The sequence below is a fragment of the Syngnathus leptorhynchus genome, chromosome 4, assembly GCF_054491065.1.
Source record: "Syngnathus leptorhynchus isolate UIUO chromosome 4, UIUO_Slep, whole genome shotgun sequence".
In the NCBI taxonomy this organism is placed as follows: Eukaryota; Metazoa; Chordata; class Actinopteri; order Syngnathiformes; family Syngnathidae; genus Syngnathus; species Syngnathus leptorhynchus.
The window spans coordinates 11,678,066-11,796,704 of NC_141198.1; the positions used below are offsets into that span (position 1 = coordinate 11,678,066).

Consider the following 118,639-nt stretch of genomic DNA (forward strand, 5'->3'; position numbering starts at 1 on the left):
ATTGTGCATTTTTAAGTGTATATTTGATGGACCAATTGGTGTTTTCCAAACCACCTCGACGACAGAAGGGGTCCAGTTTTGGAGCCGGTGCAAATTGAGCACACAGTCTAATGTGAGCGTGACTGTAAATTTTACCAAGCATGACAAGTTATTTTTGTAAATTGCAAACTCCCCACTTTAATTTAAAAATGAAAATAACAATTACAGGTCAAATAATGAGCTGTCTACGTATCTGCTAACAACACTGAAAAACCCCCCACATTCAAACAAACTTGTGAAAAACAAAAAGATAAAAAACTACTAGGATTGTCATCCACATATCTAATGATATTATTTAATTATAAAATAATAGAAAGCAACAAAAAAATGTTCCCAGCAAATCTACGGTACGAGCCTCATTTTCTTTGTTTTAGTTAAAATTCAAATAAAAATACATATTTAAAAGGTCTTGTTTAAGTCATTCAGTTTCAATGTGACATACTTATTAAAAAGTAATAAAATGACCAGAGGTGATTGCCGACATTTGCTTTATTTTGCTGAAAAAAAACCTGAAGCTTCTGCATATTATTCACGGCTGACTCGTGACTGTCAATTTGTTGAGCTTCACCTCGCATGGCCCAACTCATTTGGTGCCACAGGAAGAAGGCCTGGCGTACAAACAGTAACACAACAGAACCAAGAGATCTAGTCTGCTCCTGTTCCTGCTAGCAGTCTGTTGCAGGGGCAAGGACGTTGTCATTCAAGCAGTGCCTTTATTTAGTGTCAATATTCGCCTTTGGGACAGTTAGGATGAATTCCGAATACAACCCAACCAGCAAGTGACTAGGAACAGGAACTTGAGACATTCTGTGGATCTATGGTACCGAGTCTGCTCATTGCATTGAATTTGACTTCCGTTGTTAAGTTTTCTAATAAATGCAAGGCTGTCTGACTGATGTTTCATGTGCTAGCTCGATACAATTAAATTTCTGTCAAATAAAATTGGGTTGTCTGTCTTGTCTGACTTCCTGTTCCTGTCAGCTTTATGTCTACTAGCACAGCACATATTTTTCCCTTTGCAATTTCTTTGTTGGCCTGTGGGTCAGTTATAATTGCGCCCTTTGAACTTTGAACCAATTTCTTACTTCCTGTTCCAAGCATTCGTGATCAGGAATAGGAACTGGCAAGCATTTCTTTGTATAAAAACATCACGGCTAACACTAGAGAAACACAAATGCTGCTACCCGCTTCACTTTAGCCAACTATCTCTTTGTCTACACGAGCACAAGAAGACAAAAGAGGGGCATGAAAAGTGAGGGAATTAAGGTTCCTAAGGGCCCAACCAAATCCCCTACACCCACTTGACTAGGTGCTCTAGATCAGGTCGCTGAAAAACAAACAAACACATAATGCTCGATCCCGCGGATCAGTCACTCCTTCCAGCAATCAAATAAGAATTTGCAGTAGAAAAAGTAGACGCGTGGCTGCAACCATCCCAGATCAAAAGTTCTTGCAAAGACCCAAATTAGCCATGTGGCATTTTGCTTATTTTCCCACGGCTAACCACCATTGTTCCAGTTTTTGGAGACAGAAAAAGTTCTGAAAAGGTGGCTGCAGCGGTCCTAAGTAGAGCACGTGTTGATGTTCTTGCCGTCGGTGGCGTCTTCCACCAACGCCACGTGGTAATCGGTGGACAGCGTGAAGTGCGACACACAGCCTAGCAAGCCGCCCACGTACTGCCGGTTGGTGTGTAGGGCGATCTCCTTCATGCCTCCTGAATTACACAAACGACGTTATTCTGATCATTCACCTAAGGATGGCAATCTGAGCAGCAACTGACCGACGAATAAGGGTCCGTTTATGTTGAGTTGTCTCATCTTGCCTGGCGACCGACCTGTTTTGGCACCATAATCGTCCACTGTCAGTTTACCGGACTGACCGTCCCTGCACAAACAAAAAAGCTGATCAATTAAGTCAGCATTTTCTGAGAATTCAATAGTAAAAATGAATTTAAAAAGTCTCAATTAGTATCAGTATGAGTCAATCTTATAAAAATCAAGTAAAATTGAAAACTCTGACTTGACATTATTCTTCACTTGTCTTTCTTGGTGTTGCTATTTCACCTGACAGCTTTGAGTCTGTGCCATTTCCCATCAGTGAAGGTTCCGTTGACCACGATGCTTGCCGCACCACTGCCCAGGTTGTAACTACACCACAAAATAATAACATGTTGGCAGGTACGCCGAGTAGGAAAGGAGTAAGACGAAATGACTGGTGGGGGTTCCATTACCTGAAGATGAGCGCACCATCCCGCAGGCCGACAGACAGGAAGTCGCTGTTGGCTCTCATGGGGGTGTCTCCTCTCCACAGCAGCAGGCCGTCCCCGGCGCTGCTCTTGAAGCGCATGAACACGTTGTTCCTCAAACCTGACACCCTTCGACACAAGCAAAAACACTTATTCACTAGGACACAACGTTGGGCACACCTATGATTTTGGTATTTTACAAAACAAATGAATGAAATCATGAAAACAATTTGGAAAATTGTAATTAAGATCTTATGAAATAAAAACAAAAATGTAATTGAAAGTTGAAAATGAAATGGAAAAGATAAAAACAAATGAAATAAAAAATAAAACATATAATATAAAATGAAAAGTAATTCTAAATTTAAAAAACAAAGATCTGATGACTTATAAAGAAGTGAAAAAATAAATTGGAAAAATGACTTTTGAAAGAAAAAATTCAATGACCATCAATTAGATAAAACATTTAACTGATATCAAGTGAAGTCTTTCAGAAAAAGGGAAAATAAAATGAAAACGTGGCAAGAATTAAATGAATGAAATGAAAAGCAAACACTCAAATTAATTAATAAATACGTTTACTTCATTCTGACCTTTTGACAATGTCCCTGTTGTCATAGGTGAGGTAACTGCGACCCATGAACTGGGGGATCTCAATGGCTTCCGTCACAGCTGGGATGGTCAAGGAAAGAAAACAAATGCTTACTTACCATGACCTTGAGCACACTAACATGTTACGTGTTGAAGGAAATTAGACATGCTTATTCAAAGAAGAGGAGCATGACAGATGTAGCGTGACTTACTGTTCAAGCAGTAGTTTCCACACTCTGCATTAAAAAAGATAGAAGGCATAGAAAGGTTTAAAGGATTAATATATATGCACTGCATGATGTCATATTGACTTTATAATAGTGGGGGGGGGGGGAAATATAATTTAATCCGGAACAGGAGGAGGATGTTCAAGGAAAGTGAGACCAGTGATGCATTCATGAGCTTGCAAAGATAGGTAGGGAGGGAAGGGGTGCGGTCAGAGGACTGAATCCCCCCCACCCAAGGAAGAACTGGGGAAATGATCACTGTGACTATGATGAACATTTGGTTCAAACATTCCATTTGGAAAAAGAGCAAAACAAAGCCAATTCGATTCCTCCTTGTCATTTAATGACAGAGACAAAAGAAAGCAGGAGGCAAACGAACCTTTCTGGCAATGTCTGCCGTCGTACCCGAGGGGGCAATCACACTCGTAGGCGTCCCACTTGGGCCTGCAGGTGCCGCCGTTGGCGCAAGGGCTTTGAACACACGGGTGCTCCGAGTTGGCCACGTTGACGCCACCCGCCGAGCCGCTCACGATGTCGATGGTCCGATCGTTCAGAACCAGCTAGGTGGACACAAAACAGTTGCCTTTAAAGTTCAAGTTGACTTATGTTATTTTGAATTACTTGATTAATTTGTTTGAACAGCAATACGGCCTATTTAAGATGGAGCATTTCATTATTTTCCAGTCACTTTCCATTACTTTAACAATACTTTCCATGGCTAACTGTTTTTCACACGATTATGACATTTTTAAAATTAAAAATAACATTGAATGCAAACTGGTTTTGCCTGTTACGATATGATGGCACGTTTATTGTCCTGACATTAACATTTAGTATTTTATTATAGCTTATTTTTCATTATTAAAAGTCTTAAAAAGGAGCAACAACAAGACTGCCTTAAAAGTTGCAACAGACTGTTTTATTAACTTATTTGCATTGGTTAACTTCTGATGATGCATTCATGGCATTGTTAGAAATGTTAAAAATGTCATGTTTTATTAGTTTTGTAGGGCAAGGAGTATCTGCAATATATGTGGGTGGGCTTTCTACACTGGGAATTCAGTATGATACCTTTTGAATAATTCCGGTGAAGGCCTTCCTGACGCCGGCCGTTTTCTTGGTTTTCTCATACTGTGCTACCCCACCGATGTAAAGTCCAGAGCTGCAGTTGATTTGCGTGAAAGCTCCCTGCATACACACACAATCAAGGGTTCAGCGTTGCTGGAATCACACAGTAGAGCTTGTCTGCTCCCTTGTGGTCAAAATTGCAAGCACCTCAGCAAAGCCTTCCACTGCCTTCTGACTATCCACTTGCAGGATTCCACTTTTCGCCGTGCGGGACACCCTCAGCTCATGCCACGCGTCCATATCAATCTGCTCCTCACTCCTGAAGCATCATCACGAAAGCAGTGTATTGAAAAATAGCATCAGTCACTACAATGTACACTTGTGTGTGTAGTTGGCACGATGAATGACAGGATTGACCACTAGGTGGCAGTATATGAAATGACACACTGTAGTGACTGATAACCAGCTTTGACACCAAGACTCATTCATATAGATCATGGAATTAAAACATCAGTTCAATAGCTGTCCACTGAATTGTAGTGACTGATTTTTAAAAGTGACATTAAGACCAGTATATATATGAAGAAAACAACTTTTGAGTAGCTCTCCACTGTATTGACCAGTGCAAATGAAAGATTGACCACTAGGTGGCAGTGTATGGAATGACAAACATCTTACACTGATGCTTTTTGGATGTCAAGACTTTGGATATAGAGGACAACAGCGAGAACAGGATCTATGAGTACCTTAAAACAGCCCCTCCCGAACCACAGTCGAATCTGAACTCCACGTATCTGTCCAGCAGGTTGATTGCCAAGAAGTCGCCGCTGATGTCGTCGTCGCTGTATAGTAGGGTGCCATCGGATGCTGACGGTCGGAATGTCATCTCGAACTCCATGAAGGACAAATAGCTCTGGGAGGGCTGAGGCCACGGCACCACGACGTAGGACAACATTGTCTCGTTGAAGAGTGGGGAAGACAGAGAGAAGCCTGGGGAATAAAGTTTTGGTGGGAGGGTTGTTTTGAAATGTTTTTTTTTTTTTAACCCATATGACAAAAAAACAAAGACTAAACTAAGTCAATCAAACAAAATAAAATGTTGGTTAAATGTTGAAATGAAATCTTATACAGTTGAGTTATTTTGTTACATTACAAGAGCAAAATACAGTACTTTGCACCCTCCAACTCTCCACCACGACTATAAAAAGTATAATGTGTCTAATATTGTTATCACTAAAAATGAGAAAAAGAAATTAAAAAGAAATAGAGCTAAGCTAAAGTGTCTCTTAAGGGTTTGTTCACTCCACTTCATATCATGTGACAATATTTAAGTGACTGTGTTTGACAAAAAAAGGGGTCTCACTTTCTTGGCACAGCTCTCCCCTGAAGCCAAGCGGACAGAGGCAGATGAAGCCGTCGGCACGGTTGGCAAGGCACTTGCCGTCGTTTCCGCAGCTCACCGCATCGCACACACTCTCGCTGCACTCGCCTGCAAGCACACACACAACGGCGGCATTGTCGGAAGACCTCCAACACTGAGTCGCTTGCGTCTTCCTTGCATATCCACTACGCGCTTCGCCCACCTACGTCGGCGCCGCTCAGCGCTCTGCCCAGCGGCCACGGTCTGACGTCGGTAGCCATGCCGTTGAGGCTCAAGCTTTGGATGCAGCCCACAAAGCCTCCAGTGGCGCCCGTCGCCCTCGCCAGCCCGTAAGCGCTCGGAGCTCCGCCGACATAGAGCGGAGAGCGGAACGTGATCTTGCTGTACTGGCCCTGAATTGCAAAACATGCTTTGTAATCACTTCTTCTCCACAAGGCATAATGCCCAAAGTTCCATTTGTTTAGGTGCTGCTGTTTTGAGTAGCAACATAGTTCAAATGGACTGGGCAGTTAACTATTGTCATTTACTTCCACTCTTTTAATCTTATGGGGAAAGTGGAGAAAGCTATTCTATTTGAGGGAATTTATTCATCTGAAATGGATGACGCAACATTAGGGCCTGGAGAGCCACTTTTTTTAGCATAAAATTGCCAAGCGGCCATCGGCTACTTCATTAGGTACACTAGCAGTCTTTGAACATGATCAAACTTGGTATCGTTACCGGTGATCGACCAGATATGGGCGTGTCATTGTCCAGCCGCAACCAGCCACTTGTGCCATCCCTGAAGATGGTGACCGTATGCCACTGACCGATGACCACGCGACTCTCACTGACGATCTGAGCGGCGCCTGTTCCGCAGTTAAACCTGCAATTACAAAATTGTTGCTTTTGTGAAATCATCAAATGAATTCTGTATCGGAGTGATGTGCTGGTTTGTTTTTGTTCGAATTCTGGCAGCGGTGTTTTGAACAAATTTCTTTTGAATGCACACAGCCACGTTCAAAGTAGCCATGTTGCTAGAACACTAAAATCGTCCTGGCTGGTCGTCGTACCTGTAATGTAGCTTGCCTTGCAGCAGGGCCAAAGAGGCAAAGTCGCCGCGACCGTGTTCGTTCTCACCACAGTACAACAGTAAGCCATCCTCGGCGTCCGCCTGCACCGCACACACACACATAATTTGTATGAACGCAGTTAGGATCATACTAGTCATGGGGATAAGAAGAAAAGCTTTTGATGCTGAATGGTTTCAGTTTCACCTTGAACTCCACCGAGATTTGAAAGGTCTGGTAAGAGTTTTTCAGGGGTTCAAAGGTCATGTGAGAGTAGCCGTAGAACCTGGGAAACTTGACAGACACCTCTGAAGGGGAACAACACAATAAAATACGATTTAAGTTCCCTCGACTGAAGACGAAAAAAACGAAAAAAAATATATATATATTCATTTTGCAGTAATATTTCAATTCTTTAATCATTTGGAATGTTTTTAAAAAAAATGTTGACCTTATTTTTTAATCATGACTTTTTTTGTACCTTGAGCACAAGTGTCGCCGGCACGTCCGAGGTTGCAGTGGCATCTGGAGCCTCCTCTTTCCAGGTCTGCAAGGCAAAAGCTGTCAGGGGGGCACACGGTGTCGTCGCAAGTCAGTTGGTACACTCGAGGGACATCGCCCTTCCACTGGGACATGGTGACAGCGGCGGTGGGCGCAGGCGCAGCCGTCGCCGTGCTGGAGAGGATCAGTGAAGGACACGTTTAAATCCTTGAAGAAGTTAAACTCAACTTTTTATGCAGGTACCTTGTCGTGGTGGTGGTGGTAATGGTTATGACCTCGCGCTCTGTGCTGGTGGGAAAAATCAGATCTGAAAAGTCCGGGAAGATGGCTGACGTAGCGGTGGAAGTGGTGGTGGAGGGAGAAGCTGAAGGTAACGTTGTAGAATTGGGGGGCACCACGGTGTTCATGCGGTACACAATGTTCTGACCCGACGGACCAGAACGAGAGCGAAGCTGCGACTTGCCGCTGTCTTGGCCGATACCGGGGTATGGCTTCAGCTGAGAACCATGTGCAAGTTTAAAAAAAAATCAATAAAATCTACACAAAAAAGTATTTCTTATAAAAAAAAAATAAGGGTGACTTACTTCATCAATAAATATATCATAGTCTGAGTCGTCCATGTCAAAACCGTCATCGTCCTTGATCTGCGTATCTGTGAAATAACGTCGGTAATCACCGCTGCCCACGTCTGAGGCTCCTGTCAGGAGAGTCAAGAGGTTGATGTACTTACTGGGGAAGCACCAGTGACATACCCAACGTGATGCATTGATGTACCAAACTACTAATGCATCATTAGTGACTCTATTCCATCAGCAGTGTCCCAATGACATTCCAATATTTTCCTCAGTGATACACTCACAACATAGCAAAGGTGTGCCACGATTGGCAGATCCTGGACCAAAGATTTAGCGACACATCACGTACTGTAAGAATATCTTACAGTTGATTTTAATGTTGGTCGTTGTATTTTTTCCCCCAGATACATGAAAAGATACTTGATCATTGCAAGTGCCAATTAGTTCTGCAAACAAACAATGCAATCAAAGACATTGTGAGTATGCTGATGGGGATATTGTTGAGAAAATGAGCATCTGAAGTGCTGGCTGAGAACAAAATGCATCCACCTGGTGGAAACGCTCCATGTATGCTGCATTGACGCAACATGAGAAAGCTTCATCATACCTCATTTAACCACCCCCTGTTCATGTCTCGTTGTGCTCTACTATCGTAATCAAACAGTTAATAATTATATTCAACAGTGTTCAATTGTGATCGTGCAAGCGAAAATGCTTCGAATCAGAAGTAAACATGCTACAAGTTGTTGGAATCAGCACAGACTGCTTCTTCAAAAATGCTAATTAGCACAGCCAAGTAACATTAAATCCTGCATACTGAGCACTGGAACACGGGGAGGGGTCCCCAGAAAACTAATCTGCTGTTGTGTCATTCCAACACACACACACACACACACACACACACACACACACACACACACACACACACACACACACACACACACACACACCACAGTCGCGGGGTTGTGTGAAGGGGAGCCCAAAGAAAAGTATGTCAGTGCGTCAGGCCCACCCTTGTTGTCCATTCAAGATGCAACGCATTGTGCGTGTGACAGGCAGAGAAGAGGGTCTGGCATGCCGTCCTTAATCCCATTTGATGAGACTTGAACGTAACCCGCTTTGGTCCCCTGCTGAGAGACCACGCTTGTCCACCGCGCAGCTTTTGGCTGTTTGTCTGGCCGTCCTTCCCTAACTGGCATTTTTGGGGTTTCTTTTCAGGAACTTTTCTGTTATTGGCGATATTCTATTACAAGTGGTAAGGTGGCGTAATTAAAAAATAAAAAAAACTATGATTCATTTGCATTATGTTTGTTGAAAAAAAATATTTCAATACATTTGCACCTTTTATTCATTATAAAATAACAGATACCGACATACTCTTCGTGCTGCCGATATATGACGACAGAAGCTTTAGTCACGATCATTTTCATCAAATTGGAAGTGTCTACCTCATCTAGGTAATTAAGTACGGTCGAGAGGTGGGGTGAAGAGGTATCTTACCCAGGGTGCGCACCGGGTTGTTGACGTGGCTTGGCGGGCTCGCCCCGTGCACGTTGACGGCTCGGATGACAAACTGGTATTCGGTCTCGGGTATGAGGCCCTTCAGAACCATGGAATTGCTCTCGATGGGCTCGCGGATGTATGTCCACTCCGTGTCCATTTCTGGCCTGCATAAAACAAAATGACAAAGTCAAACAAATGATGTTCCATAAAGTTAAGTCCTCTCAATCTATATTTTGAATGGGATTTCTAAGGAAATGCGGCGAACCCAGATCTCTCTCATATCGGAGGCACAACGGGATAGATGCCTTCCTCTCATTTACTCAAAGTGATCTTATATGATAAACCCCCATTTCCTGGGAGCAGTAAAACTATATATAAGTCATGTCTAAATCATAGATATTGCAGGTGAGTTTGGAGCTCTGATAAATAAGGGCTCACAGAATGATGGATATTTTTGGTGTGCTAGGCACATGTTTTGAATTCTGCTATGTTATTCCTGTCAGCCTGTCAGGTCCAAACCTCTGCAATGATGTGGATGTCTTCGGCTTGCAGTCAGTCACATTTGTACTTGTGTTTGTGTCTCGCTTGTAAAGAAACAACAGCGATTCACATCAGTCGTCTGTCTGTGTCTGTCTTTGTCAAGTAAAGAGCAACAGCTGCCTTTATGCTTTTTATATCCAACGCCACATCTTGGCGCGATGGAATCACAGCGGGGTGGTAAGAGAGGTGTGCTTCAAACACAAGCTGCCTTTTTGCCATGGTTGTCTGCAAGCTAACCATCAAGGGATTTGGGTGGGAAATGACGTCTGAATGTAACTTGTCTGGACATAAGAGCTTTCTTTGTTTCATGCTCTAAAAAGCTTCTCTGTCACACAATGAATGAGCTTTGTCTCACTGTCACAGCTATCCACATAACTCCAAATATGGAGTACTGTGCAAAAAAATCTGTCAGTACTTAAAACGCTACCGTAAGAAACATCAATTTGTAGTTTGAGGAGGAGAAATTGCACAGAGCAGATGGACGGAATGGAGTAGACAATGGTAACACAGATGCCACTGTCACCACTTTTAAAAGCAGTCAACAACATCTATCCAGATGTGCGAGAGCGTTTTATGATGCTGTGTTTAAAATAGCGTTGATCGTAAAAGATCAGGGATGGCTCACCTGATGTAAGCAACCAGGAAATGGCGGATGGGCGCGCTGCCCTCGCTCTCCCCTTGCTGCCACGACAACGCCAACTCCGTGTCGGATATCGCCACGACGATGGGCTCGGTCGGGGGAGAAGGCGGCATGCACGTATCTGATGGTAGATGATAGATTCAAGAAATCATTAGAATGTCAGAGGAAAACAACGCTGTCATCTTGTTTCTATTTTGTTGGTTTCTTTTCACCATGCGAGGCCGTGCTGACGTCGCGGGGCATACTGGCTCGACCTTCGCCGGCCCAACCGTAGGCACCGACGCTCACCCGGTACTTGGTGTTCACTTTTAGGTTACCTATATCCACATCCTGCGTGGTGTACAAAGGAAGAGTCAAACAAGATGCGCGATTGACAATCAGAGTGCGTGAACTCCATTTTGGGCACTTTTAACCAAGATTTCATTGCAGCTATAAAACTTTAAATGACTCTCCTGTGAAATTACACAGTTACACGTCGTATGCACTGAAAAATGTGCCACTTACACTAAAGGAATGAATACTTACAAAATTTGCCTGTCCATCAAATTGCCCCTGTAGGTAAGAAAAAAAACAACAACATACATATGATATTGCTTTGGTCAACAGAACAGTTCAAAGTAGTCACTTTTGGGGGTTTGCCTGGATTGCTAACCCTGGACCGTCTACTGCTGGGCATCATGTGCTTCTTTTTGTCAGCAGACTATAGGAAATGTTCATTAGCTGCTACCATGCAACATTCTATACTACTACATATAGGATGTTTGTTTATGTGCAGCTATTAGATCAGTGGTGGGTGGATTGGTCCAAATGTTGACAATAATAACATCATTTTGATGTTATGCAAAGGGTGTGTGGGTGGTGTGTTGTAGTGGAGATGTTATCCATTTACACATTATTGTGTTTTCACAAATTTGTTTCGATTTTTTTTTTCTGGAGTGATCGTTGTATGCACTTGTTTATTGAAGAAAATAAATTAACGACAATGCTATGGAACTTTTTTTTGATTAGCATTAATACCTTTTGACTATTTCATATTCACCTCTATATTTTGACCACATTCTGTTCTGATTTTTAACTACAATAATCAGTTGAATTGGTAATTCTAAGAAAAAAGGCAAAAATACAAATAATTTAAAAAAAATTATGATAAAATTTACAATAGTAATCGTCCATTTCTGAAACTGCTCTCAGAATTAAAATTGTGAATTAAAATACATTTTACATTAAAAAGGTAAAAATATAAGTTCATTGTCATTGACGATAGTGGCCTTATATTTTCCTGGTATCCGCTTGATCCCAATTTTATGCCGTATTGCACAGCGCCATTGTAAAAGCTAACACCGCTAACACTGACATCAAGCTCCAAGCATCCAACAACACAGCAGCTCTGCTTGCAAATAATAGTAATAAGGACTCACCGTAGTCAGCATATCCACACTAAGAGGGACATCCATTACAGACGCTGTACCCAGGGGACGGCCATTTTTCAACTCAGTGTAGAATATCTGAAATGCACAAAGGGACACTGTCTAAAAAAAATAAAGCAGAAACCTCTGCCTACACTCAAATCAATGCAGGAACAGTCTAAGAACTAAAATGTTTTATTTGAGTAGCCAGCAATAAGATTGTACATAAGCATGAAAAGAGACAATGATCTGAATTTAAAGAGATAGAATCTTCTAATCACGTTAAATTGGATTTCCTAGATTGCTGCTAAATGAGCAATTAGGATCAGATCCATGTTAAACTCTGCAGTTAGTGTTTTCCCCATATATTCTGAAATAGATTTGAATCATTACTTTGAATGATATGACAATTAATATGCGGATGCTTACAAACCCCAATAAATACATGCATATTTTGAATAATCTACATTTACACACTTTAAGTAAAGAAACTATACAAATTCACACCAATGAAATCATAACTTTCTTGGCAAAGGTAACACAGACACACTAAGTTCATTTGTGAGTTTGGAATCTCGCTGACTAATCCTCTTAGTGCGGACATATGGTCAGAGCACACACTGATTCACACTTTGTTGATGGGCGACGGCAATTAGGAAGGACGTAAGGAAGGTCAAAAGGGTGACTACAATTAGTGTACACAAACAAATACTCTGTAACACAGTCAATACGCAAAAATTGACCGCTGAGTGTCGTGTTGAGTGTGTGGAACTGATTGTGGATTACAGTAATCGCATTTTAAGTATTTATTCTGCTCAATACAGAAAGAGGAGTTCAGAACACTCAGTATGAGGAGTTCATTTCAATTCAATACATTTTAACCATGGAGATGAAGCGGGTCAAATGGCCATCCCTGTTTTAACATCGAATTGTCAGAGGGATTTGGGTAAAAATCGGACACAAAGAAGTAAACATGCACTAAAGGCATTGACAGTATTTAGCTTAATGCACACCATGTGTTTCCATTATTACAGAGCAAATTCCCAGATTCACCAAAAGATGCAAAGGTTTCCCTAACCCAAAACAAATGTATACATTTGCAGAGTAGCAAGTATATATCGGCGATGCAAGAAATAAAGATGTGTATTTTTGCATCCAAATAGCATCAGTGAAAAACAAGAACCCACATCCCTCAAGGCCAACATGGCGACCAGATAGAGCTTGCCAGAGGCACACGTTAATGGCTTGTGGAGGAAAAATGGACATCTATGCAGCAAAGTGTCAATTTGATTTGTTGCTTTTTCCATTACTTTCGCCGGTGACAACTTTCTTCGGGTAGAAAACAGAAAGGCTAGCTGATGGATGTGATGGAGTGACATTAACCGCACACTACACTACCTTGGCATCAAAAATATGACAACGTGAGAAGCTAATGGAACCATCTATGTCTCAGCCTAAATGCATGGACTCTAATTCCGGTCAGAGAAATGAAAAGCTAAACAGTAAGGCAGCTCGCTAGCACCAGAAGCGAGCATCGTAGTCTCTGAATACTTGACTATTTGTCAAACAACCCAAACGGATGCAGCGTTTAATCCTTTGATGCTGGCTGAATTGAGGTCTAGTGAGGCAACACTTGACGTCTCCTGGCACAGAGAGCCCAGCCATCACAGGTCAATTTTATAAAAGCATGGCACTTCCATTCAATTTGTAAAAGCAATTGGATGCCTCAAGGCCATGTTGTCGCTGTGGCGTCTGTTTGACAGGCACTTTAGAAGCCACCCTCGCCAAAGGCTTGCAATAGATGCAACACACGGGAGAAAAGAGTGTTTTGCAATTACGTGAATGGCATTGCTGAAATGATTGCAAAAAAATTCATCTGGCTGTTTTTTTTTTTTCTCTTGACTTTTAAAGAGAATCTTCTGCCAAATTAAAGAACTATGAGAAATGAGAAAGAACTATGAAATATGAGACAGGACTTAAAAATGATATCAAACTGATTCAAGTTTTAATCGTCAATCATTTGATTCCTTTTTTTTAATGGAATTTCAGGTACCGGTATCTAAAAATATACATTATGATTACAATAACATTGCATTTAAATAAAGACAAAAGCTATTCAATAGGTAAAAAGGTGATCAAATAAGTTACTATTAAATACTGTAGGTTCAGTATAATTAATAAATATTACGTCTTGTATTTTATTATTTATTTATTACAGTAATAATGGACATTTTTATCTATTATTGAACAAAAAGATTCAATTGGTCAACGATTTCATCTTAGTAAACAATTGAAGGCTGAACTGCAGAAGTGTTATTTTTATGCAACGCCAACAAGGGCACTAAGTGATGTTGACCAGAAACGGAACTCGGCAATCTCCCTGTAATAGAAATTGTCGAGACGAGCGACAACCTTGTATCCGGTGATGGTGCTGACGTGTCTTCGTGGCATCTTCCATCGCACGCTGAAGGCACTGCAGTTGACGCTCTCCAACTGGATGTCCAACGGAGGACTCAGACGATCTGAAGTGAGGCAAAGACATCAGAATGGGAACATGATCAGGAAGTAGAAAATAAACCACTCAAAAGTTGATTCACAAACAAACTTATGACGATAGGAAGAGGCACTCAGTCTCTGTCAGCCCTCCGGTTTCTAGTTCCTCTGCAATGTGAGGCAAGTTGCTATGGAAGGAGCTTTGTGAGTGTGGCATTTTTTACTTGACAAATAATGACAGTATGTCGTGGCATTGATTTCTACATAGCAACAAGACTACGCAAAGAGTGTTGGTTTGGGGTGATATTTTTTCACCAATAACACATCATACGTTCATCAATGCAGCACTCAACATTTCATTCGTTTATTTGGCATCCTCACTCATCTTTCCTCCAACCATTGTATTCATCAATCATCATTAACCATCCATATTGCACCCTTCCATCAATTCATCCTTCCATCAATTCATCCATTGCACATTAAGCTATGATCCATTAGTCATTCAATCAATTTAGTCAATAATACATCAATAGACTATCATCCATCCCTACACCCCCCCTACAACTCATCCTCCCTCCCTGCCTCCCTCCATCCATCCGTGCATCCATCCATCCATCCATCCATCCATCCATCCATCCATCCATCCATCCATCCATCCATCCATCCATCCATCCATCCATCCATCCATCCATCCATCCATCCATTCTGCAGCACGAAGTGACTGATACTGGTGGCTCCACTGTTACTGAGAACATCAATGGTAGGCTGGTAGGGCCTTAAAAGCACCAGGATGCCATTTTAATGAGCGTTTAGTGTTGTGGCACAGCCTTGATATCTCAAAGAGGGAAATGTCAGCATCAGGACAAAGACTTCAGTTGCAAATCAATAAAAAGGTCGAAAATGGTTTCAGCCCAAACACTGCAAAAATGATGCCATCCAATTTTTGGTACACTTTTGTCACAACAAAAGTGGTTGACCAGCACATCACAATGGATTGTGTACGACCCCAGAAATTCCAATCTAGTGTCCAAAGGTAAGAGCACATGCTAATGCTAACATTGACGTAATTGATGTGGACTGACACACCAACCCCCTCTCGTCAAAGACCACACAAGTCCAAATGTCAGCAAGCGTGGACTGTGTGGCGAGAAACAGGAGTGACAGTGCGTGTGTGTGTGTGTTTGAGTGTGTGGCTTGCATGCAGCCCGAGGGATCGAACGAGTGAGATGTGATGAGAGGGGAAGGAGACAAAGTGGGCGGGCCTACAACATGAGGAAGATGTTCTGATGATGAGAAAACAAAGAAAGCAGCTAGTGTGTGCCTTGGGGATACATTGTCGATGTGATTTACTATGCAAGATTTAGCCACATGTAGGACAAAACATTAGGTACATTTGCTGTAACAAAGTTTTGGTTTACACAAATGCAGAGGGTGAAGCCATCTACTGGGAGTGGAAACCTTTTGTGTGTTTTTAACAATGGTAGAGGGAAATAGCAATAAACTATTTCCTGTCTCAATTGAAAGTGAAGTTTAAAAGTGAACTATGACCATTACTATTTCTGTGGACCAATGTAAAATGTAAGATCATCTCAAATCAGGAGTGTCCAGATCTGGTCCTCGAGGAGCACTGTCCTACATGTTTGAGATGTCTCCTTGAAATGATTAATATACACCTGATTCAATTGATTAGCTCATTTGCAAGCTCTGAAACCTCATAACAATTTTGATCATTTCATTACCGCATCATTGGAGGAGGGAAACATCGAAAACATGCAGCACAGCGGCTCTCGAGAACTGAAGATAGACATCCCTGTCTTAAACTTGCATACGTGTGCTAAGACTGACTCCATGAGAGCCCCAATAGGTGCTGCTGTTTTGGTTTGGTTAGAGTTTAAATGGACTCGGCAGACAGACGAGCAGACAGATGGACAGACAGACAGGTAGGTAGATAGACAGAGAGACAGATAAAGCGACAGATACAACTTGTAATCAATAATGCTCATTTGCAAACACACATACACACACACACACACACACACACACACACACCTTCAATACAATAGCCAGATTTAGAGACAAAATGTCTTAATGAAGGAAAAAAAAAAAAGTCTTTCATGCCACACCCATGAACATACGTTTCAACATATTTTTGCAATTTTTTTTCAGTCAGATGCAAGTTAAGTTTTCTAGAGTTTTTTGCACTGTATACTTATTAGCTATTGTTTTTGTTCAGGACATTAGGTTTTAATAATAATAATAATTATTTTATATATATATATATATATATATATATATATATATATATATATATATATATATATATATATATATATATATATATATATATATATATATATATATATATATATACACAGCAATACATTTAGTATTTCTGAATTAAGGTTTGGTCCAGAAAAAGGTGGAAGAAATTAGACCGCAAAGTAAAATATATAGCGCAAACATTTAAGGGTTGAATTTATTTAAAAAAAAAAAAAGAATATAGGCAGGCTACTCTATTGCAGAAAACGGATATGACCATCTTAGATTAAAATTTGCAGATGACCAGAACACAAGACAAATGAATTACGTGATAATATCAATAGAAATTGACACAAGACCATTTTTAGACCTGTAACCCCTAGTTTGGGAACCCAGGTTAAAGTCGTCATTGGGCGTCCAGTTAAATGATGGAAGAGATTTTAGGTCAGGAACCGTTTGACTGACCAGCTCTCCTGGCACTGGACCTCCTGGCGGCGGTGCTGCGGGTGGCCAAGCAGCAAATCGCAAAGAGGACAAAGTGCAGTAAGAAAGAGGTCCGCGTCCGTGTGCAGTTGCGGCTCGCCATCGCTCCAGTACTCTCAAATGCTCATCGTACAACGCAGTCCAAAGTGCCACCGCTTCACACGGGACAAATACTAAGAATACCACAAAAGTTACGGAGGCGCCGGTGGGTGGGGGTGATGCAGCGTCCCAATGGAGAGCTGATGAGATTAGGGTCCGAAAGATCAGGTCGTGCTGGGAACGTCACTGCGCGCGCGCAAAGAGACAGACATGTGTGTGTGGGGGGACACCTTCGTGCGTAATGCGCGCGATCCACGCGAGATGGGTGGGCACGCCAGACGCGCGCGTGCGTTGTCTTTTTTTTTTTTTAAGTGTTGATGGTTTCAGCGTGTGCGTCCACGACAACACTTGGCAACCCAAGAGTGCATGCAGTAACGCGGAGCCATTTAGGGGTTAAGAGGATAACGAGCGTCTAATCCGCGCACCGCAGGCCACGCACGCAGATGGAAGCCACACGCGTCAACCACAATAACCAAAGAAGAATTCAATTTGTAAGGATTCGTAATGCACCCTTTGAATTGACACTGGAAGACAGTCAGCCCCCCAACTCACCCATCCCCAAGTAAACCAAAACATTAACAAAAAACAAAATAAACACAATTACATAACCAGTTTCAAGGTTCTAGGAGTAATACGTCATTGTATACAAGAATAAAAACAAAACATACTTACATGTTCTCAAAGAAATGTTTTAACAATGAATAAATATCAAAGGATTGATTAAAAAAAGTATTGGATTACATTCATAACACTTTATGGCTATAATTACAACTAATAACAATTCAATACAAATGTGAAATAGAAAAAGAGCTCGTGCAATTCTTTACTTTCAAATATGAGAATTTGTAAATTGGGCTAGGCATAAAAAAACAGTAAACAGCGTCCACTAGTGGCATTATTTGCTCCTGCAATGAGTTTAATTCAGATGTTTGTTAAAATTAAAATCCTATGAATTGTCTAACATTGATCCCTATTTTTCTAGTTAAAAAACAATACAGCAAGTAACACCATAAAACAGCACATGAATGCATTTAAATGCATACTTTTATATTATTATTGGGCTACGTGAGGAAACTTTCTGCCTGATTTGTTTTCATTCAAGTGCCAAGTGCAGAACTCTAGTCTCTTGTTAATTAAGAATGTGACGTGACATCGTCGATGTAAATGAGGCGCGTAATTATTCCTCGAGGCCAACCCGGCAACTTTGGGCTGCGGGCTGATGAGACGCGCTACATTTAGCATCACTTGACTTCTATATAGGCTTTTTATGGTGTAGTAATTGTTTTTTCCCCAATGTATTTCAGTCAGCATCAATTATAGGCAAATATTTGCTATTTGTAGGCTAGGCAGGTCCCAAAACCTCGCGATCAGCGGGGGCAAACTGGACAGTAAATAAACAAGCTTAAACAGATCCAAAAGTTCAACCTTAGTTACATCGCACTATAACACATTTCCTCACATGGGTTTGGGAGATTGTTTTTGCAAAATGTAGCTGGGCTTGGATGTTTTCCTCAGTAAGAAACGGCTTCCTTCTTGCTACCCTTCCCACAGCCCAAATGGGAAGACGAGAGATTGCTGTCACCTGTACTAAACACTTACCTGAAATTCCTGCAGCTCCTTCAATGTTGCTATCAGGCTGCTTGGACACTCTCTCTGTTTTTCTTCTTGTTATTTCATCCATTTTGAAGGTACATCCACTTCTTGGTAGCATCACTGTTGTTCTCTAGTTTACATAGAGTACACAAAAATGCACACGTACACACAGAAGTTAAGAAGTTGGCTCATGCCAAGTGAGCATTTTAAGGATGATGTTGCATTTGTCTTTTTTTTTTTTTGCAGTACCACTACAGAAGACAATATATAACAAAAAGTCCTATCTATGCTAAGGCGTATAATTACTCCTTCTCTGAAAAGTATTTTTTTTTTGTTAGATGACCCTGTCATAATATGTTGTATTACATATCAGATTTATGTGAAGCTGTATATTTCTGATGAGGATGTATCAAATGTCATGAAAAAACAGCGTGGAGTAGCAGCACATGTTATGTTCCACTGATTAGAACCACATTTTTGTCTGACCTGTGGAGACTCCACCCACTGGAAATGGATGGCCAGGCGTCACCAACACACCCCATCCCTCCTCCTGTTCTTCTTCAGTGTGGACTTAAGCTCTGCGGGAATGCACGTCTGACGGACTTCTGCAAAACAGGGTTTTTTTTTTTCTTCCCCCTTTTATTGGAGGAATTTTCTTTTGGGAAGCGCCTCTCTCTGCCGGATGAGAGCAGCTGGTTCCGAGGCAAGCCATGTCCCTCTGCCGGACCCAAGCGGACCATGACGCTATGGCATAGCCTGACCACTTGTTTGATTGTGCTGGGAGCCGTGCAGGCCGGAGCGTGGCCCCCGGGGGAGCTGCTCGTAGCAGAGGAGAGGCCCCTGGAGAGCCCTCCTCTCCAAATTCGCCTGCCAGTCACCTCGCAGGGCGTCAGCGAAAGTCAGAAGGACGTGGACGACCAGGGAGACGCTTGTAAGGATGGGCTTGGGAGTCAAACATTTACTGGGAGAATGTTGAGAGAGAGTCTAGTAGTCACACTGATGTAAGAAAAAAAATGGATCAGAGTAAAGGGATTGTCACATGATAGAAAAAAAAAAAGTGGGAATGCTGGGAGAGACATTGGCACAGTTGCAGGAGCAAAGTATTTCAGTCAGAATGCTGAGAGACCAGCATTCCCCATATACTCCTGCATGTCTAAAATGTTGGGAACGAGAATGCTGAGAGTCAAAAATTCCAATTACCATGATAAAAATATGGTTGGTAATGTTGAGATAGAAAGGGGAGATGCTGAAAAAAAAGTACTCACATGTTCTTGTTCTCTTCAAGATATGATTCAATCTGTTTTTTTCTTTAGACATCATGGAGGAGCCTGTCCCGGCCGACTTTGATAAGGTAGTGGATTTGATCAAGGTGACCGTGAGCAGAATACGAAGCTCACCTACAGGGTCATCCCAGATTGCGAGGAGCATCAGGTCTCGGCCCAAACGGGAGAGAATGACCGGGTCGAGTCGGAAAAGAAACCCCGGTTTGAAGGGACGGAAAACTCAGGGCTGCGCGCTACGGCAGGTCCACCTCAACGTGACCGACCTGGGTCTAGGCTACCGCTCGGGCGAGGAGATGATCTTCAGGTACTGCGCGGGACCCTGCAGGAAGTCAGAAACTAATTATGACAAGATTCTCCGCCACCTGGCCCGCCGCGGGAGGTTGCCCACCAAGGACGCGCCCCCGCAGGCCTGCTGCCGCCCGGTGGCGTTTGACGACAACCTGTCCTTTCTGGACGATAACCTAGTCTACCACACGCTCAAGAAGCACTCGGCCAGAAAGTGCGCTTGTGTCTGAACAACTCTAATTTCCTGAACCATGTGTTGGATAACAGTCAACACACTCACTTGTGTGTCTACAATACAAATTTTTTGTTACTGTCCAGTGAAAAAGTATCTCCAAATTTCATGTACAGTTTTGAAATACAACATTTCCTCCGTGAATGAAAAGCATGTATGCATCTCGATTTTATAAGATTTTTTTTCTTGACACATGAAAATCATGCGTCTCCAGATGTCATGTGTAGTCCAGAAAATCCCAAAAAACAAAGACAATATAATTGCACGGAAGTCATTTATATTCAAGTTTGAATGATTTTTATTGCTCCAAGAACCACACTTTTTATTTATCGCTTTAAGCCCTTTTATACCTATTTTCATTGTCAATTTTGTTTTTGTCAGAAAGATGAAATTTAGACATACACTTTTTACTGGACAGCAAGCATACAGTATGTATTTATAAAACAATTGATGTATTAACTTATTCATATTTATTTATGTTTTTATAAAACATGTTAATTGGGATTGTTGCATCTTTCTTTGTGCCTAAGGCCTGTTTCCTGACAAAACATATTTTTGTCCTTTCCAATTAAAGACAAGCAAACTAATCCAAAAATCAACAAACTAACACAAAACATCTCAGATTTGTTGTATTACATGGATTGTGAGCCCCCCCCCTCCCCGTATTTCATTAATGCTCCAGAACTGAGCTACGAAGAAAACCAAATTCCCTCCTCAACCGGCCTTTGTTAGTGTTCATAGCTGGAACGAACGCATCTTGTTTTCCGTAAACAAGAACTTGACAATAAACACTCCCACCTGTGGGAACCCTTTTTAGAAAACCAAGCTGTGGCTTCATCTGCCCAGAACATGAGTATAATATAAAGCCGTTGCTTGGTTAAAAAAAATAACAATAATAATAATAACCCCTTTTGGAAAGGCAGGCATCTATCATTTGTTTATGATATAGTATGCTGAAAATTAAACAGAAACAGCACATTTTTAACGGCATATTCTTCTTCTGGTTGCATTCACTGTACATATAGACCAGCCAAACCATGACGTTTGACAGTAAGTCATATTTGTTAGGACAAAAAAAAAATCGCTCATCCCAGAAATTTGATTTTTCAAAGGGAAAATAGTAGCAATATTTAAAATAACAGCATATTCTTCTTCTTGTTGCATTCACTGTACATATAGACCAGCCAAACCATGACGTTTGACAGTTCAGTGTAGGATATTAAATTGCTGAACAAATGTTAATCATGCTTACATACATCTTATGACCAAAGAAAAAAAATGTTCATGAGAAAGCAGAAAAACTCATTTTGTAAAATAATGACCTGACATTGCAAATTTCTATAAATGAAAGAGGGAAAAAAATACAAATCAGGTTCTTGTGAAAAAAAAATCCAAAGTTGATTTTAAGGACATATTGCCCAACCCAAATTTTCATCTAGTGTGAAGACTGCAGGATAGGAACAAATTGTATTACGCTTCAGTGTGTAAAATGAGAATGCAATTAGAAAGAGGATGGTGTCATTAGCAGAATGACTCGCTTGTTCTTTGGTTCAGGGTGTCAAAGGAGCTTGTAATGAAGGATCATATTTCCGTTAGTGGATCACTTGGCCGACAGGTGCTAAAACACGTCTTTTTTTGCCTGGACAGTAAAAAAAAAATATTGGAACAACAAGGACAATGTCTTTGTTGTATACTGAAGACATTTGGGTTTCAGATCAAAAGATGAAGCAATGTCATTCCCTCCAGCATGCTTCACAGATGAGCTTGTGTGTTTTGGATCATAAGCAGATCTTTTCTTTCTTTCTCCATACTTTGGCCTTTCCATCCCTTTGGTGGAGGTTTATCTTGGTCTCATCAGTCCATTAAGCTTTGTTCCAGAATTATTTCTGTACTTCTTTGCAAAACCCGATTTGGCTTTCTGATTCTGAGTGGTTTGCATCTTATGATATGCTTGTTCATTTCTTCTTTCTTCTTCAGCCAGAAACAAACAAGAACAGAAAGAATCTGCAGTAAAAGCAAGAGAAAGCATTTCAAATTAAGGCTGCATCAGTCTAGTGGAGACAATGGGGCACAGGCTTCCAGTAATTACAAGGAAAGGTTACTGCATGCCATCAAATATTGCTACTTCCGTTCCAATACTTTTGCTCACTTGACAAGCCGGTAGCTTCGAAAGAAACTTTGTGTTCACCCATGTAGTGAGTCACAGTTACGGTAAAAAAAATGCAACTAGATCGTCTATGAGGCGTTAGACCGCAATATTAAATATTTAGACGAAACCTAAGAATGGGTTGGACCGGGTGTCGTCCTCACGCCCGTGATGTATCATTTGTTTTTTGTTTTTTTACATATACTAGTACTTAACTGTTGTTCAAGTGTAAAGGGAAATGAACTAAAATAATTACATTAATTAAATACAACTAAAATCAAATAAATCTAAGAGTAATGTTAAAATATTTGGGGGAAAAAATAGGAAACTAAAATCTGTTTTCTTCAAGAAATAAGGTGTATAATATGAAAAGAATACTACTGTTATTTTTAGTTTAGGAGATAAATTCTACATTATGACAATAAAGTCATGTTTTTTATTATTGTATTTAATCATACTGTTTGGCTGGTGAGCTGCTGAACCCTTCCTTTCCTCTTAGCTTTTGTTTCTGGTTCTATGGTACTTTTCCTCTGTGCCATCACTTGTAAAACTCACTTCTCTAGTTTTTCCAGAACATTCTGTGTTGAACACCTTATACCCAATGCTGTCAAGCGGCCGTGTGGGGAAAACACAAATGATCATGCAAGAAGATTCGGAACGGAGTCCGAATAAAGGTGAGAAATGTGATGCATGTGGCATGTGCTGTCAGTGCAATGCCGCTGCTGTTGTGCATTCTTCTCATGGTTTCCACATTTGGAAGGTGCGCTACATCGTGGAACTGCTCTAATCTTCTCTGTAAACACTACGTACACTGCACTGCTGTGTGTGTGTGTGTGTGTGTGTGTATGTGTGCCCCTAGAGGCAAAGCAGACCTCGACTTCCCATTCATCCCCCCCTCTCTGAAGGGAAAAATGGATCTAATCTTCAGAGTCACTCATCTTCCCCAATCCAAATGTTATTAAGCCAAGGTTGTTTTCGATGAGTAGAGTCTTTCACATCTCTTATATCTACACCTGTGGCAAAAAGTTCACATGTTCTGCCTTCCCTAAACACACACTCATACACATCCATACAGATGACATTCATATAGAGGACACTATATGATGCAACACATAGCAAAGTGATGGTCCATGAGCCAAATGGCAGTAGGAGTGAGAGAACATGCCAAAAGAGCACATACCGCTGATCCACGGGCTCATAAATCTAGTGATGGTCTGCAAACGCTGGAGGCAACGAGTCCTCGGACGACGTCGCCCAAATGTTTTCTCGTTTTCATCTGTGGGGAAAACGCATGGTGAGAAATGAAAAAGAGAAGGATGGTCTAAAGTGGGCGGCCAACAAAGATTGTTTTAATGTATTGGGAAGAGAACCTACCCATCATAAATTCTCTGGAATCATATTGAGTAAATCAAACGATACATATAGAGACATACGTTTTTGTTAAATTATTTAACTGATTAATCGGATTGAAAAAAAAAAAACACTTTTGAATTTCTGTCTTTGTTCTAAAACATGACATTATTTCAAATTGACTGTGTAGAAAATGCACACGCTGCTCTGTATGTAACAAGTCAGAAAATGCTGATCATTGTTTTCCCAAGTAAAAGCAGATGTTTGCAAATATGTTATTTTGAAAAAGTACGAAGAACTGCTTTCGCGGAGGGCAGTGGAAATCTGAGAATATTTACTGTTGAGAGGCTGAAATTCGGAGAATGAAATAACCATGTAGAGTAGAACTTTATTTTATACTTGTTGAGAATGAGTCACAAATGTTAAAAAGACGATTTGCTGTTAAGTTCAAACATAACACACTCATAATCTTGCCGTGACCTTTCTTCGTCGACAACCACCTTCTGATGACCGCTCGCATGACCTTCGTGACCCCCAGCCAGGCAGAGACGGCACGAACAGAAACATGATATATGCCAGGACGGTTGGTGTTGAGCGCACGCACATACACGCAGACACACACCAAAAGAACTTGTTTCATATTTTTGGGCTTAAGCTTCTGTGCTTGTAGTCCTAATTGTTCTACAATAGAAGTTTAATTGTTGTACAATATCAGTTAAAGGCAAAGTCGTTTTTTGTTTTTGTAGTGGTAGTCGCGGTAGTTCTGGTTATATTAGAATATCCATTATGGTTTTAATATTAGTCTACGTATTAGTGATTGTTTGTGTAAATGTAAAATTCTCAGTAGATGATGTTTTAGTCATGGTTGTAAGTAATCGTTGTTCTTGTAGTGTGTTGTAAGGAAAAAAAACAAAACACTGTGTGATCATTTTCTCTCCACCCCTCCAAAGTATCAGTGAAAGTCTCCTTTACCCCAGGAAAATGAAAAAAAAAAGATAATAATCCAAGAATAGATCTGGATGCTTGATGTGCGTTGGGATGCGGCAGGCATGCGCTCCACAATAGCAAGACATGCTTGCTTTGGCCTTGCATTCATTCACATAAGTGATGCCATATGCTGGGAAGTGAATAGTTTCTCACACAGATTAGCACATCATTGACCTTCATGCCACACCTCAACCTTTTCCAACAAAGTTCATTTATAAATACAAATCTAGAATTCATCAGTTCCAGAGTTACACTGAGGCTCTCATGAAGCATACCTAAACTGTGCAGCTGACATCTTTTCTCGGAAATTGTTGTGGGCATTGTAAGGATAAGGCCTGTCAATATGAGACCCCAATGAACTGCTTCAGCAGCCAAACTATTTGTTTTATTGTCTTGTTTTCTGACAGCTCGTACATCGATTGTGTTGCACTATAGTTTTATTGTGTTCTATGTGTGCGCTGTACAGCTGTGCATTGTAACATTTTACTCGAGGGAGATAGTAAAGTTGGATCATATAAAAAAAAAAAGAAAAAAAAAAGCTGCCACATGCTGAGGCTACATCTAATCTGGAACATATTGACAGACACACACACAATAGTTTTTTTTTTTTAACATCTGGATGGATCTCCCACACTGAGAAGACAAACTAGAATAAATAAATAATAATAAATAAATATATAATAATACATAACCATTTGCATATGCTGTCCCGATAAGCAAAGCACCACAAGACAGGAAGCTGCTGTGATATCATCATTAAGGCAACACTCGTTCCCAAAGAAATAAAATGCAAAGTGCAGTCCCAAATAATCCAAGCATTCTATTTGATATTTTAAATAGATTTCTTTCTGTAATATTTTCTCAGCCAACCCCCAATGTATCAGTCAAGCCTTAAATCCCATGAGACTTTTTTTTTTTGCTTAGTGTTTAACTTTTTGTATGGACTGTATTAAATTACTAATTACCCAAACATGACAGAACTCTTATTTTCATTTGTGGTAACATTCATCATATTTTAATATTTAAAAGTATATTTCTTTTTATTTTCAGGATCACAATTATTTCAACTGTTATAGTTGACCTGGTTTTACTTTAAGGGTGGATTATTATTATTTTTTTCATTTGATCACAATTGTGAGAATGTATTCTATTCATTAATTGATGATGAACACTCAAAGTAATTTGAAAAGTTTTGTGAGCCCTCCCCGGACCTTCTGAATCACTAACGGATGTTGTTTCACAAAACAACAACTTAGTCTGCTACTGCGGTTTGTGGCCACAAATACTTACTGAATGTGAACTAAAGTTTGAAGAAGTTGGTAATGGACATTCTTTCTTTCTTGTGCTTTTAATGAGTGCGCCACTGTGTTTTGCATGCAGTGAAAAATCTCATCTCTGCCTCTGATTAGCAGTTGCATCATAACGTTGACGTGGACACTCTCAGTGGCTGGAACGCAAATGCCATCGCAAAGTGACTGCTAAACCATTTTTGGTTTTGCCGCATCTGCAGAAGGTATTACATGCTAGCAGTAAAATGAAGCAGCACTTGCATTAACAACCAGGCAAACCCAAAAACATACTTTATTGGGTTGAGATCAGATGACATTTTATGTTTTATATATATATATATATATATATATATATATATATATATATATATATATATATATATATATATATATATATATATATATATATATATATATATATATATATACATACACACACACACACACACACACACACACACACACACACACACACACACACACACACACACACACACACACACACACACACACACACCTTAGCTTTCACTTCAGTTGCTGCTTGTTTGTTGGGACTCAGTTTAGTCTCTTGATGGGCTTGCCAACAGATGATATTGCAGTTCCCTTTTTTTTTTCCAGCTGTTCAAAGGTTTAGGAACAATGTGGCATAAATGGAAATATAACTTACTAATATATAACGTTATTTGCCAGTCTCGCTGGTTAGGTCTTCTTTTACCAAATAAGGTGCTTGGTCAGGTTGAGCATGAATGGATGACTTTTTTTTTTTTGCAGAGTATCTACATTTCCAGAAAATTATTAAAAGTATTAGCACACAACAGCAAAATGAAACCTTAGCCTTCACTTCATGATCCAGTTGTTCAGTCTCTTCCATCAGTATCTTGTGCTTCTGCTCCATGGAAACCAGCAGCTCTTCATCATAACCCCACAGCTTCTCTGTGAAAGCACGCAACAATACACACATCAACAAATGCAGATACAGTACATTTATGTAGAAGAATGCAAACAAAAATGAAAATGAGCATCATTTTAAAGTCAACAACATTTTGAGTAGAAATTTGAATGCTTTGGAACAAAACTCCCAATGATAATATTTAAATTTAAAAAAAAAACGGACTAGTATATTGTTCTGGCTATGCTTAAAGATGGCGTTGTTCTGGAAGACTATGTGTAGTGTTATGAAGGGGACTTTGGGCTGCAATGCAATTTTTTCACGTGAAATATTGTATCTAGGCTATTTACCTAGTGACTGTGTAAAGGGACGAATTGGATCATTCTTAAGACCATGCTAGCATTTCATTGGTGTCTGTGTATCTGCTATAATACAGTAGTTTGAAAAAATGAAAAGATCATGGTGACACTTTGAGACAAATGACAAAGAGAAGTAGAAAATTTATTGCAGTATTTGTTCCACCCCAAAAAGGTTATGAATCCCCTTTTCCTTTTATTACTAAGGTGACCTAAAACAACAAAAATCTATATTTACAAAATATCCTTCTGCAATAGGCCACATATATACTGCATGCGTAGTTTGAAATAGAATAAATTATATTCAGAGGACTCTGCCATTGTACAGCATGGACAAACAAGTGAACAAAAATAAAAAATATTTATTTTCTCTCTTTGTTTTTTTTTTGTTTTGTTTTTCTTTCAAATATCTAAAAGCTGGAAGGGAGAAAAAAACAGGTGCTAGTAGTATAATAAATTCCAAAAAACACTTTAATAAGAACATCAAAAAGACTAATTTCCAACATTCACTTAAGGTTTTATTCTTTTTTTTTTGTTTTGTAATTTTTCTTACAGTTTTGTCTTCAGAGATATAAACATTGTTTAGCTTTTCTGTTTGTGTTAAACTATGATACATTGGGAGTAGAAACGAGCGACTAGAATTGGCTGCACAACAGCGAAGGAGCTCCCATGACAATGTTGACCAAACATTCCCCCCCCACCCCTTCCTTCCAGGTCTCTCTCTCTCATGGTAAAGGAGTATGAACTGGAGCCTATTATTTCCTCTCAATATGCCTTCTGGATTCTATCTCCTCTCTGTACGTGTACACATACACACAAACATGAGCAGTCTCTCTCATATAATAATAATAATAATAATAATAATAACAATAAGTCCTTTTCAAAGAATAACTCATGTAAAAGTATGTAGTGTCTTGTGGTTTTCTTACAAAAAATGAGGAAGAGAAAAGGTGAGAATCCAGTGAAGTTTGGCCGTGTTGGTGGAGGCGGCAGGGGAGTGGATAGGAGAGGGAATTCGATTTAAAAAACACAAAAACAAAAAAAACACAGGAGCCATTAGCTCGTCCCCCCTTCCCGTGCTGCGTACAGCGATCGTAAAGTCTGCACTACTTTGTTGCTAAGTTTGTGGTTGCTGGTCAAGGAAATCTTTTTGTAAATGACGTCCGACTCCTTGATAGTGTCCACCCAAGGCACCAGTTTGCGGCCGTCGCGCTTTTTGGCCTCAGCCCATGGCCCCGAGTAGGAGCCAGCCATCCAATGGATGGCGTAGCCATTGGGAGTCTTGTGGACCACGCGGGCAATCTGCGGCCGATCCTTGTACTTGGGGCAGCACAGAGCGATCACGTCCATCACGTCCACCGTCTCGCTCATTCGGCCCGGATCCGACGGGTCGCCCGATCGTCTCGACTTCCGGGAAGACTATAGGGGAGGGGTTAAGAGGACAGCGATTACACAGTTAAGGAACGTTATGATTGTGGCAGAGAGAATAGAAAATGGAAAAAAAAATTAGCCTAAACTGCAGACTTTCGGCAGACAACCACCAGCAGCCACAGGGAAACAAGGCAGTTTTGACAAATGAAACACCAATCAATCAACCAACCAACCAACCAACCAACCAACCAACCAATCAATAAATAATTAACCCCGCAGCTAGTGAATTGGCCGTCCACACAATAGTCATAACTAGATGACTAAATTTGGCAGTCCTACCGAATGTGAGGAATCCAACTTCCAACTGGAATGCAGCATTAGACTTTTAACATTAAGTTTGGGAAAACGACTTGCCCACGTTTGCATTTGTTAAGTATTACAACCATTTAGCAAGATAAGGTTATCATACTAAGATGAACGATGCGGTGATGAATTACTCGAGAAATGCTTCTTTTTTTTTTTTTTTTAATATACATTTCTTGAATTGTAGTGGTTTTGGACAAAGGAGGAATCAGCCAGACAGTGATCAAGTATTTCTCCATCAGTCTCACCCCTGGAATCCGCTCGTCACTGTCGCTGTAGTCGTCATCTGTCTCCGGCCCTGCCTGATTGCGCGGACTGGGTCCCAACAAGGGTCCCGAGCCTCCCAGCAGGGCATTTATGGCTTTGTTTCGGATGTTGGCGCTTGCCGACGCTTCTCCTTCTTCGTCTTCCTCGTCTGGGTCCAGATGTTCCATCAGAACCTTAAACTACAACCAGAACAAATGTCAAAAGCCCTTTCAAGACAATGTGGAAGCAATTATTTTATTTGAGTTAATATTTGGACGTAATCTTTTTAATACAAGGGTCACTTCTTCTCTAGGAAAGCTTTATTAAAAAAGCTTTATATATTTTTTTAAAAAAAAAACCTTTGTCCAGTTCAAAGAAAAATGTTTTACCTACCATTCTCGTATTGATTTTTAGTGACTTCTCACATAGCAAACTTGTGCAACCAATTTTAGACTTTGTCGAGCAGACTTTACCCCAAATGAGGGGTTTTCCCCTATTGATTATCGTATGATAGACTTTTTATCCAATTTATTACATTCTAACACAGTTTTACTCTATATAGTACATCTAGCTGCATCTACAGAATATTTTTATAATGGAGAATTATTTTACTTAATATTGTGATGAATCAATTGATGGGATATCAACGAAGAGGTGCATTGTGCAGGTATTACTTTTGTCAACTTGGGATCACTATCTTCATGTTCTAGTGCAATATCTTTAAATTGGAGTGCCTATGGCTTTGAAGGGAAAAGCTGGTACAACCTGTTGTGTAAGATGCCACAGAGTCACACTTTTAAGTGAAAGTCAATTACTTCCATCATCACTTACGTCGAGGTACTGCTTGACAATACGCCGTTTGACATCTTCTGTTAGCGTGGCGCGCGCCATGTTGTTGGCGATGAAGTCAAGGGTTTGTCGTGGGTGGAAGTAAATGTTGACTTTTCGGTTCACTGCCTTGTCGTACACCTTAGCTGACTCCGTTGGGGAGTACTTTTGGATTTTACTGTGGGAAGAGCAAGCAGACAGGAAGCGTTACAAACAACAGCACATGTTTAATATCAGAACTGGCAGAAGAAGTCTTGTAGTGCATACCCGTCTGAGAATCCATACTGATTCTTCAGATGCTGTTTGAGCACCAGCAGCAATAGGATGCCTTGAACAGAGTTGGCAAAGTCCAAGAGGCTAGCGGGATTGTCGGGGAGACGCCTCATGACTCGTTCTGTATCGTCCACGTTCAAATCGTCGAGGTCTGATTCGGACTCAGTGTTGTCTGAGTCAGCGACTGGTTTTCTGGGCTTTTTTGGCATCTGCACCACGTCGTCGTCTTCGCTGTTGTGCCCCTTGTTGCTCCCAGGGGAGATGCAGTTCATTCTTTCCTCATCATCCTCCCCGTCTGATGTGCTCTTCCACTCCTTCACCTTCACCTTTTCTTTCCGCCTTGGCTCTTTTAACAGAAGCTGAACAGAGGAAAAAAAAAAACCCACATGAGCACAATGTGATCATCATTACCAGTTGTGCTCATTCGGTGGAACCTTCAAAGTTCAACACAATTCTTCACAATATTTTCGGGCCCTAGTTTCAATTTTGCCATCACTGGTACTGAAGCAAATGCAAAGACTCAACAAGTTTTGTTGGACAGTTGTGGCAGATAATTTTGGATGGACTCAAATTGTATCACTTTTGGACGTTCCACTGTATGTTTTTGTCCACCATATTTGGCCTAGCTTGATTACCTCTGTAAAGGTCTGAAGAAGATTGCTACCAGAAACTGACAGGCAGATGTCTATGTGGTGCATGATAAAGAGAGGTTCCTCCTGGCTCTGGTACGGGAAGTAGGCTAGGTTGTCCGCTATGAACAGCAACATGTTGACCTCAGTCTTCTGCACAATGAAAAGGAGATAAGCTGACTTTAAAAAAAAAAAAATCACAATGCTTGGCTTTAAGCTCCCAGGTTGCCAATACTCACGGCGCTGTCATCAAAAAGATTCAGCAGCGAGATGAGGAAGGCCCTCCGGTGTTGCCGGTTGGTGCGGATCATGGTGAAAAGATGGGAGCAGAGCGCCGAGTGGGTCTCGTCCTGCCTGAAACCTCGAATGATGGTCTTCCGAGACATCTCGATGGACTGCTGCAGGTTGAATGACATCTTCATCCCAGCCACAGCCTTCATCTGTACAGGAGAGAGTCAGGAGAAATGAAAAGAATCAATTAAAAAGTATGTCAATGTTGAATGGGAACTTGTGAATTGAAATGAATGACCGTCAGGCCAACTCACATGGATAAAACCTGTGTACTTCTTGTCGATTTCTACCAGTTGCTGATCGGCTTTGTTCCTCATGGTGGGCTCCGGGTCGGTTCCCATTGCAATCAAGTACGGCACACACTGACGCACAAATAGGATGAAATGTGTTCTTCACTTCTGTCTTTCAATATTAGTTTGACAATGGGGACCAAATCATTATAAGTGGCTTACCTGCACCGGATGGATGAGTCCCTGGTTCAGTGTGAGTGCGATGACGTTGAGCGCAAAGTGTCGTACACTGGACTGCGAGTGGAAGAAGGCCTCCAAAACCTGCTTCAGGTACAGTTGCATAATGGAGCTGCTCATCCCTGAGGAGATATCTCCCATCTCCTTCAGATCCTCCTGTTTAGAAAGCTTTTTCCCTGCAAAGACACATTTCTCCCATGAGACAATCGAGCTCTGAGATAGCGCATGAAGCTTTTCATTGGGTTGTGGAACGTACATTCTCGATCAGCTTCCTGCATCCTTGTGTCTTCCTCCTGGAGGTATGTTTGGAGGTTTTTGAGGATGTTGATTTTGAGGTTGATGGATGAGGTACTGTCAGCTAGGATGCCGTTGTACAAGGCCTTCACTTCAGGCACAAACATTTGGCTGGGATGCATGATCATGAGGAAGCCTGAAAGATGCGAGCAACAACATTTTGAGATGACAGGTTCAACGCTCCTTGAACTTGAATACCACAGCAAAGCTCTTTTATTGCAATTGGTTCAGTAAAAATGTCAATATCTTCAAACACTTCCATAAAGTACAAGTGGAACTGACTGACAAAAAAGATTTGGAATTTTCTTCCATGTAACATTTTAGATTTCTGAGATGGTGAATTTGGGGGATTTGTTTCCTGCAAGTTATTTAAAAAAATGATGCACCTGCAGTGGAGTTCAGTCTGGAACAAACACAACAGTCCGGAATGTGGCGCAGTCTACCACTAACCTAAACTAATGCAGTCGGGAAATCAGAATTCCAGAAAAGATTTACATGAAAAAGATATCTAAGGCATGAATGTAAAACAAACTGCAGTAAATGAGAGTGCCTGCTTGCTGTTTATAACCTCAAAAGATGGCTTTAGCACTTACCTAAGCCATTGATAGCTTTGGTCTTAACTTTCTCGTCTTCATGCTTAGTGAAGTATAGAAGAAGCTCCAGAACCTTATCCTTGATAATGATCTGTAGCACACAAAAAGGTAAATTTTTATGTCACCACGTTGTGTAAACCAATTAGGTGAAACAATGGTGGGGCAAATTCGGATTGATACTATATGGACAAATGTATTTAGAGATGTGAGCATTCCACTGTCTGGAGGTAGAAATAGAGGACAATATAAACATTTGGGCTACTTGATGACAAGTTACAGACCGAATCAATACCTAAATTACAATCATAATATGTTTGTGTATTTTCTGTGCTGTCAATCTGAAATGATGTCCTGTTTCTGAACAATGGTAATTAAAAAATGTTTATTAAAAAAGAAATTGGATTTCTCGAGGAACTGGGGAAAAAAAGGAGATGAATACATGATTAAAACAATGCTTAATTACAGCACTGAAATGAACCCTTGACATATTTGGGGCTATGGGGAAAAAGCCAGAAAAAAAAAAAAGAGCAAGCATGGGCAGAACACAAAAAAAGGCTGATTTCATCAACACAATATATAGAGTGTGTTGTTGCTATTTTGATCATCCATGGAGTGACAGTGTGTGGGTTGGTGGAAGCGTCACTCGGGTCCATGGTGAAAATAGCTCCACTAGGGTGTGTGATCAGGCTCTTTCTAAAGTTCTTCGTCTTTGGGGTATTTCGACAAAACTACATGACAGAGGAATCAAGCTAGCTGGGAACAGTTTAAAAGCAGTATAAATACCTTAGATGGGCCCTTGAACTCCTCCAGGTCAAAATCAAAGTGTCGACTCAGAGCACCCACAGTGAACAACGCTCGCAGTATTACAGGCTTGTTTGCTGCCAACGTTGTGCTGTTCGGATCCTCTTGATGCTGGCTTTTCAGCCTATTAAGTGTACCTGCAGGTAAAAGGAAGAAGGCAGCAATGGTGAGCCAAGAAGTGCAATAAAAGAGACATTTTACACATGGAGAAATGTCTATCTCACTATAGAATTTGTTGAAGCAGGCCCAGGCAAACTTGTAGTTGTGTGTCACTTTGTTGACAACAGCGCCTAAACAGCTGACACAGTTCTGCACCACCTACAGCAAAGTGGAACATAGTTATAGTACACATTTCCATAGACCAGTGACTCCCAACCACTGTGCCACAATTATCAAATTGGACTAGCTGTCTCAATGACCATGGGGTTACCGTGCTGATAGGCCTGGAAACTCCCCTGACCGGGACGAGACACCAGACCCAACTTTGCAGATGACCTTTTGGCAACTATCAAACCAACTACGCAGTGCCACAGGCTGTTCTCCACTCTATGTCAGTGCATTCAGGCAGCAATTTATGCAAAAGGAGACCCAAGTCAAGTGTTGAGTCCATAGAAAAGAACATCCTTTTCAAAAGCAGAACATCCTTTTTGATTGGTCTAATTTGAGATACTTATTTTCTAAGACAATTCATTTGAGTTTTTCATTATTTGTAGATTACAATAAACAAAATCTTGAAATATTTCTTGATGAGTAATGACGCTCTATAAAATAACAGTTTCGATTTCTCAAATGCGAGACAAAAAGTATTGATTGAACCTTTCACAATATTCAAACATGTGTATGTAAACTCTGCAGCCGGGCTTAACAAAGGTTTGAAAATACTGAGCATTAATGTGGAGCCTCCTTCACGTACAGTCATGCCATATTTGAAGATGAGCTTCATGAGGTCCTCTTCTATGGTGGCAAGGAACGTCTCGCTGGGGTGCTCCATAAGAGGCACAACCAGCTCCAACATCTTTGCCACATTGCAAATGACCATGAAGTCATTGGCAGTCTAAAAAAACAAAGAAAAACAAGAGGATTTAGGTTTAACAGCAATCAAAGCAAGCTAATACGCAGAGAACGTATTGAGACGTTTGGATACTTACATTACACTTGGTGGTTAGGTAAGGCTGCATAGTCATGGCGTGTTTGACCATGAGTTGGGCCCTGATCTTACTGAACAGGTACAAGGTAGTGATGCAGGCCACTAAGCGGGTGGAGTTCACACCCCTGCTCTCTACATAAGAAAGACAAAATAATGACATTCATTCCCTACAAGTATATCAAGGTTAAACCCCTTGAAATTGGTCAAAGTTCAAATTTGACCGACACTTCAGGTGAGACTTAGATCAGTGTTGGTTTTGGCAAGCTGTTTTTAGGCTTCGCCTTTTTTGACAGAGCTGCTTTACGATTATATTTTAATCATCTCTCCATGTTTTGGTTTCGGTCAAAGAAAAGGCATTTAGTCTAGTTCAGTGATGACCAATCTTTTTGAAACCGAGAGCTACTTCATCGGAATTGATTAATGTGAGTTTGATTCTGAAATAAATAGCAATAGTTCTACTGCAAAGTTGCATGTTTTAGACACTCACCAGCCAAAATCCTGGGAATGTTCACAATCCAACAGTAGCTGACACACAAACTCATGAATTGATGTTAAGCACAAAAAGTTTGCTTGCAGCTCATTTTCCACAGTAGTAATGTGGAAAAACGTGTCGAAGATATTGAATGAATTGGTTGTGTGGGTTTTATTGATGTGTGTTGCGTTAAGTCAATATCATCTGGATAAGTAAAGATTGAATCAATGTACAAGCATAATTAGCATTCTTACCTGCGAGAGACTCTTCGTATTTTAAGATGTGCTCCACCAGATTGTCCACCAGCTGAACGCAGGCCTTTTTGGCAGGTTTATACGCCGCGTCTTCCTCGGATTTGAGAAGCTAACCCCAAAGGGAAAGCACGGCGTCATGCTTAAAAATTAAAAACGGCTTTGTAACCTGCCAGGGTCTTGCCACAACACTTACATTGGAAAGAAGCTGCTCAAACCAGTCATAGCCGGTGTCACGACAGGCCGCAACCACATCGGTGATGTTGAGAATTTTTCTGGTCATGGTCTCCTTGTCGTGAGCCGGCGTAGGAGTGAACCATAACTTCTGGAATGTCTCATTCACCAATTTCTAGAAAGAAAAGACATCAAATGTGAAAATTTTTCAAAGCATGTTCACAACCCAATGCAATGAAGTAAGCATACCTTGATTCCTTCCTCATCATTGACTCTGCGAATCATTCTGACGCACATCTCTGTGATTTTACTGAAGGTGGGCTGCTCTAAACAGATGTCTCTCAGGATCTTAATCACTCGCTTCCTAACACTGATACCAGTGTCCTGTAGAAAGGAATGAAATTATAAAACACCACCTGAAGTATTTTTTTAAACAGGAGGGGAAATCAGATGCTGTTATAACAAAGTGGTGTTGGAGCATGTTTCAAACACTAGGAGGCAGTGTAGGACTGCAATGGAGGGTGAACTCCACGTGAACCCGATTGACTTCCATGACAACAGAAATAACAATATCAATGTAACGCTTCCAGATCCTGGAAAGAGAGATCTTAAGAGCGTGCATTTGAGGAAAAAAAAGAAAATTCATTCCGCTATGATAATGATTGTTCAGTTTTTTTCTATGGGTGCCACATATTTCTGCCTTTCAAAAAAGGGTGCGGGGTGGTAGTAATATAATTCGACTGTACCACACAAGCTATTGAAGTAAAGGGGATTCTTATTTTATGACAATCCTGACAACGTTATGAATAGTGCACAGCTTATTATGCTGTCAGTTAGCCAGCTACAATTATATGATATAATCTACAATTAGCAATTCATTGTTTTAAAATGGTTAATAATTCATTTCAAATATAATAAATATATAATAATAAAACAAATGAGTATTTTACATTTTAATTTTTATCATTTTAATTTTAACCTCATCTATGAATGAAATTAATGAAACTCAAACGTGGCCCACAATAACACGTTTACACACAATATGGATCGAGTTAAATCTTACCAGGATCCTCTCTATGAGCATGTCATAGTACTGCTCGGTGAGCTGCGGTCTGCTAAGCACAAACTTTCCCAGCAGCTCCACGGCTGCCTCTCTCACACTTGTGGAATTGTCCATCAATCGGCCGTGAACTCCGCGCTGCATGTCGGACTGTACGTGCAGAGAAAGTTGTGTCAGTTTACGACATGACAAGGGAAGGAAAGTCAAGTGGTAGTCTTCAACAGGGACATCGACAAGTACCCTCGCCAGGATGCTGGGGTCTACAGCCACCACCTCTGACAGACACTTCATGGCTTTAGTCCTCACAGCTATGGCACTTTCTCCAAGGACTCGCAATATCTTAATTAAAACAAAACAAACAAACAATAAGATACAATAACGCTACTTTGATGTTTTATTTTATTCCACTAAGTATGGGTTACGAGTCCAAAATTCTCAAGACACTTTAGCTTAGTAAGCATATTTTTGTGAAGTGTAAGATGGATAAGGAAAACCTGTTAAGAACTGAGTCAAAAAATAACATTTCTAGCAAAACCTGAATGCCACTATGTGACGGTCTCCCTCAGCAAACGCCTTCCTAGCTCCTCTCCATGTATCATTATCGTGGTGAGTAGTTTTATATTATTTTATACTATTCTGTGATTATTTTTTTATGGGTATGCCAATTAGGAATATAAAACTGTCACATAAAATAATACTGCCTAATACTCAATTAAGTTTTTTTTATGACAGGGCGACTGAATCTAGTCAACCAAGTTGCTGCGAACAATTATCCACTTTGATCAAATACAACTTTTTTCACTAGCAATGAAGTGGTAGGCAGGGTAGGAGTTTTCAATAATTACCTGTGTTAAATAAATATCAAAGCTTTGTGCAAACGGCCTCATGGAGGCCAAATAACGCACAATCAGACAGGAATCCTCGTAGTCCACAGTGTCAGAATTCATCCTTAGAGAGAGGAGCAGAAGATGTTGAAAGACTGACTCGCAGCAAAAAAAACAACAATCACATCACACAAGTGCGAAGAAATGTAGGCTTACTTTAGTGTGGCGAAATGAGCTGGCGTGGTTTTGATGATGTTGCGTAGGAACTTCTTGCGCTTCTCAGCACGCTGCATGATCTCACCCGTGGTCTCCATCTCCTTGGCGTGTTGTGGCCCATCTGAGGAGTCATCCTCCTTTGGGTTCTGATTCCGCATGGACTTCTCCGCCTCTGTTGTGGCGTCCCGGAACCACTGGGCGATGTAGAACTTTCTTGCAAACTAGAAAGCAGTTTGCCTTAATTTCTTATCCGTTTAGAAACTACAGTCCATCCAGAAATTATCCTCTCATACATTAAGCTTCACTGAGGCCATCTTTGGTTCTGCTTAAAACTCACCACGAGGGAGGCATCTGTATCGGCGTTGTCTTCCAAATAGTCCAGTAGAGCCTTTTGCAGTTGTTGGGTTTCATCACTACCCTGAGACTGTAGAAACATCACAGGGATAAATATTCAGCACGTTTCAGTACATTTAACAGCTATAGAGTTGTTGAACCTGTTGTAGAATACGATCAATCGACCGCTGGTCCATCTTGCTAGTGACGGCGTCCTTCCTCAGGCGGGCGGCCACTGTACCGAGGTAGTCAAGAGATGCCACTCGGAGTGCCATCTCTGTCTGCTTGTTGCTGAACTGGTGTACCTGGTGAAAATCAAACACATTTTGTTGGCTTGTGCAGCATACAGAAAGTAGAAAGTAGTAGAAAGACACTAAACTACAAACAAACACAGGAGAAATTTATTTAACAAACAAACAAGCCGGATCACACTAACCAGGAGTCTGCCGAGCAGACTGAGTAGCAGCTCGGCGGCGGGCCACTCTGGTTTGTTAACCGTCGAGAGGAGGTCCTGGACAAAGTTCTCAAACAGCGGCCGGTAATCTTCCTCTCCTTGCTTACTACCGCATCTGAGGACAAAAACGGGAAATATACGGTAAGACCAGAAATGGAAGGTGAGCGAAGATCAAACAAGCAGGCTTAAAATGACAGCTCGGATCGCTGGCTACTGCTGACTGCAATTTACTTTCCATTGTTTTCTTAAGAAAACGAATCTCTCCCCGTCTTTTGCTTCATGTTACTTGCCATTTTGACAAAGGTTTCATGAACGTGATAAATAGGAACAAAATTAGGATAATCGTTTATTTATTTTACTTTCAATTATATTCTTTTTTTAAAATTTTCCATCCAGCATTACTGAAAAGACGGTGTTTTACTTTGGATGATGCACTGTAATCTTGAATAGTAAAATACGTATTCTGACCAAAAATATGGAAATGGAGTTGTTTACTTTTTGAGGAAAACAGAAAGGAAGTTCTGCGCTGTTCGCATTGCCGTCTCATACGAGTTGGTAATCAACACATCTTGGTCCACCTGAAAATAGATCAAATGAAATAAAGTAAACAACAGCAAGAGCAGCTGCGCTTCTGCAGCTGCCATGCGTTTTACTACGTATACAACCTGCAGGAGCATGTGTAATTATTTTTCCTACCATGCTGTCATGCTCCTCGAAAATGTCTTTGTCGTTGGGTAGGTGGACCACACACTGAATGAGCTGCAACACCAAGGCAGTCACCATTTGGATGTACATGGGTTCTCCATCCTGGTCCGAGCTGTTCAACCTTGAGAAAGTATATACATATAAAGTATAGGATGAGTGTCGCAGCCTCACATTAAAAGCAGGGCCTCCTCTCATTGTATCTTTTCATACCGGAAATTTCTGAGGGAGCGTTTGCTGGTGGGCAGCCTGGCCAGTGACGTGAAGATCTCCTCCAGAATGAGCTGCCGGTGCTTCTCGTAACGCGAGAACACCTGAAAAAGAAAATGTTTTAAGTGTGGTGTTTTGACACTTCTGGTAGGAAATTTTGAGTGTTGGTTTAGCGTAAACCGCAGAACACTCACCGCTGTAACCAGTTTAATAGCGCACAGCTGCAGCTCACTGACATTTTCAACAAAGAATGGCGTGATTCCCATTGAAGAAACCTGGAGAGGGGGGGTAACAAAAACGCAGAAAAAATTGCTTCGAGTGTGAGGAACCAGCAGGAACTGAATGAAGACAGTTGCAAAGTTGCCCTGACAACGCACGCACGCGCACACACAAAAATTGATCTCAATCTTTTTACCTGGAGGATGGTGGTGTCAGTGAGCAGCTGGATCTCGAGGAGCTCAGAGATGTTGCTTACGACGTCACACACTTTGTTGTAGAGCATGATGATGACACGCTGTTTGTGTGTGGAGCATTTGGCACGCTTCGCCTTGGAGCTTAACAAGATACCTAGATGAATGATTGGATGGATGGATGGAGAGTGATAGGTAGATGAACAGATAGATATAACCAATTGATTAGATAAATAGATAAGCTAGATATGATTGCTCTCCCCAGACAGCATCATTAAATGGTATAATGATCAGACAACAGTACAATCCTCACCCCCATGCGGGTCCACCCTGTAGACCGGGTCGTACTGAGGATAGAGCGTGTTCTGGAGATGGTACTTTGTATACTGCAGCACCCGCTCAATGACGTCCTCGATATACACGGCCTTCGGCATGTGCGCTGATGTCATGATGTTCAGGGCCGTGAGGCAGGCGTCAGCTGACTTGGTCACTCGCTCCATGATGAGGTCCCTCCAGAGCCTCTCTTCATCCTCTGCATCGTGGTCCTGACGTTACAAAGAGAAATTGATTCTTTTTTTTCTTACCTCAAGAACATAAGTGAAAGGTCGAAACTGTCTGTCAATAAAAGTCATCGTCTAATTGGCCCAGCATCAGAGGGGCAGGGCTGTGCCTCATTTGCACGAGACAAGACCACTCCGTCAAAACAAGCTTGAAGAAAGGCTTGAAACAATACGTATAAACTTTGCCTAAGGCTGCACAATTAATCAAACATAAGTCGTGATGATTTTGGTGGCTACTAAATTAAATGCATTAAATTGTTTAATTAAAACGTTTGATCGTCTGCAACATTTATATTTGGAATGCATTGACAAAAAAATTGTTCTGTTGATCATTTTGGCCATAATTATGCAGCCGTAACCTAACCACCTGTTATTTTCTTACTTGTCTATTCATCTATTTGTGCGATGCCCAGTTTGAGACAATGCGGGCAGTGGGGACTCACATGGTTGATCATGGTAGAGAGCTTGGATCCATCCTGGATATTCTTTTCTAGTATGTTGAGCAACTTCACCAGCTTGTCTGATGGGATCTAAAAAGAAACACAAGGAATATAAGAATCTGATTTACCAAAGAAAGTAGCTGAAATGAACTAAGGATATGACTACCCTGCCGGTGATGCCCATGGCTTTGATTTTGGCAGATTCGCTGCCCAGCTCGTTTAATTGGTGTTTCCCAAGTAGCAATTCCTGAGGTATCTCATCATCGTCTGCTGCTGGACACAACCCACATAGTGAGTGCACATCAAAAAGGAGGTTCAACAGATTGCGCTTTGACGTTTTACCCATGGTGGTGAAATCAACATCCTCCAGGTTCTCCAAGATGTTGTCGATGCTGTTTGAGAACCTTTTGAACGTGGATGAGTCCATCAGTTCCTCTTGCGTGAGCTTAGGTTCGTACGCTTTCCGCTTCTTCTGCTTCTCCTTCATCTTCAATTTCCTGGCAACTGATCGAGGAGAATTATTATTTGGTTGCATTCGCCAAGACAAAACGTGCCAAGCCAAAAGAGCGTGAAAAACGTGACACTTGTAAAAACAGACCATCGCTCATGCTGGGAGGAGGCGAATCATCTTCGGACGAGTCCCGGTAACGGCTGCCTGAGCCTCGCCGGCCTTCTTTGACACTACTTCTCCGGTGTTCGCCCGAGAGCCGTCGTTCTCTTTCCTCAAAGTCCCATGCCCTGTCTTTGTCCCGACGATGACGCTTCCTAGCGGCTGTGAAAATTCAAGAACATGTACCCTTAAGACACATGGGTGGATTACACTACAGAACATTTTTGTGCCGCAAGTGGGACTTGCACGGATGCGTGCCACTCGTCGAGTGTAATTCAGTGGCTTGCCCATGAGGTGAGCGAAAATACAACGGATGTTTGAATGAGTACTTGTTTTTTTCCTTGACACTTTGGGTGAGTAATAGCCGCCTTGTTCCAACCGCTAGCTTCTACCTGTGTCCTCAAGGCAACAAGAGCACACTCACCTTTGGTCTCCCTTTGGAGAAGACAGAAGCGCCCATAGTGTGACAAGTGAATGTTAAGTGTGTAGTCTGAAGAATATCAGAGACACTTGGTAAGTGTCAGCAAAAAATGCACAATTTTCTCATTTAATAAAGGGAATGGCCTACCCGTAGACTAATTAAGGTAAAGTGCCGATAAGAGGGGCAGCCATTGTTTGAGCAAACAGAGTAAACCTCTAAAAGACAAATAGCTACTATGCTTTCACTGAACAAGAATCCAAATAGTTGACTCACATTCTCCATTTGCATCGTCATCCGAGCTGACCTCAGCGTATTTGGGCTTCTCGTTGGTCGTACTCCTTTTCCTCTTGTTCATTTTGACTCGTTCGCAAAGGGGCATGGTCGACTCAATCTCCGCGAGCAACTCTGGCGGCAGTTCCTTCAAAATGGCCGGATCCATGCCGCCTGGACAGAAGACAAGATCTCATTAAAGGCGGGACAGGATCAGTTGACAGATTCGTAGTGGTTGGCGCTTTTCTTACTTTTGCCATATTTTCCCGGGGAGAACCGGTTCTTCCCGGTCCTACTGTGACGCATGATTCTTTGGATCTGGTCCACCGAAAGCTTTTTCAAAACCACCACAGGCCTTGGCCTTTTTTCAAAGTCCTGCACCAAACCCAGCCGCTCCAATTTCACCTTTGGCTGGCCCCACATGGGACTTTCAGGTGGAGCGCCACAATGCATGTCACGTTTAATCTGAAAGAAGAGAAAGCAGTTAGTTATGCTCTCCATGCCAATTCTTCTTAAAAACAAAAGCTCAGTTTGGATTTTGAATACAAACATATGAAATGGTACAGTGTCAATTAGAGCTGTGCAATATAAAGACGTATATCGATCTATTGTACGATGCAATCATCTGTCGTCTGTATTCTTAGATGCATCTAGTCTCTTGCTGTACTTAGTAACAGTCGGTACACATAATGGATAGCTACTTGAAGCACTGTTGAACTTATTTCAAATTGCATTCTTTGAAAAGTCGTACCACAAAGGAATGTTATTCATTGGTAATTGGATAATTGTTTCATTTTACCTTCAGCAATCTACAATGCCATTAAAAAATATATTTCTCTATCTATTCTCTAAAGATTGTGTCCATATTGCACAGCTGTAACATCAATGGTGCACACTGATGAACTAAGCAACTCATGTTAGTTTTCACTATAGCCTAGTGACAAATACTTAGATGAATACTTCATTCCAAATGAGAAATAGTAGAGATTTAGGGCCCACAGGCCACAGGTTCTCCACTTGATAACTGGGAAACTGGAGGAGTATTTTTTTTTCCAGATTTGTGCCTTTTTGCTCAACTATATAGACTGGATGCTCAATTTCATTAAGAACACAAAAATTCTACTTTGGAAATGGTTTAAGGCGAATTAATGTGTTAAAATAACCCCCAATACAAACCAAACGATTATACATGAGAACACTAATGCGAAAACAAGGGAGAGCGGTGGCATGATTTCGTGAGATTGCAGGCAGTGACAACTGAATGATTGGTAGCTACTGCTGTTTGGGTCGATCCAGATCACCTTAGGGATCTGGAAGTTCTTCAGTGCGTCACTTTGTCCTCCCAGGAGGTGAGCGGGGAAAGAATCTGGAAGCTTAGCGCCAGATGGCGCGGCAGCCGGCTTGAGACCGTCTTGCCTATGGCTGCTACGACCAGGCTCTCCGACAGAGGACGCCCGAAAGCCGGATCTATCTCGGTCACTTCTCAAACGGGTATCGCCGGTTTCGCTTCGATGCCTCCTATCTTTGTCAGATTCTCTGTCCCTGTCCCGTCCGTGTTCCCCTCGGCCCGACGACTTGGGCATCTCCGCCCGCCTGTCTGAAGACTTGTCATCGTGTCTGTGTTTGGACGACTCCCGAATGTCTCTTCTGCCATCATGTTTATCAACCCTGTTCTTGATGACCTCTGGTCGTCCGTCCGGTTTCAAACGCAAGGCAGTGTCAGAACCTTCTACGGCAGCGGGCCCGCAAGCAGGTTCTTCGGGCCAGCGTTGGGCCTCTAGGGCCGGGACAGGGGCAGCCAGACAGGGATCAAGCTGGCCGTCAGCTCTCCCTGCCTGCTGGAGGTCGATGCTCACCATGAGGGGGGGACGACTGGCACCGTTGCCTGCTGCCGTGGCCTCTTGCGGGGTCAGTTTGCCAGCATTGCCCCCTCCTGCAGGTCCGCTTCCTGGGGCCCCAGTGGGACCACCGGGTCCCCCGGCACCTGGCTCCAAGGGAAAAGAGTCTTGTCTCCTCTTTTTCAGTGGCTTGTCTGTTTAAAAAAAAAAAAAAAATCCAACAAACAATATAGATTTTATGTTTCTATTTAACAAACCAAAAAAAACTTCCTGACGGCCTGTGTACCTTTATCTTGGACTTCCTTAGAACACTTCTCGCTTGCCGCCTCTCGCTCTATCCGCTCGATTTCAGCCAGGGCGTCGAGCTCCACCTCATCATAAGGGGAACTAGGAGGCTGGAAACCAGCGGCACCCCCGGCCAGCTGGTGACGGGCTCCCAGGTTCTGCTGGAGAACAGGCACCTGCTGGAAGCCCAGTTCCGCCTCCATATTGTCGGAGTTGTGGTCCATGCCTGGCACAGTGTCACCTGAAAGATCAGGCATTGATTACTTTGCTCATTTATTGAATATTGTCGATACTCAGTGTGCGTTTGCCTACCTGATGGATCGGACTCATTCGACTTGACTCGGGACAACTTGAGCGTGAGTTTGGTGGAGTCCTTGTTTGGCGAGCTGACAATGTCATACATGTCTTTCTCTTCTTTCACAGCGGGAATCTTCCTGCGTTGCTGAAGATGCTGTTTCTGGTCGAGTCCCCCCTCCCTCGGCGACGGCGCATACGGAGGTGGCGACTGCAGAATCAGCGGAGGACGGGAACCCGCTGTGAGGCAGTAGAACAAAAGAAAAAAACTAAGTGAAGCCCACGCCAACTGAATAAACACATGAATCCCATGTGAAAGCAATGTTGGTCTTAAAAAACCCCAATTCATTACGTTTGGGTGTCCCTTCACCCGCTGCTGGGGAGCAGCCGGACTGCGGCGACCTCAGAGGGAACGACGGATTTCTCAAGGCGGAGTCCCCCTCCTGAATAAAACACACAGGGCAAATTTAAAAAGTTTGTGTACAGATAGTTGCATGTCATGTCCTTCGCACTTACCAAGTCGATCATTTTTTTTTATCTACCTATTTCTGTGAGTAAGCCCTTCTGCACTTGCGACCCACTATAACATAACGGTGGGACAAGTTAACATTAAAAACAGAGTTTCTCCGCCCATAATTGCTTCTTAGACCTTAGTAATTGCCCGCGTGTTGATTTTTCAATCCCCTTTAGCAACTTTTTCGCAAAGACTTTTTCTTTCAGGTTCATTCAGAAAAATCCATTGGGACTGAGAAGTTGATTGTACCTCACTACCGAGCCGGTGCACGATGTTCAAGTAGTCGTCAGTGCCATGCCTGTCTGGGTGATGGTTGGCAGCATTGATACCTGATACCTTGCCTTCGTGGATGTTTCGTATACTTCCCGGAACCATTGGACTGGCCACAGATACTTTGAGAAAGCAAACACATCACATGATTGTGTTGTAAAATCCTCAAAAGATACTTTATGCTTCAGCCTAAAAGAATTTGAATAGGTCTAATGACTTCACACATGGAATTGATTTTATTTGAGCACAGTATCAGAGTAGCGACTGCCATTTAAGTTTGAAGTAGGCAGCCTGTGATCGTGTTGTCTCTCGCTTAACTTCCCTTTGCTTGTGTGAAATAACAACTAACATTAAACGAAATTGTAAGTTTTTTCATGGTGCTATTTGTTACCTTATAGAACAGTGAATTTTTTTCATTTTTGTTATAATGAATTTGAAAATATGGTGAATTTGCATCGATTGTCCACACTAAACTACGGTAACAGTCTGACAGTGCACTATGTGCCAACTTTGAAATAAAAGCCTAACCAATAATGACATGGACAATGGCTTGTTAGGCTTTTATTTTGGTGCTTGCGTTGGGTAGCATGATACCCAGCCTTGGTTTATATAAATTTTTGCTATTACGAAAAGGCGATTTTTTAAATCACAAAAAAATGGAGGAACTTGTGGTTGATGATGACTCACCTTGCTGTATCTGTTGATGTTGGTTGTAGCTGGGTGGTTGTTGGTGGGGGTACTGCTGGATGTAACCAGGGGCGGGGCTCTGGGGTGTGTATGGACTGGGAACTGGACTGTTTTGCTGGCCCAAGTATCTACTACTAGAACCAGTCTGGGGGGGCACAAAACGACTAAAAGGGGAAAAGGAAAAGAGGGCAAATATGAGCAAGAGCACTAATTGCACATTACAGAGAAATTGTACTTTTTACAGATTATTGATCGCCATGGTGTAATTATTGATTTGTATACAGATAAAAACTCTTGAATCTTGAATATTTGGAAGTGCCTGCCTACCAATGGAGTAAACATGAAAAGTACAAAAAACATGGCCAGTGTTTGATGCAGATGACAGTCGCGAATATGACAATAAAGGTTTAGAATTTAATCAATGTTAATGATCCGCTGTAAAGTCAAAACAAATCTGTGTTTCATTTTGATGATTTGTATTCCATTTCAACTGGATGATGATCACCTACCTTGAAGGATTGGGAGAAATTGCCGCCGGCTGGAAATTTGTCGACTGGGCCGGACTATGCATGGAATTTTGGGTGATCTTGTACTGTTGTACCATCGGCTGCTGCAAAACATCTGCTCAAGGAAAGATGAGAAATCATTGAGACGCTAAACCTTGAGTTTACAATTCCATTGAAAAGTGATGTGGTTTGAGCAGCGTACTTTTTTCCCTGAAGATGCCAGGGTTTCTGGCCAGCATGGTCTGCAGCAGCAGTGGCGCGTCTCCCTCGGGCTCATCGCTTCCCAGGTTGTCCTTTAGCTCTCTGCAATAACACATAACAAAAGGTGCAGCTACTTTGAAGACTTGGATGCTTATGGGCTTATCAAATACACCAAACAGATATATGACACATTAAAGGAGCTAAACAGGCAGGAATGATATTCGGCGCTCTTCCAATTTGGCACCAGCTAATGCTAACGTTAGCGCTCAACCGTCTGGAACAGCACTCTCTCATGGACCACACTGGAAAACCAAAATCAACACTTTCGACGGGTTGGAAACCACTTCCAGCGCCCCACTTTTTAATTGCTTAAAAGATTTAGACTCATGTCGAGCGAGAATGGTCATTTTGGTCTGAAAAAGTCATAAATCCAGCTGATCGTGGCTTCAGCTCATTGATGACCCTAATAAGGATGGCAACTAAGATTATTTAAGAGGCCTACATAATGGACAGATTATTTGTCGTGTCCACTTACATGTGCTCTGTGGAAACCTGGTTGAGGCCATGGGCAAGCTGGGAAGCTAGGTTTTCGTCACGGCAACCCAATAGACAGGTGACCTCCTCTGCGATCCTCCCATTGTACAGGAGGCTCTTAGTGGTGGTGGCGGGGAGGGGGGACGGAAGGGGAAGCTGGTTCAACACTGGAACAAGACACGAAGGAAGTAAGCTGACAAGTGCTCATCAAAAGGACATTCATCAACTGTGTAGTAAGGCAAGGAATATTCGGCGTCACTCACAGTCTGTCAGGCTAGCGATCCCAGCAAGAGTGGTGATGGGAACATGAGGCATATCCCCATTCATGCTTGAGGTGAGGGTGGGGGGGAGTGTGTTGATACACAGGTAGATTGGGGGGGCCGATGGATGACACCTGTCCTCACATCTCCTGACACCTGAGGGAGGAAATTAAGATTTAAAATGTTTAGATATGGAGTGAGTCACCAACGTCATGTACAGCAGAACAACTAGTTGAATCTAATTGATCAAAGGATTGAGTTTGTACTTTTTCTTTGGCGTTTTGTGACACCTAATTGTTAAGCAGAGGCAATTTGAGCAAGGTGTCAAGAAAAGAACGCAAGACTAGAATGTACACAAGGGGTCACTGCCGTGGTGCCCACAAGGAGGTTGGCTCACCAGTGAGGTACCAGTCTATTTCATAAATTCTTTTTGTCAAATTATTAGCCATTCACACTTATTGGTAGCCAAAAAGTAACTCCCACTTTCAAAAAGGTTGGCAAACCCAAATCCTGTGTTTACAAATGATGTGACATAAACGGCCACCATTATGCATCATTCACGTCTGTAAATGAGTTCCACTCCCGTCCTGCTCCCGTTCAGAAATGATTCCCACACCCATATCGCTCCCATTTTGGAGGTACATTAAATAAAGTTGCATTTTACCATTACTGAACAGTTTGTCTTCTCCTTTCGCATTCCAACAGAATAATCCACTCCCGTCTGCTTTTTATCCTGTTCCGTCGCAATCCCATTATTAAAGGTAAGGTTGACTCCCATCCCATGGGAATCCCCCCTACATTGTGACAACAATAATTCAGAGCCGGTGACACTGTAAATTGGTTGAAGAAGTCCTTGACATTCCAATTTGTCTTTGTCGGTATGTCATGTTTTCCGCTCAGTTTCCAAAAACAGATTATCCTGTACATACATATCATGTTAAGTACACATGCATTCCCACGGGTATTATGAAATTAACTACTTATTGCGCACATTTTATTGCGTTAAATCCTTGATCCACCATGTAAGTTTACAGTTAAATGGGTAAAAAGTAGCAATCCTATCCAAACAGTGGCAATTTTATTGCTCTTTTGGAGTAATGGAGTGATGAAACATACAGTACTTACAGAAACAGTTTGCAAAAAATGACTGCGTTCATGAATAATCACAAGAATCAATTAGCATTAACTATTGCCACCATACCTTGTCGAAGAATGCTGTGCCGTCGCAGGTAGACACAGTGACATTTCAGATGAAAACAAATCTTCCTATGATCTGTTAAAAAAAATAAACATTGCACTTTAAAGGGGTTTGAGTTTACGAAAGAGTCCCGTTCTGACAGCATCAATGTAAACCGAATTTGCGCACAGGTCCGAACGCGCCAGTCTATCACTAACTAGGACTGAAGAATGAATCAAATTAATATTGAGATAGGGAAAATCAAAAAGTTATCTATTTCAGTTGATCTTTTGGGATACACTATATTTCTTTGGTTTATGTTATCTAGTTCAGTTTCTGGCTGAAGCAGGGCAGTCAATTTTTCTTTTTTAATATTGAACTGAATGTTTGTGGAAACATGAAAAGTTGACGCGATAAAGCCACAGATGTGTCAGCATTATTCTTATCTGACTTAGGACTGACTGACTGTATGCATGTATGTATAACAAATCTGGAAATGTTTATTGTAAAACAGATTCATTTATTGTTTGTTAAAAATGTATAGGCAGAGGACCTTGGAAAAAATTATTGCATAATAAATCGCTATTATATTATCAAAGGAGGAAAATTCAGAATAATTACATTAAACATTAGTATGAAAAACACTTCTCACCTATTTACCATAATGGAACCTTGAAAAGCCATATCTCAGGGCCATTGTAAACTGAGGACCCTCACACCACGTAATCTTACTTGAGCAATCCATCTATGCATAATTAACAGGATTACTCTTTAGTTGTGTAAAAAAAAAAAAAAAAAAAAAACTTTTGACACATATATGTTCCTTTTTTTAAACACTTGGTGATGTAAAATAGTGCAATAAATGAAGTTGACTTCCTTTAATAGTTAACATTGGCAGAACCAAAGGGTAAATAATTTTACTTAGTCATGATACAGAATTCATTTTATTTTTAGACTTGGGTGACAGATAAATTAAAAAGGCCTAAATCGACTTCCTAAAACATGTCACTTAATCTGGGGTGATTTAGTTTGCTTTCACTCCATATTTTGCTACAACTGCATAACAGTTAAACAGTACCAACTTTGTTTAGAGGGGTGCATAGAGGAGGGGTGATTCATTGTACTAAACAGAATGACGCAAAACACGCCCGTGAGCCACTCTTAAGGTTTTGAATAAAATGCAATTTCCTGTTAAAAAAAAGAAGAAATCAAACAGTGTTTCGAGAGGAAGAAATCGAACAGTGTTTCGACCTTGAAGCTTCTGCTAGATCAGTATACGTACAATGTAAATAACGCAAGTATCCGAACGACTTGCAATCAAATGCAACAAGTACGACAAACAACAAACATACTGTGATTGCAATTGTTATGTGACCGAGTCGACGCTCACAAAAAAAGGCAAGAGTTAGAAAAAGCGAGCAACGGACGAAGAATGAGGGTAGGGGAGCTGTTGTAAACACCAACTCGTAGTAGCACGTCTGTGGGGTTCTCCCACTCGGAGCTCGACGTGTGGGCCAAAGATGACAGCTGGGAGACTGACAGGCGAGGAGGCGGCACAAAGAAGAGCAGATGCACAGTGAATGGTGGGCTGTCGTCAATATCACCGGACCACACGCGTAATATTACTACTATTAATAATTCCATGAGATTTAATTGGCATACGTTGAATTGATAACGCCAAATTAGACAGTCATTGTCAGGTATATGTAAGCTTCAAGTTCGTACTTCGACGAAGTTGTTGACTAAAGCCAGAAGCCCGAGATCGCCGCGATCACTTAAGCGGTGGAAAAAAGCTCACTCCGCGGGTCGGCTGGGTTGGTTTGTCCGGTAAGGCTAACGGTGACTAGCTTTGGATGTTATGAAGTTGGCAAAATATTAAAACGCTGGAGTCGAGAGCGGGGTATGGGAGCAAAACGACGAAGGTAAAATGTGTGTCGTGTTTCGGGGGGGGGGGGAAACAGCGAGGTTGTTTGCGTACGCTGCGGGAACAGGTCCGCGGGCTTCGACGAGTGACATCCAGCTTCGAGGCCGTGCGCCTGGGCAAGAGCGAAAACACACCTAGCTAGTTGGCGCGGCTAACCCCGCTAGCATCCATCTCCTTCCCGGTCGGCGATTAACGACGCCGTGGGTGGCCCCCCTCTCGAATACAACTGTTATGGTTAATAAGTGCAGAATTGGTCAAAACTGGACTGCACATAGGTGAGTGTATTTACCTTCGGATGAGGCGCCCAAAGGGAGGGGAATGTTTTCGCTTGGATTTGTGTCCGTATCTCTAGCTCCCCCTTTCTTCTCCTCCAGAAGAAAACTCGGATTGGCTCTGCCGAGCTAGCCCCGTTCGAGCTAGGTGGCTAGCTCGCTAGCTATCAACAATAATCCGGGGTCGGGCTCGGTTCGCTTCTTCTTCCGTCACACAACTCGCGACCGAATTATTTGCACGTTTATCAGGAAGGCGAACGTCCTTTCTTCGGCGTCGCGGTTGACTTGTGCGATGAGCTCGAGCCACTTGTTTTTTTTTCCGAGCGTAAAAAGGAGAAATGTTGCGATTTGTTGCGATCGGCCGAAAGAGGCTCTCCTCCTCTCGTAGAACAAAATGCCGACCGGAAGTGCCGCCGTCTGACTTGAGCAAAGCTCTCACGAGTGACTCCCTCCATCGGCGCCAAAACGAAATGCCACGCAACGGGACTCTTCGATACGCTAGAGGGCGATGCAGGACAACATTATAAACCCACAGTTATGTTTATGAAGTCACACTTTGAATCCACTTCTACATTTTCTTATTTAATTGGATATAATTCTATGCAGATAGTATTCATTCAAAATAGATCTGCTTTTGGTTTCTTATCTACAAGTATAGTTTTTCAATTCACAGCTGTTTTATTTGATAAAGCAAAAATGTTCTATGCAAGCACAAATCTCTATGGAATATTGGTTTCAAAATAAGTCATTTTAACCTTTTCTTTCTTTTATTCATGATAAACAAGTTTCTTAAAAATACCATATACCTCCGTCAATTTCGAATTGATACAAAAGTGTTTGGAGCACTCTCGTGTTTGTATGCTTGTGAAAAAATAGAAGAAGCTCAATCTCCAAAAGACACATCAGCAGATCAATCCAGAACAAGTATGTGGGATCTCACTGTACATATTAACAACACGAGCTTTTTTTTTTTTTTTCTTCCTTTATTTTACTGAAACATTATGTATAAACACTACAGTTACAAACACTGTACGTTCTGTGGACGCAAAGAAACAAACTATTCAATTAATTTGTCTCTGTACAAGATTTGTTAACTGGATTTGTAACAGAATCATCAAGTAACCTTACGCGATTTCACTTCAGTTAACATCCACATTTATCTATGTAAAACAATCCTCTACAACAGGCTTTCTCAAACATTCCTGTCAACTAAACCGAGTAAAATATTTCATGGACATACTATACATGAATTATAAACGTTTTTTTCTTCTTTTTTTTTTTAAAGCCCTTTTGTCATTTGGCATCAATAAAACAAATTTACAGCATTTTTTTTCACCCTTAAAATATATGACCCAAGACCCATTTGGGACCTCTGACCCACAGTTTGGGAAACACAGCTCTGTCAACTCATTTGGCTAAGTAAGATTTAATTACTTACAAAATCTATTAATTTCAGTTAACCAAAAAATTCATAGTGATGAAAAAAGTAATTTTATCAGTATTTTAGATATATTACAATAGAATTTTCTTCTTGAAAAATGTGTACAAATGGAATCAGAAACAAAGCGGTCTACATTCGTAATTGCTTTAAAAAATATATGTATTTTAAATATTGGGATTTGGTGATGACAATTTTGAGGATTCAATATTTGGCTTAGAATATTTGGTTATTATTTTGGATTTTCTGATTGGTTTTTTAATGTAAAAAAAGATTCAATTTGTTATGGGTGTCATCTAAATCTATCATCATTTTACATCTGTTGAAATAATTAAGAAAATGACTCATGGAGTTTCATGAATTCTACTATGGAATTGCTGACAATATAAATCAGAGAGAAAAGAAAAAAGTACATTATTTTCTCAGATGAAAAAAAAAATGGATCAAAATAATGCTGAGAAACTTTAGTTTCTATCCTTTATACAGTACAGTATATGTTAGCCATGTGAATTCGCATTGCAATTATTATTTTTTTGGTTAAACCTCCAGTGCGTCACACTGTCAGGAGAGGGTTGCTAAGGATTTGGAGTTACAAAAGTCATTAAAAGCATCGTACAAAACATTTGTTCAGCATACCCGCTTCGTAACATCTCACAAGGACTCTCATGCCTGACTAAAGTAAGAAGGCCTTTGTGGTCTCCCAAAGAAGCCAGCCTGTTCACAGTGTACTCAATGTGCATGGTTTCCAACATTAACAGTCTCTGAGCAGCACCACTGTCGTGGGTGAGGGGGGGGGCGAGAAACTGTGTAAGTTTTCTGGATTCAGAGGAGGAAAAATTGTCATCACAGTTGAGGATTTAGTGGTATGTTTCACCATGCAGTACACTTGGACTCTTTGTCTTATGGTTATAAAAAAAAACATCAATCGGAAAATGGTAACACTGACAATTTCTTAGTATTATCCAGAACCTTGTATTTAACTGGTTTATTGCTTGGAGCAGGACAAAAAAAACTTTAAAAATTTAAAGCAGATGCCTGAAAAATAACCATGTAGATGACCGCATTTGCTTTACCAAGATCGAGGATTTATCTAGGATAGTTTAGGGCGGGTGGGGTGGTGGGTTTCAATTTTGCAGAATATACTACGCAACCTGAATTGTGGTCTCTCAAAAAATTTAATAAATTACTTTGGAATTTATAGAATGACGTGGCAGATGTCTGCATACCTTTAACAAGAACTGGATATAAAAGAGCACAAATTGACCTCCTATCCCCCAAAAATAGACAGACCTATATGAACCTTTGCAACTGCACTGTACCTGGCTACCAATATTAATTCTATAAATACATTCAGCTACGTAAGATAACAAGTGACAAAAGTAATCAAACATGCTAGTGTGAGCTTGGCGTAGCTCTGGAGGCTTTAGTGTCTCCACTTTGCTGTAGCTGCCCACAAGTAATATTTCGGTCTGTCCTGTTAACACAGGAGACCCTTGTTATTCTCCTTTGTTGTTTCCAAGGTTGTCCACTTGAACCAGTACTGTGCAGTGGAAAAATGGCATTTGGTAAACTAACGAAGTGTGGCAAAAAAAAAAAATGTTTGGTACGAATAAGTTATTTTGACAATGGAAATGCCAAAAAAAACATCCGATGGAAGTGTATTGCTTGGTAAAATCGGGGCCCACGGCAACCATGCCCGTTGATCTTGAGTTAACAGTTGCCAAGGGAGAGCATATAGGGAACCCCCAACAATTTCCATTGTTTTCTGTGGAACCTGTCTTCAAATATTGGCTGAATCAAGCCGCAAGATGATGCCAAAGCCCTTGCAAACACCTTTTGATCATTTTGAAGAAGTGTCAAGCTCTGTAGTGGAAGATTTTGACTTTGTAAAAAACAAACAAAACCTGCTACATTTTGGTCTCGCTGACAGTGGTAGGCCTCTCATTCTCGTAATCGTTCTCCTGGTGGATGAGCCGGTAGGGTTTCATGTCCGCTTCCTCAACTGCTACAGAGTGGACCTCTTCTGGGTCTTTGGCCAACTCGTGACGAGATAGATGCTCCACGACACCAGCCCCGATGGAGTCTCCCAGGACATTAGTAATGGTGCGCAGTCGGTCCCTGTAGCAAATAGGACACAAAGAAAGCATTTATGTGGAGGAAATCCATCAATTTTCAACTTCAGATGTACAATATTATCAAAAGCGCCTTGACGCTGCCTGTAAAACAGGAAGTTTGCCTCCCTTTATTCCTTGTCTGTTTTTTCATAAGCGAAAGATGGAATAGTTCATGCCAAGTTGACTTAGCAATTTTCCATCTTTGGAAATAGTGTGACAAGCTCGTCGATACAATCTGTAAAAGCTGAAAAAATTTGAGCATGTTTGTATGAACAGCATCTGACATTGAAGAAGGGACAAAGTTGACCCATCAGTTTTGCGCTTTTGGACTTTAAGAAGGCTCGTTTTTCTTGCCAGAAATGCAGGATCTCTATCTCTACGTTGACAACGAGGCACAGGAAGTACTCACAGGAACCAATCGACAGCGATGATGAGCGTGATGTCATCAGTGGGCAGGCCCACAGACGTGAGCACTATCACCATGGTAACCAGCCCCGCCTGCGGGATACCGGCCGCTCCGATGCTGGCTGCTGTGGCTGTGATACTGCAGGGAAATAGAAGGAGGCATTTTAATGGTCCTTAATTTGACCCGCATGAACTCAAATTGACCTCCCAGCATGCATGCACAACAGCAAGTGTGTGTGTGTGTATGAGAGAGCACTTACCTAATGGTGAGAATCTGCCCAAAGTTGAGGTCATAGTTGTTCACCTGAGCGATAAAGATGGCCGCCAGCGCTTCATACAAGGCGGTGCCGTCCATGTTGATGGTGGCCCCCACGGGGAGTACAAAGCGAGTTATGCGCTTGTCTACTTTGTTGTTTTCCTCGAGGCACTTGAACGTGATTGGCAAGGTGGCCGAACTAAAGTCAAAAGAAGCACGTTAGCGAATGCAGCAAGTGCGTCGTCTCAGTGACAGAATGGTTACCAAACCTGGAAGATGTTCCCAATGCCGTGACGAGGGCCTGGAGCAGCCCCGCGATGAAGATGAAAGGGTTCTTTCGAGTGACCGCAAAGTAGATTGTGGGCAGGACCACAATGGCGTGGATGAGCAAGCCAGTAATGACAGTGATTGTGTACATTCCCAGCTGACCGCCCATTGACGAGATGTCATCCATCTCCACGATTTTACCCGCGATCAGGAACAGGATACCGATGGGGGCATACCTGATCCGAAAAAAGCTCTGATTGAGTTTCCATCTTTCCTCAGCTTCACAGTTGTTGTTTTTTTTGTCTTAGAACAACTTTCTGGTTTTATGTTGATAACACTAAATTAGATATTATTATATTATATAACAAAAATAGAAATAAATTATCTGGTATGAAAAAAAGTTTATGTTCATGAATGATTTATAAACTTTATTTTAAATGAAGTTGAAAGCCAAGTGGTGAATGGAAAATTTCCTTTACAAGAAAACAAATGAAAAAATTAATTTGACAACAGGTATGTGTCATTGGGACGCACCACATGATGATGGCCACCAGCCTCATGATGGCCTCGTTGAGACAGTCGAAGAAGTCCTTCAAGGGCTGTCCTTGGTCCCCCATTTTCCCGATGATCAGTCCGAAGCACATGGAAAAGACCACCAGGCCTAGCGCGTTGACCCCGTTGACCGCACCCGGCACGGGGATCATCTCCTCCCTCGTTATCGTCTGGCTCCCGTTAAGCACTGAGTCGTTGACCGTCACATTGATTTGGATCACCCTCTTGGCATAGTGTGTCTTGAACTGAAAGAAAAGTGAGAGCCTCAAGATTAGCCGCTGAAGCTTTTAGCCACACTGGCAGCAGTGCAGTGGCAATTTAATAAGCTTGCCATATATTCACAGTGCCTTGATGATCCTCGGGATATGACTCTAGTGAAATGACTACATCTGTAAAGAAAAGCATATGGAACAAACATTTCCAGACATAGAGGTAACAACAGACGGGTCTCCATTCATGATATGGTGGAACTTAGGACACAAAACATTTGCACCAATCTACATGAGTCTTCCAGCTACTTATCTAGTCTACTCATGCAATCACACTTGAAGATGCAGCATCATTTCACTTATTGTTCACGAGCCACAACATGAGTGCACAATCTAATGAGAGCTGATATGAAAACGCTTTTCTCAAATATAGGCTATTTGTTTTTCCTTAAGAATTTATGACTTTTTTTTCTCAACCACTGCACTTTTTTACGAGAAATATACATATATATTTGGGAAGTCATGTAAAACAAATCTTTACAGTAGTGTCTTCTATGTGCTCTGACTAGTCTAAACACCGCATTCTGCTCAATATTGTATTTGCGTAATATTAATTCAGCCATAAAATCCACCATCCGTCTCAGTGGCAGCCATTTTGCCACTTGCTGTCAATACAATATGACATCACAGTTGCTCATGGTTCAGGTAATGACAAATCAAGGCTCACTTGTTTTCAGAATTTGGTCATGTGATGTTCACAAGTTAACCTGTGACTGGTTGTTACTTGAGCCCTGAGCAACTGTGATGTCATTTCAGTTAAGCAGAAGTGGCAAAATGGATAAAACGGGTTGCTTAATTTATATTCTGCAAACGCAATAGTGACTACTGGTGCAGCATAAAACATTATTGCAGATAAAAATGTTGCCTTGACCTCCCCTTGTAATGCATCACCACTACATTCAGATTTGTCTTGTTTATAATTCACATAATGGATCAACTCTAGTTCTAAACTGGTCATTTGGTAATCAATTAACAAAAACATTAGATTATTATTGAATTTGATCAATAATTAATAGAAGAAAAGGAAATGAAAATGTGATTATATATTACACATTACCTGTTTGGTGCAGGCTTCCACAAGGTTCGGAGGGAACATATTCCTACAAAACATCACATTCACATTATCCTGAGTCAACCAGGAAGTTGTTTTTTCAGTTTTGTTAGGAGAATTTTTAACCCCCATTTGCCATTGGAACTGTTGTCCCTACCCTAGTATTAAAAAAAAAAGGTAAATTCCTGTCGTCGTTTGTCATTTATAAATAAAAAAGATTTTGTGGTCTATGCTGTGATACAAGAGTTTTTTGTCATCGTTTTCAATCCAAGACATTTGTTTTCTGCCACCAGTGAGTGAGTTCCTTGCCGTATACGGTTTAAAAAACATTCTTATCATCTTTACCTGATAAGGTCCAGAAAGGCGTCAGCGGGACTAATGCGCTCGATTTGCTGTTGATTGGTGAACTCGTCCTTGGAGCCTTTGCCAGGGTGGATGACGAGCACCATGACGATGCCAATGAACACGGCAAGAACCGTGGTGGTGGTGTAGTACACAACCGCCCTCAAGCCCATTTTACCTGATGCGCGACTGTCTAGTGCAGCCATGCCTGAAAAAAAAAAAAAAAAAGAAAAATTAACACATTTCCAATTAGAATCCCACAAAAAAAAAAAAAAAAGTCACACATTTCCAATTAGAATTCCACCACCAAATGATGTGTGTCGTGTATTTCCCGGTCCTCAAAACAAATCATAAATGCCTATATCTATCAACCTTTGGGGTTTTTTTTTTCTACAAAATGCAAATATTTTATGCTTGACATCCTGATCGTGGGTATTTTTGCATGAGGAGAGTTGCTGCACATACTTAAGGGGGCGCTAGTGCAGAGTATCAACATAGCAACTCTATTTTTTTGTTTCCAAAACAGTTTTGGGGAAAGTGTGGGCCTGTGCTGTTAATAATTACGAAAGTTGAGTTTGTATTTGGAATATGGGAAAAAAAAATACTGTGTCATGGCGAGCGTACATAAAGTGAGCCTGGGAAAAAGCCGCTGTAATTATAGATGGAATACACCCAATGCCCATAATCTGTCCCAACTATCTAAGAAGGAACAAAGCACAATAAGAAATCTAATCCCGCTCTGATCTACATGGCGGGTAAATAACACCTACTGGAGGGCACCCAGGGAACGATCATATCCGCTTTTGCTTTTTGTATATTTTAAATGGTGCTCACAGTTTGAAAGCGTATCGGAGAAGCCTCCTTGAATGCTGCATAATTCCCAAGCGATTTATTCAAATTTTTGGGGCCAAAAGAAAGCCAAATGTGACTGTTCAGTTAATAATTAACACATTGACCTTGATCGACTTGGCTTGGCCAAAGATAAAGCATGTTTGGCATCTGATGCACACAACATTGTGAAGCAACCGTATAGCAAAGTCCGCATAATGTAGAATCATCTTAACTGCTACTGCCAGAATCCACACTTTAATTCATCCTTTTCTTTTTTCTTTTAAAACTCTTAACTCCCTCACCCACCACGCCCCCAAAAAGAGCCTCTTTTTAATTTTTTTTTATAAAATGTCTTGTTATTTGTGGGCTTCTTGTAACAATTCATTTGCGGCTTTTATTTGTTTTGACACAATGTTATTTAGGTAAGAATCCTTCCGTGAGAAGACAATGTTTAAACTGGGTTTTATGACCGCTGTAGTCAATAGAACACTAAACCTGTCTCCCATAGTTGTGGCCGCATTCAATAGAATAGCGTGGGTGTGGATTTCGGGAGGAAAAAGGAACAACTGTGACGTCATTTCAAAGTGTCGCCTCCCGTGATGCCCTTTATGTTCATTCAAAGCGTAAACAAGTAAAGCAGAATCGAGATTCATGTCGACCTTTCATAGACCAACATGTGACATGAATGAAGCAGCTACGAAAAGACCAGATTTTATTTCGAAGGAAAATATAGCCTTTAAAGTGCAGCATGTTTGTGGAAATAGTTTCTTGGTGGCTATAAATAAATATATGGTTTTAAAATGAAGGTTTGAAAGATGTCTTAAAGATTCCAAATTGAAATTATTTTAAAACGACAACAGAATGTGGGACTTTGTGGAAGGTCAGCCATGTTTGTGGATATGTTTCATACTTTGAAAATAAACTGGAGGGTGAATGTAAAAGAAGCATATTTGTAGCAAAATTTAGAAATTTTTGAGCAGCCCCCCAACCATGGTTGTGGTGTGCATGGAAATATTTTCATTGTATTACTCAAAATGAATTCCCAATTGTTTCCACCAATTAATCTTTAAACACCTAACTTGATCACTTTTACAACTGGCAAATTACGGCAATACGATGGCAAATTGTAGCCTTATGGAAGCAGTGTTAGTTGACATGTTTTCTGGGGAAATTTTCAAAGCTCAAATAAAAAAACTTACTGTATAAGTTATGGTCACCATTGTTTAATACATTAATGACCTCTCCCAATTATTTTTTTTCTGTCATCATTCAAGGAGAGGTGAGGACCCTTCGCTGTGCCCCTTTATTCTGCCTCTCCGTATCCTTTTGTTGGCAAGCCTGGGAACACTTGTTGACACACACACACACACACACACACACACACACACACACACACACACACACACACACACACACACACACACACACACACACACACACACACACACACACACAATGATCCCTGACCAGTCGTCTGGGCAACAACATATGCGGCCTCACTAATTTCTTCCACTCAAAAGATTGAAAGAGGCAAAGTTGAAGGAGCGCAAGTAGAGGTAGTTTTGGAAAGGTGGTGGGAGGTACAAAAACAAATCCCTCTTCAGAGAGGAAAAAGTTGAAGTCGGGGGCACAAGAAGAAGTCCAGACTTTCTGGAACCCGACCTACATTTTTTCATGTGACCTAAAGTATTGGGATGTGTGACTGACAGGTGTGTTTTGTTGACCTACACTGAATCTTCAAACAAAAATAGTACTGGACGCAATGCATGCAAAGATTCGTTTTTAATTTTTAAATAGTATACACACTTGAAGCCTGCCATCAGGCCATCATATTTATCCTGTATCCTCACTGTTCCAATTACTAGGGGTCTAGTTGAAGTTACTAAATATAGTTCTTGTGTCCTCACTTTTGAGAACTCTGCACATACTAAAACAAGCAGCTTTGACCTGTCACTGTGACCGGGTAGGACTCAAGTAGTCTGCACAGATCTGAAAGGAGTCAACATCAAACTGATTCTTTTGAGATGCTATCCCTGAATTCTGTGTTCAAACATCACCTTTTTTTTTTTTTTGGGAAGTGGACATCATTGAAAATAAACGTTTCCATTGCATATACTGTTTTTTTTCTCCTTTAATTCTTCAACCAAAAAGTTCACATTGCTGAAGCTGAGAGTGTGTCAAGGGATGTGGAGGTTGAATTTTGCTGAGTGAGCGCTTTTTTTCAGTTTCACTTTGATCGATAATTGCATCGTTTGTCCTTTCGAGGAAGCCTGCGTCTATTTTAACACAAACACAGTCATTCAGTATAATTAGCCACTCGACTTTCCGACACACTTAAACCATTCCAGCCTTATTGTGGGCTAGTTTGACTCTGTGGGAGAAAAATCTGAAATACGCACACTGTGTTGCTTTGTGTTCATCTGCAACTTTTGCTTTGTAGCTATTTTTTGCAGTAGCCTAATTTTGGTTCCAGAAATTGTAAGGAGACTCCTACTCAAAGCAGTAAGATTCCTGGGATGGTTACATTCTTTTTACATTTGTATCATGGCCAATGGTGATTTTAAAATGAGATGAGACACAACTACGCTTTTTTGCTTTTTTTAAATTTTCCATTTCATGTTAAGTGTTTAGTTGTCTTTACATTTTACAGTGGTTATCTTTTTATTGTGTTAGTTATTGTGTTAAAATGAGATGCCTATCCTTTCGCCTTTAGTCCTGGAATGCTTTTACAGATTTTTGCATCTTGATGTTATGTTTTGTTATTTTGACCTTATGCAATACAAGAATCTTAAAATGTTCCTCAAAATATTAATATTAAGTTATAGATTGCCACAGTTTTACCTTTGAATTTGATTAATTTGATGATTTCCAATGGGCAAAAACAGACCTGTTTTGACACTCATGTTGTTGTTCCCCTTGTGTTTTACCAGTTGTCACATGACCTGATGTCACCGAATGCTAATGCTACGCTCTGATCCATGCAAAGCACAAAGGCGCCTGTCTTATCTGTGCTGTGTCCCTACAGGAGGCAATGATGTCTCTCTCTCAATGACCCGGTCACACATTGTATACTCGCTGCATGTCAAAACAAATGACAAGACCATTGTCAACACTATGACTGGGCAAAATAACTATATCATGTGTTTGCTCATTCAATCGATAGCGAGTTCACCTCATCTCTTTCGGCCTCTCGGCAAACTAAAAGCTCTTGCATGTAGTGGAAAAGATGGAAACATTCTGGTCCGACTAATAGTTTTAGTTTTAGCAACCCGCCATTGCTCTTTACGCTTGTACAGTTTGCATAAAAGTTGAGACTATAATGAAAACTTAAAGATTCAAGACTCCATGATTGATTAACACAACGTGCAATGACTAGTGTCCCAAGACTTTTGATGCCCAATAAATTGTCTTTTGATTATGTACACTAGTCTTTTGTGGTGACCCAGTTTGAAGGCGTAAAATGGTGCAGACGTGAAGTCATTTGATTCATAAATAGAACAAGCAAATGTGTCTTCTTTGCTGTTTCTTTTTTAAGTACTTTGCCAGCAAAGTTGAAATTAAAAATAGTATATGATTCATTGTGACGCAGGCAGGCAAGTGGGTGCGATATAGTATTTGGACTGTATTTCTTACCATTTAAAATAATAACAATCTTTAGTTTTGATTCTACCCTAATGTTTAAAAACAAAACAAATAGTGTGTTAAGCAGATATACAAAATTAATGAATATATATATTTTTTAATTTGACATCTTTTTTAACGCAACAAATACTAACTGACTTTAAAGTAAGTGCTAGGTGGGCTGGATTTAAAAAAACAACAACAAAAAGAAACATGCCCGCTGCTAGTCTTTTAAGTTGCAGTGACTAACCTGTAATGAGGCTGGACACCAGCAGGGGCAGCACCAGCATCTGTAGCATCCTCATCAGCAGCTCTCCGGGAAAAGAGAAGAACTTGATGTCACGGTAGGACATTTTGTATGGTCGCAGGGTAAACCCCAGAATGATACCTACAAAGAGTCACGTTAAACATCACTAATTGATTTTATGTACAGAACACAATGAAACAAAGTTATACATATACGTTATGTAGTAACTAGACTCATCTAGTTATTTAGATCACAAGTTAAGTTGTGACTTCATCGGGCTGAGCATGCAGTTCGCTTGTTATCTAGTTCCCTAGTAACTTTTTGTTAGCTTGTTGTTTAGAATGATTACATCGGTATTGCACCTTCTACTTAGTATGTTAGCTTCATGGTTCTCTTTATATAGTTTGTACATTAAGTAACAAGATTAAAGGGATATGTACGAACTTTTACACAAAGGTTGTGCAAGTTTTGAAGAGTCTTCATTTACTTTTTGGTACCGTATAAGTTACTTGGCTCATTGGTAAAGTCACACAAACATGTACAGTTGTACACAACATCAATTAGTCTGAGTACGCTTAGTACACAACAATCCACACAACAGACTTGAAAGACTGTCGAGTGTTGTCATATGATTTAAAGAAAAAAAACATTTCTGCGTAAAGTCCCTTAAAGATCCAGATCACGTCGTGAGGTTCTTTCATTGAAAATGAAACACATGCATGCACATGCTCTTCTTGTGATGTACGTCACTGAAGTGGAACCCAAAGATTCTATGCGCTGCTTGACTCACAAATGCGCTGTACAGATGTGGCGCATGCGTGGGTGGGCCCCCGCCTGACTTCCTTCCTCAGCATGGTTCAAAAGTTAATTCCAAAAGGTTCTGATGTCAGCTACAAGGGTCGGTGAGGTCCTTGCTTGTAGGAGTTTCTATTTATTTCTAAGACAGCTGCTCTCGATCATGACACAAAGATGCTTTGCGAATGTTCCAGCATTTCACCATGCATGAAAATCAATCAAGAACATATCCTGTGAAATGGTCAGTCTGCTATTTTGTTCTGAACGTCACATTTTTTTTGGTCATTTCCAGGACTGCAACTCCTCCTCGGGAATTGATCCACAAACCAGTAAATTTGACAGATGGATGACTCATTACTGCCATCACAAAGTGTAGGCGGAGCTTGGCGCTAAAGTTGGACAAGTCACCTTTAAACAATCTGTGCACCACGCAGGATTGACACCATTCTTCTTTTTTCTATCTCAAAGGAAGATCTCAGACGTACTTCATTTTCATGTGTTATCTTTTCTTACACAGTGAACCACAACTCGAAATTTTCCCTAAACGTTGAATGAAAACAATAATTAAAAGCAAGTTTCTTTGATTGAATCCACAACCTGTTCTCCCTTCCCTCCTAGCCCTCCAGTTTGTATTTTCAAAGTGTGTGCGTCTGTGTCTTTTCCCAGTCATTGATGTACTTGATGTTGGCATAAGTGCCGAGGAGGTAACTAAAAAAGGGTCATCCACAGCAAAATGTTAAAAACGTTTTTAACTGTGTATTATTTAAGTTTGAATGGAGCAAAATTTAAATTCTCAATATTTCTGAGGCGTGTGTATTTAGAAATGTTGGAATTAGTTAACTTTTATTCTTAAAGTACAAAACCTAAACTCCCTTGCTTCCCAAATTTCTTTTACACCTCTCACGTGTGGATTAAAAATAAAACAGAAAAATCAAATAATAAAGAATAGCTCTGCTTTTAATACTTTAAATGACCACCAACTTCAATATTTTGTTTTTATAAGGCAAGGTTTACTTCTGGGAGATTTTTTTTCCACACCTTTATTTGAAATATTTCCACTCACCAAAGACCACTGCCGCCACAGTGAATATGACAAAGGCGTTCCTTATGAAGAAGCCCTTCACGTCATTCTTGGTAATGCTAGACATTCTCTTTCTGGCCATCAGCGAACGGGACTGGATGTTGGCCCGGAACTGTCGGAGGCTTCGTTGCGCTTTCTGCGGATCCTCCCCGTTGACCTGCATCATGGCGGAACTCTGTAGAATCGAAAAATAGTAAACAGTCTGTCATATGTGCAGTATGAAAGAAAACATACATATTGTCATGGTCTTTTTTTTCTGTTTGGATTTATATTGGGTTGTGTTCCATGCTATGTCCTGCTATTTAATACGCAGTTTTTAGAGCTGGGCAAGTGAAGCTTCCTGAAAAGTTGAGGCTTTCCTAGTCAAACAGTGGAATCAAAGAAACTTATAATAGATCAAGACACAAAGTCATAGTATTTCATCAGTAAAGCAACAAGACTGATTGATATATTATTCACAGATTTTACTGTCTCAATGCCGATTGGCTCACGCCGAGGAGGCACAGTGCAGTTGACACAGGTTTGGGACAATTAGGCATACAACGATTCCATTACTCATTTGAGATTGTCCCTAGTTTTTATAAATCAAGCTTTAGGGGACTTCTTTGATTGGCTAAAGTTTAATTAAGTTAGACAAAAAGACACTTTAGGTATGTGATACTTCTGGCTTGCTCTTTCATTTATTGGGTGCTACTAACTAATTTGCTCCTATATGCCTTCAAGTATGGCCTGGCCGAGCATTCTCTCCATTTGAAAAATGAAAACATCAATTATTACAAGATGTCTTTGAAAAATGTTGCATCATGTTTTCCTCAGAACCTTATGAAAGCAGATAGGAAAAAGCCCCCCCCCCCCCCCCCCACACACACACACACACACGCTGCTTAACTGTTGGCGGACCATTGCGTCTTTATAAAATCCATCAAAAGTCTTAACTTTATAAACAAATATTTCTTATCATTTTGCAATCTCTTTCCAACTCATTGAATGGGGAGCGTGTGGCATGCGGATAAACTGTGACGGACACTTCCTCCAAATACAATACATCCACTCACGCACACGCACGCGTGGAATTTACCACCCACATAATACGTCAAATGACAGAAGAAAAAAAAATTGCTTACCTTAATATTTGACGCACTTTCTTTAGGTGCTGGGTTTAAATGTGTCAGTACTTAGATGAGGAGGAGGTGGGCTGGTGGTGCGCTCACAGCGCTGCTTGCTCTGTGTTGGTGAGTGTGGAGAAATGAGGAGAGGGAGGCGACAGAAGAGACAGAAAAGTAAGCGAGGGGGAAGGAAGTTGGGGAACCCTGTGAATCAAAGAACCAGTGAGGGAGAAAGAAGGCGGTGCCATAGGACTCGCACAGTTGTTGTCTTGTAGGGCTGGCTGGCTGACAGAGGGGGAGGGATGGGATGGGATGGGATAGGATAGGTGGGCATCAAGGTAGAGAGGGGGCTGATTAGAGCTGGGGGGACTTGAAGAATAATGAGTTTATCTGAGCATGAAAGAAGAGAAAGAAACTTCTTGTTTGCCTCTTTCAAAGGTTTTGTCACGCCTGATAAGTTGAGACCGATTACAGAATCCTGCAAAGAGGGCAAGGAGTTCTCTGAACAGATGCCATTTTATTTATTCCAATCGAAGCGAGTTGAATTTACCAAAGCATGGAAACGCCAATGTGGAGTCAACTTTTGTATTTTTGTTTTAGAACGTCTTGATCAGGGATATTCGATACCACTTTTGTCAGACCGATACCAAGTATTCAATTCTTGAGTAGTCATCGATACCAAATATTTAAGGCATCTGTGTAAATATTGTGTACTGTAGACACTATCTACTGCCTACGGGCTGATATTAGATTCTGACGATCTTCATTTTCCTTTTATTGGGATTAGAAGAGAATTTGGGGTGGAAACGAGCAAGCACAACCTTTTCAAGTTATTCCCATTGGTCAAAAATGTCTGTGATTTTAAACAAGCCATTTTGCCATTAATATTCAATACAAGCTTTGTTCCAATTGGGTCCCTCATTTGCTTAATTGGCTTTCGTCTGATTGGTTAGTTTCCCCAAAACATAATGTGGGTATTGTATGGCTACTATGACTTGTAGGCTGTCTCCCCGTAAATCCGAATTTGTCGGCCACGTGATATAACATCAATGCGCCTCGGCTGCACGTCAATGTCCAAATTTATGCGGCCTTCAAATTGTTTACAAATTATTCTTTCTTGGGAGACAAGCTCTGAGCGAAGGCTACTTCTGGGCACACTTTAGTAGCATCCCATGCTACGCTCTTTGGATATTGTTCTGGTCAACTACTAGCTTAAATTTGTGATTCGGTGGCAACAGTTAGAGGGCAAATCTCCACGTCCCCAATTCTATTTTTTCCTCCCTGTCTTTCTGCCATTCCTTTGCAGGCCTAGAAAATTCTGAGCATTTCAAGCATGCAACCGATCCTCGGTCAGCTGCAGAGTTTTGGTTCCACTCTAATGTGCCTGTGAAAATTGGAAACCACAAAAAGTCCATAATATCTCCAACAATTCTATTGAAGAAAACTTCCATATAAGACATTCACTCATTTTCATTTTAGTAACCAAGTAGCCCCACAAATTCAATCATAAAAAAATCAAATTCTAGCAGTGCCCAAAGTCTGTGCCAGTTTTTTTTTTTTTTTAATCAAAGCCTTTGCCAAGTTTGTACGATTATTATTATTTTAAAGGCACATTTCCAAAACACAAACATTGTTTATGCCATGCACAATCTATGATACTCCTTATCTAGATGAGATCAATATTTGCAGAGAAAAGTGTTTATCGTTTTGCAAGTGTTAATTCATTCATCATCCGTACCGCTTGTCCTCACAAGGGTCACGGGATATTTTTCAATGGTATCATCAAAATAATTGTGAAGTTGTGGCATTATTACTCCTGCTTTAGTTCTGAAGAATAGTGAACGAGTCCAGACAGCTGAACGCATCGCTTGTGACTCATGTGGAGGGAGTGCATGTTTGGCAGCCATGTTGAGTTGCATCAGAAATCTCTCTCTCTCTCACTCTGCAAAGTTTGCAGCCCAAATATAAGAATCACAACAACTACAAAAAGTGGGAAGCTACGTTAACATCACAATTATGATCACAGATAGCTGGTCAAACATTAGCTGAGATTTGTGTCAGTTTGTATTGAACTGAAAAGGCAACGTAATGAACAATACGAAGAAGAGGCTGAGGCAGGTTTTTGAACATTAAAAATGATGTCATTGTCAATGTGTTAGTGGATGTTTCAAGGGTTGATGTTCTATCGCTAGTACCAAGTAACACTATAAAAATGTGGTTAAAATCAAATAAATTATATTAGAAAAACAAAGTAGGCTTTGTAACTGTAACGCTTATATGGCACTTTAGTGAACTGCATTAGGAGAATGAGTGCAGTGTAACACAAACAAACGTGCAAATAATACATATATTTTACACATTTACACAGCAGCTAAGGTAAAAACGGGGTCTACTATAATCACGCTCAGTCACCGGTGTCGGAAGTAAAGTGTTGGGCATCCTGACTTGCTGATGAATCAAAGCTCTGAGAGTGATCATCCCTGAAGGCAAGAAGCTGAAGAATGACAGTGAATGAAGGGCGAGGCTACTAGCGATGCTAATGCAAGTACCATGACCTGAAACAAAACAGTTCAGAGATTGCCGCTCAACAAGCCTTCCTAATAACCCCCACAAACCTGCGGGCCGAAGTCGGTCAATGACTCAGCATTGGGTGGTCACGTCCACAGTGACAGGATTATCAATTTTATGAGAACTTTTCTCTCTACTGTACAGGGAATTTCAGACTTGACACCAATTGAACTTGTAATTGCAAATGTGAAGCCCCCTCCAGACAAAAATGCCGTTACATGCAGTGACAAGGTAGAGCCACTCATGTCTAAAACTGTTGACTGGTAACAATGTATCGCATTGATGTAATGTTATGCATTTAGCACAAGTGAGAATTGAGTTACTCAGACTTTTCTAATGTAAACCCTTAACCCATAACACACACATATGAATCACAAATTTGCAAAGAACTAACTTAGCTGTTTACAGTTTTTTTCCCCAATTCTCCTAGTTCTTACTGAAGGAATGCAGATCATTTGAAGGTGTATCACTGGATCACTAAAGCCAAGGTCAGGCTGTGTGCATGTTTGTGTGTGTGTGTGTTTGATATTGATATTGTGTGTTTGTGTTTGTGTGTGGAAGCCCACGTGCAGTGTGTGTGTGCAGCACGTGTGTTTTGGGGACATCTGTTCTGATAATCACACAAAGTAAAGCTGCATAAAAATGGCATGAACAAATTAGCAAAATGTTCGAGGGCAGTTTTGGATGTAATGATTGCCTCATTAGTTTTTCCTCTACATTCTCAGTTTTTCTTGTAATTTGACTTTTTCAAAGTGCTAGAAAACTTTTTTTTTTAACCAAAATCAGATCTTTGCACAGTTGTTAAGCATATTAAAGCAATGTCAGTGTAGTAATTGTCTTGTGGTCAATATTGAAAGTTTTATGAACCACTGATGAATGAATCGATTAAGTCAAGATCAGGGGATGCTTTGAGAATAATTGTCAATGTCAATCTATGTCAACCCCTTTGAGACTGCTTGTGATTTACGGCTATCCAAATAAACTTGACTTGACATTTATTTCAAACATGTAAAAAAAAAAAAAAAAAAAAGAACAAAAAAAAATGCAATTTCATTATTTTCCCCTATTGAAAAAAAACAGACTGTGTTCCATTGAGTGAAAGTGAAGATGTTCACTTTGTTATTACGTAATGCCTTAACTTTCCAAACTGACAGTTACTGTTACATAATCTCCAAAAGATGTGTGAAATCCAAACACTTACGACCATTTTGGACAATCCGCTCACAAGGTGTGTTCCAAAATACATAAACAGATATATCTAACATCTATACCATGTGCTTTAAAGCTAATATGAAGACCTACAAAGCAAAACAAATAACACCCATCTCCCTTACATTCCCATCACTGAGCCTAAAGCTTTAAAGCGGGAACCCCTACTATTCTTGACCCTGGCCTCAGTGATACACATGGCAGCCACACACTCACACACACACACACACACACACACACACACACACACACACACACACACACACACACACACACACACACACACACACGCACACACGCAAGCACGCACGCACTAAAACTTTCTCTCTTTCTCACAACAGTTAGCGTAACTCCACCAAGGCCACGCTGCTCCCAAGGGCCTGATGTATCCAGGACAGGTTATAAGATCTGCTGTCCGCAGTGGCCCCCCAGGGACGCAACAGAACTGGGGCCACATTGTTTCATCATCATTGTGCACGAGGGTTTCCCATGGATCAGGTGTTGTGATCCGAGAGAGGGAGAGTCTCAGCGCGCTCATTTCTGTCGTTCAGTGACTCACATGGTCACGTGCTGTTTTGAGCACGGACCTCACAATTTGAACTCTGCTGCTCACCAAAACAGCAGCACCTACTAAGGCACGTAAACGTCTCAGATGGATTGAAGCATGGAGCTCCACCTTGCCCTACCCACACACACACTACCCACCGACAGGCCGGGACTTGCTGAAATCAGTTACAGTGGTGTAGTATTCGTGTGGAATAGGACCCAAGTCCCGTTGCAAATAGCAACATCTGTGAGAAGTTACTGCACGACATAAAAGTATGTGTAGATGCCACAAAAAGGAAGCAAAGAACTACTTTTGTCGAATTAAAACTCTCAACTCACTTTCACTCAACTCATCAGATTGTGCTATTGGTTACCGCTTATGGCATTATTGCTCTTATTGCTTTGTCCAAAGCGGAAAGCCAGCGTGTTTGAGTCAGTTCCCATTACGAGTGACATAGGGCCCCTGTCAAATGAATAAATTATTGAGCTACTGAATGAATAAATAAGTAAACAACAAATAAGAATGCCGAACTACAAATAGTATGGCTCCACTGCCTTTAGGAAAATATTGAATACAGTTGGAGGCTTCAACAAACTTAAGAACATGTATTTGCTTCAAGAGAAAGTGAGTAGAAATTTGTCTCCTAGAACAAACAATAATAAATAACTCTTAAATCCCATACGTTCTCTAGTCTGTACTTCTTCTATTCACTGGTTATTCAATTATAAAGATCGGCCTTCAAGGGGCATTTTTTGATTTTGGTAGCATCTAGTGGTGAGATTGCAGTGTGACACCAGTATTTGGATGTTAAGAGTTTCTATGAAAAATAACAGTATAAAAACATGATTAAAAACAAAATTATCAGATAAAAAACTACCAGGAAAATTACAAAAATACTAAAATAAAGCAGAACAAAATACCAGATGGAAATATACAACACAAAGACCTCAAAACTTAAATTGTCAAAATCATAATAAAAAAAACGCACTATTTTTACCAGTGATTATAGTTTAGTCTACTTTAGTAGCTACTTAGGGTAATCCCAGAAAGGGTTGAAGTGCGCCTGTAGACTGACAGATGGTCTCACTAATAAGTACTGGTACCTGCAACTGGTGCTAGTCCTTTGCTGAACACATTCAACAACCTTTTCAACAAAATGGACAATTTTCTAGTTGAAGGAAGCGAATATTGGGATTTTTTGGGCCCCGGCTGGATAGGTGGACCCGATGGAGGGTGGTCCACTTGTTTGATTTTGGTGGAGCACATGTGCCTGGATCTGCTTGGTCAAATGGACTTTCTTCTGGAGCAAAGAGAAGCATGCTTCAGAATGTCAGGCCCGCTTTATTCCGACGACCTTTGCGTGTGGCTGTTCCATCACATCTGATCATAATATGCGTAACACACAATGGATACACAATTATAAAAATTGTGGTATCAAATGCAGTTTCTTAAATGTTGGAACAATTTTAGGTTTGAATTATTTCCACTGATGCTGACTAAAATGCTGTGAAGAATGTTCTCAAACTCCATTGTTCTAATGTATTAACTGTCAATTGGATAAATTGTGTTGTTTTGTTGGCACAAACAAAAAAATACAATAAAAAATATTACGAAACTCTGAAAAATAAGATAAAACAATCAATAATAACAAATAGCAAAATAGATACAAATACAAAAATATTACATGAAAATACACAAATGTCATACACATACAGACTACTACTGACTGCTACTTTGCCGACTATAACTAGTAGCCAATAGTAGGAGTAATAATAATAATAATAATAATAATAATAATAATAATAATAATAATAATAATAATAAATATGACGTATGCACTCATGGTTTCCAGCAGTCTTCTGTAAAACGCTCAACTCGTTGTTAAAATAAGACCTTAGATTGAAAATATAAATTTAACTTGTTTTCCTGTGATGTATTTATTAAAATCTAGTTTTGAAATCTCTGTTCATTATTCCGAATTTTTATTTTTATATCCGGTTACATGGTTTCCGGTCAGGTAGTATAACTACAAAACCCACAATTCTATGCGGCGCTAGTCAACGAGCGAATTAACGAATGTTGTTTTTTTTATTTTTAAAGTTGTTACGCAATGTAATTTCAAAGGTTGTGCGCCTTTGTATGGGAGTCCACGTCACAAGAACAAAGTGTCAGCATCTTGATCCTTGAGGTAAGAAGTCACTTTTGAAAGTCTAAAATGGGGTAAAAGGGGCTAAATGTCAAAGTAAATGATGATCAACGAATCTGTTTGGATGAGCCGAAACATAACGGGGCTAGTAGGTGATGACACTTTGAGCAAAGCTTTTCATAAATGTCTTTTAATACATTTATATCGATAGAGTTGTGGAGAGCGTTCTATTAATAGTGAAACAACCACACTATGCTAGCAAGCAGACATTTACAGCCCACTATCAGGAAATTTTTTTTGACCAATTGCAATTAAATAAAATACAAACATTTTAATCTATATGAGACATGCAAGATAAGATCAAAATAAAAATATAGGAATTTAATAAAATATGTCAAAATATCTGATGAAAAATACAGAAACAAAATGATAAAAAAAAGATATACAAATGTTAAATGAACAATACATACATAAATAGACTTAAAAAGACAATACAAAATAGAAGCTGACTATACAATGACAAAGTATCACTGTCATCCTCCTGGGGTGAACACGGGTTACACAGCTTATTAGTTCTTACAGTTTACCACAGTCTTGACAAACACAGACCTTGACGATCATAAAATAAAGTGAATGCCTCTACTAATGTGCAGTGTAAGTTCCATCATGATGTGCTGACACCGGCCCCTGCTTGCGTCTGCCCGTCATAATGAGCGCCTTGGCGCTGGGCCTGGTGCTCGTAGCTGTGTTCTTTCTGGCGCTCGCCCTCCTACATCGCTATGGTGACTTGAGGAAGCAGCAGCGCATGGTCCTGCTGGGGACGCTGGCGTCCTGGTACCTCTGCTTCCTTATCGTTTTTGTCCTGCCGCTGGATGTCAGTACGGTATGTACATTGTTGTTTCGGGTATGCTTCAGTAAGGATTTTTAAGTGTGCTTCTCTTTCAGACCATCTACAATCAGTGTCTTTTGGATAACGCTCCTCATCCTCCCCCTGTTACCCCAACAAGAATTTCTTACATGACAGAAAATACCTCAACACTTTATCCAACCAAGAGGTAACATAGTTACATACAGCAGGGCTACACACACACAAAAAAACAGTCTTCATAATGTAAACATTTGATGGAAAATATGCACTTTTGACAAAATGAAAAATATTAGACAAAATGTAAAAAAAAATGAAACAAAAATATTACAGACATTTAAAAAAACAAAAATATAACGTCGATTAAAAAAAACATCAGAAAACATTAAAAAAAAATATTGGTGATTGTGTGTGTCGACAGTACACCAAGTGTGTGTGAAAAGCCATGGAGTTATATACCGGATGGTGTTCTACCTATCTTCTGGAGAGTTGTCTATTGGACCTCTCAGTTTCTCACCTGGTAAGACCCCAGTCATACCCACACACACACACACACATGCTCTCTCTTTGGTGCCTAATAAAATGGGTGTATACTGTGTAACCCATCCTTTGTGATTGTATGCATGCAGGTTGCTGCTGCCCTTCATGCAGTCTTACGCGCGGTCGGGAGCATTCTCCCTGGTTGGAAAGGTGAAAGCGGCCCTTGTTGAGAATGCCATCTACTACGGCAGCTACCTGCTCATCTTCATCGGTCTGTTCATCTACGTCGCTGTGCATCCGCAGTGGCGACTCTCGTGGTCAGTTCTCATTGACGCTCTCAGACAGATGTTTATTTGTCTCACTGTGTTCTACGAATGAAACGGTATTAACATTTCTCGCAATTAAGATGACAAAAAGGATCCGGATTATCAGAAACATACAAATATATTAGAGGGACAAAGCATTACACAGATGAATGTAAACGTTAGATAAAGAAATACTAGACAATAAATACAATTTCAAAAGTATCCTGGTCACCTTTTGTTCAGGACTGAGTTTGAGACCATTGGCATCACAGCCGCCAACACGTGGGGCCTTTTTCTCCTTGTGCTATTGCTGGGCTACGGCTTGGTGGAAATACCACGTTCTTATTGGCTGTCGTCTTCCCATGACTACTTACTGGCCAAGACCTACTTCAAGGTGGCAAAAATGGCCAGCGAGAAGGCGGCGGCAGAGGAGAACTTGGCCGATGTCATGGAGGTGAGTGCTGTTATATTAAATAATACTAGGATTATTTTCAAACTAAATAATTGAAAAAGTGTTTGTTCTGATGTTACCAGGAAGTGTCAGCCATCAATGCTTCAGTCACGTCCGACCACCCGCTCAGGAAGTGTGTGGATACTGTTTTGACAAAGGTAAATTGTCAAGTAGCCCATTTGCTCTTTTTGTGTTCTAAATATACTAAAATCAAGTCACTTCAGTGTCCTATAGAGTACCAGGAGATGAGCAGCGATGTGGAACATCCATGTGAAGATCTGCCCGTCCTTACAAACAAAAGAGGCCTTGCTCAGCTGCACAAAAAAGTACAGAAAGTAACCTTGTTGCAATGCACATGATCATTCACAATAAAAAATAAAGTACATTGAAATTTCTGCTCAAAAATACAAGAATTGTATACCAAAATATGCAAATTGGATATTTGAAAATATCGTATTTTAATTATTCTTCCAAAATACTAGATAAAAACTAAATGTTGTTGAGCCATTACATCACCAAAAGAGCAATCCATTAGCAACACTTAACGTTAGTCAATAATTTATAATGAATAACAGCCCCCTAGATTTGTGAAAATCGTGAACTCAATCAAATTTGGACACAAGAAATCACGTGTCTTTCAGGTGATCTCAGCTGTGCAGTGGTGTCGTCAGACTCGTGTTCAGTGGTCCGAGTTGGTGAAGCACATTGTTCATCTGGAAGATGTCGCGAAGAGCCGCAGCAGCCCGTCATGCCACTTTATGCGCAGCTTTGCAACAACAGAGCATGATGGCTACATCCGGAGGTTTCTTTACACTCCCAAAGTTGGTGAGTGTGGACATTGTTTGATTATTTGGAATCTTTTGACTGTTAGTGGGCAAGGAGTGCTACAGTTCTCAACGCACACCTCATTTTAACTTACCCCACTAGCATTTTACTGACCCCACCCCAAAACGGAAAATATTTTAAAAATATATTCATTTTCATTTCTCCCCCAATTTGGACTTGTCTTAGTATTGTGTGTGTGTGTGTGTGTTAATGCGTGCATGCATGTGTGTGTTGTCCAGAGTGGTACTGGGAGTGTGTGTTCCGTCAGGTCTTCTATAAGCTGCTGGCGCTGCTGCTCTTCTTCCTCTCAGTAGCTGTGGTGTGGTCCGAGTGCACTTTCTTCAGCGTCCATCCGGTCCTTTCCCTCCTCGCCATTATCGTCCGCATAACTGAACAGCAACGCTACTACATTTGTACCGAGGTGGGCACCGAGTTGGGCGCCTTTGAAAACACATCACACATATATATTTTAATGAAATTCTTTTTTTAAGTGAATTGAAAAAAAAAAAAAAAACCAAACATAATGTGTCCACCAGGTGGTCTGCTTCGTCACGGTCCTCTTCCTGTGCGTTTGCGTCTACACCACCGTGTTCCAGATTCGTATATTCAACTACTACTACCTGGCGCCTCATCACCAGACGGACGCTTACAGCCTACAGTTTAGCGGCATGTATGCACAGCACACTCATGTTCACATTACTATGTATACCCCACACGCATGTAAGGTGACATGTGTTATCACTCAAGGTTGTTTTGTCGCCTGACTCCTCCCCTGTGCCTCAACTTCCTGGGTCTGATCCACATGGATCCCGCCGTGTCCCAACAAGACAGAATTCGGACGTCCTACACATCTGTGGGTGAATTTGCTATCCTTGTATGACATGAAGTACATTAGCTGAGGAGAAATCGTTCTGTGACAATACTTTTTTCTCAAATCACTTCTTTTCAGCCTCATTTAACTTAAATCAGAAGGCCACCAATCTGTTCCAGCCTTTCACCCAAAAGATTTTGCAATTTGTTCGACTACACAAACATCTAGCTCTTTGTTTCCCAACAAGTTCAAGCTTTAATGTAATGGACTTGATCTTCTGCTTCTACTCTGCACGCTTTATTAGGATCTAAGTACCTGCACAAAAAAAGAGGAAAAATCCAGTGCAAAACACAACAGACACAATAATGAACAGATGGTAGGCGGAAAATTTTGTATTTTCCTGCCACCGTTCAGGATTAGGATAACTGTTAATCACATAAGTACAAAAATCATCCTAGTGACCGCAGGTAAGCGCTTGTACTCGCTTGTACCTCTATGATGACTGACACTTGCTTATTTTTATGTGCCGACTAGATAATGGGCTCAATGCATCTGCTGTCCTTCATATCCAAAGGGTTCTACATTTACTACCCTGTGTTGATATTGCTGCTCTGCTTTGGCACCATCTACAAGTAAGCTATTAAATACTATTGTTGTCTTGCATTTGTGTTGGGAATTGAGAATTAAGCGGAACCAAACAGCGATGAAAAACGAGCAGGAAATGCATGCAAGCATCAAAGTTTCAAGTTGCAGTAATTGACGTGACTCGGCAGAGATAAAAACTAGAAAAACAAAACATTCTTCTGCTCAATACTCCACGTGTTGTAAAATAATTTGTGGTTTCAAATTAAATATGATAAAACATCTCTGGATACACAGAATAGTCGTTTGACTCCAAAGTCAGAATTGTGCAATTAAATTTAAACTAATAAAATCAATTTTATGGAACCAACATGTTTCATTTGAACCAACATAAAAATGCAAAACCTCTTGTGAAAAAATCTAATTCATAGGTTTGATATTAGTGTGGTGGTTAAAAATAGCTCTTGAGGAAATTCATTATCAAGTTCATGAAGAAAAAACAAGTTTAAACTATTCCATCCCATCCGCCAAAAAAATCATTCAAGCAACCGGAGTCAGAACTGGAATTCAAAAGGTCATCCTAATTTTTCCTCAATCAAGATAACCTTTAATTAATCATCGGCACAAAAATGAAGGCATTTCTCAGTGCCAACCAAGCTCGTTAGTGTTATACGTATGTCAGTGTCATTTCATGGAAAAATTAAATACTAGGGACTCTCTAAACATTTGAAGAGTGTTGTACTTACAATGCTCATTAATTGGGAATTTCATGTGTGCATGTTTTTCTAGCCTGGGTTCTCGGTGTTTGAACCTCCTGGGCGTCCATCAGTATGTTGCTGATGATCACCTGAGCTCCGACCTGGTGGATGAGGGCAAGGAGCTTGTCAGGAGAGGTCGTCTTCATGTTGGCACTTCACCAGTTGCTACAAATAATTGCCCAATTATATCTTCCTTTAAAAAAAATCCCCCTAGGCGATATCAATTGTGTTGACACTTTGTTTTGCAGAAAGAAGAAAAAGACAGAAACGTGAGGATGCTCAAAGTGGAAGATTTGTTAGTATTTTGCATTGTACTGAATACACTTCATTCATTATTCTTCACCCATACCCCAAAGTTCAATTGAGGAACACCTCTAAAATCAGAAGAAACACATGTTTTCTGTTAGTGGCTGGGCTCAGAACACCATAAAGCATTTTGGGTTCACTTGTTTTTATACTTGTATGACAGAAATGTTAGCCAAAACATCTTTTTTTCATATATACATTACATTTACAGTGGTTATCTATATTCAAAGTGTTACTTAAGCTTAATGACAGTTAAGAATGTTTAATGTGAGTTGAACATCTCACCTCTAAAGTTTACGATGTCTAGACTTTATTCACCATTTATTATACCCCCGCCCCCTTTTTGTTGTTGTTGTTGTTGTTGTGATAATTTGTTGCTTTGTGTTGTCAGGTATGGAGAGAGAGATATGGAGGAGTCCAAAGTGCCTCCGGGGAAAGCAGAACTGGTTATACTGAAATTAAAGACAACCGGGAAACACAAACTCAGAGAACCAGTGGTAACGCGATCATCTAATATGTAGTTAATTGGTACTTTGACTAGACGTTTCACACAAGATTATTCTGTCTTTGCAGTTATCTCTTTCGATTGGGGTGAGGTGGATGAGCAGCAGAGTTTACTGCACAGCAATGACAACGATGCATGATCACCGAACAAAACTTTGTTCAACACTATCCGTTGTCCAACATTATCATTGAACAGTTCGACTGTAGTACAAATATTTTGTTATATTTGATATCCAGAAGGCTAAAAGGGAAGAAAATAGCCCTTCTTGAAGAAGGTCTTGATGAAATTACTCAGGAAAAATCTGGAAACTGCATGTGTGAGTCTGGGAAATGGGAAATTTGCCAAGAGCATTAATGTCATCTTTTCTAATGCTTTTTTTTTCACTTCATGCACTTCTAGAAACTGTGAACATCCATTCATGATGTGCGTTAGGTTTTGTATTTCTACAAATGTATTTTTTCTTTTTTTAATGTTGGATTTATTTGATAAGTTATTAAAGAATACAAATGTAATTTTTGTAATTTTCTTTATTGAGATTTAATTTTTTAAATTTATTTGACAGTTAAATATTTATATTTCCCTCGTTGGAACGTTTTATTTTTTACGACAGCACTGGAACGCAGCACCTGCGGTCCCAGTCAACACAGGGCACAGTAAAAAGAAGTATGCTGCCATTCGTGTTTGGCCATTAACTCAAACGTCACAACACTGCGTAATGTACCTTCGCTGTATGTCGGGCCAACGCCGCGACACTATAAGATCATAAGGCGTCGAATCATTTGGGCGACGCATCCATCTCCTGTCTTTGAGTTTATCAGGGTAAGATGATGCTAACCTTTTAGCAAGCTAACATGACAAGAGGGAAGAACTGAAGGAGGAACGATAGCTGAATGCGCGTTAGCTTAGAGTCTAAGGTGCCTTTATAGCAGGTTAATTTATTTAACTTCAAGAAAACATATTATTGACTTTTATTTTAAAGTCATGAGCTAACGATCAGTGTTATCAGGTAATGCTAACGACGCTTGGTTTGTGATAAAGATTCTGCCATTGTCTGCTTCATACGGCGATTTGGTTTGAGTGTGAGCTTTGTTTATTCAAAGCTATGATTTAGGTCGACTCATCTGTGCTGGCGTGTCTTTACATCATCAACGCCCATTTCCATCGCAAACTGCAACCGTAGTTGATTGTTGTAGCATGAAAACTGACCATTAACCCTTTTTAAAGTTCAAATGTAGCAATAAAACAAATTAACATGAAATAAATGCCATACATGCGTTACGGACATGATTTTTCAGACTTGTCTGGCCGTCGCTTGAAAGTTCTTTTCTAGTCTAGCCTCCAGGGCGTGTGAATATTCTTATCGATTCGTTGTGTCGCTTGATTATTGTCAATCACCCACTGTTGTGTGTTTGTAGACAAGTCATGGGTGGTCTGGTCAACGGGAGGCGAGGAGGAAGGGCTCCGCCTTTAATGATCGGTGCCCTGGTTGCCTGCATCCTGCTTCTGGGCTTCAACTACTGGGTGTCCAGCTCACGTAACCTTGAGCTACAGGTAACATCTTTCCGTTATATCGTCCACGTAGCATGTGTAGATTCGCTTGATCGTAATTTTCTGACTAATCTTAACCAACATTTAGTTATTAGCTAGTAGCAATAATAAACAATCACATGAGAAGGAGTGATGTGAAAGCACATTTCTCCCTCTTGTGTGATATTGCTTCATCAAATTACATGCAAGTTATGCAAAGTGTACAGTTAAATTTGGTTTGAGTTCAGAGCAGCAATTTCCATCGTCCTGATTTAAATGTTCTAAGCTTCGGTGTAGGTTTGTGTGACACCATCATCTGAATGCTTCTCCGTGTGTCTTGACAGACAAAGCTATACGAACTGGAGGGCAAAGTGCGTCGCGGGGCGGTAGAGCGCGGCAATGACGAAGTGAAGAAATACGAGTTCCAGAAGGAGATCGACAGGCAGAAGGATGAGATTGACCTCATTGAGAATCGCTATAAGAAACAGCTGGAGGGAGTCCAGAATGCCTGCAGCCAGGAGAAGGTGCAAGATAAATCTAATCACCAAGTTCATGACCATGCTAAACTCACTTTGTGTTACTTTCTTCTGCAGGTAACACTACAGCAGAACATTTCCACCAGCACCAAAACTATACAAGAACTTAAAGGTAGCAATTTTCTTCTATCTAATAGTGGTGTAAAAAAGGAAAAAAACAACAACAAATGTGCATGTGAAGCCCCTTGAGACATTTCTGTGATTAAGGGCTATTTAAATAGACTTGACATCAATTGTAATATACTGCTCACATCCATATTTGTTTTTGTACTAATAAAGACCACCTGCAGTTCCATAAATAAACATACCATTACAGCGTTGGTGTAACGACTTCAAAGTGTTCATGTTCCTAATCCGAGATGACTGCTTACTTTTAAATACCGACTCAGAGTAGCGAGTTCATGAGCAAAATTAACGTGTACACGGCTGTCGCATAATCCTAGTTCAGCATTCAGCTTCATTTTCTTTTCTGACTTCTTGTTTGTGGCTACTGCCCCCGTACTTCCTCCGCCATATATCCGAATTCTACCTAGCGACAATTGGCCATGCCAAACAAATTTGTCATCCTTCTTAATAGATGGAGCTTATCTTTGTATCCATTTTGTGTATTGTAAGCACTTTATTTTTAACTTTACCTACTTTGTGTTGGCAGGCCAGCTAAATCAAATGAACGATGACCTGGGGAAGCTTCAGAAGGAGCTGCAGGCTTGCCAGAGCAATGTGAAAACCCTCAACGACAAACTCACGTATGACATGTAAGAAACGCCTTTAAGCCAATCTTGTTTGAACTGTGACATCCACACCTTTGGACAATTTGAAGTAACTTTCAGGTGGCACTACTGAATGAGTATTAAAGGGCTAACAGCTTTTGTTTATTCAACAGTGACACATACTTAGGAATGACATGCTATCGTCAATGTTAACGTGCTTATTTGTGTGTAGGACGCACTGTAACTCACAGATCCTCACTCAGAAGGAACTGTGTGACGAGCGAGTGGCCGCCGCCAAACTGGAAGCGGAGAAGAAGATGGTCAAGCTCGACCTCTCAGACGTCACCCAGGTATCTATCCAACGTTCGGAAGAGAGAAATCACGTCAAATGACTGGTAAACCGTCAGCAGGATACGAAGGCAGAAAAGTATGGCGCCAAACTGGAAACCGCCGCGTTGAACGTGTCCCTGAAGGGCTCGTCTGACTTGGGCCACTCCTCCAACCTCACGATAACAAAAGCCAGTGAGCTTCTCTCTTCGTACGCTAACAACATACTTGAAAATCAAGGTAAAGCCCATTTATATTCTGGTACCTTTTATCAACAACTAATTGATTACCAAACTAATCGACTATTTGGGTAATCAATTAGTTTGCCACGGTGTCAATTTGAGATCTTGAATTTCAATTAAAAAAAGAAAATTGAAAATAAATTTAAAACATTGGTTATTACGATTGTTAGTTGCAGCCCTTGTTTAATTAATGTTCAATTGTATTAAAAATAAAGGACTTTTTTTTTCCCCAGGTGCTGCAGCGGGCATGGAGGATGGAACTAAAGAAGCCATAAAAATACCTGACGTGGACCTGCTAGCACAGACCAGGAAATCCTCTTTGACACCTAACCAGACACGAGTAGACGGGGCTGGCGCCCAGACACAAGGTGAGAGACACCGAGTGGACTTTGTGTTTGTTAACAACCGCATACTGTAGATGTAGTGAACGATGGATTGTGGCACACGTCAATGATGAGACATCTCCACAAAATGACGACATGGATAAACTAATCTCTCAGTTCTACCATTTTGATCCTCCACAAAATGACGACATGGATAAACAAATCTCTCAGTTCTACCATTTTGATCCTCCTCATTCATCGTTTTTTTTTTTACTTAATTCCTCTTTGACATCTATTTAGGAAAGAGGTGTGAGGGCAGAGAAAGTCGCAAATAAAGAAATGAGATTTAGCTGCCTCTGATTGTAATGTGTGGTTTTGACACGCCTGTGAAATAAGACCATTATAAATAGGAGTCTGACCCAGCGCAATAGCGACATCTATTGGTCAACGTTGGGACCTACATCTAAACACGCGAGATGACCTTCACAATGATGTTTAAGCTTCTGTGCTGGGAATCTCCGGCGTAACATGTCTTGATGTCTTAAAACAGTAAACATGGGAATGGGCCAAGTGCTGAATGGACGGGGGAAAGCGGACATGATCGTCACAGAGGAGGAACTAAATGGGGAGAATTATGACCATGATGACAAGAAGGCGCTGGGAGGACTGGGACTGGACAAACAGCAGCAACCTAAACGCGATGCAGCTATAGGTGTGTGTGTTTTCTGTGTTTAAACTTTAAACCATTGTGTCATGATGTTGAAGTTATTTTTTTTTTCCTTGAGCTTGCTTTGTTTTTTTTGTGTGATCGGACCTCAGTACAGCACAAGTGATATTTGTTTTTTTTTTGTACCCCCCCCACAGATAAAGTGATGGAAGATGAGCTGGCTGACTACAATGGCGACGATGACAACGAGGGAGAGTTTGAGACAGACAAACAAGCTGAACTGGCGCAGAATTAAGGGGAAAACACACACACACACAAAATTAGTAGATCTACAGTGAGTAAGTAGAAGACGATGCCGTCCGTTTTCTTTGTTGGATAACACACCAAGTGGACATGTAACGAATTGCAGGCTTCTTGGCTGCCATTTAATTGGTCCAAAACATTCCAACAACCCAAAAAACTTGTTTTTAATCGCAATTTTTACGGGTCATATCTGAGCTTGCAGGTCAGATGTGCTCACTCATCCACCAAATGAAATGAAAGTTAGTTGTTCTGAACAATCTAATAGACCGGAACCATTGAAGAATGAACTCAAATCTTATCTGCACTAGCAGTCAGATCACTTTGATTTTAAGTATGTATTTGAGAGATTTTTTTTTTAATGTGAAAATATATTTTGACCTGCTGAACAAATTTCTTGCTGAACAAAATCATACAATAAAAGCGGTGTTGATCAGAGGATTTATTGTTTACCGTTACTCCTTATGAGAATAAAATGAAAAATAAACGACGATTACTGATAAGTCGTTTTAGATTTTAGGGAAAATCACTCAAATATATATTTATATATATAAAACCCAAAAGTGTTTATTTTTTTTAGATGAACCCTTAAGTAATTTCATTTTTTTAAATGAAATGTATGTTTATTATAACTAATATAAATTAGCTTTTTTTTTATTTTTTTTTAGAACAAGTACATAATGGCACACTGATCATTCCCAATTGCCACTGTAAATATAATTGACATAGTGAAAACTAAAAATGATCATTTAAATACATTAGAGGATCTTCTCAAATCACTTAAACTTTAAGAGCTAGACATAATTATAAGTGGTCAACTGATTTCAGAGTAATTGTGATGAAATACAATGGAGATAATACCTTTGATAACAATACTTTTATTACAAGTTTTAACCAGTGGCGGCTAGTGGAATTTTTACTGGAGGGCTGAACAAGAAATCTTTTTCCTTTTCCATCCCTCTGATTGAGACTTAGATGGGTGGGCAGCGGTCGTGATAGACAAAGCTGCCACTGGTCACACATTTCAACACAGACTGGCTGTACAAACATACATGTACAATTTAGAGTTTCACACGCACGGCAGTTGCAATGAGTGGATTCAGAAGCACAGCAGCTGATTGGATCTGTCGCATCACATGATCTTGACCACGGGGAAGTACTTGTGAGACGTGAAGTCAAATTCAGGCAACACCTGGCGAGGAAAGTCAATCAAATTGAAGTGATTATAGTCGTTATAATAAGAATTGAAGTTATCCATACCATGGTCTCCTTTTTGTGTCCTCCAGCCAGGAGTTTGGTCACCACAAAGTTGGGTTTGGCCACTCTCAGGATACCATTCACCTGCAGTCACATAACACAAATGACTATGCATATGTTTTATCATCAAATCTATATGTATTATAAGTATGCATTGAATTACAAGAAAAAAACATTGCAAAAATGATTTCATTCTTTAGATTGTATTGAATGATGTTATTACTGTGTGTCTTGATACAGTACACATCGATTTGGAACTTAAACTCGCAAGTTCGAGTCACTGAAAGTAAAGACCTCTGAGTCCGGGCTGGGAACGTTTTCCAGGATTAGCTTGGCCTGCTGGAAGTGTTTGCTGGCAGCCAGGTAGAGGTCGGCAGAGCCCGGGGCGGGGTTGTACTTCTTCAGGTCAGACATTTCCTGTTGGGTGATGGGAGTTCCGTCATTAAATGCTCACTGAACTTTTCCAAATCACATCATGAGAAAAGCAAAAAACACACACCTTGAACTGTATGTAGTGTACGGGCGGGGGGGTGACCACGCTGTTGAAGGGTGCGAAGCGGTGCTCGTAGCGAACCTGCTCGCTGTCCAGCTCGAACTGAGGTTTGCGCACCTTGCCGTCCATGTCCAGTGCCACCATTGTCTGACCGCACGACGGACAAGGGTTACTTAACTGGCCTACTTAGTGGTGTCGAAAGAAGGCTGGCGCCGTTGTACCTTGTACATGCCGGCACACATGTTCTGGTAGGCTTGGCTCATGGTGATCTCTTTGCTCAAGGGACGGACTGCACACAAACGGTGACGGGTTTACTGAGGTCAGGAATTCCCAATTCAGGCACTTCCTTCTTTTTGCCTTTTCAACCGCAGTTACAAATAACAGAACTGAAGTTGGAACCTCACGTGAAGGTTGTTTGTTAGTGTTGAATAACTTAAACATGGAGTTGGTGTAAGACGGATTCACGATTGCGCACGTGTGGTAGTGTTGTCGTCTCGCTGATAACATCCTGCCTACCTTTCTTCTTCTTCTTGCTCTTTTTGCTGCTGCGTCCCTTCACCTGCTCCTCCAGGATCCTCTCCTCGGCTATCTGCGACGCATCCGCTCTGCTCAACGTAGACATCAGCCACGCGTACAGGAATTCCGACAGATACCTGCACGGTGACTCGCTGTTAGTCGCTTAGCTTTAGCGCAGCTATCTGTGGCTACGAGGCTGAGCGGCGTACCAGTAGATGTAGTAGTACTCGTGCATGCTGTAGAGCTCCAGCTCAAAGCCGCTGAGCAGGTACTGGATCATAATCCTCAGGTTGTGGTAGAGTATCCAGGTACCCAGGAAGGCCAGGTGCTGCCGCTGGGGCTCATACTTGACCAACAGGCTGTGCAGGGCCGCGTCAACCTTTTCTGCCTGCCAAGGGGGGCGGAGACGTGACTACCGTGCTTCTTAGATTCTGTTTGTGTACTGTGTGCTATTGTGAATGAAATGTCACCTCATCCTGCAAGGTAGCAAACTCTTCCAAAATGTGACCCAGCTTATCCCGCTGCCGAGCTCGGTTGTGTCCATGTATCTGGACCAAGCTGCAGAAAGGCTGACAAAATCAACCAGAAAGATAAAAGGATGAAAGTTCCGTCAATGAAGGTGAGAAGCGCAAAAGACAGGTGAGATACCCTCGAACAGTGTGTGATGAACGAGTCAACGTAGTCTTTGGCCTGGTGGTTGTTGAACAGACAGCACCTGTGTACACAAGATACACACACATACTTTGACGATTTCTCCTGGTGGGACGGTGGATGCCTCACAGCCATGAGTTCTGGGTTTGAATATGTATGGCATTTAGTCCCTAGTGCTATTTTTTTTTTGCTCCCACATTCTAAAACCATGCACGTCAATTTAACTCAGCATATCGAAAGGAAGAAGAAGCAGATGCAGAAGTACGCAGATAATAGCAGACTTACTTGTATGAGAGGACAGGTGGACTGACAAAGTATCGGAGGGCATCTTTGATCATGTCCTGCATCATATGTGTGCCAAACACTTTCTTGTTGTCAATCAAGAAAGTCGTCTAGATGGACCACAATAAATATATTTGTCATCGGTGCGTTACCGAGCAGAACGGGCTTGAACCTACCTGAAGTAAAGATCTGGACAGCACGCAAGGAGACTGCTCACTGAACTCACAGAAGAAGTCCTGTTCAAAGTAACAAACATTAAAAAAAAACTGAACATGAACTCTTTTACTCCTTTCTGCTTTTGATACCAGAATGCCGTGCAGGTTTGTGGTGTTGATGACGTCACAGACAGTCTTGATGCGCTCGATGAGCTTGCCGAAATAGGCTACCATGTCCTCCCTCTTGATGATCTTGGCGTAGCGGGGGAAGGTGGGTGGCAGCAGGCGCTGGTTGACCAATGGTTCAAAGCCCATCATGATGGGGTGATCTGTCATTTCAATCAATCAATGAGTTGTTCTTTTCAAAAACACCCGTGAGCTTGTGCACGTGTGTGTTTTTGTTAACCTCCTTTGGTGGTGTCGTTCTGTGACTGGATGCCATGTTGGACACTGGAACGAATGGCTGACAGGAGGTCAGCTGCCTGGGCAACGAGCTTCTGGGCCTCCCCCACCGAGCTGGTCTGTTACACAACGCAAACGAGCCTCGCTCACTTCCGTGCCTGTCACTGAAGTGGAACTTGTTCAAGTTACCTCTTTCTTGGTGAAGGCGATGAGTGCAGTTAGGAGAAGGCGCGTGAACTTGATACGGTTGAACAGTGCCAAGTATTGCTGGTGCTGGAAATAATAACAAACAGGAACGGCAATTTAGGGAACGAGAGCGGCGTGTCAGTATGAAGAATAGCCAGGAAGAAAAAGGATGGCGGAGGAATGCAAGTCAGTGACAGCAACTATACACGAGCACATAACTGACAAATCAAAAAACGGGAAGTTATTTTCATGACTCGCACTAAATATTTGCCGTCGATGCAGAAAAGGGAAGCCACGTGTTTGATTAGCTTCTATGAGACGATAAAAGTAGGGATGAATTCCCCGTAACGTATCAATCACTCACCTCCAGCTCCACCTCTGGGTTTCGTTGTTCGCCCTGACGACTGCGTGTGCTCTGAAAGAGGGACGGACGTGTGCACACACAAAACAAAAATATAAACCACCAAGTCAAAACATCAAACTTGATCAATAGGTTACCTTGACTTTCCTCTGCAACTCATCCTCCACATCTTTCAGCATGCCTGGAAGACAGTAAGGTGACATTCCAGATATTTGCTCTTGTTTAACTTTTTTTTTTTGAGACAACATGGTAAGAAAAATGTACCTGTGACCCGCAGGTCTGTGACATTGTTGGCCATCCTGAAGCCGTACGTCATGGCCTGGAAGTCCTCCTGCATAAAAATGTACAGACTACGTCAGCCCCGGGTTTGCACACTCACACATCCATCAAGATGTTAACCCGCTGCCCACCTCCTCAAACACGGCCGCTTTGTTGACTTTCTCCCGTGCGATGTCACAAATTTTCAAGATGCCAAGCGCGAAGGCCTTGAGGGCGGGCTCCTCGATAAGGTCCGGGTTGTGGACGTACAAGCAGGTGAACACCGTCTGAGCCAGGGAGTGGCCCTCCAGCCATGTGATCTACACGCGGTTCGGAGTACGGCATATGTACGTTTGCGAAAGATCGCTGGAATTTTCAGCGGGGAGACTCACCAAACAGCAGAAACACGTGTCCATGATTCCGATGAGTTCTGGAAGGCTCAAATCTTTCACCTTGATGGTGTGTTCCTATTATTATGACATCAAGCTTCGGTTAGATTTTCAAAAGGGGATTTGGATTTAAAGCCTGAGTTAGGGTTTCAAGTCTGAGTTTAGGTTTTAAATAAGCCCATCGTAAGAAAAACTTTCCTCTATGTAGAGCCTAATAAAATAACTTGTGCCTTGTGTCCGACGAGAGCAGTAGGATACCTTAATGGCCTGCTCAAAGTTGAGCACTTTCCTGTTGACTTGGTTCCCGATCATCCCGGCATCCATTTTGGGATCCATCATCTCGATGGCCGACATGGCCTCAAACAAGCCGAACCTGCCACCGTTTGAAAAGATTTTGTTTTTTTTGCTTTGAATTCATTTGCATATACGCTACTTGACTATTCCGGTTCTTTCCATACTCACAGCTTGTCATGAAGCAGCTCCCCAAGGCTTAATTCTGCATATGTAAAATGAAAGTAAATGTAAAGAGTGGGAAAACACCTTGTATGTCTATTATTATGTACCTTTACAGGAACTCTTGAAATCATGGGTGATGTCCACCCAGTTGGCATTGTTCTTCATTTTATCCGGGATGCCCAGACCCCAGCCGGCATCATCCTCCTCCACCGAAGACTTCATCACCATGGTGACAACTACATATATACACACAGAGCGGGCCAAACTAGACACATTTCTATATGCAACTCTAGCATCACACGGAGAGAGGCAGTTCATGCTAGGAGGGAGCCGAAAATGGTGTCAATTGCACGCTTGGCTGCACATAGTACTTGCTTGTTAAATGAAAATGGGGAGAACACTCATCACACTTATAAGTTTAGATGACTAAACCCTGTCTCAGTGTATTAAGATAACAATTACAGCTACAGCAAAACGACTAGAGCAGACTTTAAAGACATGTCTAACTGGAATCAGTTCAATCAGATAATCAATTATTATAAGTGAGATTCAGAAGATCATTTCAGCAGAGGATTCTACTACTTTATACACAATAATTATATATTATTATTATACTAATCTAGATCATTCGTGCATTGTATGCTATTTTCCAACTACATAAACAAATAGTGGCAGTTCACAATAACATGACATGCAGTAGATAATCTACAGCAACAACAAGCAACTGGGGTAAAGAAAGAGATGTGCACACACACTCCGCCTTTTCGTGAATGCAAACTAAATGACTCGAGGGACAGGGACAATATGAAAACAGACAAGGATTTCAAATAAAAACGATGCAGAGCTAGCAAGAGACTCATGCTAAAAGGCACTAACCAAGCTAACTTGATATATTTACTGTTTAAACTTTTCAACGTCTAACGAATGATGATACTAGTATACTTGTGGTGCTTTGACTGAAAAGAGAGACATACCTTATTATATTGTAATAGCCATGCAAGCTTTGGCTGAAAGGTGAAATATTTCACGGGAACTGCAGCCCGGGCGCAATAATATGACGTCATCAGTAAACTCTAACTGCAGGGAATTGTAGTATTTATTTATTTTTGCACATCGTCTACAACAAGCCGCCTTCCCGTTTGTATTTCACGCCCCAGTGCTAAACAGAACCCCATTCGCGTTGTATTTGGTGACGACCATGGCGCACTGGCTGTATCAAAGGCGTTTGAGTACGTAAAACCGCAGTGAGAGTCGTACTCTAGCGTGGCTCGCTCGCTCGCTCACTTTGACAGCCCCTCTCTCTCTGACAGTCGGGGGGGGCTGCCCCTCATCACAACATCACCGGGGCGTTTCAGCCAGTCAGCCTGTCCAGCCAGCCAGCCAAACACGCACTCTTAGCGAATAAATACACACCCTTCGATCGTCACTTTTATCTCAAGAGGACAGCCGTTCCTTGCTGCGCAGGTAAAAACAATGCTCATCCTTTTCGGGCGCCGCCCGAGCAGACTGCTCTGTCTCAAGCGGGCGGGGCGTTCTTAAAATCGGCTTTATTTGGAGCGCAGTCCCGCGTTAGCTGACTCGTCCCCGGCGGCAGGTACAACGGCCCCGGCCCGCTAACCTTTTTAGCCTCTTCAGCTTATTATTACGTATTTGCAGACAACCATGGCGATTTAGTTCTAAGCAACGACTTTGCGTTTTCATCTGCATTGTTATTTCACTTTGCTTCCGTGGTGCATTTATAAAGGGGTCGTCGGAATGCTGTCAACCATCTGTCATATTACAATGGCTGTCAAGTGACAGGAAGAACCTATGGTAGCAACAACGTCAATTTCGAGAGGGGTGGGGAACCTGCACGTGTAAATAAGTCCAAAAGGAGAAGGACCCCAAGACACAAGTGCTCATAACAATAAAAACGAAGTTCCCAATTCCGATACTTGCAGGTACCCATTGGCCCAAAGAGTCAAGTATTATTATTATTTTTTTTTTTTGCAGGTGATGATTAGCTTCTGGGCGCCCATCAATTTACTAAAATACATCATAAATGAATAATGAATTTCATGAAATGCATGATACAATTGTGCCTTAAGATATCATCTTAAAAAGCTTTTTGAGATCTAAGCCCTCGGCCAGTTTTTGTTTTCATAACAGCTGTAGCTGCAATAAAGTGCTGTCCAGAACACATGACACAAAACAACCACATAACTGCTAACAGTGCAGCAACACATGTAGACTCACATCTATGTATTTATTAGCGCAAGCATGGATCCAAATGTCCTTTGTCACAAAATGATGTGCTTGAACAAATAATTCAAATATATCAAAACAGTTGCCCTTAACAGTTGTCAATAAAAATTGACTTGTGACCCAATTTGGTCTCCATTCCACAGCAACACAGCTTCATTTTGTCTTCCAATGTCACATATTGTATACTCAGTAGAAGCATAATATAGTTAAGATGCAATGTCCTTCTACAACTGTTTATGACCAGCCTTATCTTGCCTTTCAAGTGCTCCTGTATTGACTTGCTCAGTTCACTCGAGTCACATTTTGAAACTGCTTGCATTTAGTGTTTATTTCTTTCGTAGACGCCGTAACATGTTGATGTGACAAAAATGAACAAACCCAAGATGGCTTCAGAGAAAGGGTGAGTCTTTTTTTTTTTTTTTTAACTTTAAAAACACATTTTGTGTAATCCTGTCTCACAAGAATTTGCTCTCTCTAAATCATACACCCTCAAGTGTTTTCTCATACTACTTCAATGTCCAGTGTTGCGTCAGTTTGGATTTGTTGTTTCGTTTTTGTGTACGAAAGCTTCACGTGAATGTTAGCATGGGAAAATGTGCAATTTTTTGTTCTTGTCGGTATTCTTCATTTTTAAATGTGTTATGTAAATGTACTGTATGAATTAAGACAACGTGACAGTAAAGAAATGTAATGAATGCCATGTTACAAAAATCTTGGAATATTACAAGAATAAACTAGTAATATTATTGACAAAACTGAAACTATACAGGAAATAGATCATGAGGAAAAAAGAAAAAAATACATTTGTAATACTACAAACATTACAAAAGTGTATTATTAAAAAAACAGTATAGGAGAGAAAAAAACATACAGCAATAATTTGGTAATATTAAATAAAAAACCCAAATTTATGAAAACAAAGCAGTTGCAGTTGACTATAGTGTTGTTGATGTAGAAACAATCATAAATTACAAGGATAATGTCATTTTAGGAGAATAATGTTTCAATATTCTGAACATTTACATGAATAATAACTTTTATCACTTAATGTTGATAAAAGAATTATACGATTTTTAATAGTAATAATTAAAGTAAATACCTACATTTATAAACGGTACATACGCCAATAAAGTTGTTATATCGTGAAAAAAAATCTTATACAATCACGTTTGAAATATCACAAGAAAATAACTTAGTCATTGGTTTCTGAGGAAAACACTAGAAAAAGTCTAAATAGCACAAAAACAACTGTTCATTTTTGATAAAAAAGAAACTACAAGTTTTCTACAAATACATGTTTGGAATAATACAAAGCACTTGACAATGGCATCATTTCTTTTAATGAGAATGCATTAATAAATAGGGAGTAAAAGTTGCAATACAATGAAAATAAAGGGATAATAAAGAGTAATATTATGAGGAAATTGTTTTATATTTCTTTTTAGCATGGCTCTCATAGCCTTTGATGTGTACTGTAAGTGTTGCAATGTGTTTATTTAGGCATGTATTGAACTCTTGGGCTGCCATGCTATTTCTTCCCGTGCTGTCCCCACTGTGCACTCTTGTCTGCTGTGTCTTTATAAGGACATGGGGAACATTGAGCTTCGCTGGGTACGGCTTTGACTCTCTTCTCACATGTACCGACCCGTTCGGCAACCTTTCACCCCGCTCGTCCAGTTGACCAAAAGGGCTGGCCATGTACTTACTGAAACTGTGTCTACTGAAGGACGCTGGTGTTTTTGTTAGTCCTATAAATACCACTTGCATTTTTGATATCTGTCAAAACATGGCCGCTTTACATGCAACCTCACTATGATTCGTTCCCTCGAGGATTATAATTCAATTTCGCTTTGAATCTGTATAAAAGCCGGTGATTTATTTCCTGTATTAAGTGTCATTTTGGAGGCTTTGAACTGAACAGGGTTCAAATAATACAGCACAAAAGTCTAAAATGGCTGACCTCAGATGACCCCGATGTATCCCAAAGGACATGTTTTCTCCCAAACATTCCAATGCGCAAATGAGTGGATAAAACACAGTTGTGTCCATTTTCTGCACTACAGATTTAAGACTGTTGTTTTTAGACAAAACTTAAAATAGTACAAAGGGATCCTTCAGAACTCAAAGGACATTGAACACATCAGTTGGTATCAATGATGGAATGTGAGAATCTTCTGCATGATTCGGAAAGCGTCTAAAGGCTATCTCAGCAAAGTGCGTAGTGGTACAATTCAGAAAAGGGTCTAGAGAGAGAAAAAAAAAAAAAACAGCAATGTTAACATGTATTTTCATTTCTAGGTTCAAATGTAACAAATTGTTACTGTTGCCCATTCCCCACTATTCAATTCTCCAGGCTCCATGTGCACCACTTATGTGCATCCTGGTCAGAAACCTTTAAATTATCTAAATATATTTGATAGTGTCTGGTTTGGCCAGAGGAAAAGTAACATGCATGACAAAATGTTTCACAAAAACAAATGAATATAAATTGTCAGATAAAAATGGTAACACCTTAGGCGTCTTGGGAAAGTGCAAAAACACACTCTGTCATGCATAAATTATATAATAATTATAAAAAAAAGAGCAAGGTTATCCTCAAATTTGGATTGAGAGGACACATTGCAAGAATGCAATCAAGAGTTGAAGAAATTCCATTTCAAGTTTTCTGACAACAGCGCTTGTTTCTCTCCCAGTGTCCCCAATAATTCGAGAGTGCAGATCCTGCTGGCCCAGCTGGAGAAGCTGTCCGGAGACTCCATGGTGAGGGATCCCGAATCGGCGCGTCAGATCACCTCCAAGCTCCTGCATCTCATACAGACACAGGGTGAGCACTAACAAATAAAACATCTCTAAACCTTATCGTCACGTCTGTAAACCTCCAGGAGCCAATTTTTTGTAGCATCAATAGAGTGAATCTTATGAATAATTGTACAGAACAGAGAATATCAAAATACTGTCTCTTTAAATGAATATATTCTTTAAGTTAACTGAAATAGTCCACAAATTGTGCACTCAAGCTTAAAAACCGGGAATGTGGTACCACTTTCCGCACTACCACTGCAATTTACTGACCTCTAGTGGCATCCACTATGCAGTACAATACATGGCTCTAAATACAGCAGGAGCAGGATTTCCTGTCAACTGTTTTGGATCCCTATTTACATATGGCAAGACAGTTAAAATACAGACAAATAACCCTTTTAGTGATTCAATTATTACTTTTTTAAATGATCAATTAATTTGTTTTATAGCATCTTAAGTATTGATCAGTCATTAACATTAGTTTCAGCTATTTGAACAAAAAAAAACATGCAAGAAAGGAAACAAAATGTCTGTATCTGCACAAACTGAAAAAGTTGTATGTTTTTGCCAAGGGATGCTGCTCACTTCTCAGATGTGTTCAAAGGTGGCATTTCAAGCCCTGCTGGCCACCACAACACCTCTCACTTTTCTTGAAGCCTTGAACATCGTCATACCTCCCTCGCATGACGAATGGGTGCAGCGGAATGTCTTACTGCGTCTGTCACCCTCATTCATGCCCCTCCTGTCTGTCAGCTGTTCCTCTCATCTGCAACACACACACATCACAAGACCCCCCCCCCCTGCAGGGTGTGTGATGCAGTTACCGATCTGTCTGGCGGTAATTGTAAACCTTGGGCTGGACTTTGGTGTCCTCAGGTTTCATGTTTAAAATGTGTGAGGCTCAGAGGGCAAGAACAAGGGTGGCTGGGGCATTGGCTGAGGCATTGACAGTTTTTTTTTTAGTGGACCGTCTCGCATGTCTTGACACATCACTCAAATTGTCTGTCATTTTATTCCTCCGCCTCTTGCTCCTCAGAACTAATTGGGGAAAATGTGTGAGGTCATGTTCTCATTTTTTTTACAGCAATAGATAGTGTATTTTGCACAGGCTTGTTCTGTGCACAGTGTCAAGGACATAGCTTTGGGAATACAATTAGCAAAAAATATAAAGTGTTTGAGAAACTATAAATGGAGCATCGCAACACCAGGACGCACTGGGACAATTGCCCCGACTCTCCAGGTAAAGCTTGATTTTACTCTTTAGATGATTGACTTTTTGGGAACACGAGTGACACTCACAAATGTTTCATTGTACTCAGGTGTCGGTGACAAGAAAAATAAGTGACAATTAAAAAGAAGCACAGTGGAATTTGATTGATAGATTACTGGATGGACCTATGTTTACACCTTTTGAATATCATCTCCAGTTTTTACTGTAGTAGTTGCATTATATTGATTACAGTGGAAACATATTCGAAAATGCTGTTCAAAAAACTGCAAACCAAATCACAATAATAAACCTCAAATATTTAAATCTGGCCTTGCACACATTCCCAACTCAAGTTAAGCGTGTTCCCGCATACATCAGAGGCAATAGGAAGTAAGTTAACTGCCCTGAAAAGGTTAAACATCATATGCCACTAGAAGTTTGGTATGGAAGCATTTGCAACTTGTAATAAATCACACATGCTAATAATAGTGCAAAATGGGCTGCCCGCCAGCTATTAAATGTATTTAAACTACCACATGTTGTTTGCATTTAATTTCCAAATTAGTTATCACTTACATTATTACTGTTATTATGTTTGCCAGATGAGGTAGTTGTGAAATTAGGAATCCCCCCCAAGAAAATCCACCTTTGTTATTCAAATTACTACTACTAAATGTTGTATGGGTGCTGATCTTATTTTGACACTTGGATGATAGCTTTGAAACTGTACCATTAAATTCATGAGATTGACAGTTTGACTCTGGAACATAGGAATACCTCTGAGAGTTTTCAGATTTTCATGAAATATTCTCATACACACAATAGATATGGCTTGTTTAAATTGAGCTTGGCCATAGCTGTATAAGAGATTCTCAAATGTTCTTCAGAATGAACAAATGACCAAATGTCCTACTACTTTTGTCCAAATAATGTGTATCATGCGAATGCAGGGAGCCATCCAGACACACTGGCAGGTTGTCGTGACTCCGAAGAAACACACACTTTTGAGTTGGAGTAGATGTATGAACATCCGTCTCTCCTGTTTGTCTTGCAGAGAAGACGTCGAAGGAGATGATGTCCAAAGGTACCAGCGGCATGGATGTCATCCTGAATTCACTGGAGGTCAGTAGGCTGTCTACCTACCGACTAATCCAACTAATCATTTAATTTCTAATAATCTGAATTTTGACAGATCACCCGAGACACCCAGACCATTTTGAACATCTTATGCATACTCAGTGAGCTGCTGACCTTGGGTGAGTAACCTACAGTTGTTGATGTTCATCTTCTAGCCATTCATCATTTGTTCACTCTTATATTTCCTATGGTGTTTTTAAAAAAAAAAAACGTGGTCTTTAGCTTTCACTCACCATCCAGGCAGAACATAGTTCCTCCCTAACATAACAGTTTGACATTCATTTGAGATGTATCACTGTCTCTTCATTGGTGTAGGCAAAGGACGCAGAGTGGGGATCTTTGTATCAAAGGGAGGAACAGCGGTGTTACTCCGCATTCTAATCAACACCAACAAAGACTTTCACCCCAGCGAGGAGCTCATGTTGCAGCTTCACTCCCTACTGGCCAAGGTGGGCCCGAAAGGTAGGACACTTGACAAAGACCGTATGTTCCAGACTAGGGATGGGCGAATCCCGATACCAGCTTTATTTCAAAGTATCGGTACTCGTGCCTCTTGTGGCTGTTTTATGATCAGGAATTAGAAATGACAAATAAGACTAGACCTTTGCTATCAATTTTACGCAATTGCTTTATTGTGCGTATGCATATGTGTGTGTGCCTTTAGACAGGAAGTTGGGCATAAAGGCACGTCTGACTGGCGCTCTGAACATCACAATAAATCTTATCAAGAAGAACCTCCAAAATGTCAAGTTGCTCCTGCCCTGCTTGCAGGTTCTTCGGGTTTACTCAGCTAACAGTTAAGTCAGCCTCAACGTTGCTCAATCGTCATTCATCCCCCCCCCCCCCCCCCCAAAAAATCATTCTGTTTAAATTTTTTGTTTTTTTACCTCTGTGAAGTTATTAACGCCATATCCCTCGGCAAAAGTGGAGCTATTGAGTTGATGTTCAAGATTGTGGCACCGTACAGCAAGAAGAACACGACCCTGATCAAGTACGTATGAAATGATACCAAATACTCCACAAAATGTCAATGGCCTGGCTGCATTTGTAATTCTCGTTTGTGTTTGTAGGGTCGCTGTGGATGCGCTCTGTGCTTTACTCAAATCCAGTGAGTAGTGATTTAACCTGGTGCACTGGTTTGATGCCTCTTTAGTGTTACATTCTGATGCCAAGCTGTTCTGGAATATGGGGGTTGATTCCTTGATTGATAAAACTGACTGGCAAAAAAAAATCTGAAAGTGGGCAAATGCTTTTTCATGATTTACTTCATCGTATCTCCTGGTTCTCCATTCAGAGACAAATGCCCGGCGGGCAGTGGAAGGCGACTACGTTCCCACCCTGCTCTCTCTCTACCTGGACTGGCACCGCAAGGACACGTGGCATCGTCACACGGTGATCCGTAAGGGGCTGCTGGGCTGTCTGCGTAACGTCACCAACATCAAGCTGGGCAGGCGGGCGTTCACCAAAGCCGACGGCATGCGCATTCTCTACAACTCTTCAATAGTGAGTGAGAGAGAGTGTTTAATAAATGGCAACACACATAATAGCCTACAAGTTACATCATCACAAAGCATTTACGATATTTGGCTTTTGGGTAAAAAAATTTCACCTTCGCAGGTGAACATAATTCCGTTTTTTTGAAGGCAAATGAAGTTGAATTGCAAGGTTTGTTGTGATGTCATCTTATTTCCACTGTGATATTTTTCCAGGAGTGTCTCTCGGTGCGTACCTTGGATCCTCTTGTCAACGCTTCGAGTCTCATTATGAGGAAGTGCTTCCCCAAAAATCGCCTGCCTCTGCCTACCATCAAGTCGGCTTTCACTTACCAGTTGGAGCACGTGCTGCCTTCAGGGCCGGTCGCAAAGCTCTACAGCCAACCCCCCGAAGGTGAGAAAACGTGCTCAAAAACATCACAGAGTAGCTCCGCGTTGATTGCACGCACGCACGTACACACACGCACACACACAAGTAATGTTTCTCACACACTGCTACACTTACAGGAAGAACACATGCTCAGGTCTGCAGCGAGCCCTTAAAGAAGGGTAAGACTGTTCGAGACAATGCATGAGTCATCACTAAACTAGCGTGCATCATACATGTTTCATATCATGCTTCTTTCATGCTCTTAATGGTCATTTATTCACATGTAAATACAGCATTGCACCGGAATAATGCAGGTAGACTGAAGAACCAATTGAGAGGACTATACGTGTTCCTCTGTATCAGGTTTTATGATCCACATTCAGCAGTCATAAAAATATTCTGTCTCTATTTCTGATTTCCATTTAACACTCATCCTGTTTGTGTGTGCTTCATAATGGAGCAGTGGGCAACTTTGCAGCAGCTGCAATGTACAAAGGAGTTGAATGCGCCGGTCAAGGGCAACGCTGCTTCACTTTTTACTTTTTAGGCCATCAAGCCTATGGCTACTAAAATAGCTCATCAGCAATCAAAATACTATTGGTATTATTTAGGTCAGGAGGACAGTGACATCATCATTTTCTACTATCACACAGTCATGGTGGTCATCAGCATTATCATGTACTTGAAGAAATGTTCCTTTTTCTTTCACAAGTATGTATTATCATTTGATCATAGCTGCATGATCTTTGTGTGGAGCCTTAATGATATACTATGTTCCGTATGTCCAACCAGTGGACGACGTGGTGGATGACAGTGACGATAACGAGGATACAGAGGCAGACACGGAGAACGATACAGAGAACGAGGAAGATGAGAAGGATTGTGGCTCCCTGGTAATTCTTGCACTTGTTTTTTTTTTTTTTTTTTCTTCCCTCCCTGCCTGTAGAAAGGCATTTTTGCCCATGTAGTGGTTTATCCTTTTTATCAGAACGACGACATTGAAAAAGATGTAAACAAGCTCCACCCTGAGAAGATCCCGACTCGACCTTACGAAGAGTTAAGAGTCTATGAGAAGTTTTTTGTGGAGTTGTCTCAAGACTTTCAGGTATGGCTGAATGATTTTGAAAAATAATGACGGACTATAAAGAAGAGGAAGAAAAACAATGTGGTGCATTCACACAAGTGTAATACGTGTTGCTCCTATTTAGGGTTTCAACTTTGAATCTTCCACAACGTCTTCACAATCCGCTCAGCCCATCGTTGTTCCCACAGCTCAGCTGCCGTCCCCGAATCACGTCAGTGCACGGACCGCTCACGATGTCAGCAACTCCTTTGCTCCCAGTCCCATTCTTCATGCTTCACAGGCTGACACCGGAGATTGTGCCAAGAACCTCGACCAAAAGGTGGCGGCACCTAAGAATCCAGCTGAGCAGAAACTATCACAAGCATCTGAATGCCTCACCTTAAATGCGGACGAGATGGAAAGCAAACAAAAACAACCGAAGCCCACGCAGTCCCCTCTGCATTTGGAGGGCATCGCCATTCGCTGTTTGGCAGCAGCAGCGGGAGCAGGAGGAGGAGGATCAGACTGCGGCTCGGAGGGCGCAGAGGATGAAGTCGGCGAAGGGGCCGTCCTGGAGGTCCCCGACACGGCTCAGCTTCTCCCACTTCACGACCTGGACCTTTATGTGAAGATGGTGAAGCAGACAAAGTCTGTGCCGCACTACACTGAAGTGGCCTACCCAGACTACTTTGGTCATGTGGCCCCCACGTATCGGGAACCTCTTCTGGAGAGGTTGTACGGGGTACAGAGGTGGGCAAATGTTGTTGGTGAAAATCATTTGACAATTTTGACACACCTTTAGGGCAACATAGTTTCTTGGCACAGCCTGAAATAATGTGCTCCAAAAATCAACCAATATGTGATTTTGCCAAAGCTAAACCATGCAACGATTCACTCAAGTCCCCCCCCCCCCAAAAACAATAGATCTTTTAAATTTGTTCATGTAATCATGCAGGTCTAAGATATTCCAAGATATCGAGAGGTTGATTTACCCAAACCACATCATGGATAAAGTCGTTTATGACCTCGACATTCCCGGGTATGTTTTTTTTTTTTTTTTCCATTATAAATGATTGTTTTTTTTTTTGTCAGTTCTGAATATAGTCTGTTATTAATATTATTAATTTGCAGCTGTCCCGTGATTGAAAGTGACGGCGAGTCGCTGAAGTTCAACTCTCAGTTTGAATCTGGCAACGTCCGGAAGGCCATTCAAATCAGGAAGTAAGTATGCAAATCTGTGATGACCAAGTGTCGAGTTCAGTCGTCACATGATAGACATTGTGCGCAGGTACGAGTACGACTTGATTCTGAACTCGGACATCAACAGCAACCACCACCACCAGTGGTTCTACTTTGAGGTGAGCGGCATGCGCGTGGAAACCATGTACCGCTTCAACATCATCAACTGTGAGAAGTCCAACAGCCAGTTCAACTATGGTGAGATTACGACTCCATCCCGCTCGTTATGAAGTCAAATTGCATTAAGTGGTGCCTTGAAATATGGGTTTTATTTGCTCCCAATTCCACTCGTAACTCAAATCAAGTGCTCCCAATGAAGTCAGTGAAAATGCCATGAATCTGTTCTACCTTACCAAAAAATCCCAATAAAACGTTTTGTGTCTATAATATAGCACTTTATAAAAAGTTAAGTTCATGGCCACAAACATAATCAAAGCAAACAAATTTGGTCTGACAAAGTCTTATTTCTTGAAAGACTCCCAAGTTTCACCTTAAAGGACCACTCAGAATGTGTATGGTAATATCTGTGTAAGTGCGTGTGTGTTTGTTTAGGCATGCAGGTGCTGATGTACTCTGTTCGGGAGGCCATCAGTGGCAGGCCTCGCTGGGTCAGAACAGGAACAGACATCTGTTACTATAAGTAGGTCGGATTCATGTCTTACCAGAATATGTAGAAATTTGCGTCGGGTGGAATCTTTGTACCTCCAAAATTTTTGAGGAGACCCCAAAAACATGTTTGTTCCAGCATTAACACTGCAGTTATAATTTGAAATGATTTTTAAATTCAATTCTTTTCTTTTACAACTCTTCACAAAAACCAATGTATTACAACTGTCCTTTGATCAAATAAATGACAAACTTGCAAAATTGCAAATGTTTTTCCCTCTGGATATTAGGAATTTATTTTTCCTCTTGCCGTGACAACAGAGGAAGTAATATTCAACTCCATTCAAATCAGATGACAATTCTTTTATGGTTTTGTCATTTTATTTGCGCTAAAATTGCAACTTATATGCCATGCACTAATACATATCCAAATATTCAAAAGGAAATAATCTTGTTCACGGTACTTTCTTTCATGAATTTGAGAGGACCAATTGTGTTAAAAACAGTTTTTTTCAACAGTTTTTAAGGCATTTATTTAACTTATTTTTTTCCCCCACCGCAGAAACCATTTTGCCAGAAGTTCCATTGCAACTGGGGGTCAAAAAGGGAAGTCCTACTACACGATGACCTTCAGCACCACCTTCAGTCACAAGGACGATGTCTGCTACTTTTCTTATCACTACCCGTACACATATTCCTCTCTTAAGGTATTGTTATTACACACTGCCTGGTGTTGGCAGAACTTTTGGGAATTGTAATGCCAATTTTTGTTCCATTGTATATTGGCAGATGCACTTGTCAAAGCTAGAGGCTATGAAGCCGCCTGGGATATACCTGCGACAAGATGTCCTGTGTGAGACATTGGGGGGAAACAGCTGCTTGCTCCTCACCGTCACCGCCATGCCAGAATCGAACTCCAGTGATCACATCTGCCAGTTTAGTGAGTCAAGCTCGCATTTTACAACTTCATTACGATTCCAGCGTCTATGTAATATTAGATTGTATCGTTTTACTCACATGATCTAATTTTACGTTATTCATACGAAAATGAAAATGTTCATGTGAAATTGTGACTTTTCTCTTGACAAACAAACAAACAAACAAACAAACAAACAAACAAACAAAAAGAAGACGGCAAAACTGAGCTTCCTTTTGCAGGAAATCGGCCATTGATCTTCCTGTCAGCCAGAGTGCACCCCGGGGAAACCAATGCAAGTTGGGTGATGAAAGGCACCCTGGAGTTCCTGATGGGTACGAGCCTGCTGGCAGCCACCTTGAGAGAGTCCTTCATCTTCAAGATCGTGCCCATGCTCAACCCTGACGGCGTCATCAACGGAAAGTGAGTGCGGGGGTGTGCAAAATTGACCAGACCGGCAGCTTTTAAAAATTCTGCCTTTGTTTTGGTTTAGCCATCGATGTTCTCTGAGCGGGGAAGATTTGAATCGCCAGTGGCAAAATCCTAATCCTGACCTGCACCCGACCATCTACCACACCAAGAGCCTGCTGCAGTACCTTGCGCACACGCAGCGAACACCACTGGTACACATCGGCGCCACATCCGTGATTTGAGGATTGGTCGCGTGAGCTGTTACGATGCGTGTCTCTACGTTTGTGCTCTCAGGTGTTCTGCGACTACCACGGTCATTCCAGAAAGAAAAACGTCTTTATGTACGGCTGCAGTTTGAAGGAAACGGTATGGCAGTCCAACATCAGCGCAACACCCTGTGACTTAGAAGAAGATCTCGCATACAGGGTGAGTGCACACACACACACACACACACACACACACACACACACACACACACACACACACACACACACACACACACACACACGCACACACACACACGCATTGGTCTGCTTTTCATTATTGCCCGTGTTTTCAGGCCCTTCCAAAGATTCTCTCCCAGATTGCGCCAGCCTTCAGCATGGCCAGCTGTAGCTTTGTGGTGGAGCGCTCCAAGGAGTCGACGGCGCGCGTGGTGGTGTGGCGGGAGATCGGCGTGCAGCGCAGCTACACCATGGAGAGCACCGTCTGCGGATGCGACCAGGGCAAATATAAGGTGACTTCAGTTTTTGCCGCACAACTATGAGGTTTAGTGTGTGGAAAATAGATTGTTTGACAAGAAATTTTACTTTTAAGATATTAAAGTTGCAACATTTTGTCAATAAACTTAGAAATCCTTTTTTGAAATGAGAAAAAAGTCACAATTTTAGATCCATGTATTTATATAAACAACAGTAAAATGGTGATTAGAAAAATACAACATTTATGTGGATAAAACTATAATTTTACATGCCACTCGTGCTATTCTGATGCCCCACCTCTAACCAAGAAGAAAGCTTCCACCAGATGGTGCTGTAGTCCTTTTTTAGTCCTTTTTTTTATTTTATTTTTTTATTTTTTTCCACTGACCCTGAACCAACAGCCTGCCATGACAACAGAGAAACTGTTGTGAAGGAAAGCTTTGGCCATTGAAAGGTGCTTTCTTGTTTTGTATGGCCAAATGGTACACCATGAAGCCTTTTTGAGTGGTGGTCCCAAGTTGTGGTGGTACTGCCTGTATAGTTACATTAAGTTTTGACTGATTATGTTTAGACAATAAAATTGCATAAATAAATAACTAAATAAATAAAATAATAATAAATAGATAAATAGACGTTGTGGCCCAATACAGTGGCAAACTGCATAAAAAGCACTCTGTGAACGTGTGGTATACTGTACTGTATGTTTGTGACCACTGACCACTTCTTTATGGATAATCCAGAGACTCCTACAACAATGCACATGAATCTGCACTTTCTGTAACAAAATTACAGTTATCTGAACATGTATTGACAGCAAAACCTTTCTCCAGGTTGGTGGTTATATCACAGCGCCAAATTAAAGTCAATATATGTCCAAGTAATTGTATCACAAGTTATCTTGATGTGCAATTCAGCTTTTAATGAATTGATATGCGGGCAGGGTTTTCAAGTCGGCACCAAAGAGCTAGAAGAGATGGGAGCTCAGTTCTGTGTGGCCCTTCTAAGGCTTAAGAGAATGACGGGGCTCCACAGCCATCAACACCTGCTGGACCTGGAGAGCGACCTCATTGGGACACAGCCCAAAGTAGTCAGGTTAGTAATGACACTCGAGAGGACTAAACGGCGAGTCAATAATTTTTCAACAACTGAAGTCAATATTAATGTGTTTGTAATATTTGGAGAAAATTAAGTTGAGATCTTATGAAAAATAAAGCACAATGAAAACAATTAACAACTATCATTTTATGTGATTATCGTCAACTCTCAGAGAAAGAATCAGACGTTTTGTAATTATGTGTTAACAATGACAGCGTTTTAGGACGAATAAAGTCGTGATATTAGAGAAAATTTTATGTGAGTAAAATGTGAGTTTTTTGGAGAAATAAAGCCTTAATATTCAGAGAACAAAGTTTCAATTTTATAATTATATTTGTAGCATAAATGTATGATGCACATCCAACTGACAATTTTAATTTTGTACAAAAAAACTTCACTTACTAAGTAATGGTGTTCCAGATATTGGCTGTCATCCCAACGTTTCCAAACAACAGATGACAAAACGTAACAACGAGCTATTTGTTTACGTAATCATTTGGATGTTTGCTGTCTCTGTTAAGACACTTGATGGCTTTATTCTCCAAACCACTTAACGCTCACCCCCCTCCCAGTACCACCCCTCCCATGAGCATCTTCCTCTGGCCTTCTCCCTCTCCTTTGCTCTCATATTGGGTAGGTATTCATTTATCATTGATGCCTTTGATCATTAAGGGACTCGCAATGTTCTCTCCTCTGAGATTGGATGCTCTCAGGCAGGCAGGCAGGCAGAATGTTAGCACTTAGCATTTAATAGTTCGTCATCATTGCAATGATATTGTGGCCATTGGGAGCGTCTGCCAGTTTGTAAAAGGCAAGATACGGTCAGTGTGTGCGTGGATGTAAATGATGATGCACGCGCGGAGTGGAGAATGGAACCCAAAGAAAAGGACATTTCCTGTTCACTCGCAACTCTCATCACCATTACACGCACACATTTACAGTACACCATTTGTGTGTCTGTCTCCCCCTTGTACCGGCGTGACACTGGAGAGACGGCCCCTGATGGACTGTCTCCCCGGGATCGTATTTCAGACCATTAACACCATTAAAAAGCCACTAAAACCTCAAAAGATGCTGCAGGCGTTTAAGCATTGGGACCCACGGGGAAGGAAAGACAGAGGCGTCCTTGGCTAGCCATTTTAATTCCAAATGACCATGTATAATTGTTTTTAGAATCATGGATAAACAAATTTTAAAGTCAAAAGAACAGGTTCATATGGTAATAATTGGTTTTATTTTTTGCCTGCTAGATCACCTTTTTTCGAATACTACTACTAACACTAATATATAATAATAATAATATAATAATTGCTGTAGCTAATGTATTGTTGTCCATTTATTCACATACAGTGACAGGGAAAAATGAAATGCTCTTTGATTACATGGTAGAAATTGGTGTTTTGCATTTCACTTCATATTCATGGGGGAAATTGATTTGGTACACAGTAGACAGCGTTGCATGCTTTGTCGCATAAGCCAAGGTACATTTCATGACACTTTTGTTTGGTGGTGTGCTGTGAGATTTTCCTGATTTGAAATAGGTGCCTCGGCTCAGTACCGGGTGGGAAACACGACTTGATTAAACCAGTAGTTTCAATGATGCCGCATGTATCTGCCTGCAGCTGCCCCACCACCTACGTGACGGATGAAGATGAGCCGTCCTTCCTGGAGGCGGTGGATTACAGCGCCGAGAGCAACGACGAGGACACCGAGGTGGACCTGGAGGCTGCCGCCGCCTCCGTCGCCACCAGCACGGACGCAGGCGAAGTCCCGGAGCGGCTGTCCGACTCTGAGAACAATCACGATGCTTGGAAATCTGAGCCAGTCACCAGTAGCCACTGATTTTTATTTTTAAATTAATTATTTATTGTTTTTTTTTTTTTTTAAAGCAGAATTTCAACTCCAAAACCAATGACGGTAACCACACTCACAGCTTCCATTATATACGACCAGTTGTCGTCTTGAAGGCTGGATTTACGCTACAAGTCTCCGCTTCCCTATTTACTGCGTACTGCTAAATAATAATAAAAAAAAATCAATGCATGTAAAGACATGTCAACCAACACAGGGCAGCGACAATGATAAATACATAATATGCTAAATTTAAAACTTTAGTTGGCTGTAAAAAATAAACAGAACATAAAGTTTACCATTCGATGCACCTGTTGCAAAACACTGCTAATTTACTTGGCTCTCTGCCCTCCATTTTGTGTATTCTGATGACCTCACATTGGCCTCACTTAACCCATGTAGTGTAAATCCAGCCTTAAAGCCGGTCACAGCACGAACCTCCGCAACTGCGTTGTTCGGAGTTGGTGGGTCTATTTGGCCTGCTGTTTGGTGTAAAACTTAAGACAATCCCCGTGCAAATGGGTGCAGTCATGCAATTTCTTTCCACATTGACCCTGGGGTGGCATCAGAAGCTCACACGGGCCTTCATGTTGTTACCAGACCCCTCTCTCCCTTGATCCCTCCCTCAAAAACCAAGACGCCTTCCTTCTCACATTCACACTGCACTTTAACTTGTTCACTCCCCACTTTCTGTCTTAGCACGAGCTGTGGTGGAAACCTCACTACTGAACTCAAGTGTTCCCTGCGTAAGACACTTGACGACACTTGACCTCACAAGCTCCCCTCTGCCCCCTTTCAGTGCAATGCACATACAGCGGAACCTTTAGTGGAATACAAAGTCATAAAATACGGATGTATTTCTATGCTAACTTGTATTACCTCATGAAATCTCCGATAGGTGAGCTTGACGAGGATTCCGTGTTAGCGCTAAGGGGCACAATTGGAGCGCAATTTTAGGGGTACAACATTTCAAAAGAACAAACACGGATTTCCGTAGAATTAATCATTTCTGTGAAGTTAAATTTCATCCGTGCATTTTCTCTTATGCTCATTCTGTTTAGGGGAGGTGGAGCCTATCCCATAAATGTCATACTCTACTATGAGTTTAAAAAATATATATATTTTGACACAATTTTTGAAATTATAATTGTAATAATTTTAAAACATGTTTAAACTCATAAAAACAATTTATGGATACATTTGCTGTATTTCTTTCAAATTATAATTGTATTTTTTTGTAATTTTGTGCATTACATTTTTTCATGCCATTTTTCAAATCAAATATTCAGAACTCAGAATTATCATTCATCATTTTTCAAATTTACTGTGTATCATTTCTCTTCAACATATTTTTTCTTATATTTCCTAATTATCAATTTATGGAATGAAAAAAAATCTTTTATTTGCATCCTAACTTTACAAATTATAAATTGCTTCTGTCCTTAAATTTGAAAACATCCTTTTCTTACATTTAAGTCATTTGTTCAAATCATTTTGAAAACAATTTTCTGAACCATATTTTCTTTCCTAACATTTATAGCCATTTGTTTACATTTTTTTTTTAAACCCAAAAAAGTTTTTAATAATATTCACATTTTTTAAAAATCATTTTATTTTCCTTACTGGTGAACAGCAGCGATCCACTCTGCTTAACTCATTTTTTTTCTCTCCTTTGTTGCCTTTTTGTCATCGTGACCATGTTCATTTGCTGCAAAAGTTTAGTGAGAGGCCTTTTCACTTTTACATTAGAATATTTAGCATAAAACACTGGCGCACCATCCATGAATATTCAATGATGGACACAATTTCACCCTGACATGGATAAAGTAACTTTCCCTTCTATGCTTTTGGGCAAAAAAACCCAAAAAAATTGAGGTTCCCCCTTCAACCCCCCCAAAACAAACATGTTTCTACAGCACAGTTGTTGAATGTTCACAAAGACACTGCAGTGCACACAATACGCAGCAGTAAATATTGAGCTTAGATGAACCAGAAGCCGCATAGAACACGCTCATGATGTTTGTATCTTTCTATTTATCCAGTATATCCACATATATATGTATATGTGTGTTTAAGATGGTGCTTTTGTGTATTGAGAGTCCAGCTACAGCCGAGTAGTCTGTTCCACTTGCTTGTGAACATGCATTTTCTTTCCACTTGTTGATTTCTTTACAGCGATATTAATGGAGTATTGTTTCAAGGATGCAACCTGTGTGTATATTAGGCATCTGAGCATGGGAGTGCTTAAGTGTGTACAATTTTTAAGTTATTCCATTATTCAGCTGCACTAATGCTTTGCAACTGTTCCCTCTCTCAATTTGATTACGCTTCCCCTCACTCTGGCCATTTTCTCCCTCCATCAAAAACCTCTCCATCTTTTTTTTTTTTTTTTTTTAACTTGCATTTTGTTTCACTCACAAACGTCTTAACAGTTGCGTGTATTTGTGTGTGTGTGTGTGTGTCTGATGGTAAACCAAATGGAGATTTTTTTGGTGGGGGGGGCAAATAGAAGCAAAGAGTCAAGAATAAGTCAAAAATAAAATGTGAATGTGATCAACTTAATCTGTTTTTGTGAACTATAAATGCTGGATCTAAAACTGGTGATCATAAAAAGGTTTAGCGATATGCCGCTGTTCGGGCGTCGTCTGGTTACGATGCAGTTTTTTTGTTTTAGTTTGGTGAAACTAGCGTGACAGCTAGCAGCTGACATGGGCACAATCCTCTTTCAACTTTCAAGATCTGCTGTTTGATTTGTGATTTGATGAACACATCGGGATAGGCGTGGATTGAGTGTGTGAAAACCAAACTTCTGCCTTCCGTCATTGATGGAGCGGGGGTTTGGCGCAGCGACCAACGAGTTTGATTTTTCGGCATGTTTCCCGTTAACAGTTAACAATTAACAAGATACGACAATAAACAAACACCCTGTCACAAATGAGTTTTTCTGAGGCTACAGTCGATTTTGGGTGAGGGTTGTGGGTCCGGCTTTATGGTTACTGTCTAGATGAATATATTTATGACAATTGGGTTTGAGGTATATTTCCCCCGAAGATGTTGGTGTTCAACTTTTATGAGCTCATTGAAGCTTTGGAGTTTGCACTCTACTTTATATTTACACAAATAAACTTTTTTTTAATAGGCAACACGCCTTAATGCATGTCGTATAGTACAAGTGAGGATAAAAACTTCATTTAGCCACTTTGTATTTTGCCTCAGGTGCTTTGACTTTTTTGATCCCCTTCAAAAGTATACAGCCTGCTTTTGTTTTCCTTAAACAGCTAAGTTGGCTCATTGCAACCTTCGCTTCACTTCTTTTTGGGACATACGTATGATGAACAATCATGAATATGAGTGCATATATGTATATAAACATGAATAAAATACCTTAGAATGTTCTACATAACCGCTTTATGCAATGCAGTTCCACAGGCATGAAAGTATGAAAATGAAAATCATTTTTAAATATACATTGAATTCATAAATTTACTAACTCAGTGGGAAGGGTTAGATGATTTGTTTTTAAAGGCACGTATTTGTTTATTTTTGTAAGATTGATATTAGTTTGACTTTATCACATTTACTTGTTTTTCTACCTCAATGGCAAGGGTGTTTTTACTGTTTCCTTTGAATGGCAAATCTGATCTATTTATTTTTAAAATATTAATTAATTGCAGATAAAAAAAAAAAGGGCAAGAAAGAACAGGTATTTATGGATACAAGTGCAGTTATTATTGTTATTATTATTATTATTATTCATTTCATTATTTCCTCCTCCGAACTGCTTTCCCTCATGATGGTCATGGGCATGCTGGAGCCGAGACTGCTGAGTCTTTTGGTAGTAGGCGAGGTTCACCCCTGAACTGGTCACCAGCCAATCGCAGGACTATTATCATTCTTATTATATTAAATGTTAACTTAACCGTGTGAAAACCAAAGCATGTTTCTTCGTGCTCCAAAAGGTCCTCATTGAGGCATAAAAAAGAAAGGGCCCGAAAAGCTTCCGGTTCTTTCTGTCAATCACAGCAGCAGAAGTACACTTGACAAACAACGCCCCCCCCCCCCCCCCACACAGTCACACGCCCCTATTCTGTCCCCAAACCCCCTTGGCTCCCCATCCAAATCCCCCTTTAACATCATCCATGAAAGGTTTTTGACGTAAGTATGGAAAAGTGAACGCTTGTTGCCAAGAGGACTTTGAACCCCCCTTTTTTTTTTTTTTTTTTTTTTTCTTCTTCTTTCAAATCAATCTCCCTTTATGTGTGTGTGAGTTGTGATGCAGTGTGGGAGCTCACAGCGGGCCAATTAGCGCAGTGGTCCGACTTGGCTGCTCGTCAAGCGCTCTGGTGGTCCTACTGAGGCAACACAATGGCTCCTGTGAGAAACTACAAGACCGCAAGAAAGAAGAGGCCTGCAATGTGTGTGTGTGTGTGTGTGTGTTGCTAGATATCACCGGATTTTTTGAATACATTCTTTGGGAGTGGCGTAACGTGGCTCAATGGTAGAGTCGGCGTTTCCTGACCTAAATGTTCGGGGTTCCATTGTGACCATGTCGAAGTATCCTTGATCAAGACACTGAACCCCTAGTTGCTCCTGATGGCATGTCATCGGGAGGTGGAGAAAGCTTTGTGAAGCGTTTCACGTATTGAAGGTAGAAGAGCGCTACACAAGTACAGCTCGTTTACTAAAAAAGAAAAAACTAAACTTAATATAAATGTAAATAAATCAAAAACTCACAATAGTATGGGAAAAAACAAATCATATTTTACAGGGGGACTCGAGTAGAAAAAAAATAAATCTTTGCAATATGTTCTATGTGATCCCACTAGTCTCAAAACAACATTTCTCATTTCTGGAATGTCAATTAAAATCCAGACATTTTTACCCATTTCAGAGTCTATTGAAAATTAGTTTACAGTGACTGTGACCCTAGGTAATGACCAATCACAGCTCATCTTTTGGGCAAAATGACCATCCTTGTGTTGCCGTGTTAATACTAGTGGGGTCACAAAGAACATTCAAAAAATACCTCTCCCTTAAGGAGAAAAATACAAAACTAAAGGGGAAAAAATAGGGGTGTGGACTGCAAGAAACCAAAAAGTGAAATACCTAAAAGTGATTAAATCATAAAAAAAATCTATCCACTAAAGCATGCTAAATAAAAAGTAAATACAATGTAACAATGTAGAATAGATGAGGACAATCTGAAAAGTAAGTAAATAAATGCATAAATGCATAGATAGATAAAGAAATAGATAAATAATGATGTGCCACTAGGGGAAGCATTGTCTCATTCTGTTTTTATCTGCAAACATCTGAGTGTGTGCGTTTTTTTTTGCATATCAATGACAACCAGATAGTAGACACACACCAACACGACGACGACATAATTAGCTACGTCGGGAGCCGAGCCAACGTGCACCTCTCGTTGCCGTGGTAACCGGGGAGACAGAATTTTTCTTTTTTTTTCTTTCAGGGAGCACTTACTCACATCCTGTCTGTTATCCACTGCTTTTTTTTTTGTTCATTCATTGGCACTTTTCAAAGCTCTCCTCCAATCCAACCAGACACCCCGCTGGCAGGCATATGCAAATGTGGTGGCCATCGGCACCAATTAAACCCAACACCATAGTTCAAATGGCTTTGCAAATTTGGGATGTACAAATAGATCCGTTACATCACATATTGAATTTAATTTGTGTTTATGTACCGCCAGCTTTGCGGTAACAAAAAACAAACCAAAAAAACAAAGTATACTCCAGTTTTAGAGAATTAATATATACAGCAAAACAAGTCACACAGTGCTAAGATGAGCATCTGGCATGTTTTCTAACATTTATTATGAACGTTTTGTTCAGAACAGAAATATGTTGACTTGACCTTTAAGAAAAAAATGTGCTTGAGGGTCAGTGGTTTGTTAACAAGACACCTGCATTTTGGCTTTTGGGTTAACAAAACATGACATTGCCTGAACAAAGACATCCTGTGATCCTCCCCACACCCAGAAAGTTGAATGTTTTTACTTTTTCCCTGTGCTTTCATTTCTTTTCTTTTTTTTCAATCAACCTTGGAGCTGTGGACCTGACAATTTATGTTTCTTGGCAAGATCACATGCCGTCCTGTCATGCAAATTCCTCCATTTGAAACTTTTTAAAAATCCCAAGAAAAAAAAAAAAGGAGTCCTGTTTTTACTGGATCGGTGTTGTGTAAAAGTACACCGTAAAAGATTTGAGCTTGACTTCCGAGTCACTTTCCACCCTGTTAGCATTGGTCTCCCGGGTGTATCAAATTATCATTGGCCAGCAAAACAGGAAACAGGAAGTATAGTGAATGTGTTTTTCTGCAGAGACACACACAAATCAAACACAAGCACAGTCTCACAACTCATCTCATCACAATCAGGAAGTGATAGGTCTCGTGTCAGCTGTCCGTCAAAGACGGCAGCTCAAATAGTCTTGTGTCAGCGTCCGGTCAGGTCTCACGCTGCCAGATGACGGGGCAATGGCAGTCGATGGCTGGAAGCCTGTCAGGCCGACATTCATGACCTTCAAACCATACGTACTAGTACACGGGGATGGAAGCTTGAATTATTATTTACCAGAGCTTTTCTTTATAAGTTAATTACGCATTTGTACATAAATCGATGGTCTTCAGCTTCCCTTTTAATTTCTACCTGTCTATAGTTTTAGAATTTCATTGTTCACCATATGATGTGAAATCAACTTTTTTTGTTGTTGTTGTAGTTTTTAGCCTTGCTAATTCCTCACCAAAACCCCAAAGGTGGTACTCATCTTTGAGTATTCCTAGTCACTGCTTTTTGGGGTATTAAACAAAAAATGTTTTATGTTATTTTGAGATGTCCTACTTTATAAGCAGTCACTGAATGCACCTCAAGTGAACATGCAAGTGCAGCAGAGGCTGAGTTTTAATCAACCATGGGAGAAAAAATACTCAGCAAATATACCAAAATAACAAAAATGAGATGCTCCTCCTTTAATTTCCTGAACTAGTTTGGAAAATGGACGGACGGACAGATGATGATGGATGTAGCTTAATAAGCCAAGGCCCATGACCTCAAAAGACCTTCATTTTCCGAAGCTGTGAAGAATGAATGTGGTGTTGCCACAGCAACAGATACATAAGTCACATATTGTCGCTGTTTGGTGGAAACAGTTTTTCACAAACTCAAAAAACACCATCTTGCTTTGAGTTCCCTTGACATTGCTTTGTTGGATTTGTATTATGCCCTTTATTGCTTTCACATTCCATTGCACACTCACATCAATGCAATTGAAAAAAAATCACTTATCTGCTACAAAGAATTCCTCATCTATTATGCTGGCCTCAATTAAAAAAGTACAAACACAAAGTCAGTGGCACTTCAAAGTTAAATCTTAAAGGTCTTAAGACAGAAGAAATACAATACATAAAATAATAATCCAATTTAATTGTTTCTCTAGCTGATATTAATATGAAATTGAGAATTATGGAAACTCCATGGCTCACGCGGGTCCTTCTGCAACAAGGCAATACAACGATATATTTGAACCAAACATGCAAATGTTATTGTATCTAACTTTTTAAATTTCAACACATCCAAAAATTGACTGAATAAGCAAACAAAACCCATCCAGACATGAAATACAAATGACAATTACACAGGACTAGGAAATAGAGGTTCTTCAACAATTTTCAGACAAATGTTTGACTAAAGTTCAATGTTTTACTAAAGAGCAGCAATGTATGTTTTCAATTTTTACCAATTTCAATTACATAAAAATAACAGACAAAGTGGGGATGAACAATTTGTGTTTATTTTTGAAATATTAATTTTACCATATCTGGACAATTATATGTAACAATTATACCATGTATTATTATGTATTTTATAAGAATTGATTCAAATACGTTTGGCTTGTACATTATTCTTTTTAAACTTTTTTTTCAATTCTAATTAAACTGGAAGCTAATGATGCTCGTTTCCCGTGCCCTGAGAAAAGAAGGCCTCAATTAGCCGGCATGACCCTTGTCTGAGTTATACATGCACGCACACACACACGCGCACATGCACACACACGCGCATACACACACATAAACTGTGGGTCCCCTTTAGGATTAGCCAATTATTAGACGATCTAGCCCACTAAGAAAGAGTGTTATCGATTGATCATTATTTATGCCTTGAATAATTCAGTTGTTTTAATAGCAAGAAACAATATGAAATCAAAGGGGATAGAAGATCAGAACATTCACAATGATGGGAAGGATGGATTCAAATGTTGCCTGTGTGTTTGACATGTAGTGAACACAACAACAGTGAAAAAAAATCACGTAAAATTTGGATTCAGCTTCAGATGTGTTTGCCATGTAAAAGGAAATCACAACAAAGAATAAATGCAGATTGACGTATGACCGATATGTAAAGTGTCCAATGGCTGCGTGAACGAAGCAGAATAGAAATTTGTTTTGGATCAAGGTTTTTTGTTTTTTTGAATGACCATTATAGCTGCTTTCTTTGAGCTCATAAACTACCATGAAAGGCGTTTAAAAACATATGCAATGGCAGAAAGGTCATTGATAAATAACACAAGCTTCATTAAGCTATTTGAAACAGCATAGGTGGTTTTAGCCCTCAAGTCAAACGCTCCGCTGAGGCCTTCAAATCTATCTACTGCTCTACCATGACCACAAGTCCCGAGTGTCAATACACCACTCCTCTACTCACACGCTCACAACTTAGGTCGGCCGCACACTGAGCAATGCAGTCGACTGAACTGTTGTAGAGTGTATTGGGTTTTGCAATGAGGGTTAGGTTCATAAGTGGCCACTGAGGTTTAACTTGCTTGCCGTACCACACAATCACATATAATGCAATGCCTGCAGATGAGAAAGTCAAGCGTAGAGAGTCTCTGTCACGGAAATTTACGAGTCCAAATATCCACACTCTCCTTTTATGTGTTACCCACTTCCTCTCTTTGTATCATTCAACCTGACGTTGAGCCAGCTGATAAAACCAAAATGGCGCAAATGCATATTTGAATGCTAACCAAAGTACCGAGCAACCAAAGTTGTCGTTGCTAATGATGCTTGCGATGTGTTGTCTGTTTGTTTCTCAAGAGCATCAAAGGATGGCGGCAATTAGTTTTGTGTTAATGTAGGATGTCAAAACAAAGCTATTGATCGTGAGGGCTAAGCAGGAGCGATTGATCCATCCGTCAACTCATTACGCCGGCTGGCGCTGGGCCGTCATGACTGCTCCACTGGAGACTCCATCAAAAGTATCTGTGGCGCTGTCTGCGGCCCTGCTTTATTCTTTTTAAAAAATAGCCTCTTTATTAGAAGCCATGATTTGCCCTTTTACTCCATTGATTGTTTTTCACTCTCACGCCTTCTTTGGTCATAAAAGTGGTGGAGCCTGAAAGGTTTGCTCAGGTTTGAAAAAGACTTCTTCAATATAGCAAATCATAGAATTGGAAAAAGTGTCCTCGAGTAAAAAAAAGGTCCATACTTGCGATAAATGTTGAATCTGTTTCGAAAATAATTGGTAAATAGAACATGCTGACATAATCCATTTTTTCTTTTTGTTGTTCTTTAGTGTTTCCTTCCGCTACGTTCCTTTGTAACACTCTGGAAAGGAAGGGACATTGCGAATGACAGGACAAGGGCAAGTACCCTGCGTAATTAGCAAATGGAAAACAAGAATAGTTCTAACATCACACGTACTATTACATCAGAAATGACAGGTTGAGGCATTGTGTTGAATATTAACGTATTATGTCATAAAACTGGAAACTGCCCTGGAGAGATTCATTGCTCCCCAGTACCAGCAGACACACAATAACTTTGTGCTTGAGGACCCTTGTTTTTTTTTCCCGGAAATGAATTCCGAGAAAATGCCGCAACAAAATACGTTATCCAGCGAGGTTAGCTAATGGGCTCAGATATGCGACGTTCTTTGCCCACGTTTGATGTGTTCCATTCAGCCCTTTATCTCTGGCGCACTTTTTGGTGGCACAACAACATCCAAATGGCATGTCAAAGATAATGATCGTGATGGCATCTGGAGGGAGCGCATACATCTTTGTCCCGCTTGTTTTTATTCCTCCCATCTCCTTGTGGTGTCATCTTCGCCCTCGTTGTCTTCCCGCCACCTGCTCCCCCGCCCAACAACAAGTGTCTTATATTTCCAAGCTCATAAATCTTAATGGCGCTACTGGCTGTTCCATTTGACTGGTACGGGAAACTCAAGCAGGAAGAGACCACGTTAGATGAGGAATGACTCTCGTTCACCAGCTTGTCCTTTTTTTCCCGACCTTTTCCATTCGGACCGTGTCCAAGGGACGCTTTCGCACTTTTGTAGTGAGAACCCCAATTTTGTTTCTAATCACGTTTTCATCTCACCAGCCAACCTTCATATTTGTCCTTCAACCTGTGAGAGCTTGATTTTATTTTTATTTTTTGGTCAAGCTGGAATACTGACATGTAATTATACTGTAATACCATTGTGACAATGTCATTAATATTGTAATAATACAATACCATTGAGTAAAGAGCCTTACTTAGTAGTAGTAATAACAACTTTGTAATGGGAATATATAACATTGTGATAACTGCAAATATCTTGGGACTAAAGTTACAAGCGTCAAACGCAGGGGTCAGCAATTTACTTTGACCCCGGGCCAGATTTCTGTCCCAAGAAATCTATCTTGGCCTGATATGTACATTAGGCAAACCCTGATTTTCCCTATTAGCCTGGAAAACTAACCTTGACCGTTGTTATATTCTATATCTTGAAAACCTACCAAAAAAGCTGAACTGAATTTGGAGTTAAAACGAGACCTTTGTAATGGTGGAAGGTGTTTGCTGACTCTCATTTAACATGGATTTGATTGATTCATTCATTCAGAACAGCCAAATCGCTGATTATAAGAGGTTGTGCATATGTTTGCAAGAATATTACATCTCAGTAGGGTTATTTTTTTACTATTCATTTGCTTTTATTAGCTTCAAAATATTCTTCATCAACAAATAAGAAAAAAATAAAATAAATAAGAGCCCTGACTATATGAGAATGAAGTTGGCATTGAATTTGAGCGTGTAGGGTCACAAAATGATATTGTGTGTGATAATAATGTTCAGAGGGAACTGCACATAGAACATATTCATTGTTATCGCTCATGTATATACACACACAGACACACACAGACACACACACATCCTCCCCGTGGTGTGGCTGATGGGTCCCACAGGTGCAGTGGGGCCTGTTGAGACCTTAATAAGCACGTGTGGTTCCTTTGTCCAAGATGACTGAATAATTGTAGCCGGCGTCATTACAAAGCATCTGCCCCACTCTCTTGCCTCATTGTATGTGTGTGTGCATGTTCTTCCTGCCATCAACGCCTTTTTCTTCCCCACAGCTGTCCCATCTTCCAGGATGAGACAACCAGCGTGGAATTAAAGCAGTGACAAGCTATAGTTAGCAGCAAGTGCCACATCAAGAGCAGCACAACAGGCTTGTACAAACATCTGCATGCCCAGATGTAGTACAACGGACAACGGCTGTGATTCATTCATTCGTCTATTCATTCATCCATTCATATATATTTTTTAAAATCTGTATATGTGTGTGTATATAAAATCTTTGCTTGATGGTAATATGTTTTTGTACATTTCGCACAGCACTCAGAGGACTTAGTTTATAAAAAGTGGAACGGCCCCTGATAGCCCAAAGGCTCCCTGTCGTAGTTTATCAAAGCAGAGTTTCATCCATCTGCTGTGCAGGAAGCATTGAAGCTCAAAGGTAATCTGAAGCACGACCTTTGTGGTATTTGCGCTCCGTTAACTAACGCTGTCATGTAAAGGTTGTGAAAGACGAGGGTGATTAAGGGATATGGATCAGAACACACAGGAACATCATCGCGGAGTAAACTTCAGTCCGTTACGATTATGCCATGCTGCACACCAGGATTAGAGGAGTTTGGGATTTTTCTTTAGAATTAGTTAAGTTTTCGCTTTTATTTTTTAAATTTAGTTACATTTAATTTGTAGTTGTTGAGCTGGTTTATTTATTTATTTATCTTGAAATGCCCTCTTTTTATTAGTTTTAGTTTTTTCATATATTGAGTGTGATTTTCTATTTCCTAGTAAATTCCCATGAGCACTTCTGATAGTCGGCATGCCATTTTGTATGTCCGTGTGTTGTGGTGAAATATTGAAAAAGGACATGGCAACACAATGTCAGACACAGTGAGCAACTCTTTGTTTCTTTCAGCAGCTTATTCACATTTATACACTTGTTTTCGTTGTTGTTTATATACTTGCCACTTGTAATTTCCTTTTACAAAAAAAAGACGCACTTTCAGAGACATAGAAGAGGAAAAGAGTCTGTGGTACAGTAGGTCACTTGAAGAAGAGAGAAAGTCCAAAGTCGTTGATTGTCACTCCCTCTGTTTGTTTTGACTCAAAATGACGCCACAGTCCTGTTGTCCATCAAGTAGAAACACTTTGATTATTGAAAACAAATCAAACCAGAATTGCCACTCAGTAGATCGCAGACCTCCGCCAAGTCTGGACAGTTAACAAAAGTGAAAGGGGAAAAAAAAAACATGGTGGAGCGCCACATTTAAGAGTTGTCCATTCATGTGTTAGCAGGCTACTTCTTGGTTCAAGGCAGGGTTGGACCATACCGTTTTTTTTTATTTATTCCAAGGTTAATGGGGAATGGTTCCACTGTGCCTCCACCAACAAAGAAAATTCCTCTCATGAAAAAAAAAACCAAACCCTAAATGGTGGATGGCCATATTGATGATTTGTTTTTTAGCAGGCTACTTCATGGAACCACCTTTTTTTTTTTTGGCATGGGGAAAACGCAAAAAGAAAAAATGAATTCCCTGACAAAACTGAAAAAAACATTGTGGTGTTCAGTATTTGTGTTGGCAGGTTGGAAGAAGATAGGAATGTATCAATTTAATTCTCAGATGGGGCACTTCAATTGACTCAAATGGTAAAATCGGTGAGAAAAAAATCATGGAGAGGAGGCAAATCAGGTCGAGAAAGGAAAAGTCCTGCCAGTTTTGCTTTAGCCACAGGGTTCTGGTTTACCTGCCAGTTGAAGAGAAACTAATTGTGCTTAAAGCCAAACTTTCCGAACCTGATTTTGCTGGTTGGCAGACTTTCTGGTCGATGGTGAACAACAGTTTTAACAGATTATATGGCAAAGTGAAAAAAAAGTCATGATTTTGTTCGAGGAAAACGGTATGAGACATTATGAACTGGATTGGACTCCACCATATGCTTTGTGGGGCTGGGGGGGACAGTCCATTGTGACTTGACAAAAGGACAAAAATATGAAAATAAATTTCTCCACTCACATTTTCACAGGTATTAATACCAAAATCTTACTTGGTAACAAACAAATAAACAAAACACAACTTCTGGACGACACACTTTTACACTTGGCTTAAGTAATACAGCAATGGCAACAAAGTGACTTTTGTTTTGAAGAAGGCAGGGGGAAAACTGTATTTTTTTGTCGTTGTTTTGAATCCAGCATGCACTCTGCCTTCTGCATTATTGCCCAGAGTGGTTGTGCGCTAATGCGACGATAGGCTGGGGTTTATCTTTAACACTTGGACTCCTTGAAAAGCATTCAAAGCATCGAAAGTCTTCATCAGTTTTACGGCTGCAAAAGGCAACCATGGAAAACAAAATGTACAAAACACCTTTGTAATATTCCATCTGTGACCATGCTAA

At 40.7% G+C, this 118,639-nt stretch overlaps 8 protein-coding genes across 18 annotated transcripts; 4 read left to right on the plus strand and 4 right to left on the minus strand.

Annotated features, from left to right (window-relative positions):
* Positions 1-213: 213 nt before the first annotated feature.
* On the minus strand, positions 214-19,230 carry egflam (EGF-like, fibronectin type III and laminin G domains). Of its 2 annotated transcripts, XM_085909952.1 has the most exons (26): positions 19,179-19,230; positions 18,699-18,822; positions 14,178-14,287; positions 11,778-11,864; positions 10,885-10,911; positions 10,572-10,689; positions 10,345-10,480; positions 9,177-9,343; positions 7,686-7,798; positions 7,345-7,598; positions 7,082-7,275; positions 6,808-6,908; positions 6,604-6,704; positions 6,272-6,416; positions 5,754-5,943; positions 5,534-5,659; positions 4,917-5,160; positions 4,378-4,489; positions 4,174-4,290; positions 3,482-3,662; positions 3,088-3,111; positions 2,878-2,956; positions 2,270-2,413; positions 2,103-2,186; positions 1,820-1,923; positions 214-1,753 (listed from the first exon to the last, which is right to left on the minus strand). In XM_085909952.1, the coding sequence occupies exons 2-26, from the start codon at positions 18,808-18,810 to the stop codon at positions 1,602-1,604; spliced, it is 3,222 nt and encodes a 1,073-aa protein (XP_085766078.1). In that variant the 5' UTR covers positions 18,811-18,822; positions 19,179-19,230; the 3' UTR covers positions 214-1,601. The 2 variants fall into 2 exon arrangements, with proteins under 2 accessions (XP_085766078.1, XP_085766079.1); XM_085909953.1 differs by lacking the exon at positions 3,088-3,111.
* Positions 19,231-19,430: 200 nt separating this feature from the next.
* On the plus strand, positions 19,431-20,490 carry LOC147058142 (glial cell line-derived neurotrophic factor-like). Its single transcript, XM_085910618.1, has 2 exons — positions 19,431-19,623; positions 20,006-20,490. The coding sequence occupies exons 1-2, from the start codon at positions 19,431-19,433 to the stop codon at positions 20,488-20,490; spliced, it is 678 nt and encodes a 225-aa protein (XP_085766744.1).
* Positions 20,491-28,005: 7,515 nt separating this feature from the next.
* Positions 28,006-51,425, minus strand: nipbla (NIPBL cohesin loading factor a). Of its 3 annotated transcripts, none has more exons than XM_085910853.1 (48): positions 50,999-51,425; positions 48,810-48,881; positions 47,612-47,764; positions 47,350-47,515; positions 46,816-46,916; positions 46,617-46,728; positions 46,108-46,271; positions 45,400-45,542; positions 44,989-45,079; positions 44,655-44,876; positions 44,344-44,583; positions 43,521-44,251; positions 42,471-42,684; positions 42,223-42,393; positions 41,517-41,690; positions 41,261-41,422; positions 41,085-41,191; positions 40,922-41,008; positions 40,232-40,463; positions 39,924-40,075; positions 39,703-39,783; positions 39,512-39,612; positions 39,293-39,422; positions 39,092-39,174; positions 38,579-38,711; positions 38,304-38,447; positions 38,147-38,233; positions 37,810-38,030; positions 37,615-37,717; positions 37,010-37,108; positions 36,773-36,919; positions 35,959-36,093; positions 35,732-35,884; positions 35,539-35,647; positions 34,814-34,944; positions 34,579-34,719; positions 33,890-33,983; positions 33,648-33,802; positions 32,865-32,955; positions 32,234-32,407; positions 31,963-32,153; positions 31,765-31,872; positions 31,459-31,659; positions 31,226-31,372; positions 30,585-30,949; positions 30,321-30,495; positions 29,492-29,689; positions 28,006-28,928 (listed from the first exon to the last, which is right to left on the minus strand). In XM_085910853.1, exons 3-48 carry the CDS (start codon positions 47,673-47,675, stop codon positions 28,566-28,568), a joined length of 7,593 nt encoding a protein of 2,530 aa, XP_085766979.1. In that variant the 5' UTR covers positions 47,676-47,764; positions 48,810-48,881; positions 50,999-51,425; the 3' UTR covers positions 28,006-28,565. The 3 variants fall into 3 exon arrangements, with proteins under 3 accessions (XP_085766979.1, XP_085766981.1, XP_085766980.1); XM_085910855.1 differs by having other exon boundaries at positions 41,085-41,188; positions 50,999-51,424; XM_085910854.1 differs by lacking the exon at positions 50,999-51,425 and adding an exon at positions 50,844-50,878.
* Positions 51,426-53,514: 2,089 nt separating this feature from the next.
* Positions 53,515-65,556, minus strand: LOC147058144 (excitatory amino acid transporter 1-like). The gene is made up of 10 exons (XM_085910856.1): positions 65,375-65,556; positions 64,233-64,425; positions 62,378-62,515; positions 57,679-57,883; positions 57,340-57,382; positions 55,996-56,258; positions 55,464-55,697; positions 55,199-55,393; positions 54,943-55,077; positions 53,515-54,537 (listed from the first exon to the last, which is right to left on the minus strand). The coding sequence occupies exons 2-10, from the start codon at positions 64,414-64,416 to the stop codon at positions 54,327-54,329; spliced, it is 1,608 nt and encodes a 535-aa protein (XP_085766982.1). The 5' UTR covers positions 64,417-64,425; positions 65,375-65,556; the 3' UTR covers positions 53,515-54,326.
* A 6,156-nt stretch (positions 65,557-71,712) lies between these two features.
* LOC147058145 (G protein-coupled receptor-associated protein LMBRD2B-like) lies at positions 71,713-78,215 on the plus strand. 3 transcript variants are annotated; one of them, XM_085910850.1, is made up of 17 exons: positions 71,713-71,868; positions 72,480-72,709; positions 72,772-72,881; positions 73,113-73,211; positions 73,321-73,488; positions 73,720-73,930; positions 74,011-74,085; positions 74,152-74,253; positions 74,569-74,752; positions 74,992-75,173; positions 75,289-75,422; positions 75,500-75,605; positions 76,098-76,195; positions 76,935-77,064; positions 77,152-77,198; positions 77,601-77,706; positions 77,783-78,215. In XM_085910850.1, exons 2-17 carry the CDS (start codon positions 72,536-72,538, stop codon positions 77,903-77,905), a joined length of 2,049 nt encoding a protein of 682 aa, XP_085766976.1. In that variant the 5' UTR covers positions 71,713-71,868; positions 72,480-72,535; the 3' UTR covers positions 77,906-78,215. The 3 variants fall into 3 exon arrangements, with proteins under 3 accessions (XP_085766976.1, XP_085766978.1, XP_085766977.1); XM_085910852.1 differs by having other exon boundaries at positions 76,935-77,038; XM_085910851.1 differs by lacking the exon at positions 71,713-71,868 and adding an exon at positions 71,889-71,978.
* A 120-nt stretch (positions 78,216-78,335) lies between these two features.
* On the plus strand, positions 78,336-82,787 carry golm1 (golgi membrane protein 1). 3 transcript variants are annotated; one of them, XM_085909627.1, is made up of 10 exons: positions 78,336-78,533; positions 79,130-79,265; positions 79,586-79,765; positions 79,835-79,889; positions 80,430-80,532; positions 80,720-80,837; positions 80,895-81,054; positions 81,290-81,424; positions 81,930-82,091; positions 82,244-82,787. In XM_085909627.1, exons 2-10 carry the CDS (start codon positions 79,137-79,139, stop codon positions 82,339-82,341), a joined length of 1,140 nt encoding a protein of 379 aa, XP_085765753.1. In that variant the 5' UTR covers positions 78,336-78,533; positions 79,130-79,136; the 3' UTR covers positions 82,342-82,787. The 3 variants fall into 3 exon arrangements, with proteins under 3 accessions (XP_085765753.1, XP_085765755.1, XP_085765754.1); XM_085909629.1 differs by having other exon boundaries at positions 80,898-81,054; XM_085909628.1 differs by lacking the exon at positions 78,336-78,533 and adding an exon at positions 78,558-78,720.
* Positions 82,788-83,208: 421 nt separating this feature from the next.
* naa35 (N-alpha-acetyltransferase 35, NatC auxiliary subunit) lies at positions 83,209-89,332 on the minus strand. 2 transcript variants are annotated; one of them, XM_085909626.1, is made up of 23 exons: positions 89,166-89,332; positions 87,860-87,988; positions 87,759-87,792; positions 87,555-87,669; positions 87,300-87,374; positions 87,060-87,227; positions 86,914-86,980; positions 86,787-86,830; positions 86,653-86,703; positions 86,292-86,375; positions 86,107-86,221; positions 85,851-86,029; positions 85,722-85,781; positions 85,549-85,655; positions 85,261-85,327; positions 85,083-85,181; positions 84,822-85,000; positions 84,613-84,749; positions 84,318-84,385; positions 84,103-84,243; positions 83,898-84,020; positions 83,607-83,687; positions 83,209-83,538 (listed from the first exon to the last, which is right to left on the minus strand). In XM_085909626.1, exons 2-23 carry the CDS (start codon positions 87,978-87,980, stop codon positions 83,479-83,481), a joined length of 2,175 nt encoding a protein of 724 aa, XP_085765752.1. In that variant the 5' UTR covers positions 87,981-87,988; positions 89,166-89,332; the 3' UTR covers positions 83,209-83,478. The 2 variants fall into 2 exon arrangements, with proteins under 2 accessions (XP_085765752.1, XP_085765751.1); XM_085909625.1 differs by lacking the exon at positions 89,166-89,332 and adding an exon at positions 88,727-88,984.
* On the plus strand, positions 88,818-107,825 carry agtpbp1 (ATP/GTP binding carboxypeptidase 1). Of its 3 annotated transcripts, none has more exons than XM_085909624.1 (27): positions 88,818-89,216; positions 90,338-90,396; positions 92,690-92,820; positions 95,063-95,130; positions 95,201-95,264; positions 95,461-95,607; positions 95,810-95,941; positions 96,043-96,136; positions 96,216-96,253; positions 96,440-96,648; positions 96,855-97,032; positions 97,801-97,901; positions 97,997-98,113; positions 98,217-98,303; positions 98,373-98,821; positions 99,027-99,110; positions 99,203-99,292; positions 99,360-99,508; positions 99,863-99,950; positions 100,479-100,623; positions 100,706-100,856; positions 101,075-101,255; positions 101,326-101,455; positions 101,538-101,669; positions 101,803-101,979; positions 102,885-103,036; positions 104,662-107,825. In XM_085909624.1, the coding sequence occupies exons 2-27, from the start codon at positions 90,365-90,367 to the stop codon at positions 104,879-104,881; spliced, it is 3,546 nt and encodes a 1,181-aa protein (XP_085765750.1). In that variant the 5' UTR covers positions 88,818-89,216; positions 90,338-90,364; the 3' UTR covers positions 104,882-107,825. The 3 variants fall into 3 exon arrangements, with proteins under 3 accessions (XP_085765750.1, XP_085765747.1, XP_085765749.1); XM_085909621.1 differs by having other exon boundaries at positions 88,818-88,981; positions 89,063-89,216; positions 98,217-98,821; XM_085909623.1 differs by lacking the exon at positions 88,818-89,216 and adding an exon at positions 89,578-89,692 and having other exon boundaries at positions 98,217-98,821.
* Positions 107,826-118,639: the final 10,814 nt, after the last annotated feature.

Coding starts and splice junctions, on each gene's coding strand:
- egflam (XM_085909952.1), bottom strand. CDS start 18,810: ATGCTACCAAGAAGTGGATGTACCTTCAAAATGGATGAAATAACAAGA. Junction 5,161..5,533: donor GGGAGAGCTGTGCCAAGAAA/GTGAGACCCCTT, acceptor TTTATTCCCCAG/GCTTCTCTCTGTCTTCCCCA. Junction 2,957..3,087: donor TGGAAACTACTGCTTGAACA/GTAAGTCACGCT, acceptor TGACCATCCCAG/CTGTGACGGAAGCCATTGAG.
- LOC147058142 (XM_085910618.1), top strand. CDS start 19,431: ATGACGCTATGGCATAGCCTGACCACTTGTTTGATTGTGCTGGGAGCC. Junction 19,624..20,005: donor GGACGACCAGGGAGACGCTT/GTAAGGATGGGC, acceptor TTTTTTCTTTAG/ACATCATGGAGGAGCCTGTC.
- nipbla (XM_085910853.1), bottom strand. CDS start 47,675: ATGAATGGGGATATGCCTCATGTTCCCATCACCACTCTTGCTGGGATC. Junction 47,516..47,611: donor GATCGCTAGCCTGACAGACT/GTGAGTGACGCC, acceptor GTCTTGTTCCAG/TGTTGAACCAGCTTCCCCTT. Junction 41,192..41,260: donor TGTTGATTTCACCACCATGG/GTAAAACGTCAA, acceptor GGTTGTGTCCAG/CAGCAGACGATGATGAGATA.
- LOC147058144 (XM_085910856.1), bottom strand. CDS start 64,416: ATGATGCAGGTCAACGGGGAGGATCCGCAGAAAGCGCAACGAAGCCTC. Junction 62,516..64,232: donor TGTGGCGGCAGTGGTCTTTG/GTGAGTGGAAAT, acceptor GACTCTTTGTAG/GTATCATTCTGGGGTTTACC. Junction 56,259..57,339: donor TGGAAGCCTGCACCAAACAG/GTAATGTGTAAT, acceptor CTTTTCTTTCAG/TTCAAGACACACTATGCCAA.
- LOC147058145 (XM_085910850.1), top strand. CDS start 72,536: ATGAGCGCCTTGGCGCTGGGCCTGGTGCTCGTAGCTGTGTTCTTTCTG. Junction 73,931..74,010: donor ACTTGGCCGATGTCATGGAG/GTGAGTGCTGTT, acceptor TGATGTTACCAG/GAAGTGTCAGCCATCAATGC. Junction 76,196..76,934: donor TGCTTTGGCACCATCTACAA/GTAAGCTATTAA, acceptor ATGTTTTTCTAG/CCTGGGTTCTCGGTGTTTGA.
- golm1 (XM_085909627.1), top strand. CDS start 79,137: ATGGGTGGTCTGGTCAACGGGAGGCGAGGAGGAAGGGCTCCGCCTTTA. Junction 79,766..79,834: donor ATGCCTGCAGCCAGGAGAAG/GTGCAAGATAAA, acceptor TTTCTTCTGCAG/GTAACACTACAGCAGAACAT. Junction 82,092..82,243: donor TAAACGCGATGCAGCTATAG/GTGTGTGTGTTT, acceptor CCCCCCCCACAG/ATAAAGTGATGGAAGATGAG.
- naa35 (XM_085909626.1), bottom strand. CDS start 87,980: ATGGTGATGAAGTCTTCGGTGGAGGAGGATGATGCCGGCTGGGGTCTG. Junction 84,750..84,821: donor GAGTACTACTACATCTACTG/GTACGCCGCTCA, acceptor GTCACCGTGCAG/GTATCTGTCGGAATTCCTGT. Junction 84,244..84,317: donor TGTGTGCCGGCATGTACAAG/GTACAACGGCGC, acceptor TCGTGCGGTCAG/ACAATGGTGGCACTGGACAT.
- agtpbp1 (XM_085909621.1), top strand. CDS start 90,365: ATGAACAAACCCAAGATGGCTTCAGAGAAAGG. Junction 95,265..95,460: donor CAGTGAGCTGCTGACCTTGG/GTGAGTAACCTA, acceptor TCATTGGTGTAG/GCAAAGGACGCAGAGTGGGG. Junction 101,256..101,325: donor GACGGCGTCATCAACGGAAA/GTGAGTGCGGGG, acceptor GTTTTGGTTTAG/CCATCGATGTTCTCTGAGCG.